At 37.4% G+C, this 144,179-nt stretch overlaps 1 protein-coding gene across 15 annotated transcripts; it reads left to right on the top strand.

Moving 5' to 3' along the window:
• The first annotated feature begins 54,659 nt into the window (after positions 1–54,659).
• Positions 54,660–137,341, top strand: LOC117403767 (myocyte-specific enhancer factor 2C). Of its 15 annotated transcripts, none has more exons than XM_059035439.1 (12): positions 54,660–54,864; positions 67,241–67,358; positions 92,467–92,654; positions 103,215–103,418; positions 116,213–116,350; positions 118,835–119,009; positions 120,122–120,169; positions 128,130–128,302; positions 129,173–129,196; positions 129,837–129,966; positions 131,629–131,764; positions 133,712–137,341. In XM_059035439.1, exons 3-12 carry the CDS (start codon positions 92,601–92,603, stop codon positions 134,031–134,033), a joined length of 1,404 nt encoding a protein of 467 aa, XP_058891422.1. In that variant the 5' UTR covers positions 54,660–54,864; positions 67,241–67,358; positions 92,467–92,600; the 3' UTR covers positions 134,034–137,341. The 15 variants fall into 15 exon arrangements, with proteins under 15 accessions (XP_058891422.1, XP_058891731.1, XP_058891511.1 ...); XM_059035528.1 differs by lacking the exon at positions 116,213–116,350 and adding an exon at positions 115,997–116,140 and having other exon boundaries at positions 54,662–54,864; positions 133,802–137,341; XM_034925971.2 differs by lacking the exon at positions 129,173–129,196 and adding an exon at positions 115,997–116,140 and having other exon boundaries at positions 54,662–54,864.
• Positions 137,342–144,179: the final 6,838 nt, after the last annotated feature.

The following is a 144,179-nucleotide window of genomic DNA, read 5'->3' as shown; positions in this document are numbered from 1 at the left end:
AGGGCCTCTGTGTCTATAAGTGCCTCCTGCTCCTCTGTCCCAGGTCTGTCTCCACTTGATTTCCAATTGTGTCCTCTGGTCCTGGTCTCTGTGCTGTGCTTAGAGTATTGGCTAGGGTTAACTCCTTTTAAGATTTTAATTACAATAATAAAAACAAACACCAAAACAAAACAAAACCTAACTCCCACATACAGTACTAATTATCACTGGACAGCTAAGCTCACAAAACTCCATAAACACACACAAACCAAAAGGTTCACAGAGTACCTTTAGTTAAACTACACAGGTTTCTTCACAGTGGCAACCTCTTGCCTTCACACAGATTACAGACTGCCCAGAACAAACATTTTCCCCTGGTTAAATACCTGACTGCTAATTGCAGGCAGGTGACCTTCATTAATAATCAGATACAGATGAACCCCATCCTGGCTCCCTCTCGTGGCATTCTGGGGAATGTAGTCTTTTGGCCCCTCTTGGACTACATCTTCCTCTCTTCCTCCCCCTAGACTGCCACATGACACTGCATTTTTGTCTCTAGGTTTTGCTAAGGCTGAGCTGGCATACAAGTAATACAACACTATTAAAAAAAACAACAGGTACAAAAACTGTATAACTTTGGAGGCTAGAAAAGAAGAACGTTTTTGGTATTTATTTATTGACAGGATAATTTAACCTAAATATCAGTAGAAAGAAGGGCCTGGTGGTTTAAAATCAGGAGTAATGATAACGGCTGGTATCCGAGATTGTATGTGCACGTTAATCAGCCTCCTGGTGTCTCAGTACTACTCAGCTGTGAAAGTGGGTACAAACAGCACACCCTTTACAAAGGAGCTGTTTGTTATCTCTTTAGAGGTCACTGGGGGAAATTATTCAAACTGTATATCAGCAAATATTTCTGCTGTTCTAGCAAATGTGTTCTAGGCCGGGATCTTCTATGCAAATGGGAATATTTTTCAAAGAAAGCAAAATTTGTTTTATATAGTCGTGCTCTTATAAGCGATACATCTCAGCCTAACCTAGATACCAGAGTAGCTCTTTACAACTTAACCCTTTGATTCCCAAAATATGAAAAAAAAGCTGAGGAAAAAACAAACAATCTGCTGGTGGTTTCTATTTAGTTTTGCCATGGGAACATACATATCTATTTAAACAATTTTAAATATGTTGTTCAGGAACAGAGTTGGACACCATAGGGTTAAGTATGAGTTCCTCAAAATACTGTATGAAATCCAATGTTATTTTCTATATAATGTAATTTAATTACGATGAATTCCACACTGTTCCATATGAACAGCCTTTTCCTCAAAAATAGTGTTCCTATTATTGAAGAGTCAGGCAATCAGCTTCCAGCTCTAGTGGGCTTCTGTCAGACAGTAGATGCCAGCTGCTATGTCACAGCCTCAACTGTGATTCAAATTTAAAATCAATCCACGCAAGTACCAACTTTTTCATTTTGATTTGCTGTACTGAAAGCTCAGTTCATATCTATTGGACAACAAATACTAAACAAAGACACAGCTGGTCCAAATTAATTTTATTATCCAGCAAAATCAGCAAATCAATACCCGCAACTGCTGAGTCAGCCAATCACAGCCTGTCAGTTTGACTGGAGCTCAGCCTTTTTCAACAACAACAACAAGACACCGAGAGTTCCGTCACATTGACACTGTCCAGATAAAATATAAATACCTCTGACAAATACAACGTTGTTTGTTTAATAAAGTTTCTTTTTCTCTTATTATGAATGTGATCTTTTATTTAAAAAAATGGGGGCAGTTTTTAAAAAACTTTTCTCTTGATGAAGACTCTACTGTGTGGTAGTTGACCTTCTTTCATTAGCACCCTCACTTTCAGCTCAGGACATATAACTCCAGTAATGGTCAACTACCACATGGTAGAGCCTTCATCGACAGGTACTATCGCTTAATCATATCTTGTGACCATGGCGCAGACAGTGATTTGTAACCAAAAATGTATAGGATTGTATAGTAAATCTACATATCTTCATGAAATAAAGAAATCAATTAACCAAAAGGGGCATGAGGCATTGATAATGTTACCCATGCCTATAAGAGGAACACAATTTGATTAAAGTATTGGTTATAACTCCTTTAAGCAAACAATGGATGAGTTAGGGTGGTACTGGTAAGTTGTTACTAAAAATGCATACTGTCGTTGATCCCTGTCAAATTATCAGAGAAAAAATAAAATGAAAAAGTGCTGATTTGAAAATTATGGAGGCCAGCTAAGTGACTGCGTGTAAACATGTAAACATAGCTATTTAAAAAGTTTACTGTGGTATCAAATTGGTGGCTATGTAAGGCAATGCAAATGGGGGAAACAAACTGAGAATATAAGATTACATGAGACAGGCACACATTATACTTCAGCATGAACCACAGTCAAGTGGTCATCATCATCATCATCATCATCATCATCATCATCCAGTTTAACAAGTACTCCTCTGCTCCACATCACACATTCAAAACAAGTGGTTGTTGTATGTTATCATAAGGGGATTTCACCTCACCTTCATTCGATAGGAAAACAACGGAGATAATTACACATCACAACTGTTTAAATATCTTTACCAGTCACAATTGTAAAAGGAAATAGCGGGTTCTGTTGTTTAGTAGGACAACTTTAGAATATATGTCAAACTGTACTGCAATCAGGAAACCAAACAACAATGCCACATCACAGTGTCAGACTTGTGTATAAAAAAAACATGTACAATTTGAAATAGACCCGGCTCCTTTCTTAGACAATCATGACAAAACAATCGCAATATTAAACAGTAGTATTATTTGTGCTATTGTAGAAATGTATTTTTTATTTTAAAACACAATCTCTGGTACAGCACTGTGTTAAAAAAATCATTTGCCTCTTTCTCTGAAATGGTTTATTTCCTGTCATTAACCAACCAGATTATATTGAGTGACTTGCTTTCATCCCTGCTGAGGTGAAATGACCCAGGAAGTGCAAGTGTAACAGAAAGTGAGATCATCCTTTAACCTTATATAGTACCTGGTATCCAGACAGATGTTTTAATATAAAAATACATGTGTATACTATCTTTCTTTTTCTCTCTCTCGCAATGAGATTAAATGAGATTTCAAGCACAAATTCTGCAAGTCGTTTCATATTCTAGCAACAGCAGAAAATAATACATAGACAAAGTAAAAGTCTTCTTAAAGACAGTACAAGGCGTGTGTTGTCCTAGCCCCAAATATACCGTATGTCTAGCTATGGTATGTGATGACTATAAGGATTTAGCTGACGACTCCACAGGTCAAGGAAACATTTAGCAGTTTAAACAGACACGTTGGCTCTTCAAGGTAAATATGACTCTATGCCAAAGCTGGAGTGTCTACAATAAAGTATGTTCAGTTTTTATTGGCTAAGTTTCAGAAAATGTATTAAGCCTAGGCTGAGAATGTCTGCAGTCCAGCATCAAGCAACAGTGATTACAAAATGGAAGGAACATAGGAAGAATATACAAAGGATATCAAGTTTTGTTTTTTTAGTACCCGGGTACTTAAAGTACCCAATAAATTCACATCATTTGAATCTGTCACTGGCCAAACTGTTTACACCTCTTCTCTGCATTGAAGACATAAAATAAACTCTAGTCAAAACTTTAGTCATTTGTTATATAATTTAGTATTTTTAGTATTTTAGCATTTCTAAATTGCATAAGAGTATAAATAGTTATATAAAAACATTCATGTATCAAACGTTTGCGACAGTATTAAGGCCATAGCGCAGAGTTTTACGCCAACCTTAAAATTGCCCCATATGTATCATGATACTTTTGGCAAGTTAAGGCCATGTTAGCACAGCCAAAATGCGCTCTGCCACGCAATGTGCTCTGCCGCTCGTTAGCCATGCATTTTAAGGCATGTCAAGCCTTAATTATATGCATGGGCAAATTGTAGGTGGGACTCACTTGTAAATGAAGTCTGTTATATTAAAATTAGATTTATGAAGCGGCAGAACAGCTGCGCCAGCTCTAAAAGGATCCACAAATAAGTCAGATTTCAAATTGGTCTTATTTGGGCGCAAAGAAAACGTCAGAAAGCAGCTGATAGGACAGAGCATAATGGCAGCAGTCATAACGTATTTCTTACAACGGAGAGTGCAGGCTCTTAACCTTCTTGAACAACACAGGAACAGAGGGAGAGTACTGAGAAAGGAGAGTATTTAGGGTCCCTTTTTGATCTCCCCGAGAATTAATTTATAGCTTGATGCCAGCTATTTCATTATGTACAATTGTTTGTATTCATCATATATTAAACTTGGTTCATTAAGTTATCCTTTTCATTATGTATATTTGGTTTTATCTGTCTTTTAAAAATAATATAATATAAAGTCAAGACACTTAGTCAACACGGATCATTTCTGTCTCGCCAAATGACCTACCTATTGTTCAGTTGAGGTAGCCCATTTGGAGGGGAGGTGCTATTTTTCAGATTAGCCTGTTAATCTGTGCTACCGGTAGTCCATTTTGGGCACTGGCACAGTGCATTTAAGCATTTAAATGTGGCAGCTTACGCCATGTCTCATTCATTTTGGGCCAGGAGGGGGTAAAATTTGTGCCGCGGCAGAGCGCTGCTTTACACTTGCCCAATTTAGCGTTGCATCGGTCGATCTTGATACATGTCCCCCTCTATCTTTTGTGTGACAAAACCTTTTTTTAGGACCCTATTCATAAAAATATACAGGCTGTTTTAATAAATGTTTTTCTTTAAGAACTCATCTAAAAAGTTGCAAAAAGGTTTAATGACCTGCAAACCTGATTTAATTTATCAAAATGATCTTTAAGGAACAGTCCTGAACAAACCATTCCTTAAAATAGTCCTTTAAACATGTGTGAATAGGGCCCTTCATCACTAAGCCCAATGTCTTTATCAATGTGTCTTCATCAATAGAAGATTTATCATCACTTAACAGAGCATTACCCTACACAACCAGCTCAGCACAGGCCACTGCTGGGATTTCAAACTGGTGTACAGTACATACGATCAACCAGACTAATCCCAGGAGTCAAAGGACTGAGCTACAAAGAAAGGCTGAAAGAACTGTATCTATTTAACCTGGAACAAAGAAGAATCAATGGGTACATGACTGAAGTCTTTAAAATCTTAAAAGGAGTCGACATAGTTAACCCAAACCATTACATTAAGTGCAGTACAACAACCAGGGCCAGAAGACACAGCTGGGAATGAAGTGGAGACAGACTTAGGACAGAGGGAAGGAGACACTTCTTGCACAGAGAGTGGTGAGGGTATGGAATGGGCTACCTAGTCATAGAAACACTTGGATCCTTTGTTAGTTTCTTATGTTCTTACTGACTCTGTGATCAGTATTTCAGGACTGAAGCAATCACTACTCATCAACGACAGGGCTCACTGTCAAAATTAAATTAAAAGAGCTGAGGGATATAACAGATGCAAATTGATGTGTAGGACATGACAGTGTTCAGGAAAGGTCCTGGTTAAAATCCAGGCCCTGTCATTTCTTCCTAATTTACAATAATCAGACATTATCATTATTAATGTGCAATCCGTTCATTAAATTAACCTACTGTACAATATGTGTTTGAAAAAAAGCTCTCTCTCTCTCTCTGTCTCTCTCTCTCTCTCTCTCTCTGTCTCTTTAGGCTAAGTAGCTTTCACATAGACAGGACACATGTAAACATATAAAATGAGTGACTGTCATGCAGCGTCGACACTTCCATTTCAGGTCTTTGTTCCAACCACATGTTTAATTTTTAAATTGAACCAATTAACCCCTGACCGTGTCCTAAAGCACTTAATCATATAATTATACCTACGGTATTAAACAATTAATGGAAAGGCAATATTTACATGCTATAAAATAGTTTTCACAATTACAGATTTAATAAGAAATCTTATACATTTCTATTTTTATGTTTGATCATAAAATATTGTATATCTCAGTCATCAACTGTGGGGTTCAAACCCCCTCAAACACACAAGAGGTTCTAGCAAGGTTGTCTATTTTCCTTTTCCCAGACTTGTACTGCGTCATATTCTCTCTGTTTCTGTTTGGTAGATGATTATGTTATCTACCATTGACGATGGTGATGCAGTATTATATACAGGTAAATATACATGAAAATGAGGGAGTCCACCCTTTGTAAACATGACACTTGTTATAACAAGATGTCTAGATCTATCATGGTGTTCTCTTCACACACAATGCAGTGTCCTAACTGGCCTTCTTAGTAGGAGGACCTGTACATCAGGGGAGCGGACACTAGGGGTGCTGTGCAGGGGTGCTGTGCACCTGCTGGTGCAATCATATATCCTGCTAGCTGTGTGAATCTTATGAGCTGTATGTGCCGTGCACTGTGCCTTTTTACATGGCTTTTGAGCACAATAGACCACTGACTGCCACAGCAGGGGCGGGGTATTCTATAACTTGCATGGTTGTAATCTCACGAGGGTCAGTTAGTAGTTGGAACGCATTAGAAGCTTGAATACAGTAGAACGGTTATTGAAAATGTCCCGAATAAAGACTATCAGATTCTTAGTGTCTCCACATGCTAACATCAGCTAACTGGGGGTGCTGCTTTGTGGAGCAATACTATAAATGCAGTGAAATTCTGGACGCTCTAAATGTCCATTCCCTCATGAAAAAACGAATCAGCATGACACCGGAGCACAAGTCAACCTTTAGAGCCTTCTGACTGTCCTTGTCCACAAACTGTAAATAGAAACTGTTCAACCTGGTTTTACAAGTAAACATTTCTAAATTGCAGTATTTGAGTGGATCATAACAGTATGTATACTGTGGTAAGCATGCTGTAAACATTGTAGCAAGGATGTGGTTGAAGTTTTTTTTTTCTTACTTAAATAGATAAACAGGTTTTAATGCTGGCTTCGTTTTTTTGACACGTTTGTCATAATAGCAACCGAATGCATGGATTCCATCATATACAGGGGTTACAGTTTTGTTCAATGGCTTTCAGCACCCCCACTATAAAAATGGTTTCAGCACCACTGCTGTACATGTATTATAAAACGTGTTCAGCATTGTAAAACTTCTTTGTCAAACTTATTAATGCCAGATGCATGAAGAAAATTATAAACTTGCTCTCCCCAAAAATGATACTTTGCGTAAAGACATTAGATGTTTGGAACAACATATTGTCTGTAAAACATACTTTGTTTGTATGTAAATATATATATATATATATATATATATATATATATATATATATATATATATATATATATATATATATACCTATTTCACAAACTCAGTCTAGCCGTGCATTCGAATTACCACCTCCTCTCGAACCACCACCACCTCACTCCCAGCCTCGTCCTAAGGGGGGGTATACGATGCTCCTCTGCTCAATCATTAATCATTTTTGTTCACCATGATGAACACGTCACATAGATTTATTATTAAATTGTTTGTTTTTTAGCAGGCGGCACAGGGATGCTCCAAGGGATGAGACTGTGTACCAGCTATTTTTATTTTTATTTTTATTCACCCATTGTTTGGGTTCAATGTTTTTTTGGAAATCTGTAAGATTTTGTATTATAATAGATTGTGCTGACTGAATCAGGCCATTGACATTTTAGTTTAAATGTGTCATCTGTTGCAGACCTGGACCTCCCTACAGAGAAAAAAAAAACAATAAAATGAAACATTTACAGATATAAACCAAGTCAAAAATGAATAATCTCATATACTGTTTGCACCATACAGTTCATGATAAAAAGAATGCGAACAAAAATAATCATACGCATGACTGTGTGTCTTTGGAGCCTCATATACCTGGAAGTGACTTTTGTGTGTATGTGGTTGAAGCATCGGGGGTCAGTCTCCTTGGTGATTGTCCGTGGAGCAGACAGGGGCTGAGAAGTTATCACAAGCCAGTGGCCCAGCTGAATGCTGATTAGCACCAGACCCTGACAGGTACTGGTCACAGAGAAGGCCTTCAATGCTCCAGCCCTGACAGAGAATTCACTGGGGACAAGCCGAGACCTACCAGTGGGAAACGGGGTCCTTGGTCATTATATGAATAGAGACAGAAGCCCAACACTGTATCATGAGATAATTAAAGAAAAGACTTAAACAGATGCTAATAACTACCTATGCAGAGTTCACATTTATTCAGGCTTTTCTATCTGAGCAGTTAGCTGTGCACCGATAATCAGAAATGGAGCTGTGGTAGCATATGTTCTATTTCCATTATAACCTGGGAATGGGCTGGTAGTTGTCCATTTGATCAATGGAGTAGAACAGTTGTAAGATATATAAATTAGAATGATGACTGGCAGGCAGACAGGCAGCCTGATTCTGGCTTTGACAAATGACACTGTACAGAAGCTGTTTTTTTATGGTTAGCCTATTAAGGTTTCATTATAAATATGTTGTGTTAAAAGAAAAGCTGTAAATATATAGTACATAGCAATTTTTGGTAACAATTTTCATTGTGTTTCTAATTACTGTGTATTTATATGGTAGTTACTTAGTAAATACATGTGTGCTCACACATAATTACAATGTTAATATGCATAGTTACAATCCACGTAAGGTGTAAATATTTTTGCATGATATAACCCGAACCCTAAACCTAACCCTATCCCTGACCCTAACTAACCCTAACTAACCCTAACCCTTTTCTGATACAATTGTGTACTTACATATATTGTGCAAAAAAGATTTACACATTAAGTACATTATAGCTATGCATACTAACACTGTAATTATGTGTAAGTACATGTGTATTTACTAAGTAACTACTATGTAAATACACCGTAATTAGAGACACAATGTAAAGTGTTACCAAAGTTTTACCATCACCCCAGTGTTGTGCAAGCCACAGAATTTTAGTCAGCTGATTGTTTTCTGAAATAAAATGCAGTGGAATGTCTGTGTCCAGAATGGATCAGACAAGGGACATAATGATTTTTCATAGATTACATAATAATAATAATAATAATAATAATAATAATAATAATAATAATAATAATAATGAAAAAAAGGAAAAATGTCCTGTGACTTTTTAAAATGTACGACTGTTACAGCTTTCAAATTTAAAAGCGTGAACAAAGGTGCTTTGAGCCCTTGCTCAAGGTTCCAGATACTTGACTAAATGCTGAAAACAATTAAGTGTCTCATTTCAAAATGTATCTTTTAGAAAATGATACGCTAATAAGAAGGGACATGCTTTGATTTGAAATGCTGACTTTGGAATATGGGATCTGATTTTCACAATTAGCTTGGATAAAACCCTCTTAAAAGCTCTCTCTCTCCCTCTGATTCCCCTCTTGCTTGTTATCTCTCTCTCTCTCTCTCTCTCTCTCTCTCTCTCTCTCTCTCTCTCTCTCTCTCTCTCTCATTCCTTCATCAAGAGCAATTGGAATTGTGCCTGGAGCCTTAGAATGGGTACCTTTCAGTTTGTGATCCACGTGGAATTGAAATAACATCCTGGATCTAGGGTCAAAGGCTACGTTTCCTTTTCCTATCTATACCTAATTACAGTAAAACAACTTTTAATACAGTACTCTTTTTCAGCATTAGAATCTACAAAAGCACTTTCAACCAGGAGAAAGATAATTTTTTTAAATAACTCAGTGTATCCTGTTCATGCAACAGTGCTGGTGCTCTGATTCAAATGAGGTAACTGAAAACCAGCCTTCTCGCAGGAGGGAGCGTTATCTGGATACCCTGCGATCTGTAGAACATTCTTTTTCTTCTCCTTCCGAACGCTCCCGAGTAAATATTCAGAAATGTATTGCCCAGCTGATTTGTGACCCAACACGAGTGATTAAAAATGTCAAAAGAGTTGTCAATATACAGTATTTATAAATATAAAATTCATCATGTTTATTTCAAATATTTTCATGCGTTCTGGTGCTTTGTACATGTTTGTACCATCCTTGTTTACCTTGAATACATAACAATGGCTGTTGTTGATGGAAATACTCAATCTAAGGTGTCAATCCCTTGATAAAAATACTGCGAGGTAATAATCAAATGTGTTCTATTAAATCATAACCAGCAGAAAAAGAAAAAAGAAAATCATTGTCTATGGAGTCCAATACAGAAACATGTACAGGTTAAGTATTGGGTGCTTGTCAGAGAGTTATAATGAAAAGACCGAAGTGGTTCCTCTTGACTCAGCTGGTGTCTGATCTTCCTTCCATAATTCGTAAGCAGTTGATCAATTGATAAAGTCATGCAGTGACTCCAGCAGCAGTTGGCTGTCTGATACCCTTTTCAGAAACCTGGATTGGTGCCAAAGACTGACACGAAAATTCCATACTGACTGTGAAGGCCATTGATACAGACTGCAACAGCTGTGTCTAAAACAGGACAATAGGGCTTCATTAACCACTAACACGTCAAGTCTTGCCAGGGCTGTTTTTTCTGCCATTTATCGTTCTACCAAACCGGCTGAAAAACAAAATCTCTACTGAGGTTTTCAGACAGACTGTAATATAAAATCGAGCTTGCCATTTTTGTAACCTCAATTGGTTCTTTGGTACTGGAAATTAGAAGGCGTAAAAATTTGCAGCCTTTGAAACTGGACAGATTTTGGAAAAATGAAACAGTTGTAATTTTACGTCTTGTTTTATTGTTTTTATTTGTGTTAATTCATATGGATTTCAATAGAATTTTATAGGATTACATACGAGTAACATCTGAATAACAAATGTTTGGTTGACTTTTCTAGTCCTGAAGAGAATTTTTTTTAAGAAGACCACAGGAACAGTAGCTATCAAAATAATTGAATAAATCTGACCTGTTCTGCGCTTCCATTTGCTACATACTGTAGGCCAATGGTGTGCAGTGACTTTTTTTGCAAGGCATGCAACAACTTTCAATGCAGGCTACTAATAGCGATTCAATAAACCAAATACCACAGATCCAGTCACAACTGTACACCGCTTCACTGAAATACCGTTTCAACTCTTTTCCTGCTTTTCTGTAAGAACTTACTACTTGCAATTTTGGTTTTGGCCTTCCGTTTTTTATAATTTCTGTTTTTGTTGCAAAGTCTCTTGCACTAAATGGATTAGTCAACTAACTTCTCACTATGTTTTCCATTTTGATTTTGATGACAAGAGTTCACGCTCCACTCAGTGTTCCGTCAAGGAGGATTCAATTCTACAGTTGCTTGTCTTGCCTATGTTTTCCAGCGGACGGCCATCAGGAAGTGAGGTGCACGCTGCTTTGTGTTGCCTAGGCAACCTGATGCAACTTGGAGTGTTGCATGCCTTGACCAAAACTGATTACTTACATACAGGGCTATCATATACTTAAACATATTTTTCTATCATATTCTTAAAAATGTTGTGGAATAAAATATATTCCAAGGCACGCAATGCATGCATTTCATACATAGACGGCACACCACTGCTGTAGGCCTAAATGGTCTTGTTTTAAAAGCAGCATGTGCTATCTCAGTTTCCATGCCTTGCTCTAAGGAAATCATTTTACCCCAGGGTCAAAGCATGTGCAGTCAATTGGAGAGACAACTGGTTAGTTAACAACAGAAAATAAACCGCTGAAGGCTGGAGGCAATTCCATCCTAAAAGTGAAATGAACAAGGAAATGCCACACTATCTAGAAGCATGGATTGCAAGCAGATTTCTTTGACTTACTGTTGTACCAGATAGCATGTTTAGAAGTAACAATACATGTGCACCACCACTTTAAACACACAGCAGTGAAGAAAAGCGAAGATTTATTTTGTAATGCATTGAGAAATAAAACACATTTTTCAAATGTACACAGTTTAACTGAGGTGCTGCTCTTTTTTCCTGGGTAATAACAGGTACTCCAATTACACTCCATGGGATTCTTTCCATGGGAGTCTCATAAAGCTGCCATTCATACAGGTTTAATGCATGATGTTATGCAATTTAGATGAACGAAGCAGGCTTTAAATGAAATCCAAAATGTAGTGAATACATCCTAATGAAAGAAATTGAAATGGTAAACGTGTCTGTGCCGTGTGCCTATGTGTCATCGCATGAATGTGGAATTTTACAGTTCGTTTTCCTTAAAAGATAAAACTAAAATGATATTTGACAGGTTTTTCGTGTTTTTAGACTACTTTCTGGCTGTATTGTATATGGTTGAACACTTCTGACGCTTCAATAATAATATCATTATCAATAGTATTGCTGATTTAGACATACCCCAAGTCTGGTATTGTGCTATACATTATTTGCAGCTGCTGTATACCAAGGTGAATGATATCAAAGTGAATTGCAGTTATTTTAGTGATGAAGGATAAACAGTAAAGCTGTTGTATTGGGTACTATAGGCCACTGTAACATGTTGAGTTTCTACCATTGACCTTCTTTACAAAATCAAACGTGAGGCACCTCTCAGAATTCTCTTCAACTCCCATCAAAAAGGTGACATCAAAATCTGCCATCAAGCCCAGCCACGATATTGTCTTCATCAGCCTTGTTCTCTCTTGTCAATGACAATGGGCCAAAAAAGGTTTTGATACAAATTTAAAAATGATTTTCTTCTTCTTATTTTTTTTTATTACCAATATTTCCTCAAACACAGATATGCAGCTTCATGTCCGATCACTTTATAATATAAAGTACCACCCCCTCCCCAGTTTTTGTTAATATCTACATAATGAAAATAAATGATCCATACCTATAAAACATTCAATGGGGGTAAATGTAGTAATGTCTTCAGACGGACCTTCATGTGAAAATGTCGAAACATTTGCTTTTGAATTTTAGCTTTATTTTTGGTTTGTTTGTTTGTTTGTATGTTTGTTTTATATTTCAAAATGTCCCACTTGATGAGTGTTTTTTATAGTTATGATGTAGTAATGTAGTAATACAAAATAAACGTAATTTATAATTAAATGTCTTCCATTGAGAAACATTTGTTATTGAATTTTAGAACTACTATCAATGATAGCCATTGATGTTACTGTACTGTGTGTCAGTTAGCTTCAGAACCATTATTAAAAACAAAGTGTTGTTTCAAACAAGGCCCGGTTTGAAGCTTTGTTCTGATACAGAGACCTTGTATATCTGCAGAGGAGCCAGTAACCCGGCTATCTCTCCCTGTGTCAGTAATCCCTGCTGTGCCTGAGCTTCCTTCCCTTATCAGTGTGGCATCAGCCGGGGGAACTCTACTTCCTGTGTGGTCTTGTCCTACCTATCAAACAGTGACCTGTCATGAGTCAAAGTGACAGCTGCCTATGAGTCCTGAAACCTCCTATTGACATGGCAAATGTCACCATGGGGGTGGTCTGATGGAGAAGTGTGATAAACCCTTTCTATTTTTTTAGTCCAATACTCATTTTGATAGAGGTCCAATGTGCACTTTAAAAAAAAAAAAAAAAACTTTTTAAGTTGCCTTTGTATATTCATAGGAAAAAAGAGATCACGTTGGAGATGCCTGTATGAATCCTATAGTATTTGTTATTTATAGAATTTATATTTTCCTTTCTTTTTTTAAGATTGTTGTAGGGTCGGTGACTTTATACAGGAGTCCACAATTCACAATTCTAAATAATAGTATACTGCAGGCAGCACTCCAGATAAGGTTTTGGGTCTGGGAGTGACTTACCCTCTAATTTAAAAAATGAGAGAGTAAAATGCAACACTATTTTGAAGTCATGAGTAATCTTGATAAATACTGTACAATCTTTAATGGTAATGGGGTAGGCATTAAAAAAGAGCCTTCCATTTTTAACTGCAGTTACTTTGAACTACTGTACAAAAAGTATTCAAATAAAATCAGAGACAGGTGCTATTCAGGAGGAGGCTGTGTGGTCCAGTGGTTAAAGAAAGGGGCTTATAACCAGGAGGTCCCCGGTTCAAATCCCACCTCAGCCACTGACTCATTGTGTGACCCTGAGCAAGTCACTTAACCTCCTTGTGCTCCGTCTTTCGGTTGAGACGTAGTTGTAAGTGACTCTGCAGCTGATGCATAGTTCACACACCCTAGTCTCTGTAAGTCGCCTTGGATAAAGGCGTCTGCTAAATAAACAAATAATAATAATAATAATAATAATAATAATTCACTTTACTGACCACAGCCAATATGACTTTGAAGATAAGCACAGAAAAATAACTTATATTTTAACATTAAATTCTATATAAACTTGCAATTAAAGTCACACATATAAATAAAATAAAGTAATGCATTAATAAGTTATAGAACAGTTTGTTTACTATTATAGGCACCTTTTTTAGCGGTTGCCGCTGACGATGGTTCCAGTTGGATTTGTAGCTGGGCTGGGGTGTTTACACTTCAACCTGTGTAGCTTCGAATTTTTCTTATTCTTACTGTGATTGGCTGCAAAGACAACAGGGCTAGCCAGGGTTGGATAATGTTTGTGGGGTTGGTTTTTCTTGTGTACAGTTTCCTAGTAACGGAAGACATGGTATTCTGGGAGATGTACTTGTTACTGGTAATGGAAGTTTTAGGGGAGGTGGGAGGGGAGGCAGACAATCTGTACAGCAAAAATGTTCTACACATTTATACACATTCAATTTAAATTGAGTGCGTGTTTCAGATTTTTTTGTGTAAAAATGGCAGGTACGGAGCTTATCTGGACCGCTGACTGCAGTACTCATAAAACATGTCCTTGTCAGTTGCCTTATTCTTCTTTTAAACATACTTCAAGAGAAAATTGTAGTTCAATGACTCATTCCTGGGTACATAGCAATGGCACATGCAGTATACCCACTGCATTTTTCTTGGAGTGTAGTTTATTAACTATTTCAACAATGAAGGTATTTAAATCCATACAATACACCAGTGTGTGTGTTTTTAAAGGAGACACGCACCACATTTTAATGTAAAAACCATTCCGGTCCATCTAATTCAACTAACATTTTTACAGGCCCTTTTGAAAGTTTTTAGCAGCCCTATCCGGATTTGGCAGATTTGCTAAATAGTGAAACACATACCAACGTGAAAATGTTGTGATTGCCATGGAAAGTGTTCCTATTTTCCTTGTCCAGCTTTCAAACATACGAGTTAAGTAATGTCAAAAAGGTATGTTACATTTGATACAACTAAAAAGGTTAAATACACCTACAGGTTAAAAGGTTTAGATAATGCTTAGATGGATAAAGTCTATACAAATATATCATTTTGCAGTATGTGCAATAAATAAGAAGACCAGAAATGCATATCCTTGTTGAGAATGCATAAAACAAAACTAGTAACTTTATCTCGTATGAAATGTGCAGAATACAAAAAGATTATTATTATTATTATTATTATTATTATTATTATTATTATTATTATTATTATTATTATTATTATTATCATAAGGAGTTAATCCCTAAAGTCAGTCTCTCATATTAGCATTGTGTGCTCATTTTCCACTGTTAGTAAATAAAAAGGTCTGTGTTGATTTTTCCACCTCACTTATGTTCTTTGAAAAGTTTACATGAAAATTAAATAAACTCAAACTCATTAATCACTGGAAACTTAACCATGTGCATTAAGACTGAGTTCAGCTTCACCTAAATTAGAAGTGATAATGAAATTTCCACTGAAGAAAGAGTGTTTCTGGGGTGAGAATAGATGCCAAAACCCCTTGAGAAAATCAAACTTAATGTTCTTATGCCTGCTACATAATCCATCCAACCCTTTCTTAAAATTGTCAACTGGAAACAACACTTCTGACAACCTGGAAATTATCCTGCAAATGAAAACTTCTGAGAGCTCCACAAAGCAACTCACGTATCTCTTGTGATGATGTCTTTGATGTAATCAAACTACTTTTATTTATAAACATAGGAGTTTTTTCTGTTGCAGCAGTTCTAAGGACTTTGAAAATGTGTTTCATTTTAGTACAGTACACATCAGTACCCACTCACCTACAAAGGGTTACGTCTCAAAAAACGGACTCCCTCCTGATATGTTCTTAATCATCTTTTTTTTTTTTTTTTAATTTAGTAGTCGGGAGCGGTGAAGACGAACACACGCTGTCCTCCGAAGAGTGTGCCGCCAGCCGACTGCTTCTTTTTCACACTGCAGGCCCACCATGCAGCCACCTCAGAGCTACAGCGTCGGAGGACAATCAGATCTGGGCCGCTTTCAGGCAAGCCCGCACGCGCCGAGCCAGACCACAGCCCCCTGCCCTCCCTGGGCAGCGTTCAGCCAATTGTGTGTCGCCCCCTGGGAACTCCTGTCCACTGTCGGCAGTGGAATAGCCTGGACTCGAACCAGCGACGTCCAGGCTATAGCGCATCCTGCACTTCACGCGGAGCGCCTTTACCAGATGCACCACTCGGGAGCCCATTTAATCATCATTTTGAATCAAAGCCAGTCACTGGGTTTTTGACCCAGTCATCTTTTGACTCCCTTATGTCTTCTCTGTCAAGCTAAAACCTGTAATTATGTAGATTATCAGGACTTCCATGATGTCTGTCTCATAGACAGGATAAAATAAATACCACAGTATGGGTAGACATAAAACAGCCCTGTATTTAGAGATCCCGCTCAGATGTTTTACAAAAGTTGCAAGTGTAGGAGAGGAGGGAGAGTAAATGCAGTTGCTATAATAGACAAGGTGTACATGTGAAACCAACATCAGTCAGTTTTATAATTCCTCAAATCAATAAGAAGAGACATACTTACTGGCTCATTTAGTTGTCAATTGGATATGAAGCATAAGATATTACTTTTGGGCTACAGGCAAATAGGTACAATCATTTGTTTGTGTCTTGCAAGCTAGAGAAACCAGGGAGCTAACTTCTCTAGTCAAATGAATTGCATTTCAAGCACAAAATACCTTCAGGTGTGGCCCTGTTGTTCACTGAAGGCAACACTTAAGAGCTGCTTCCTTGAGAAAAAAAAATTCTGATTATTTTGTCTTGCTCAGCTGCCTGCTTGAACTGCAGAATGAGAGCTGGAGTCGGTGACAAGGGAGTAAGGAACTTGACACCACGACTGGCTCCCCTCCAAAAACACAGAAGGTTCTGAACAGTATGCAGGATGTGTTACATTTCTTAATTGTTGATATCGCGTAATGAGACCTTTCGAAGTGCAACTACCTTCTGAGATTCAGAGGTGGGCGCTTACAGCTGAACGTAGGAAGAGGTGCCTTTTTTATCACTGGTCAGCAGGGCAAGCTCAGTGTGTCAGAGGCAGTGCTTCCTAAGTTGTGCTTGCTGTAGCAGCAGATAAAAATTAATGTCAAATTGATATACTTTGAAGCCACAAAGTATAGATGCTTACAAACAAGCAAAAAAACAAACCAAGCAGAAAAAAACAACAGTCTGTCCCCCACGCCCAAGCTGTGGGTTTATCTAACTCATGGACTGCTTCAAAATGACTGTATGGCTGACTTGACCAAAAGTATCTGCTCTGGTCAGTCAGTCCCTCCCTAGAGCTGTAAACTTTTCTGTCTCCTAGCTACTGGGTGTAACAGCTACTCGGTACAACTCTTTACTTACCTACACAGCTTTATGTACTGTATTCACATTATTTTGTTTGCTTTGTTGACTTTGATAGGTTTGTTCTATTGCCCTTAATTATTTGGGAATAGGATTACTGAAATATAAAACAAGTTCCCAGTCCCTTTTAAAATATTCTGAAATACACTGCAAGGCCAAATTTATTAGGACCTGTCCTGTCTACCTGTCTCTGTAAATCAGAACGGAAGTCATAGTTTACTCAAGTATCGTTGCAGATCAAGACCTCCCAACATTGCTGCGCTTGTACCTTGATGGCAAGGGCTACCTTCAAGATGATAATGCACCCATCCACAGTGCCAGAATTGTGCAGGAATGGTTTGAGAAGCATGGTAGATACTTCAGGCATCTGCCATGGCCACCACAACCCTTGGATCTCAATGCCACATCTTGTGGGGTTTAATCCATATTGTATCAGGGCTGTGAACAGTGCAAACGGTGGCCCAACGTGATCTTAGGTACAGGTCCTAGTAAAGTGGCCAGACACTGTATATTGCTAACTGAGTGAGTTTATCACCCAAAAATGATCGTGTTTCCAGATGCAGCTCTGCCATCAACACTCGCGTGTATTTGCTGGCTACAAGCATGTACAGTACTTGGTGCAAAACGTCTGGGCCATATTTGGCATAGTTTTGTTTTTCAAAAACCTTCAATATTATGACAACAAAAGATGTTGCTAACATATTTCTCACAGAAAGCTCAACATCTGTTTTAAACAAACAAGTACTATCCCCTTGACCTGTCTGCAACACCAAACAACTCACATGATCTCTCTTTTAGTCATTTATACAAAAACATGTCTTATTTCTGACTCTACCTGTAGAAAAACAGCAGTTTATGGTAAGCATTGTGGTGACAGAAAGAGAAGACTGTCACTTAACTGGCAGTGATATTTCCGTATCCTTTATTGAATGGGCTCTTTCCAGGGCAGTGTAGATTTTAAACAGCTGAATCTATAGAGTTTATCACATTAAGACATTTATGGTTAATGCTAAAGCACTGACTAGGTGTACTAAGACCATCTTGCACTCTTCTGAACCAATCAACCAACGCCATGCCCACTCAAGGTGCTTACAAAAAGACACTGTCAACAATATTCCTTCAATCTGAATTAAGAAATATTAGCTGGAGGCAGATATTAACCTATTCGGAATCACTGGAGAGCATGTCTGAGGGGATTATACATGGTATAGTGGAGCAGAAAAGCAATAGGACAGATGTACCTGTACCAAGACAAGCATAAGCGCAAAATAAGTAATCTCGTCAATCATCCTGACTGATGTATTCTTATTTTCTTTCAATCTTAGCAGCTCTCTGTGCTTCTCTTCACTGCTGTTTCCTTTCTTTAGTCTTTTTAACTTGCAGACACACACAGTTACACTTGTGAACATGTTTCACAATGTATTAATTCTCTGTATCTGGAAGAAGAGTTCATGGGATCGAATATTTGAAATTTAGTTGGTTGGTCAGGGTTCCTAAATACAAAGGATTTATTTTCCCCTTCACAGCAATTTTTCAGTGTTCCATTCTTTTCCAGGCTTATACTATGCATTTAGTCATTCTCACAGAAAACATATTTAAGCCTAATTATTAGTAACCATGAGCATGACAGAGAGAATTCATAAGAACCCAACATTCGGCATGATTTGGGATTTGGGATTTGGGTTGGTGCAAACTCCAAGCTAACATCACACTGAAGCCACAAACTACTGGCCGAAAAAGCGAGATCCTGGGCCACACCTATCCTTTCAGTTCCTTAAAGTATTTTACGCTTATCCTGCTGTCGCCTTGCTTATTGAATACACAAGCATAGCACAATACGTTATAAAATGTTGGTGCCATAAACAAGTACGTTTGATGAGAATATATATTCATTTCACGTTAATATTAAAATCAAAGAAAACAGAAAGGAAGGTGTCAGTGGATTTTCCACCATCTGATGCAATCACAGTTTTTAACGACAATGCAAGCCACAGGACATGGTGTCAGTCCCATAAACAGAAAGACATTTTTAAAATCTTTGGAACACTGCTCCACAGAATAAGCTTTTCCCAGCAAATGGAAAACCTCACACTGCACCATTTTTGTGTTGAACTTGGACAAAATGGTTTGACTTCGCGATACATAGGCTTGAATACCCACAATGCATTTCTTTATAAATCACCCTAAAAATGGCCCACCCAACAGCCAACAATATCACATAACCCATACTTCATAAAGGATGGAAAGTCTATTTCTATCATCTGTGCCTCAGCTGTTCATTGTGGCTTTGTCTAAATCATAATGTCTGGTTTGCTACTCCTGTGTGTCTATGTTTCTTTTATATTTCATTCCCTTGAACTCAATATGAATTAACTGTCTACGGCACTGGAACCTCAAAGTCTATGTGGATTAGGAAGGCCTTGGTTGTCCTGCTTGAAAGAGGCACAGGACTGAATGCTGTGTTAATAGATAGAAATGGAAGCTATCATGGCGTCTATAGGCCCCATTCAGGACCGTATTCAGTGCAAGTGTCTAAAACTATAAAACTATGGTGGCTCACTGATGATATAGAAAAAATACAAACCAGTTATGTCAATATCACTACATTAATTTATCATTGGGATTTCGCCATAGCAGTTTGAAATTTTGAGATCCTGAGATAATTTATCTAGTTATATTGACATAACACTTTTTTTCCCTTGTCACTAACAAGCTACCTAATGGATGTAGAAATACTGACATAAATATATGAAAAACTGTTTGACAAATGTATTGTTGAGAAAGACTTCAAATCAAAACATTTGTTAAATTATTTTTTTATTAATTTCTGTTTACTATTACTATAAATGTACCACATACCTCACCAAAATTACAAATAAGTAAATAAAAACATAAATACAATGAAATAAAAAAAGTGGGTTGCATCATGCAGTGCTATCTGACCGATCTGTTAATTTGGGTTAGTAGCAGGATTAATGTCCACATTCACAAGTAGTAAAGGTTAACGAGTGAAACAGTAAAACATCCGTCTAGAAGTTTACCACAGTATTTTTGCATGGTATTTCTGAAGTTTTCTCATGCTTGTCCCATAGTTATACTCTGCATCTATCATTTACCGTGGTTTGCCATGTTTATAAATATGCTTTACCACCATACCTTGGTAATGCTTTAAAATGCTTACCTATGCTATACTGTGCTTTCAATGTGCTTTATTACACTTTGCTGTGCTTTTACTATGGTAAACATTTATAAGTGCAACAGCTCAGTGAATGCCCAGTATCTGACAGTGCTGACAGACTGTGATTTCCGGGAGAGATTAAGTGAACCATGTGGGTGTAAAAGTTATATAAATAAGTCTGGGAGTATTTTGCTTAGTTAGGTAGATTATATGTCAATATAGTTGTGTATGGATACTGCCTATAATGGATGTTGCCTGCTTCATTAATAGGTGTAAATTGGCTAATTGCACAACAAGTTTGCTGTTCAATGCAGTTTATTTTTACATAATGATTAAATCTTGATGCATTAATATGCTTATTTATTGTTCCCCACGTTTCGCCACACTTTGCTATGATTTTACCAATGTGAGTGTCCTTTAGTAAGTGATTACCGTGCTCTGTTTTAGATGACAGCATACTAAGCTACCAAGCATTACAAACTCATATCACTACTAAAACTAAACTTGAACTGTTTCCATGATATGATTTTTTGAGACAAAAAGAAACGTGTAATTTATTCATCAGCTTTTAAAATGCAGAATGACCTTGTACAGGTTCAACATGGTAGTTTCACATTTTCACATGCTCTCGCCTGGATTTCACAGGATTTTGTTGGTTCTCTTCGTGATTTTATCACATTGTACTTATGTTACAGTACCATTTTTGGCTAAGAGTCGCTCTTTTCACTATGCTGTCCCATGGTGTAATAAACTTTTATAGGAGGGCCTATAACCATCAGTTAATAGCTTGAGCACACAATAGAGTTCAGGAAGTGTATACCAAGAGTCAGTGATGCTGGTAAAGCCGATCATTTCTGCACAATGTTAACAATACAGTGGGACACATTTACTGAGTTTGCACCAGTTTTTTTCTGAGAGGAAACTGTTCATTTTTCAGAGCAAGTATGACACAGCTGAGGTGCTAATAACAGTCCTTAAAAGTAGATTCTGTTTAGAGTAACCAGCTTTAAAACATCAAGGGTGTTTTATTCCTCTTTTACTGGAGCAACATCTTGGTAAATCTGCCCCTGTGTTTCTCTACACTGAAGTGATTTCTAACAGCTTGTGTTAAATTTCAAAGAAAATGAGGAACTAACTGTTTTTATTTCCTCCATGCTGTGCTCAAACTGTTTCTTTCAGCTAAAATCTGAATATCAAGTGAACACATCAACGATTCAAACTGCTGTATAAGCAGCCTCTGTCCTTTTCCCTCACGCACAATTACTGTAATTACAAACCCGTGTCCTAAGAGAAACTCTAACAGAAAGGACAGAGTTCGTCAGACATGCCAAATTCTACACATGTTGTCAATCCCACCTGCTATTATATTGCTATCATGCAAAATTATCTCACTTCTGTATTACATAAACAAAAGACAACAGCATTTTTTACCCTAATATAGAATATTTTGGATGAATTCTATAATCTGGACTTTCATTGCCAAGTGAGGTCATTAAATCAAATGCTTTTACAGGCCATCTTTGTGGTAGAGTTAAGTCAAACTAAATTTACAGTTTCCACTGTAAGTCGATTAATTTATTGAAACAATGAAGTGGTCATACACAGAAAAACATGGCATTTCTGTCTGTTTATTCTTCAGGCTATTAACATAGGCACGTTATGAAGCATCACCTCTCATAAGATTATACATTGGCTGTGCGAAGTGGACAATCTTCGCTGGAGATACTACAGGCTGCATCATATTGGCTCTGACCCAGCCGCAGAATCATTGCGATACAGCGCCCCCTATTGGCCAGGTGCAATGCGGGCCTCCGTAGAGCTCCTGAAAATAAATGTGCATCAGATTATACGCTTGACTTTAGTTCTATCGGGTTATAGAGTGTGGTCAGAAGAGCACTGAGGGGCTGCCAAGCTGTTCTGTTCACAACGAACAGAGTGACCAAAAGACTATAAAACCTGATACTGCAAACCAGCCTATAAAGTTTTAAAAAATCAGGTGGAAACTAGATGAATTTGTTCCATTTCACAAAATTACCCTGTAAAGTAATTCCTGAATAAATGAAAGCTGATACCCGAATCGAAATATGCTGTACTTGTCTCTGTTTTTTAGTTATGTTGATGTTGTAATGGGATTTTGGGGGCCTTTGTGGTTTTTTGTCCTAACAAAGTACCTGGGCACTGAAAAATAAGCCATCTTGAGCATAAAATGTAGTGCTCGACTAATACTGATTAACAACGAAAACATAATTTATACAAAATGGTATAAACTATTTTATGATTGTATTACTATTTGATTTGAAACATCTGGGTTGGATTTTTTTCCATATGGTTTAACTAAGAGATTCATTATTTTTGTAGATGTATTATTACATGATGTTAGCATGAACCGTTGCTGAAATATATTAGAATAAAACACTTTAAACTGTATGTGAAAAAGTGATACAAATGTATTAACTTGCATGCAGTTAATTAAATTTTGTTAAATACATTGATTTCAATCGATTTGCTTTATCTGCCCTACTCTAACTAATACAGATAACTTCAAAGTTTTTTTTTAATTATAGTTTTATAACTTGAAATAGTTTATCCTCCCTCTTGCAAGTGCAAGCACTGTTTAAAACTAAGGTTCCCTTAAGTTAATAATAGCTAAAGTCAGTGTGGTTTTTAACAACACACTGAATTAAACCACTCCCTAACTACCAGATACCAGTCTGTTCCCTTGTGAAATTTCCAGCTGACCATTTTAATTTGATTTATTGCGACTGGGCTGTGGAGCATTTAAAGGCTTTTTATTGTAAGTGATGTGGTTAAAAAGAAGAGGACACATCCCTTGTTTTGAAACCCTGCTCACAATTCTGATTCCCAAATCTCAGGACTGATAGCCAGAGATGTACAGGTTCACTGGCCACGCATCAAGCTGTTATATCTGGGCTGTCAATAACTTGTGTTGGTGAATTAATACATTCATTGATGTAAAATATCTAGAGTGGAGGACAGAGGGAAGAACATGGGAGGGACACACATACAGTTCTAAGTGCAAGGCAGCCATTTGTGCAAATAGGTCGAAACATAATGTTTCATATTTATTGAAAAAATCAAGGCACTCGATCCTTCAAATACATTTTTGTGCCTATCAGCTGAGGCTTTTCTGATGCCACAATCTTCTGTTGCTGGTCTTCCTTTAGACACCAGCCTTGCCACATGCAGAACAATCAGTCTCCTGATCAATCTAAATGTACCAGAGGTAAGGTCCATTGAGGTAACTCACAATGGAGCTTCCTGATGGTGGATGAAAAATGTAAGGTTTTGAATACAGAAAAACAGATAGGACCCAGTGATAAATATAGTTTTGTATTACTGAGCTACAATGCAATGGTTATATTTCTATTTCCCCTTTTTTAGCATATATTTATATTACCTTGTTTTAGTTTTTCCCGCATAAGTTTCCAGCTGCATGTCCTTTTTTGGTAATTGCAAGATTCTGAACAAATGTTGCTCTGTGAAAGCCATGTGAAAAGAATAATCTCATGCATTAGGTTTACTATTACACTTGTATCGACCTCTTTGCCCAGATAATGCTCTGTCTGAACCAGAGAAATATTGACAAGCTGGTGCATTAGGTTATAGAGGAAGATTGGTCTGGCACCTTTATATTGCTGACTAAAGCAACTCAATATACAATTGTGTGATATTTTTCATGATATTCTGTATTTCAAATATCTGCCTTGTATAGTTTTAAACATACAGGAACTTTTTAAAACCTGGCTAATGGCTTACTGAAATGTATTTAAATACATGCACATAAGACAAGATTAATCAAAGTCTTTTTTTGCACCAATATTTTGTATTACAATATAACTCTTAATGTTGCATAACTGCGTAACAAGAAACTCTGGTTAATGAAAGTAGTAATTATGTAGCATTACAAAGTAAGTTGCTTTCAGTTATATTTATTTCCTTTACTATTAGATGGTGATTGCAATCCTTCTGAGGTTCTGTTGCTTCAATACAGATTTATTGCTTGTCTGGAGAACGCTAAGTCCTAGGACTGACTGCATTTCTCATTCAATTCAAATTATGTGACTCTGTGAACGTTCAACCCTGTCAGCCCCACCTATTCTGTCTGCCAACATAGCTGGGGGGCTAGCAGAGTTGAAAAGATACCTTGTCTCGTGATTTGAATGGCATTAGAAAGGGGTTTAGTTCCAGCACTTAGTGTACTCTAGGCAAGCTCAAAATCAGCTGAAGTCAGGCTCAGAGGATGATAAAAGCTCACTACTGGATCAACAGAACCCAGAATCACTTAGAATGATTGCAAATGTGATACAATAGTAAGGGAATGTAAAAGGATCATTACAATGACTTTGGAAGATACTCAGTCTTTAACAGTTCATTTTACTCTTTCACAACATTGGCAGTGTATAAGTTTTATCTGCAATTCATTTGAAATGAGCATGCAGAAAATGAGATGTCCAATATCAACAGCAAAACTGAAATATTGATGTGTAATGACTAAAATCAGATCTTTCATGAAATGTACCTGAAGCGATCAAAAATACTAAAAAATACTTTATTTTAAGCTGTCATCGATTAGACTTGACCTAGCAAATTTAGCTCAAGGAATATCGATATCTGAACTTGGAAGCAGATTACCGGTATGGATTAAAATACCATTAGGGAACCTACTTTGTAAAGCATGTGTAGGCTACTGTTACGTACATGCATTAAACTGAGGCGTTTAGTAAAGATGGGACCTTTTCTCTTCTGGCTGCACCTCACATTTCTGGAGAACGGTAGGATGGATTTATTGTATGCATCATGTGATGCAGCACCATAAAATGATGACCCGTCTGTTAAACTGTAATTAAAAAAAATAATAATAATGGGAAAGAAGGTAAGAGACTCTTCTTTACACAGAAAGTGGTGAGGGTATGGAATGGGTTACCTGGCCATGTTGTTGATGCTGAATCCTTTAAAACCCGACTTGACAAAGTTTTGAAATAAACCAGATACTAGGAACAAGCACTGATGGCTCTAGATAGTGATTCTGCTCATATAAATTCAATATTTTTCATCTTTTTTATTTTTAAACTAAATATACAGTTTATGATCCAAATTGAGGATCCACCTTATATAAAATTAGAACAAATGTCCATTCACTTTGGGCAGAGCCACACTGTGATTTTCTTGCCCTGTCTTTCTTGTTTACGCTGTGGCTTGACTCCCTGCACCAGGTCATATCAGAAGCTGCCTGGAATACCACACAGGGCCCTGTAAACGCAGGAATGTTCGCAGGCCTGCCAGCCCCGTCCCACATGTTCTTGATCTGTCTGCCTTCGTGAGCCCTTGATACATTTCTGACATCTCTGAACATGGTGTTCAGCCCCATGAACGGCTGCTGAGCTGCAGGAAGATCAGCGAGCAAAGTCTGTACATTTATTTTCTTTTAAGCCGCCCCCAGCTCCTCCAACCACTGTGTGGATTCTATCTGTAACATGCTGCATTGTTTTATGTGTACCCATCAAAGAAACAAACCAGAGGGAATATGTGTAGCTTTGACCAGAAGGAAAGATAAAGCCGATTTGTACAGCAGCCGAGGGGTATTGTATTGATATTGGCATCGGCAAGGTGGCTGTGTTAGAATCCAGTGAATGAAGCCGAGACTGGGCTGAGTCTTATTTCATTAAATCAATTAGAGTTCCATGTTTCAATTTCCATCCTAAGCAGCCTGCAAGAAATCATATGTCCCACATTACAAATAGCATCTTGTTACAGTTCATGCTGCAACAAAATGTGCTTTAACCGTGGCACAGGCTGTTCTGCAAACTGAAACAGAATTCGAATGAGGCAAGCTCATTTCTGATCTGAGCCAAAAGTGCACTGGTCGAGGAGCAGCTCCTCTATCTTTGGTCCTTTGGGATTCTTATTTTGAGGGTCGTCCAAACACCAGAAAAGAGACTTTTTTTTTTGACTTGATAGAGATGTCAGAAGTTATTTCTGATTGGTACCTAGAAATATGACTCATTGGGATTAGGAAAGATTTAAAACCGAAGCATGCCATCTGTTAAGAGGTGTTGTGTGTCCCAGTGAAAATGCTGTTGTATTAATGTTAACAATGCAACCTTTCCCTAAAACAGATTGTGCTCCCTGCAGAGTTGGAAGAAAGCATCATATCCTGTTTGTCATATTTCCTTAGAACATCACCAGTCTTGCCAGTGACTCACACAGTGACTAACTCTGAAAACAACGGAATGCCTAGACAAAAAGGAACTGAACTATTGCCATTTTCAAGATACAGATAATCAGCACACAGCTATACTCATAGCCGACATGTTTTCAAGAAAGGGGCAAAAAAAAAAAAAGATGGTGCTGTATAAGGGTGTGCACGAACCCGAAACCCAAACCCTGAAACTCACCAGATGTGCGAATCCAAGTTTTGATAGGTGCACAACTCACTAAATCTGATCTCCCCCGAAGCTTGATGGTCAGGATGGAGAAGGTGTGCACATATCAATACCCATTTAAGTGACACTGACATAGATCTTCTATGAAATCATCGTGGCTTTCTACTTCACCAGAGCTGGTTGTGCTGGCTGCTTTCAGCTGCAGGCTGCCTTGTGCCTTTAGTTTTATTTAGCAGGTTTTACACATGTGTGTTATTTGTATTTATTTTTTTATTTACCAATAGACATTTACCTTTAGAACTTGTAATGTTAACATGCTTGTACAATACCTTGGTAGATATGTAGACTAACATTTTCTAATGCTGATCAGTCTAAATACATTAGTTTTATTAGAAAACCTTAACAAAAACAAATACAGTCTATTGCATACGTAATAATTTGTTTATAATGTGTTTTTTTTTTACCAACATAATGTAAAGAAAATGTAATAATATTGTCATTATTCATTATATGAGATAACTAACCCGAGAGTCATTCTCCACCAGTGCAACATGATATTTAGATTACTGGTTACGTTTATTAAGATAAGCAGGTACGTCTCGATCCCTACATCATCTTGTTGGTTTGCAGCTTGGCTTGCATCTACTTTTGAAAGCTAAGGGGTTGTCTGCTTTAGCAACATCAGCCTTGAAGAACACTTATTTGTGTTTTGGAATACTAAGATGTGTGACTGATATGAGTCCCTGATATGCACAGCAGAGATATGAATAATAATTGTGGAAGTGTGCCAAGAGTCTACATGTCCTAAGCATATCCAATGATTATGATTTATGATGATTGTGCTCACAAACTGCTACATTATCCATTTATTAACTAAGCTAGAAAAGATCATGCATTTCACTCCCGGCCCTGTTCATAGGCTAATGCTTACCAAAGCGACACAGCATTCATCCAGTGTAGTTTAGTTTGCCACATAATACTAATGAGCTGAAACAACTAATAGACATAGTCATAATAGACTATGTAAGGCAAAGCTGACTGACTTTAATTTGAATATCTGCTATTGCTTTAAGAGGTTCTACGGGTGTCAACTGTTTGCGCCTATGGCATTGGGGCTCAGACTATGCCTCTACATGAGGCCCCATATGCAGCAAATGACTCATCACTCTTTACCCCACCACAAAATTGATGTTTCATTTCCTTATTTAACCGAGAACATTAAATGGAATTCTTTCCACAGGGCAATCAGTTACAAACTAAATGAGTTTTGTGAAGTCATTGTTATACTTTATCTCCAATAAACTGGAACAGAAAAGTAAATTGACCTGAAAAAGAGCCACTGGGGTTGATGTGCATATTATTTTATTTTCTATATTTCTGTCCTGCCTAAGAAAACATAGCAGGAGATTGCAACCTTCTTGGAAACAGATGAGGATAAACAGTTTGCCCAGTTAATGAAACTTGAACTTTGCATAAACGGGGTATACAAAACATTTACTTTTTAAAGGTTGCCTTTCACTTACAGTATCTTTTTATTTGATTTTGTACTTTTTGTTAATAATGCTAAAATGGTTCTGTATTTTGTGAATTCAAGCAGAAATGTATGTATATTCTACAGGTGCTGATTATAATAAGAATATAAGTGCTTGTCTGGTTCCCGGTACCAGTAGCTGGATGATATTAAAACTTTTTTTTTTTTTTTTAATTTAGTCATTGCCAATTATTTTTATTATTTTCTCCCAATTTGGAATGGTCAATTATTTTTAGTCTCAGCTCACCGCTACCACCCCTGTGCTGACTCGGGAGGGCGAAGACGAACACATGCTGTCCTCTGAAGCGTGTGCCGTCAGCCAACCGCTTTTTTCACACTGCGGACTCACCATGCAGCCACCCAAGAGCTACAGCGTCAGAGGACAACGCAGCTCTTGGGCAGCTTACAGGCAAGCCCGCAGGCGCCCGGCCAGACTATAGGGGTTGCTGGTGCGCGGTGAGCTGAGGACACCTTGGCCGACCTAACCCTCCCTCTCCCAGGGCGCCGCTCGGCCAATTGAGCACTGCCCCCTGGAAGCTCCCGTCCTCGGTCGGCAAAGGAATAGCCTGGACTCGAACTTGCAACGTCCAGACTATAGGGCACATCCTGCACTGCACACAGAGCGCCTTTACTGGATGCGCCACTCGGGATCCCCGATATTAAAACTTTTTAAAGTCGGGTCTTAAAGGATCCCAGTTATTCAGCATCAATTTTTTTCCCGGACACAATCACAAAATAAACATTGTATTTTTCTATCTCACACTATACTGCACTTTATACCATTAAAAAAAAAAGGAATGGCTCCAAATAGCCTGAAAGCCAAATTGTTAATAGTGGTAAATGAATACTACTTGATCTGTAATAATCTGCCAACATATTGCAGCCAAGATGACATGTCCTGCTCCAGCATACACAAAAGATAAAGAGCGCACACTCAAAAAGTCCATCACAACAGCAAATTGAGAACACAAAACATGGGGATTCAGAACCCTTGTGTTTGCCCTTCCAAGGGTACTTTGTACAACCAAAATGAGAATGCTGTCAGCAGCATAAGTAATTTTCTCTTGCAGACCATAATGCTTCACTCTCAAACAGGATAATTACACTCCATAATGCATCGCCTTTGACCTTCTTGACCCCAACTGTTACACAAGGTTGGCCTTTAAGCTTTTACACAGTGGGAACATTGAACTGGATATTCCACCTAAATACAGTGTTTTTCATATAACATTTTCATTTTTAGCTCGGAAAAAGCATTTTGGAAACGAGAAGGGTGTTTGTCCAGCTGTCACACCAATGTGCACACGCATATGATTATGCTCATACAGCTATTTCATGGGTGCGTTTTTAACTGTTTGGGGGAAAAACAGTTTATTAAAAAAAAATCTGTACCTGAGACCATTTCGCTTCCCCTCATTCTGAAGCTGTTTACAAACGTTCATCAGTCCAACAAGGCGTTAAGAGGTTGAGCCTCAAAAGCATTCACAGAAACAGGGGGCTGTGTGGTCTGGTGGTTAAAGAAAAGGGGCTTGTAACCACAAGTTCCCCAGTTCAAATCCCAGCTCAGCCACTGACTCACTGTGTGACCTTAAGCAAGTCACTTAACCTCCTTGTGTCTTTCAGGTGAGACGTTGTTGTAAGTGACTCTGCAGCTGATGCAGTTCACACAACAAAAATGGGTGCGCTGACCAGATTTAAAAAAAACACTTCACTTGTCTGTTTGCTTTTCCTAAACACTATTCATTATACTTTTTTTTTAATTCAGATCAATTTGGATGAAAACTTCCACATTCTAAAATTCTCTTTAATTATTTTAATGATGTTTAAGCCAAATCGTACCAGGCTACCAGAAATAACATGCTAGCAAAAACAGTTTAACACACACTGCAAATGACAGCAGATGAAAGATTAATTTCCTGCACCTTCACAGCTCCATCTCAGTGTTTCATTCAACCAAGCAGTCATTCGCCAATTCCACACACCTCCTGCCTCCAGCGATAATAAAGGATGAAAAAAAACCTCTACAAATTGACAAGGTGATTCACTTCGCACTTGGGTTACAATAGGAGTACTGAAAAGTATATAGCAGTGTGTATAGTGTTTACATGGTTCAGAATATTTGTTGGTTTGTGGGGCTGGGGGGATTTGTTGCCAGTTTAACACAGTCTGCTTGCTTACACCCTGGTAGCCATGAATAGATAACCGTCTGCTCTTTAAATATATGCCAGTGATTTTAATGAACTGTTTTTAGGACTGTTGAAAGGGTGGAGGGGTGTTTATTATCAGACCCATTTGTAATAATAATCCTGGTATTGCTGAATAGATAATAGAACAATAGGCAAAAGCAACACATCCCTCAGTGATGTGACACTCCAGATGCCACCCATTCACCACTAATGTAGAATGACTCTGTGGGGTATTTGTTCTGCATTTTACCCAATATTTTCTGCCATTGGGAATGCGAAGACAAGGCAGCAATCCTGTTTGTGTGTAAATAGCATAGCATCTATCCCAGCCAGTCATTCTGCATTGGTAGTAAATGTGTTGCTTTTTAAAGTCTTTTGTTTATTGTTGTGGAGGGGTTGGGTATACGCGTCGCGTTGAAGTTTGGTAATCATAAATAAAAGCTTGTATAGTTAATACAGGTTGGTTATGATACTCAAGGGTAGAGTGTTGTAAGCCAGGTACTGGGTGAACCCCCTGAAGGCATATTTTTTGACATCCCCTAGTATTGCTTGAGGCAGCAGTAAGCGTGTCAATCAAACTATGAAACAGGCCTGTTCCTTACTTATGTGCTATATGGAATTCTCTCAACAAGCAAGGTGTGAGGCCTGTTTTGAAGCAAATGCCATGGCAAAGTCAAATTTTCTGAATAGAAAAAAAAGAAAATGGAATAAAATTTGCACATAACTACTCAGTGCATTGTAGCTGCTCCTACCTGCAACTAAGTATTGTCCAGTTAGTTTTATAACATGTTTGGTGCTGAAAATGTGCCTTTGGGCTTCATAATAGCACCCTTCAACATTCCATTATAGAGTACCATACCTTTACAAAAGTACAGAATGATGGAATGGTTTCTCTTATACTTTCCTGCAAAAGAGAACTGAGAAACACAACAACATCCTTAAATGAATTGTGAGAAAATCAAGTGCACGGCATTCGATGAATCCGTGACCCTGTGCTATTGCACATTTCTGTGATGAACAGATACGGCCTGATGGGTAATTTGTCATGCTGCGCTGTGGTGAGCAGCAGTATAGCGACCGTAGACAGATTTGAAAATTACACAAATAGTAGGGTGGAAAGGTATAATTGAAGATGGCAAAAGACTGAATGGAAGACATTTAAAATTACTGTACTAGGCTATTAAATGCACAGGGCGTGGAGATGGGTCCTCCAAGGAAATGCTTAAAATGATTACTGTCTCTGACAGAGCTCCAGGATAATGTCAATCTCAGGAAGCATGGATTTAATCAAGAACATTACAGCGTAAAATCATGACAGGGATTAACTGAACAAAAAGAAATACCTCACAATGAATTTCCTCATGAAAGTAATGTCGCTCATTGTTTTGAACAGGACCTTTTAGAAAGACTTTTTATCTTTAGTTCATCAGACAACAAAAATTAATAAGACAAGTAAAAGCATCATGGTTATGTAATAAGCCAGGGGTTCCCAAGCTGTAGTGCGCAGAACTAAGGTGGGCCGGGTGGACCGTGGGAGCAATAACATTCTATGTATTTTTTTCTATTAATAGCGAAATGCAGGCGCCGACGGCAACTGTAACTGTAGAAAAATAAAGTGTAGCAAGGCAGTATTGGCGGACTGTCAATCAAAGCAGAAATTCACAAATCAGAGTTAACAGATTGCCTTCCTGTAGGCGGGATGTAGAGCGAGAGCTCTGACAATAGGGCAGTGTTAAGGTCACGTGATCGCTTTGCTGGCAGATGTAAAAAGTGTGTTCAGTATTAATAAAATTACAATTTGTTGAATATGCTACCAAATAATACATTTTGCAAAGTGTAAAGAACAAAAGAATTCATTTGTACCGTGGGCTCAGTTTTGAGGTGCTGGAATGGGTTTTTTCTTTTGTAGAAATGTTTTCATACTAACTTTTGTACTGTTATAACATTCATTTAAAAATTCAATTGATGCCTATAAAGTACATTTTCGTGACTAATTAGCTATTAACATTTAAAATATTGAGTACTTTGATATATGTTTCAATATTAACTAAATCAAGTTATTAATCAAACTGATAAATCTTGTTACATGCCGGTAACTGATTTATTAAAATGTTTGGATATATTGCTATTTTATTGATTACTGGCGCGTTCACAGTCGTCTTAAAATAATGCTAGAATATGTTTTGTTGGAAAATAATTTAATTTTAATAATAATAATAATAATAATAATAATAATAATAATAATAATAATCAACATTTTGAACTGCAGATGGATTTATTTTCATAAGTTTTCTTTTGGTTAAATGGCACCGCGGCGCTCCGCAATTTTTTTTTATCTTTTATTTTTTTGGAGGGGGGATGTTGCAAGCCAACTGAATGTGATTTTGCAAGTTGTATTTGGTTGTACAGAGTAGTGGCGAAAAAAGTAAAGCTCTCGATTTCCTCTGTATTGTGCGCATTCGTCTTTTTTGTGCATGACAGTTCAGCGTGAGAGGTAACGGCTGGACGTTTTAGTTACACAGTGTATATTTATTCAGATGAATAAAAGTCAGTTTAGATTAGGTTTATTTATAATGTTACAGGTTTAAACATATAAAATGTTTTTAATTTGACATTTTTCCAAGGAGTGCTAGTGGGGCACAGTGCCTAATGCAGCTGAACAGGTGGGCCTCAGTTAAAAAAAGTTTGGGAACCCCTGCAATAAGCTACTGCACTTTTTCCAGATTTTAAAATGAGTAGTCAATTCAACTTCTTTTTTAAAATGAATAATATAATGATTGACTAACATTTTCACTCATCCTTAGTTGTCAAAGAAATACAGATGGCACAAAAGCTGTGTTTAAGTTGTTTTCCATACCCAGATACATGAAGAAATACAGTTCTAGTATTTTTCTTTATTTTAAGCTGCAATTCACATATTACATTGGATTTATGTAAAGCCAAGCTTCTAATTTCACTTATTTCTTCTTAGAGAAAAAAAAAACATTGCCAATGCACTCTGCCATTGAACAAATGTTTATTGTACATCACTTGAGTTTTTAAAAACCACCGTCGTGTGCCTCTGTTTTAACTCTGTCGTTTGTGATGCCCTCTTCAATAACTCAATTTGGAATATCTTTGTCTGGGCCTTGCCTCTGTATTTGTGGCACTTAGCCTGTCAGATTATTCAACAGAAAAAAAATCTCAGAAAGAAAGCAATATTATCATCTTTAGTTCCTCTGCAATTGTGTCTGCTTATCAGTTACACATTATCAGAGGGAAGGAAACAATCTAAGTTTCTAAACTGCTGATTAAAGAGGATCTCATCAGAAAGCCTGGCTGTTGTAAATCAGTGAGATGTCTGTCTGTACCCATTCAGGTCGTCTGCATTTGTAAGCGTGTGATAGAGTACGTGGCAGTGATTTGTGGTCACTGGATACTGAGATATAGGAGTTTTAGGTACTTTACACACTGCTGTCATGATAACCGTACCCTGTGAGCGAGAGAGACTGTGTCTGAAAGAATCTTGCAATAATGGCTGACGGAAATGAGTAAGAGTACCTCCCTGGTTATTCCAGCATTCCAGCTGCACTGAATGGGTGTTATGAGCTTTCAGCTGCTATATACTGAATTGTGGAACCTCTTTTTTCAGTGGAACCACTTTTTAAGGGGGGTGGGTTAACACAGACATGACTATATCTTACAGGTGGGTGTCATTCTAGTTTAATTTATATGCTAATAATTCTAGAGTCACACACATCAGTTCAGAATCCTAGCTGTTACAAAGCAGTGGATAGAATGTATCTTTTTGGCTTGCTAAACGTTGTAAATGTAGAATATGACTCCCTTTAAAAAGTGTACCATGCTACATTTGCAGGGTAATGCAGTTTGTTGTTCACCATAATAATACAGTACAGTGATTTCTTATGGTTGCTGAATTATTTTCACATACATGTCAGTGTTTGTTTTACCATGGTTTCACCCTACTTTTATAATATTGCTGTAATGTTTGTTTGGCCTTTTTAAAGTAGGATGAGATCATTCCCATTGTATTGTGCTGAAGAACAGACAGACACCAATAGTGGTGAAGTCCCACAGCAACTCAGCATGCATAATTCTTTTTGAGTCTGCACTGCACAAAGTACTGCAATTGACAAGACAAATCTATAATTGCTTCCAAACTATACACAGCAGGTTTAATTTCTGTGGCAAACTTACTGGACATGAATGAGATGAGATTGACAGTGCTGGAGAAGGAAATCAGTTTTGTGATTCTCCACCTACACACTGCCACATACATTTTCCATAGCCCAGCCTTGGAGGGACATGTTTATCCATATTCTTTCACCCTTCTGTGAGAATGACAAGAGTGGTGCATTGTTAACCAGATATATGTATTAACATAAGTGTGACATATAGACAGACAGGGAGACAGACAGAGTGGCTCCAAATACCCCCAGATTCTGAAACACTCAATGCTAAAGAATCTCCTTAGCATCGTTCATTAAAATTGGATAAATGGTTCACTATTAACACATAAGTTTGACATACAGAAAAACAGTCGGACAGACGGCCCCATACACCCCCTAATTCTAATGCACTCAATTCTCAGCTTCAGAATGTATGATTTGAGTGTTTGACGTTATGGGGGGAGGCAGACTGAACTGGTATAAAGAATTCCATATTAGTCGCTGACATGTACTGTAAGCTGACAAGTCACTTGTCCTTCTTGTGCTTCCATTCCTTTATTATCATTATGCAGGATTGGATGAGGCTTGAGTTGGAGCAACTCATTTCCAATGGGTTCCCAGAGACATTATGGGGATACGCTTCGAACAAATATCCATTCTATAAATGGGGGCTAGACATGCATAGAAATGTATGGACATTTCACATTGAGGAAGGGCATAAGTTAGGAGCGTAAGACAACACGATGTTATGATCTTAAAAAATATACTGTGGCTCTTTCAATCATAAAGGTGTCTTGCTTTCATATATGCAGCAGTGTAGAGTAGTGATTAGGGCTCTGGACCGGAGGATTGTAGGTTCAATCCCAGGTGGGGGACACTGCTGCTGTACTCTTGAGCAAGGTACTTTATCTAGATTGCTCAAGTAAAAACCCAACTGTATAAATGGGTAATTGTGTGTAAAAAAATAATGTAATTGTATGTAAAAATAATGTGATATCTTGCAAAAATTGTAAGTCTCCCTGGATAAGGGTGTCTGCTAAGAAATAAAAATATATATATATATATATATATATATATATATATATATATATATATATATATATATATATTGTGAGATAGAGGGTTGTGAGAGACAGCAGGGAGGGGGTTAAAACCTCCCTGCGAAAGAAATGCACCTTTTTGTTTGATTGTTTCTGCTTTTTCAGTTAATCAGTTTTGTTAATTGTCTTATTGTTTTGTTTAATTGTGTAATTGTTTTATTATTAATTATCATCCGCACCTGGGCGTTATTGGAAATTAGGCCCAGGTGCGGGGTTTAAAAGGAGAGCAGGCAGTCTGCTCAGGGCTGCTAAGGAGAAGGAGGCAGAAAGGAGTGCTCTGCTTCCTGGCAGTCCCGAGGAAAAAGGTACAGTGCAAACCTGTGTGGTTAAGTTTTGTGGAACAGGGAAACGGCTTAGCCGTCCTGTGATAGTTAGGTTCCTGCGTGTGTAGTTAGTGCTCAGAAAGAGCTAGGTGTTTATTTTGTGTGCTTTGTGTTACGTTTGTGTTTATTAAAAAAAATAGCGCAACCACGCTGAAAAAATCCATTTGAGTGTCCTGGGTCGTGTTTTTAAAGGGGCAACGAACCCGAGTGGGTGAGTTCATTTCACAATATATATATATATATATATATATATATATATATATATTTTAAAACAACTTCATAAAAACATACCTTCCAATATGAAGAACTTTGAACAAAGTCATCCAATTTCTTTGAAGAAACGTCACTGAAACATCACACCCAAGTTTGCACACAGGTTCCTAAAATATTTGGTCAGGTGGTTAAAGTTAAAATGTCGCAATGCACACATACAAAATAAGAGAGAAAGACAATCATTTCAAACAGTTAAATACAACATGTATTAAAAAGAGTATTTTTTATAATAAACAGGGGCAATAGGGGGGCTGAAATACCAACAACAATGGTTAAGGCAAACACAGACTGCAGAAATGACTTCAATAAATAAAATAGAATTATAAGTAATGATGTACAGCTATGGCCAACAGTCTTGTATCACCTAGAATTTCAGGATTGAGACATAACCAATATATATATATATATATATATATATATATATATATATATATATATATATATATATATATATATATATGCATATAATTTAGATATTTTATTTAACATAATTTAATCAAATAAACTACAAAATGATATTGCAGAAGTCTACCGGAAGCCATAATAGCAGTACAGTATTTCATGTTAGATGTCAAAATGCAACATTTTTCAATTTTTGTCAGTTTTCCGTTAAGTATATGGAAAACCACAAAGCGGTATGTAATTCAATATGTTCACATAACATTATTCAGCCAGTTTCATTTGACTTTATGAAGCAAAATGAGTTAATGCTATTGGGTAATGCAAAACGTTTGGCCACAGATGTATATAGCCATGCTCAATTGCCAACAATAACAACTGTTTAGCATTATCTATTTAAACAGGTTTGTTCGCTGTAAACAGCAGTCATTTTTGTTAGTTTGTGAAACATTTGTGTTTTACATACTCAGGGAATCAAGCCTCAGCCGAGATATAAAGTTATGAGTACAGGATCCCCTGAAACAATTTAGCACCTTTTAGAGCTACCCTTGCTGTGCACTTATTCAGAAGTGTTTTGTGTGGGTACCATGGGATTGTTTCTTAACCTTCATTGAAGTCCAAAAAAAACAGAAACATAACCACTCCACAGCCAGTCTGTGGCAGCAAGCTTTTAACTGCTGGGGTAGATTAACTCTGTCCAGCTGCCCCAAGATTCAACCCAGACAACTTCCAATGCTAGACTCTTCTGTAATCGGAAGATCAAAAGGTCCCACGCAAGCACACTTTTGCTTAATACCACAGTTTACAAGATGTGGCCAACAACAACACCGTTCTATGAATTACATTTGCAATAATTATTTCCTGCTTGTACAGTCTGCTGCCTACCCTTGTGTGATTCATATCTTCAGGCTGAATGACCTATTGTTAGATATACATTTTATGTTCTTATATATATATATATATATATATATATATATATATATATATATATGTAAGGTATAAACCACGATGGGCCGTGCAGTTCCCATGATATATATCACCCCAAAAGTGGTATATATACCATCGGAACCGCATGGCCTGAAATGGTTTATACCGCTTATAACATGACTACCTGTCATTTGTGGGAATAAAAAGAATTTAAATAATTAAAACACATTTAAATTAAGACAAAACCAAAAACACTTATTGTGTATACATCCACAGAGTAACATAGTCCCAAATTTAATTTCATTTATTTAATTGTTAGCTTATTAAAAATAAATTGCACACGTTAGTTTATTGTGAATTTCTGCATTGAAAGTGCCATCTCACTAGAAACTGGAGGACTGAACACAAGCTGTGATGATGGGTGGAGTTTCAAATGATACTAAAGGAAGTACGGGGAGCGGCTGCGATGGAGACTGAAGCCGGATCTTGAAGTGAGTTTGTGAACTCGTTATATGCGAGGCACACATATTCTAGTACATTTTCATCCTTTTGGATCTCATAATATGTTTTTGTTAGTTGTCGGACACCCTCTCGTCCAAGTCGTGCCAGATTAGGTTGACGATCGAACCAGACTTTACGCACCCATCCGACCGCGGTGTCAGGGGACAGTATCTCAGTTTCCTGCAGACACTTAACACTAGAAGGACCTGAGATATACTCATACCTAGAAGCCCCACAGCCGTCTTTCTGGCGGCTGTATTCAAAACTCTGTAAATCATATAACGAAAGCAGAAACAGTCAGATGTAATTCATTTTTTTTTTTATTGAGTACATCACAAACATTTGAACAACTGAAGAATATATATATATATATATATAGCCCATGCTATAGTTTTTTTTTTGTTTTTTTTTTGTGTGTGTTTGTGTTTTTTTCAATCTTTGTTTTCTTCTATTTAATTTATCTGTTCCTCGTCTACTGTTATGTCTCTACTCTTGCTGGTGCACTTATTGTATTATTTTTATTTTTTCAGATGGATGTCTTCACTCAGAAAGTTGGTGTTGCACCAGTTATGTGGAGTTTCATCCCCAAATATATTAAAGGAAATCGGTGAAATGCCACTCATTTTTGGCAGTGGTTTTGTAGCTAATAACAAATAAAATGGCAGTTTGTCATGGAATTTCAAATGTAGTGATGTGTAGTGATTTATATATCCCTCCTAAAGTCCAACTTCCACTACCTCAAAGTGGCAGGAGGGTGACGACGGGTTCTCAAGACGAAGTACAGCAGGGTCCCCTGACTCTGGCAGGTTCAACCATGCTGTGAAAGCTTGAGTAACATACTCTGCCAAAGTGGAAGGGGCACTAACCAACCCGCCTGGCCAGCGTGGTGAGTTATGGCCAACCCCCACATGATGAAAGCACAGACAAAAACATGGCCCTCATTCCCCGGAGCAGTTAATTGGTCCAGTTAAGTGATTTAGGGTACAGTTGGAACAAAAACCAGGAGTGGGGCTGCAAATAAGTGTGAGTGCAACTTCTGCATGCTTAAATCTATTTCTTGATTCAGCACTGCCAACAGTAGACAGGAGTGGCATTAGCACGATCACCCAGTTAACACCCACTGACAAACTGCGTCTGCACTGATCATGGTCAAACCGTGTTAGAAACATGCTCACTTTCTGTGGTTAGCATTTGGTTTGTGATTGCCACACAAGGACTCATTAACACTAGAAACGGTAGACAACAAAGAAACTAGATTGTTATTGTTCAATGATTTATAATAAAAATAAATCATGGAACTCACAGCCACAACTACAGCATTGGTATACATTAACCTGTGTGCTTTGTTTGTTCTTTTTTACCCTTTCATGTTTTGCTGGCGTTACTTTGAAGCAAGTGCAAAGGTAAAGGGACATTTTCTAAAAGCCATAACAAACTGTAACAGTAATTGAGGCTCGGAGCGGTTTCTTGCTAGTTTGATACCTCGTCTTATCAAGGCAAGGTGAAAATAAGCCTCGAAATTGCTTCAAAATACAGTAGGGACCCTCATACCAGACATATTTATTAAGGGATGTTATAGACCATATTAGAAATCACTGTTACAGATGTACACCTCTTATCCAGTGTACAGATGTCACGTTGTATCAATTCTAAAGTGGCACAAAAAATCTAAAAATTATTTTTATGTTTAAAAGCAGTCCTGGCTACAATATCAGTTTTTGCGATTTATGCTAAGTCAATACATACATTTTACACACTTTAAGCAGACAGTCCCTTTTATCTTTCTCTGTGTTTTTTCACTCACTGACCAAAAATGCTATAGAAAATATTACAAATTATAACAGTTCATTGGAGGAAAGAAAACCCTCAGAATAACCCTGACAACAACAACTGTGCTGTAATTTAAATTACTGCTGCCACAAAATGTGTCACCCCCCCATTGAGAAACAAAACAAAACTGTTTGCAATTTCCTATCAATCAGGGGCCATTAGAAGCTGTGATTATGAATTAGTTTGTACAGCCATCGGATACTGTAATGGCTCAGGCTGATTCGTTGGTTGTCAACAGTAGTCATCGGGTAGCAGGGGACTGACAAGTAACCTGTGACAAGACAATTTAGTATTCCCTTGCACATTTCAGAAACAGCCAAGACGAAGCATTAAAGATAACAGAGATCCTCAGCAGACAATCTGGGTTGAGATTTGCAGACACTAGGCTTGTGAGAAAAGGGGAGACGAGAATTCTCAATTTAAAAGTTTTGCAGTGAGTCTCTTGAGAGGACAAGGGATGAGGGATGAGGGAGGAGCCCCACTCTCATTTGAGTAAACTTGCACTTCAGTGACAACAAACAGAGCTGCGGCTGCAGACTTCACGGTACAGCTCAGGGGTGTCACAGACAAGTCACAAAAATAGCTCGGACCTTTAAAAACTATTCCAATCTTTCCTGGGAGCCAAGTTAATGTTGTCCTGTTAACACAGTTTGATTCAAGACAGAGTCCCAGCGGCAAATATCCAAGATACTTACCTTTTAGTTTGAATTTTGAACTATTTTGCCCAAAAGATTCAATGAAAAGTAACTTCAGCTGAAGACATTGGTGTAAATACATATACAAGTTATCTGGTCTTGTGTTTACCTACTTGCATTGATGGCTGCAATTGAAACTAATCAGTTTTAATTTAATTAAGGCCTGACTCATCAGGCATTGTGGTTACATATGGACCAGATTCCCACAGGGACCCTCGTTCCCTAAACAAGTCTAAAAGGCTTGACAGCTGTCCAGCTAATATAATTCTCACATATTGTGAAAAATATATTGATACTGAAAATGATGGCCTGTAAAGTCAAAGCCATTTTTAGATGTAATAGACGTTATTAATAATTGCACATTTTTAAATACCTACTCTAATAAGTTACTTTTAGTTACTTTTAGAAGGAGGTAGCTTTCTCAGCACTGTCGTAACCACCACATTGTGGTATCAAGGTAAAGGGGTGAACCAACTACACAACGGATAGATGATAAGGATACTAGACTATATATCCTAACAATGGCAAGAAAAAACATCTAAACAACTTTGTAAAAAGCATTCTTGCAATGGTTCTTCATTACAGGATTTCCATAGTGGTTATAAGAACTAATTACAGAAATCAATAAGCAGTGTGTCACTTTAGAGGGTGTATTGTGACCCAGATTTATTGAAACTTAACAACCACAGGGCATTGCAAAACCAAAGAGAAGCCAACTTTAGTAAGCACTCCCTAATTTTCCATTTTAACTATCATGTTTTACCTCTCACAAGTTTCTAAGCTTGTCTGATCTTACAGTTATGGTTAACACCTTGCTCTCACTTTCATTCATTTGTAATATTCATTTATTGCCCACAAACTGCAATAGATTCCACAGGCTAAGATGCAATAGAATTGATAATAACTTAAAATATACAGTATATGGCTATGAAACAGACTTGGTTGCTTGGCTATTGTTTTGCAGCACACTAGGAATCTTGAAAAGGCATGAATTGGCTGAGAAGAGTCTATTTACAGAATATGTCAGTGTATTTCCTTGACAATAGCTATTTTAAAAGACATAATTAAACTAGCAGTTATTATTCAAATTATAGGGAATGGCACACGCTGTAGTCTTAACATCCCTTTCACCTCTGAATTCCCAAGCTTTGATTGTCATCTGAGTCCTAAGGTATTATGATCTGTGTTACAATCATTAGCATTATGATCATAGTTTATCAGTCTGCTGCTTGACAACAATCCTCTCCGACTTCCAGACAAGACTTCGGTCCTCCATATCACAGCAGTTTTCTGTGTCTCATGTCTGAGTCACGTTTTCAGTCTTCCTCCGTTGATGGATCATCTAGACCATCTCTAGGTTGCCATTCAGTGACCAACATCATCATATCTGTTGATTGTTGTACAGCATATTGTCTATTTGTGTTTGTTTGTCTGTTTCCATTGACGTCACTTAGCCTTTTCAGAATACCATGTTGTTTGGCTTCCTTATTCATCATTATGTATTTCTCCCAGCTCTTGTAAAGCCCTGTATACATCTTTAAACATGTGTCTAAGAGTTTTAGTGCTATGATTCACATTAGGGGCCAAGTAATTGAGTTCATTTAGGATGGCAGGCTTCATTGGTTGGCTTTTGTTTCTCCAGTGAGTTTTATGTGGGGTTTTTGAAAGGCTCTTTGTCCTGTGTGTTTTTTTGTTTTGAAATGATTTCAAGTGGTCATTTAGGAACTGAACACAAGGAGCTGAAATTATCCACAACATCAGGGGAGCTTCCTTCAAAAAGGATGGTGTTGTTTTAGCCTTAGTGGGTAAAACAACTTCTGCATGAGCTTTTGGTTACTTCTTTCTGACAGGCTTTAAACAAATATTGAAAGGAAATGTCTCCTTGTCTTATTCTAACAATTCTATAGAGTGGTGGTGGTTAGTTACTGTTCTAAACATACATTGTAGGATGTTGTTGTGAGCTAGATAGCCTGAAGTCTCCTTACATATTTACACATTTTTATCTCATAAACTACACCTTACCGGTACTATTTTTTTGGTTTAGTTGTTTTCGAGGAGACGTCTTTATTAATGTCTTCATAAATCTAGACCTATAATCAAGCTGAAATCCCACCAAGGTCCGAACCAAGCAGATAACAAGTTTAATTGCTCTAATTGCTGCTTCCATATGTCAGTCCTAGTAGGGGGATCAATTTGAAAAAAAAATGTTTGAAGGCACACATCAAAATACTGTATCTAAAGGAAACTAAGTGCTACTGAGTTAAGCAGTACACTTTGATGTGGGTAACTTCTGTCAACAATGGGAACCAGGAGCATTACAAATCCGCACTGATGAAAGAAAAGGCATAAAGTGAGACTTCACACCCACATTTATAATATTTTCTACATGAGCAACTGGGTGTTTAACACCACAAAACATGAATTAAAAAAGAAAAAAAAAACTTTCCAAAAAATTGTTAATATTTTATAGTAAAAAGTAGTGTCTAAAATGATGCCAAAACTTCTATCCAATTGGGGCTACTAAAATATAAATGTGGTATTCTCACTTTGAACTTAAAGTGAGAAAACCACAAACTGTCCATTCTTCAATACTTATTTCATTTATATGTGCCAAGAGAACTACCAGTCAGTGTTGTTCCATCTCCATGCCTTCACTTAAGTCAGGAAACTGCCATAGATTATTTATTAAAATATAGACTAGACAATGCCACTACAGTATACAAATTTTACACTACACTTTGACCTTTTGCCTCGCCTGCCAGTAAATTAGCTTGCAGATAAGTGGAGAGGCTGACTGTAGGAAAGCCATGGGCAGGTGGACAGGATAGCTGCCCTTCCCATTAGACGAAGCCAAAAAGCAGGTGGAGGTTGGGGAGGAGGATGCGAACTGGCACAATGGATTGAGGTCAAATATAAATCCTTTCCTTGCCACTCATTGGACGTATTGTTTATCGAAGATGAATTAGATACCAGCTATTCAATTGATGATTTGATCTGGCATTGGAAGCGCCTAAAATGTGCTTAATGTTCACATGATTTGATCTAAGGTTAAAGTGAGTTCCCTATCAGAAACACCGCTTTGCTTAATTCAATGAGTGAGAAAGACTTGCAATAACTAATACTACACCGTCTCAGTACCATAATAATGACCACCCAGCTCCAGCCCAGATTGTATATGTCAAAAGTCATTGAAGGATCTCCATCTGCACCTGTTTTTAACTGGGCATTGTAACTACTGGAACTGAACATGTCTTAAATGAAATGATAGTGTTGCTGTTTTACAGAATTGTGTTGCATGTTCTATGCATTGGATGACAACTGTGCACATGATAAGATGTACAGTAGTGGAATTTTTAAAAATCCTTATCAGTGATAACAGCGCTAAAATTATACAAACTGACTACATTTTACATTGGCTTGTGAATATATTTCAGACTCTAAAATGCATGACTTTAGAGCACCCACTCTGAGAATAAGTGTAAATGAGGACACCATCCCAAACCATTATCCTCAATCCAACTTGAATACTGACCAAGATCAAACAGTACAAGTCATCCATTCGGGTTGGTCATGGTTTCATAATACAATGAGCAGCTCTTGTGATTGCCGTACATGTTCCACTTCAGTGGTTTGAAATTTTAAATTCCTGATTAACACATGGTTCAGGTCAAATGTTAAACAGGGCAGCAGTGTGGAGTAGTGGTTAGGGCTCTGGACTCTTGACTGGAGGGTTGTGGGTTCAATCCCCAGTGGGGACACTGCTGCTGTACCCTTGAGCAAGGTACTTTACCTAGATTGCTCCAGTAAAAACCCAACTGTATAAATGGGCAATTGTATGTAAAAATAATGTGATATCTTGTAACAATTGTAAGTCGCCCTGGATAAGGGCGTCAGCTAAGAAATAAATAATAATAATAATAATAATAATTAAACAGAAAATATTTCCTTTTTTTCAGACTGAACAATATTTTATATCAATCAGAATAATGCCCTGGGGTTTCCTTTAGATCCACATGTCTGAAACCCCTGCCTCTTTTATGAGTTTTATTATATGTGTTGTTAACAAGTCATTCAGCATGATAAAATCATTATTCATTTTACTGAAGTTACAGATCTCCTAGCTTTAGTAGCAATAACAAATAAAAAAAAACATAATAAAATAAGACTGTATTCCTTTTATTATTATTATTATTATTATTATTATTATTATTATTATTATTATTATTATTATTATTATTATTATTATTATTATACTTCATAGTTAACTTTAATCTTCTGTTAAATTGCAGAATTTCAGCAAGGAGTAAAATGACAATGAGCGACCAGAACTCTTTTTGTTATAATGTTACCATGTATTATTACTAATATAATACTCTTAAACTGTAAAAAAAGAAACCTGTACTTCCAAAGCATGATTCTGGTGACTCGGTTAAATCAATTGAAACCCATGATGGAATTACAGCTGTATTATGCCAAGCTGGGTGTACATTATTATTCCATATAGCAGTATTAGTTATTATACCTATTTATACATGCAGTGCACATTCCTAAAATAACTATAACAATACAAGGTTGTCCTACAGAATGATTAAACATATCTTAACATAAGAAAAAAAATGGTAAGTATATAACTACTTGATTACTGCAATATGACCGTCGTTCTAGTGTGACTATGAATGACAACCAAGAGATGACACTATCAGCAAAATAAGAGGTGATCTGAGAAATAAATTTGTGATCTTGTTTTAGGTTTTTCATGAGTGAAAATGTAATCCCTAGCCCCGTAGCACTATATATTCTGTTTGACATTGCTTTGTAAAACACATTCACAATGCTCTTAACAATGCTCTGGAACATACGAGAATTTACCAACGAGTGCTGATCCGGTTCCTAGTTGCTAGTTAATCTCAAAACGTTATAACGTCAGGTCTTAAAGGATACTAATGATTCAGCATCAACAACATGGCTAGGTAACGCTCAATACTTTCTGTGTAAAGATATATCTCTACAGAAACCACCTTTTTGAAAACTTGCCATCACACACTCAGATGATAGGCACATTCTGAGGAAATGTCTTCATCAAAACCATGTCTCCTTACACTTTTACCTTACCAGCAATCTTTCTAAAAGGGCAAATGCATAATCTTGTGATAATATTAGTCACATTTTGAGTCCTATACTGGATTTTTGGTACCTGGTGCTTATAATGTAATCCATGAGTTGAACTTGCCCAAATTTTATAAATGTCACGATTATAGGTGGAAGTGGTTGTAACAGTATTTTTGTCTCACATACCTTTTAGTTTTCAGGATTATTTTTTTTAAATAACAAGCACAAATAAAATTTTCCGGGAAGTTATATATAAAAAAAATATTAAAAAAAACGATTCTGAATTTTAAAAGCATAGCCAGACTTACCTGACAGACAATTTGTCATTGACAAATTCTATGCTTATTTCTTCAAACAAACCCAGTTATTGTAACAGTTTTTCATAAAAAAAACTACTATTTGTTGTTAAGTGTAATCCTGGGTTCTCATTGTATCTAGAAAACAAATGTGCTCCCTTTCTCTTTCTGAACTTTACTTGAAATAGATACAGACTGAGCTTCAGTGTGACTCAGATTCAGAATGTGAAATGTTCAGATATGTACAAGAATAGCTGCTGGTAAATCTTGGCTACCAAGAAACCTGAGTGCTTAATGCCAAAGTCTAGCAGATTTCCAGAATCACTGGAACCAATTATTCTTACATTTAATTGAGTGCCGAGGAATATCAGTGCTTACACAATCAGGGCTCTTCAATTGCCTGAGTACATGCTGTCTTTTTGGCCACCAAAATGAGAAATCTGCCACTAATGTTTAGTCATGGGAGGATATACTATTAACAGCAAAAAGAAGAAAAGAAAGAAGAATACAAATTTAATGTAATGCCCTGAATGCATAAAAATGCAATATACATTTTTTGAGCTAGAATATTAATTGACTTCTGTCTTAATCTTGTGTTTCATTAAGCGATGGTTGAATCTAAATTTAATGAGAGCATAAGAAATGAATTTCCTCAAACAGTTATCATCATGTTTCCTAACACAGAGATATGCTCAGTACCACATTTGCCTTTTGAATTCAGGGAGTGATATGCTTGACACTCTTTTGGAGGTGACCTCTTTGAAAAAACAAAGCACCCTTCAACCTGGTATTAATCCACCTGGTATTCCCCCCATGAGTGATTTATTGACCACCTTACTAACAATACAAATGTAAAAGTGGTCGACAAAACTGCCAGTTTTCATTATTTTTCGGTCTGTGTTAAGACCCGGCCCTGTCAAGGTCAGTGATATAAACCCCATTAAAGATCCTGTATTACTTGATAAAGATTAAGGCTATTAACCCATGTGTGCTGGTCAAACAGTCAAAACAATTCCCTCCCTTGCTATGACAACAGGAATACATGCCTAAATGTAAACTAATATATATATACAAAGAAAAGAGTGTTCGTGAATCCTCAGTAAGATATCTATATATTTTATGAGCAAATGCCTAAAGCTAACATTTACTTTGCTAAGCTTTCTCTTTCACATGTATTTTAATTTTATTTTTGGGACTTTTTAATACAGTGGCTCTCAAGCCAAAATCTGTGGCCAGCAACACTAAGAGGTTAGCTGTCAAACAGAGAGTAACATAAATCAAAGTATTATGTGAAATCAGAATGAGAGCCCATGACAACAGCATAATCTGTGATGCATTGTTGTTAGCTTTATATACATGATTGAAAGGTTGACTGAAAGGGGCTGCAAGTGGTCTGCTGGGGGTCAGCTGTGTGACTGCAAAGAATTGCAGCGGCTGCATTTGAGAAACAACATTTTAATGTATTTCAAACATTGGGCCCTGTTCACAAAGCTTTAACTTGTGAGCTGTTTAATGACTGCCATTCATGAAACTAAGACTGCTTTGCGTTTTCAACAACACTGGTTTTACTGGCATCAAACTTTATTTAATAAAGCAAACAGTCATTTATTTTTATTTTTTATTTTTTCCTGGTCCTTTTGTGTTTTGAAACTTTAGTTTGATCTTTCTGAAATTGTTCAAGACTGTTGTTAAAGAAGCAAAAAGCAGCAAGCAGTTTCATGAATATCAAAAAACAGACTTTGAAAAAACAATACATAAATAACTTGTGAGTTTAAGCTTTGTGAACAGGACCTGTATTAACAAGATCAGACACTAATGAACCAAACGACATTGTACTTGTTTTTATCAATGCTCCTTACATAAACATCTATTAGGTCAGCCCTTGTTTGCTATATTCTCTTTCAATTATAACATGTTTTCAATCCGGTACACATGAAGAAGTTTTCACAGCAACACTTGAAATTGCTTTAAAGCGTTCTTATTCTAATCATTAAAACACAAGCACCTTGTTTGCACTGAAATAAATATATGCCAGCATGAAGATGGAAGCCTTCACAAATAGTTGTATATACTTTAATGCAGACATGAGGGCTTTATTATGACTCACATGGCAAACAAGGGCCTGCTTCCTTTTTACCAAGCTTCTAAAAAGCACCTCCTTTACAATTATTAGATAAAAGACCCTACTTGTGCTGCATTCAGCCTTTAAACTCTGAAAGAGAAAAGGTCTGGGAATGACAAGTCTGTTGCCATGGAGACCTAATGATACCTACTTGCTCAATGTTTTTTACTAAATGTGGTACTTCTACTGAGGCACACAGCTCCATGATTGCTGAGCACTTTATTCCTCAAAGTGAAAGGATTTTTAGCCTACATTCAGACTTCCACCATCAGATGTGTATGCACCGTTCATACAGCAAATTAGATTGCCTTCTGTTTTTATCTTTAACTTTATTAAACTATCGAGTACAAACATTTTCTGTCTGCTTATTTGCCTTATACTAAGGCACTGTAGAACAAGGTTGCTGCTTTCGGCTTATTTAACAGCATTATTTAACAGCATCTGCGCAAAACAGCTTTCTCCCTTCCTACCTTCATTCACTATTTGTTTTATTGTGAACATTGATTGATGCAACCACTAACCTGCAGCAGCCAATGTCGTCTTCTTGGATGTTTTCCATTACACCAGCGGAAGAGGAATAGTCGGTACAGCTGGGGCCACTGCACCGGGGCCCACGCACTCCGAGGGCCCTAGAGGGGCCCAAACGTTTGCAGAAAAAAAAACTTAGCAGTGATAATATCCTTCACATTTATATTTGCAGATGTTACCTTTATATTTATGTCATTGTAGATACTAGTACCAGTACTGCTATTCGCTTAATTATGTTTTTTAAAAAATGGTTGAATTAAAATTAGCATTTTTTTTCTTCCCTCGTAACTGTCTTTGCATGGAGGATGGTATGAGGCACTGTTTTATGTTTCATTTTCATCTTTTTTTTCAAACTCTACTTGTACTTTAGCATAGTGGTCTCTCAATATTACAGAACAGTTTCCTACTGTCTTCATGGGAGGTTTGGGGGTACTGTTAAGCAGTCTTTTGCAGTTAAATTCTCTGCGCATGATTCATCCTGTAGTTTAGGAGGAAGCTGTTAACGTGTGCTGCTGGTTACCAAAATAAACGAAAGCAAATTAATGCCTGTATTTCTGATTGAAAAAAAAAAAAGATTTTCTGTGCGAGAAAAATTTCTGTGAATTTCTGCGGACTCCTGGAGGGACTGGTGATTAAACTTGTTAGCTTGTGATTAAAAAGAATGTAGTGTTGCAAAATGCAATTCAAGTAGTTGAGTAGAGAATCTTCTTATTACATGTAGTCGTAGACTGTTTCATACATACTAACATTCTGAGGATACAATATTGTTAAATACTGAACACTTGACTTGGCATGTTTTATGTTTATAAAAACATTACATAAAGGCTGGGGCCCACAATAAAGTCCTGCAGCAGGGCCCATCTTTCTCTTCCTCCACCACTGCATTCCACATGCTGAAGTATTATCCATTACATCTACGCGCTCTAGCATCTGGATTTAAGATACATTTAAACTGTCAGGTGTTCCACCTGGTTTCCAATGTTATAGACTTGATTTGATCAACCTATAACCCACCAGGATAAGCCACAGATGGATTTTCACAGCACTGGATTGCATTAACAACCCAACTGTGGTTATGAAAGGATTACCCTAAAAAATTATCCGTTATGATCAACTCCATTTTGATTTTTAATTTGTGATGGGGGTGGTTGATCACTGAAAAAACAAACAAAAAAATGTATTTAGGTACTCATCCATAACTATTAAACACTCAATACTGCTAAACTAAGAAACACTCACTTCATGTTCAAAGAAAAATGTTTCCGCTAGTCTTTTTCAATATCTTTAAAATACTAAGTGACTGTATTTAGTAAGCAAGGGGTAAAAATGGTAAAATGGCCTATAAATGCAATCCTAAAAAAGGAAAACATTTCAGGGTAGCACTTCTCTCCCACAATTCAATGCCACCATCACAGCTTCCAGGAGCAGCTAGTATTGTTTACAAGACTCCACTCTAATACCTACCAGACCAATCCTCCCCAGCTGGTCTTTTTACATGAGGGACTTGTTTGGGTCTTGTATCACTCAACAGTACATAATTTAATTTGCTACTCTTTAAGCTGAATGTCTCTGAGAGTGATTCCAGTGGCACAATACCTAACTGCTACAATGCTGTACCATTCTCTGCAAGTACTACTCTACGGTAAAGGTAAGTTTACTACTAGGCTTTAATATAATATAGACATATAACCTGTCAGGTTTTTTTTTTTAAAAAAAAGATTATTATGTTGTTTCAAAGAATCACAAAAATGTATTTCCTAAATGAAAAAAAAAATGAAAAAAAATGGTAGAAATTGACAGGTACGTTTTCAATAGATCCACCTGGGAACTTAATCCCCCAAACAACGAGCTGCAGGTAATAAATCAGAAATAAAAGCTCTAAAAACACGTTCCTCTTCTCTAGATTAAAACCTGATGCCTGCGGCTGCCAAATCCCACATTCGCAATCTTCCCATCGTTCGGCTGTGCTCTCTGTTTTGGAGGGCCTTCCACCATCAAATTCCCTGGCACCTCTGCAATTAGTCGTACAGCAACTTCAGCACCACTTTTTTTTTTCTCATTCTGGGGAAGCGGCTCCTGTCAATAAGCATCAAATGCTGCTGTGCAATTTAAGAACACAATTAAAATTGCTTGCTCGTGCTCTTGGAGCTTTGAAATCCTGGGCATATCAGCTCTTCATTTCTTGATGGCTTCATTAAACTTTATAAGAGACCTAGTGGTTTGAGACACTTTAGAGACTCAATTAATAAATTAGAAAGGGGAATATGGTACAGGGACAATCAAGCCGGTCCATGTACTGAGAAAAGCTTTTGTGCACTTCTGTTATTCGACAAATGAATGCTAACTTACATTAATTGTAGCTACATTTCTCTGCCATGCACATCTATTCATTGCATAGGTCTAAAATGCACAGTTTTGAAAGAAAACCTTGTTCTAGCAAAGCTGTTTTTTTGTTTTGTTTCATGATATCTGGACTACACTAGGTTCAACAAACCTCTCTTTTTTATTGTACTTCCTGTCTCATTTCACCTGGAGAGGGAAATTGTCCTCACTCCTTCACTTGCTTCTGTCCAGTCAATAACCAATCAGCTGCTTCCCCTATTGACAGACATGCTTTCAGCCAGTAACATGCTTTGACCCAGAAGATACAGCTGAGGTGAAAGGACCCAGAGAGTACAAGTGCAAATAGATAACCCAAGAATAAGGCATAGAAACAGAGTTTCTTTTAACCTAAATAGTACCCGGTATCATGTTTTAAAATGAAAATAAACATGAGCTATAACACGTGTTTCTTTTAAAACTACACTTTTAAGATGTATGTAGCTAGTAGAAGTACAAAATGGCTAACATTTCTGAAATTATGTTGTTAGCTGCAATTACTTTAAAGGAGTGGAAAAAAACAAGGGAAGAACAAGATCTTCAAGATCTTCAACACAAAGACACAGAGGACCGTTGATATTGTTCCTAATCCTAATAAAGCTTTGGATCTCACTTCTTAAAGTAAGCAGCCTGTTTCCATCATCCAGGCACAGTTTATTAAATGTGCTGTTTGGCTGGATCATAAATGCTCTCATTAATTAATGCAATATTTCTGTGGAATCTGCTACAGATTGCTCCATATTTGAGCTTCTGAAAAGTGGACGTCCCTGTTATAATACATTTTATACCATATATGGTACGTGTAGTGAATGTGTGTATTTATTTTTTTATTATTTTGAAATAGATACAATTTTTGAAATGGTTGAATTACTCTATGTAACGCCCTTGAAAAATAATCTAAATTGGTTCATACAGGTTTGTAAATAATTAAACACGTTACCGGTGTGGTAAATCATAATAAATGTTTTATCAAATGATGTCAAGGCAAATATATGAGTCCAGAATGGGTGTCTTTTTTGCCATAAATCAATTGGTAAACTCCTACTCCTAGGTTTGTATCCTGTGTATTTGAAATGGGAAGGTTTCTATGTGCAGTTGTTGTTTCCTCTAGTTTTGAGGGGGCAGATGAATATGCCAACCACCAGCGCTGTGTGCGGGAGGAGTATTGGCTCAAAAATAATCCATGGCAGCAGTACCGATCTGTCCTTCAAAGAACCAGATGTATGGTCTAAAGTTTCACTAAAATATTATCTTTGGAGTGAAGTCCCCAATTAAAAAAATGTTATCAGATCATTGGACCCGCCTTAAAAACAAACACAACTTACTGAAATATAATTTTAGAACTGCTAATGAAGCATATTGCATTCGTAGTGGTTATTGTGCGAGATAATTCCTCTCTGACTTTTGGTCTGAACACACACAGACAGAGCAACCTTGTCCAAAGGAAACGGCCAACAGAGCAGCTGAACTCACGCCATGAAGTGTCAGGAAAGGGAAAGCCTGTTTTATTTGCCAAGACACTCCTCTGAAAGGTGAATACTTGTTTTAGAAACATGGCGGCAGTGATACTGTCTGGCTGATTACACAATGCAGACACTAAACACACTTTGTCGATGCACATACATCTAATTCTAACCTTAAATCACAATATTTGCTCTTCAGTGTGTGATTGTTGCTTTAGCATTTTGCACTGGACAAATCAACAATGTTATTATGATTACTAAGAAATGGCTGAGAAATGTTTTCTACTTGTATAATGGTAATCGGTTCTGGATATACACATTTCTCAAGTGCAACGCTATGTTTCAACTGGTACTTAATACCTTCTTGGGCAGTAACTCACCTAGTATAATTGTAGTAAGACCATTGCAGTGGAACTGACCTGCAGTGTGGGAATTTAGTACGTATTAGGAAGGAATAGCAGCAGTTAATTCAATAGGGTTTAAAATAGTTACAAATCTCAAATGTAAATACAGAAACAATCGGCAACAGAGCCCAAAGGGGAGCCAGTGATAATGTTTCTTGTACAATTAGGAGACAATACCATGGATTTTAAACCTTTGTTAGAACTCCTTTATTGGGTTGCAATTTGAACCATTGCAAGCTTTATGGTGAACACAATAAGGCATACCTGACTGAATTACTTAGAAAGCATGGCTATCTTAGCTCACAGTAAAACCTGGAATGGGTCCAACTGCAGAAAATATAATTTATTTCTTTGTAATGCTTCAAGATTCCTTCATATTGTTTGGTTACAGTAAATAGTATGGTGTAAAAGTAATTTACTAACTCCCATATGCTTTAGACATGGCGAAAACGTGTAAAGAATTACATCTGTATGTATGGAGAGCACATTGAACTTAATGGACTAATGATCTAGGGTGACCTGCCCAGCTTTAAGTGTCATTTTTCCAATGGAATCCTAGGGAGGTTTTAAATTACTAGCAGGTCAGATAACATTGACTTCCTCAGAAGGCTTCTTTCATGGTTACAGCCACTTGCTGTATTATACCTCTGTATTCTGTTTGTTTATTAGATTGCTTCCACTTAGTATGCCAAATTCCTTTAAGACTACATAATCTTTGTCTTATGATTTTAACATTTGCTAGTAAAGCCTAATCTTTTATCCTGTTTTGACCATTCAAGTGTAAGACTAGCCATCAATTATAATTTTGAATTGCATTACTAATTAAATGTGGAACGCACATATGAAAATAACAACCGAGTATTTTGGACAGAACTATAATTTATCAACAATTATGATTATGAACAATTATGAACAATTTTGGAGTGAGTTTACAAACATCCCTAGAACGTTTTTCTGTGTGTAAGAGGGGTATTGCATACTGTACATGGAGCTGTGTTTGCCTCATAAGAAAATGACTTCCTACTAAAACTTACTCACCTGGTTTCAAATTCATTAAATGAACAAAAACTCATTTTGATTTTGGAAACATTTTTCTTGGATAGAGGCATTTGGAAAGGAACTTTTTTTTTAAGCTTATGAAAGAAATGTATTTTCAAATGAAGTGAGTTTTGGATATGAGTAGGATATTAAAAAAAACAAAAAAAAACTTCCATTTGGAATGCTGCATGCTTTTGGGGGCAATAATCCTATGTTCTTGTGCCAGCGCTGACAAAGGTCTGACTGTTAGTGATACCTTTCAGAGCTAAATATACCCCAGAGTGACAACAGCAGGTGGATCAGAACCTGCCAGACACTTGTGTAAGGGGATCACGCTTCCTATAGGCCAACAACTAAGTGGGGAGAAAAACACTTCTGTCTTCATTGCGGAGAGAGATCCGAGCAAACCAACACCCAAATTGGGTTTTTTCTCCACAAAGCCAGCTGGTCTGGCTTTATTTCTGCAGGAATTTCTTTACCTGTCAATGTTTGAACAACCTGGCCCTCAGCAGGTGCTGCAGGGTGTAACTTCCTGGAGAAGCAAGTAACGGCGCTGGTAAGTTTTTGAATACGAGTCTCAAAAGTGTAAGAAGGGGTTTTCAATTTCTAAACTTGCTGTCAAGGAAGGGGTGAGTGAATGCAAGCGGTTTATATATATATATATATATGTTTTAGAAATTAGGGTTAAAATATTTTGTGTTTTTTTCCATATCGATTTTTTTTCTACACTTTACATATTATTATTATTATTATTATTATTATTATTATTATTATTATTATTATTATTATTATTATTATTATTATATTTTTATTTTTGCTTGCTTTCATTTTATTTTTTTGCTCTGTTGAGACAAATGATTAAGAACACCTGCCTGTGTAATGTGCACTGATCTGTTAGTAAAAACTGTATTACTTCAAAACGTTGTTTACTTTAAAAACAGCCTGCCCCTGAGGTATCTACCTAAGTGGCCACAGTAGACTTCCACTTTCATTTATATCTCACAACTTGCAGCTCAAGTATGACATTTCTGGCTGAACAGTCAAACAGAAGAAATGTGTCATATTAAAAAAGGAAACAGAAGGGAATGGAAATTAAAACAACAGCCCTAATATATCAAAAAAGAAAAGAAAAAAGTTTCAAATTATTTTCTTTTTATTTGGGATATCTAGCTGACACCTACCTAGCAGTATTCCTCACAATGAAGCTGAATTTGCTGTGCAGTTATTATTATTAGTATTATCATTAAAGAGATGTATTATAGTCAGAAGTGGCATTCCATACTGTAGTACACAGTTGTACTGGAGATACCTGGCTAAGTAAAGCTTGTAAGGTAGTGTGTGTGTGTTTTACCTGGAGAGAAGGTTCAATCAGAGATCACACTGATGACTCACATGATTACCCCCCCGTGAGGAACATTCTTTAGGTCTGTGAAAGATTTTAAATATAGACCACCAGAAGGCCTTTTTTAATCTCCATAAATGTTCTTTGATGAGTTCTATTATGTTCTAAAAATAGTTTAGGCTTGTTGGAATTTGAAATCACTAAAACAACTATCAAGAATAGTTAAATCCCACTTTACTAACTTAGCTTGGTTTAGGCTGTATAATCTATAATAATAATAATAATTAAAAAATAAATGTTTACAAACAGTAAATCTGTAAAACTTTTTTTTTTTTTAAATTTGTGGCATAGATTAAATCCTGGTCATTGTTAAACCCTGAAACAAAGAAAACCATACAGAGTACCCTAAACATGATGGCATGCTATATAATAAAACAAAGCGTTCCAAAAGGATTACACTCTGTTCATTGCAATGTCAAGTCTGAAGCAGCTGCAATATCATTAGATTACAAAAATTAAAAATGCATATCAGCAAATTCACTAACAAAATTCACACTTCAGATAGAAATTGACATTCTTATATATTCAGCAGCACTCAGTCTAGGAAGATCAAAAGGCAAAAAGCCCTAGAAATGGACAGCAATGAAAGAAAAAGACATTCTACCATTTCATTCTTTATTTATGGAAATAATGACCTGTGTACAGTACAGTGAAGTTCTGCTTCTGTTCTCTTTACACAACTGGCAATGCAAGTGAAAGACATTATAAATCAAAATAGAACTGCGGTAACTGTGTTATAAGGTACATTCTTATAAATCATGGAAAAAAACTGCAAAAACAAATATGTGTGTGTAAGAAGAAATATGAAGAAACTGTATTATGCTTTTATAGGTGCTAATGTATCAATGTAAACCAATTACAAAGAACCCCCTGTCGTTCCGGAATACCAAGAGTTCTTTAGAGAACCCAACTGAACTAAGAGTTCCAGAGAATGACCGGATATATCTGAAATCTGAAGGACACACGGAGCTCCCTTGACTCAAAGTCTACTTTGCCAGAAAGAAACCCCCCTGCTCTGGTATAATGCCGTTGTTCCTGGAAATGTTTTGTTTTCACAAAGACTGAATGGTGGCATGTTCTTAAACAGGGATTTTTAATTCTGCTTTCAAATCGCCCTGCCTATGAAGAGCAATGCAGATTCAAATGTAGTATTTCAGGTTAAAGCTGTCTATGTTACATAAAAGTGTGTTCCAGTAATATAGGGTATATACAACATATGGACGAAGTTATAATATATATTTTTTTTTAAGAAAAGCAAAATGAGCTATGATTTTATAATTACTAACAGCAACAATGTCATTTTCACAACACAGTCCAGGGTTTCATGAAAACTGTAGTAGGACTTCACCTTTCTCCAAATCCTTTCAACATCATTTTGTGGTAATTTGAGAACTAAAATAGTTCTTTAACATATATTTAAATTGGCCCAACAAAAGTAAAGTTGTTGACCTACAAAAAACTACTTATGTCTTACTTACTTTATAACATTAGATTTGGTCCTGCATGGTACTGTAGTTTGCCCATTTGTTACCCACATTTATGGTATCTGGTATATCAGTGGGCAGCAGTGTGGAGTAGTGGTTAGGGCTCTGGGCTCTTGACCGGAGGGTTGTGGGTTCAATCCCCAGTGGGGGACACTGCTGTTGTACCCTTGAGCAAGGTACTTTACCTAGATTGCTCCAGTAAAAACCCAACTGTATAAATGGGTAATTGTATGTAAAATAATGTGATATCTGTATAATGTGAAATAATGTATAATGTGATATCTTGTAACAATTGTAAGTCGCCCTGGATAAGGGCGTCTGCTAAGAAATAAATAATAATATCCAGGCGCCAGGCAAGATATACATGTTATTATTATTATTATTATTATTTATTTATTAGCAGGCGCCCTTACCCTTACAGTTGTGTACAAAATAAAATACATATCAAGAATTACAGTACAATTAAGACCAAGATACAAAATACAATGACTTCAGTCCTAATAAGAGCAAATACAAAACACAGTACGATTTAGTATTGGGGCAATTCATGAGCAGATCACAGTGTTAGAGTCAGGGTTAGATACGAGTGCAAGTGAAATACAAAATACTTCAGATTGGATTAAGTGCAGGATTAAACACAGTACAATAGGGAGCAAGTTAAAGTGCATTAAAGGCAGAGTGCTATATTGTCCAGAAGGGAAGAGTTGAGTTTTACAGGTTTTGTCTGAAGAGTTGTGTCTTGAGGAGGCGCTGGAAGGTGGTCAGGGACTGGGCAGTCCTGACATCCGTAGGAAGGTCATTCCACCACTGCGGGGCAAGGGTGGAGAAGGAGCGGGATCTGGAGGCAGGGGAGCGTAGAGGAGGTACAGCCAGTCTTCTACTGCAGGTGGAGCGGAGAGGTCGGGTGGGGGCGTAGGGAGAGATGAGGGTCTGGAGGTAGTTGGGTGCAGTCTTGTCAAGGCATCGGTAGGCGAGTTCAAGAGTCTTGAACTGGGTGCGAGCGGTGATCTGGAGCCAGTGGAGTGAGCAGAGCAGTGGAGTAGCATGGGAGAAGCGAGGCAGAGAGAACACCAGGCGAGCAGTGGAGTTCTGGATGAGCTGGAGCGGACGGGTGGTGGACGCAGGGAGACCGGCCAAGAGGGATTGCAGTAGTCTAGGCGGGAGAGTACCAGGACCTGGACGAGGAGTTGCGTGGAGTAGTTGGTGAGGAAGGGTCGGATTCTTTGTATGTTGCTCAGGAAGAATCAGCAGGTGCATGCTAGAGTGGAGATGTGCTGGGAGTAGGAGAGGCAGGATTCCAGGGTTACTCCGAGGTTCTTGGCTGAGGAGGAGGGAGAGAGCGTGGTAGATTCCAGAGGAATGGAGATAGAGAGATCATAGGAGGGGGAAGATGGCGAGGGGAAGAAAAGGAGGTCAGATTTAGAGAGGTTGAGTTTGAGGTGATGCGAGTGCATCCAGGAGGAAATAGCAGACAGACAGGTAGAGATACGGGAGGAGATGGTGGAGTCAGAGGTGGGGAAAGAGAGGAAAATCTGAGCATCATCAGCATAGAAATGGTATGAGAAACCATAGAATGCAATGAGGGGGCCCAGGGAGCAGGTGTAGAGAGAGAACAGGAGAGGACCCAAGAGAGGGTGAGGTGTGGAGGTTGAGCCATGCCAGGTTACCTGGTAAGTGCGGTTGGAGAGGTAGGAGGAGAACCAGGCCAGAGCAGTGGCAGAGATTCCCAGGTCAGCGAGAGAGGATAGTAGAATAGAGTGATCGACAGTGTCAAAGGCAGCAGAGAGGTCTAGGAGAATTAGGACAGAGGAGAGAGAGTTTAGCGAATTAATGACAGACAGGAGAGCAGTTTCAGTGGAGTGAGCAGAGCGGAAACCAGATTGGAGAGGGTCGAGCAGAGAGTGGTTAGACAGGAAAGCAGAGAGCTGGCAATGTACTGCCCGCTCAAGGGTTTTAAAGAGGAGGGGTAAGAGGGAGACAGGACTGGAGGGAGGTGGGGTCGAGGGTAGGTTTTTTGAGGAGGGGGGTTATAGAGGCTTATTTGAAGGCAGAGGGAAAGAGGCCAGAAAGGAGAGAGGTGTTGAGAAGGGAGGAGATGAAGGGGAGTAGAGCAGGAGCAGCAGCTTGAAAGAGGTGAGTGGGGAGGGGGTCCAGGGCGCACGTGGTGGGTTTGGTCTCAGTGTAACTTTCAGGAAGCATTGGTTGGCACCTGAAATACCAGAGACGAATCTGTAATGCTGGTAGCTCAACGTAATTAGCTCCATAAAACATTGCTAAAACAATGAGTGTATTTACTTGGCAAATACTTACTCTAACACCCTACCACTAATGATATGTGGGTTATCTTTTACAATATTGCAGGCAAATCAATCAATAAATCAATCAATCTTTATTTTATATAGTGCCTTTCATAGTGGACCAACATCTCAAAGTTCTTTACACGATACAGTAATAAAACAATTCATAGCACATTAAATACAATGAAAAACAAAGCATAATACATTAAATACAAGACTAAGATGTGAAAATTCTAAAACATTGTGGATGCGTATGTCATATAGAATCATGAGAATAAGATACAGTGAAAAATCAGAAGTAGCACAGACACAACAGCTAATATAAGATATCAGGCTTAAAGAGCATGGAAAGCAAGAGAGAACAAATGGGTCTTGAGAGTTGATTTAAAAACGAGCAACAGTGGGAGCATCACGCACCAGAACTGGGAGAGAGTTCCAGAGAGTCAGAGCCATGAAGCTAACCGAGCGTTCTCCAAGTGTGGTGCACTTTTCCTTGGGGATAACAAGCAGGCCAGAGTCAGAGGGAATAACAATACAAGGCTTGAACTCAGTTATTTAAGAATGTTCTTTCAAACTGTGGTAATCATGAGGTCAACAACAGTCTAGAACAGTTTCAGAAACATAAAACTGTGTATTGTTTTAATAACCCATGCGTTAAAGTTTTGTGATTAGGACCCATGATAAGAAAAAGTGTAGTGTGTCTAATTAATAAGAAACTGCAATATTATAAGTTATAACTTACAGGGTAATGTATTGGATAATGTCATAGGGGGTGAGACCGGAGTTTGTTGTGAGCTGGAAGTGGTTTTCGAGAGGATAGACTGATAAAGATGAGAAAGTATAGGGTCTGGATTATTTTTTTGTTTTTAACAGGTTCATTGTGCAGGTGAGGGGACTACATATTATATATTCTCTAGCATAATATATCTGGAAAATAACAATTATAAAAAGCAGTTGTCTTTAAAGACTATGCAATGATTTTATCTTATATTATTTACATAAAAATACATTAAAAAAAACATACATTTACAATTATTTATTTAACTGGTACAAGATTAAAGAAAGAACGTCTTTTTGAGTGTTGTGGGGGAAAAAAAAAAACATTTACCACAGACCACATAAAGACACACCACCATATTTTATTTTCATATCTCTGAGCAATTTTGAGCAAATTGGAATTTCTGTAACGAGGTCAGTACAAAATGACAAAACGTGCACCATTCATTTCTTCCCCACAGAAACAGTGAATTTGTTCAAGTTTTTTTTTTTCAGGGAGGCAGAAATAAATCGTGCACAGCCTAGATGCAGCCCAGTGGTCATTTTTATATGGCCTCATTAAGCAAGCACTAACTGCTGACTGAAAAGACTGCAATAACATATGATAATTAACAGATACAAAATCAAATATTAATATGCAGATTCGGAAGGTATAAAGCATTCCTTTTAAATGAACATGATTTGTTTTGAGGAAAAAGTCCGTCCTTAAGATAATCCAGGTCATCACAGGCGCTCTTAAAGTGGCAGTCCCACTGAGATTGTATTTATCTGAATTCTGCTCCCGTGGTTATCGCTGCACTTTTTTCAATCTTGGTACAATCCTCGCGTTTCCAGTTTGTGTAAAGATATCAGTCATGGTTCGCTGGCATGAATAATGATAGATAAATCTTGGCACTGGCTTTCCTGTGCAGTCTTTCTGGTTTCTATGTAACTTGAGAGCTCAAAGACACACCACGTCGAGCATCTGCAGTGTAACACTCAGAACACACAAACAGCAATAACGAGGGACGACAGGTTTCACATACATTTATTTGTGAATACACCCAAATAGGTTGTAAACGTATACATTAACTGTAAAAATACCAAACAAATGGATTCTTTAAAATGTTTGGAACAATTTTCCACTACAGCATTGCAAAGTGGACAGCTGGCTTTATAATCATTGCATACAATGGTAGCTATTTCTGTTCTGGCTGCTTGCTAAAATGTTCATACAGTGTAAGCCTGTATGACGACAATGGAAATGTGCAGTCTTCCAAGCAATCAAGGGCACCTAGTCATTAACACCTGTGACTGCACATCCCATCCCCTGCTGCAAAGAAAAGGTGCAAAAGCGAACACGTAACTCCAAATGAACCCTTTCAAACTAAGGTATGCTAAAAACAAATTACTTATTATCATATAGCAATGACTTCAGTACTGAGAACAAGATTTCAGCAAGTGCACTGCGCAAATACTCTGACATGGTGATAACCAAACTGTGAAAATATTTCAGATGTGCAAAAACAGTTATTATTATTATTATTATTATTATTATTATTATTATTATTATTATTATTATTATTATTATTATTATTATCCAGGGCGACTTAAAGTTGTTACAAAATATCACAGTCTGTCCTGACTCAGCCACTGATTCACTGTGTGACCCTGAGCAAGTCACTTAACCACCTTGTGCTCTGTCTTTCGGGTGAGACATTGCTGTAAGTGACTCTGCAGCTGATGCATACTTCACACACGCTAGTCTCTGTAAGTCGCCTTGGATAAAGGCGTCTGCTAAATAAACTAATAATAATAATCACAGTACAAAGTATCACATTACAAAATATCACATTATATATTATCACATTACAGAATATCACATTACAGATAACAGCAGTTAGAAAGTACAGTAAAATCAGTAGAAAATAAGATCAATTTCAAATAATTACGTTAAAGAGAAGTTTGACTAAGAGCAGTTAAACTTAAAAAAAATAAAAATGAATAAAAATGTTTGCTTATACGAGTAAAGTCCATTAAGAGCACCTAGTAAGTACAACAGATGGATAAGAATGAGCTCCAGTAAGAGCAATTACAAAAACTGTGAATATGGATACCTATAAGAGTAAAATCAAGTACAAGATACAGGAAATAGTTAGAATTAAGAGCAGTAGCAGTATGGAGCAGTGCAGTGCAAGTACAAGCTGATGCAACTACTGGTATAATTGGGTGCCATATAGTCCAGCATGGTCGAGAGCTGTGAGGTTTACAGGTGCTGTCTGAACAGGTGTGTCTTGAGGAGGCACCGGAAGGTGGTCAGGGACTGAGCAGTCCTGATATTCGTGGGTAGGCCGTTCCACCACTGTGGGGCGAGGGTGGAGAAGGAGCGGGCTCTGGAAGCCAATTGGTCTATATTTAATTTAATTTGAATTAACTTACTTCAATGATCTGCCTACAGTTAGACCATGCGACCTACAAAAAAAGGTGCAGTAGTTATTACAAAAAAAATATCCTTAATTTACAAAAAAGAACCAAAAGATTTACAGCAAAATAAGTGGGGGGCAATAATAATGTTAAGGCAGACTAAAGTGACGATTTTTTTCTATGAATTTACTTTAACATCCAGTGAAGTTCATTAATAGCTCATTAAAGCTTTCTTTTCTGCTCAGTCCTAAGGCAGTTCCTGTGTTTCAGGTACATAGCTTATATGGAAAGTGACAAGTGGAATCAGAGGGGTGCAGCTCTGCTGTGCTCCTTAATGCCAACTGACAGCGACTGCCACAGTGCAAGCGTGTAAGCATTGGTTTGCTAAAGGGAGTGACATCAGTCTACATCAGGGTGTGCTATCCATAAGGCTTCATTGTAATATGCACTGTTGTTTAACCTGTGCTGTTTTTTTTTCTGTTTGTACAATCATTATTTCATCATTAGTACCATTCATAACATTCTATTGTTTTTGAAAAATCCAGTCACGCTATGCAAAAGCTTCATAGTCAAATATAAGGAAACTACAGTATTGGATTTTTTTTCAGTAAGCTGTAGCATTCTGTTATGTGTTTAACAAGGTAGATATAGTATTTATTTTTGCAGACAGTAGTGAATGTGACAGTCATGTCGGGTAACGCAGAAAACACAATACAAACCCTGGCAAGTTTTCAATCGCTTTTAGACAATGCAACTGTGGAAACTGTAGATGTATGGTAAACAAAGGAGAGAACGTTATGGTCCTTGGGCTTCATCTATAATGCATATAATGTATAATGTGCAGTACTGTTTACCTTACAAAACATGTACATTAGCATGCACCTATTCTCTGAAGGGATGATACTGCACGCTTTAAACCAATGACGTAGATGAGAGGGTAGGAAACACTTTTCTATACGGAGAGTGGTGAGGGTATGGATTGGGTTAACTAGATATATTGCTGAAACTGCATCTTTGGGATTTAGATAGAAAGATGTGCATAAATAAATGGAAGAAAAACAAAACAATATAAGAAAAAATAATCTTACCCTGGTGGTTGACCTTGTCTGTATGGTAAATGACCTCATCTATTGTATGGGTCTGTCTCTTACCTTCCCCATTGCTGAAGTAGATGAATGTGCATACCAGTATGTCAACAAGTTAGAAGTATGCAAAATCAAGTTACCACAAGTACAAGTACAACTTCCCTTCATGCACTTGCACCCCCCCCCCCCCTTTTCTTTGTATTTAGGCCCCTTCAAGTTTATCATCATCAGGCTGTTCTTCATGTTCTAAAGTCACTGGATAGACTACATTGATGCCACACTGTAAATATGTTGATGTTCATATTTCCATAAATGTTAACACATTTCTGAATTTCATAATGCATTTTCAAACAGCCTAAAACTGGTAACAATTTTTGAAATCAGTTAAAAAAAATACGTGTCGCCCACCCTCCTCTGAAGACTGTTATCTTAGATACTTCTCACTTCACAGGGCAGCAGGTTCCAGAAATTACTACAGTGATACCCTGGAGAATTTCCTTACAAATGTGTGAGCTGATAATTATGTATCTCCGAAAGGCTAGCATGTGGAAACGTCACCATCCGACAGGGTGTGAGAAAGATGGGTTTCGGAGGACAGCAACAAAATCTTTGAGTCTGGCCTCCCTACGATCGACACAAATGAAAAATCACAATTTTGAGAGGTGGTGGCTTTCAAGCAGCAAGTCGACTTGCAGTTTAGCTGACTGTGTGCAGTGGCAGTGATATACTCTGCCAGAGCCTGCTAGGCAGACTTGCCTGATAAAGCTCCTGCAAGGTTTCTCAGAAGTCGAAACCAGTAAAGAGAAGTATGCAGCTGAAGCTAACACCTGCTGTTCACAGACTCCTTGGGAATAAATCATTTGAACAACACTTCCAAAGACACTTCCCTATTTTGAGCGTATCTTAAAAAATGTACCTGTACAGGAAATCTCCAGAGCAGGCCAAGTACCTGACAACATTATCTTCCCTGACAGTCTCATTGTATTTTCATGTGAAGTGTGTTCACAATGTGACTTGTAAATGTTTCAGTGAAGTGTTCTTTATGCTTGGCAACAAAAGACCAGCTCCACTGATTCTGACTGGCAAAAATGGCACTTCTTAATCTATTCATTATGAAATTAAATATTAAAGTCCAAAAACGCTAACAATTAGAGCTATGGCACAAATGTTTTATTTTGCTTAAGTCTGCAGCCGCGCCAAATCCTAAAAAATGACATTACTCCTCCCAAAAACAATTCTGCATTATATACTGTATATGAAAACCATCTATATTGTTCTATAGCACTAAAAAGAATATTGTTGTATCCATATAGTTTCGGAATGATGGGGTCAACAGGTAGCAATTGTGGTTTGTTAGTAGGGCTCAATGAATACAAATTAAAGAAAGGAGGGCAGCAGGATTGGAAGAACTTCTCCTTCCTTTTAATGGACATATTAAGTAACCCCGAGAAATTATACGCTTACAGAATTGGGGTATTTAACATAGGATGGCAATTTGTATCAATTTGGCAATTTTGAATGGTTTCTGGAAAACGGCACAGCCACTTCATTGATGCCAATAAAGTTTGCTTTTGGGTTTCACCTTACATACTTGGCAACTGTAGTGGAAAATTTTTAAGTCCAAAACACTCCAGGGAGATATATCTCAGTGTGTGGGGAGGGCGCAGTGTCTGGGAACTGGACCATAAAATATATATTATGGAGATATTTTAACGTTTCATATTAAATGTCATCCTTAACAATTTTTTTTTTTGTTTGTTTTTTAACTTCCCAGCTTTTTTAATTTGAATCTATATAGTCCTCAGTTTACACTACAGTGATGAAATAGAAATATGGAGACAAAGGCAAGTGTAAGGATAACAGGTAGGTTAGGTACAAAGTTTTGCAAATTGAAAGCACACTCATCCAAGATCCTGAGGCTTTTACTGCTGAAGGTATTGGGTTTATAATTATTCTGTACTGTTTTAGGCATGTGTCCAAAATTGAACAGAAAGAAAGGGTCGGATTGTTGACAAAAAACATTGTAGACTGCTTTGTGAAAAAACTAAATATAGTACAAAATGTATTTTTATTTAATCAAAAATGGGTTTACCAGTCACTGCTGTGCATTACACTGCGCTGCTTGTGTCCCTTCCGTTCCTTAGACAGCTGCGCTTTTCCTGAGTTTGAAACTGGGAAAGGCGTACGGATGGAAATTGTGTAGGTGGGATTGCGGGTGTCATTTGACCTAGCGAGGGCATGTAAGGGGCGAGGCTTGCTCTCTAGAAGCCCAATACGAATCGATATCTGTGCACTGTGATGACAGCGAACCACTCCTCTTCCACGTGACACTGACAAACAAACGGGATAGACTCTGGAATTGGACTGACTGCACAGTGAATTTACTGTACGAAAAAGTAATGCATCGAGGCAGTCTAACGCAGGCTTGTATTTACGTTACATTTTCATGTGTAACCCAGTCCTTTCATTTTCTGAAAATAATTTCAGTTCCTCATCAACTACTTTAGAAAGAATTGCGAGCTGTTGTCAAATTGCCTTCGGTGACTATGACATTGAAACTGATGATACAATGCTATGAATGTATTAAACTGTATAATAATAATAATAATAATAATAATAATAATAATAATAATAATAATAATAATAATAATAATAAGGTAATGTATTGTAAACATGGTTAAAATAAAAGGCTTAACATTAAAACACAGAAACTATAGTCTCAATGTATAATAACCCCAACCCTCATTTTTCTTCTGTCAAGATTTCTGCACGAACTGCCACGCGCTCAGAGCGAATTCCCTTGACTAATGACGTAACGAACCTGTATCACTACTAGTACAGTACTAGCACAGTAAATGCTCGCTTTTAAGAACGGCGCATTTATGCAACGCAGATTGGCATTGTTCATCAGAAGTTTCTGTTCCAGTGTAAGCTTGCTAACATATAAATACACCCATGCATACACACACACGCGCACACACAAGCTGCAAACGAGCACAATCCATCTGTGCTGCTTTTTTATTTTTAATTTGAATGTGGGACTCAGAAGGTAAGCGTCCGGGTACTCAGACAGCCGCATCACGGATACATGCCTCAGCATTTGTACACAGTGTTAGTTACTTGATAAGTAGTATACGCCCAGTCCCAATACGTTGAAGATGTGTGCATCGTATCATATTGTGGGTTTGTAGGTATTGAGAGCAAAAGACTACAAACAAGTCAGCCCGTAAATGTATAAAGGAAGCAATGCCAACAGATGCAGGTCTGTAGAATGAGATAAAGAGCATTCCAGGCAACGTGGTAAGTGAGTTTTACAAGGCTTGGTTAGCCACTTGTAGGTGTGTTTAGCACTAATTAGCATTGTAAAGAATGGTTTATGACCAGAAACTAAAATCAACTTTTTGAACCCTGTGTATGGGGGGGGGTAAACTATAGTTAAAATATTTTTTACTTGATCCGCTGCTGTCTTTTTTTGTTTTTCCAGGTGCCAAAGAAGAACTGTAACCTGTGAAGCGACTTTAATGAAACACTGAGGCAGTGAAAGAAAGGATTTGAAATTGAGGCCTGGATAGTGGGAGACTTGGATGTGGTGGGAAAGGAAGGTGTGTATGTCAATGCATATGTAAATCTGTGAGAGTCAATAGAACATGCACACTAGTAATGTATGACGTGTTATTCAACATATGCAGTGACTACAAAGCAGAAGGTCTCCAGTTTGATCTACTTTCAGTATTTATAGTAAGTAGCTTGTTATGTGAGTTCTGTATCATTCTCCATTTATGTTTCTGCTTAGATGTTGGACTTACCTTGCTAACTGACCAATCCAGCAAAGAAATAGACCTGCTTCTGAAAATACTCCTACAGTCCGAATTTCTGAAGTGAGGTGGTTTGAAAATGATCACAGAGGGTCTGCAGCTGTAACTGCGGTTTACTAAGTTACATGGGGGTGGGGAGGGGGCAGAAAAGAAAACGACCTCACTTCCTTCAGCTCATATTCTGCATTCAGGAGTCTTATCAGAGGCAGCCCCCAGTAAACACTGTGAGCGCAGCAGAAGCAGTAATTGACAATTAAACAAAACAAACACAACAGGATATTAAACAGTAAGAAAAGAAATATTATGAAACTCCACATGTTATAAAGTATTAACATGAAAGCATTGATTTTGATACATGTAACAGACTTTTCATGATAAATGAATTGTTACAGCGACATTGAAAGTGTTGTTGTCATGTTACATTAGTGTACCAATCAGGCAGCCTGTTCTTTTTAAATGTTATCAGGCTGCCACACTATATGGTACTGTTTTCTCCCTGAATTACATTGGTTTGTGGATAAGATTGTTTATTTGCAATTTCCTTATATTATCACTGTCAAGCCTTATCTGAGCTGATATGTGCATCCTGTATTGATGCAGTCCAGGAGGCTCCCCTGACACAGGACCACACCAATACAGACTTGAACATTTTTCTTAATTAATCGATAAATGTATAATTTATTTATTAATTCATTCACCAGTATACATGTCATCATTTTTTTTTCTTTAATAAAAATAATACTATAGTTGCAGTCTCCAGTAAATGGCCTGTTTGTTGAAATACACAGATCAAGGTACTAGATGTTCAGTTAACCTGACATGAAGGTGCTGTTGGTTACCTACACGACTCTTTTAAATAGGTAGAACTGTTATACACATGCTTGAGGTTCGCTAATACTGGTATAATTGTTAAATCCAAATAAGTAATATATTTGTAATATTAATTAGCATTTGTTTTTGTATTGTTACCACTATTACGCATACCGCATTGTAATATGTAAACATTTAATTACATATAAATAAATAAATAACCCTTTCTCAAAGAACTCAAACCACACGGCTCAGAAGACTTACCATAAGGACACTTATCTTTGCTACCCTAAATTGCATACGAGTTTCAGAATGTAATGTTCAGAACTTTCGTCTTTCGTAGTACAGTAAGTATGGTAAAGTGTGTGGTGTAAAAAGTCCCTTTAGCCAATACTTCTCTGCAGTATGTTGCTGTCTGACTGCTTTGCCAGTATGCTTACGATAATCAGGTAAAGTGCTATACTGTATTTGTTTTATTAAAATACTCGGGAGATCAGGTCCCGCCCCCTTTACAAGAGTGAAACTGATTATGTTTCCTACACTGGGAGAGGGAGAGACACGGTTGGGATTGTGGGAGAGAACAGGAGCAAGCAGACCTCATCAGCAGCAGCAGGCACTCTGTCTATCCTTCCTTCCTTTCTCGAGATATTGCAAGGGGCTGATACCAGCTCCCCTTTCCTTGAGACACTGACAGTCATTTCCTCAACGCTTCATGGCAGGCAAGAGACCGGCTACTTCTGTTACCGATTCAGAGGCACTTTTCACGTTGTTCACTTGAGTTCTGTTACTGCAGTGCTGGATTAAGAGTGAGTTTTGTCTCAAGGTCCTCGCATTTCGCGTTGCACTGTGTACCAGGTGAAAAAGAGACAAAGATCGTTTGGTACCAGCTATTTTACCGGACCAGTTTCATGAATAAAAAAGTAAGTACTCCAGTTGCAGCAGAGAATACGTCGGTTATTAGCCACTACGGTTAAATTATAAACATGGTTTGCATGCTTTGGAAAAGTGTCCCTTCTTTTTAGTTGATAATGTGTCATTTTGACATCACCGGTGAAGTACAGTGCAGTGTGGGATCTAGCATGTGTTTCTTCAGAGTAACTTTATTGCTGTTAGTATAGCTTGTTCTAACAGTTGGAGTTTCGTTGAATAGAAAGGTTGTGTATGTTTGCGAGGCTAAAAACTGTATTCAAGGTCTGGCTCGTGCTTCTGTTTATGTTTTTTACAACTGCTTTGACCTTGTAAAAAAAATAAAAATAAAAAAAACGGCACCTAAAACAAGGAAGATAGCAAGCAAATCTTCACACATGGGTGTTATTCTAGCTACGTTATTATTATTATCATTATTATTATTATTATTATTATTATTATTATTAGTAGTAGTAGTAGTCGTAGTCGTAGTCGTATTAGTATTAGTATTAGTATTAGTATTATCGATGAGCTATAGCCTAGCTGTAGAGGAATGACTAATTGATATACTGCATGAGGTAAAGCACTGCTACAGACCTATTTACGAGCAACTTTACACTTGCACAGTTAATTGTACGAAACTGTTTATAATTTAGTGGAAATACATATGCATCATTTCACATTATACTTTTATTGGTCAGGATTATCCGGTGTCGCTGATCGTCTTTTAGTGAAACGTGCAAACTGCTATAGCATGCAGAAGTTTTAGATAGGAAACAAATGCTAGCTATTCGCAAACAGCTAGTTAAATACAGAACTATACAGTAGCAGCAAAATGTGTTCTTAACCCAAACATTTAAGATAATGTGCATTCATAAAAAAGACAAAGCGCATGATTTGTAGTATCATGTTACAAGTCCATTTTTTTGTATGCTCTTTTTTTCCCCAAGCCCTGAACAAAAGTATGTATTTATATAACAATAATTTCAACATCCACACACCTTACCATATGTATCATGAATGTAATAATGCACACGGCAGGTATATTTTATTTTACTATTTAAATATTTGATAACTTTCTATTTTCCATGACGAAGCTGGTATTTTATGTTGGAAGTATGACCTTTTTTTAAGAACAGGTAGTCATATTAAAATGCTTTGATACATAAATACCAGGGCTCAGGAGAGCTTCGCAAAAGCGGGCATAGTGCCAGTGTTTTTTTTACTGCAGGTCTTTAGAGAATTACCTTGGCAAAGTGAGGTTTTCAGCATCACGAACTTGATGGTGGATTTAATGATGGTAATTTAAAGAACTGAAGTTACTCTGTTTTCTTAGTTACTCTAAATGGGTAGCTAGGTGGCCAGCATTCCATGCTATGCCAGGCAAAAGAAACAGACTAGTTTTGTTTATGCTGGCACTCTGAGTTGGGTATTGTGGTTGCAGAGTAAAGATGTTTAAATCAAGCATAATAACTGTAATCCCTGGGGCTTTGGCAAGGACATGGAAACATAACCACCTGTGAACCAACATTAACCTCCCAAGTTATTTGTGTTTACCTACGTTCCGATCTCACTCAATGATCCCCATGTATGTTTTTTTCACCCCATACTGTAATTGTTTTTTTTTTTTTTCAAATAGGGATTTTGTTAATAATATAATTCCCCTTGTGTTAAATGAATACACACAGCAGAACATATACAATGACACATCACTATAATTGTCTCTTTTTCATGATCCCTCACTTGTCAAGCACAGTGTGTGATCTTTGGAGTCTTTCGGAATGCTTGTTATTGCAAAGACTGCAGGATATGACAGCTGCCAGTGTCCTCGTCTCTGAAATGTTTGCTATAGGCTTATTGCAAGTTTAGTTCTGTGCATTAAAAAAAAAAAAAGACTTGGCTGACGAAAACATAAACAGCTTTTTAAAAAATCAATAATACCAGTGACACAAAGTTTGTTAAATATTACACTGGAATGCACTGTATTATTAAATTGTTGGGGGGGGGGGGGGGGGGGGGGGAGATAGTCATATAATAACTCTATAAGCCGTTATATTGTATAACATACTGTATATTTCAAAATCAGCAGATACAGCTATTCATATATTTAAAAGTAAAGGTTTGGCAAACATTGCAATACATGTTTTTGTAATATACAAATGTTTAGGGCTAAATTGTGTGGAAATATTTTACAAATGAAATGTAAATGGATATGGTTCTGTATTTTTAAATCAAATCCAGCATGCCACAGTATTTCAAAGCATACTTGAATTGAAGTAGGATTTATCCTGCGTTTCTCCTTTTGTATTTAAATCTGCAGTGAAGGTCATGATAATTGGAGGACTCACCATTACAGTCCTTAAATATGTCTGCTTTAGATCAGTATAGCTGTATTAAAAGTATATTTAAAGTTTAAAATTGAAGTCTTATAAATATAATTAGAAACAAAACATCAGCTTGCAACTCTGTTTTTTTTTTTATTATATTTGCTTTAAAAAAAAAAAAAAAACAATAACTTGTTTAGCTTAACAGTTGCCTGTTGCTCCTAAAGGGTTTAAAATAAGCTGCTTAGATCTTAGGTGAATGTGCTGCATGTGAACAAATGCTTAGACTTGTGTCTTCAGTAAAGTACTTTAATCTCAAAGTAACACTGGGTACAGCACTGTGCTTGTTCAGTGGGACCTGTCATCAATAGGAAATCAGACCGGCTTTCGCAGGCAGTTCACAAAAACCAACAGTGACAAGAGAATCTTCTGTGCCTCACAAAAGCAGGATTATGAGGTTCACGTGTCGCTGATTGGCCTGGGACTAGAGTTGATTGTTGGGTCAAGGCAATCCAAACACTCCGGTTTCAATTGATTATTATATAAGGAGACAACGTCTCTGTTGCCTAGCTCATATTAACTGTAGCTCAAAATCAAGCTTAATGTGGTCTGTACAGCAATTTTTATATGGATTTGAGTGAAAGTAAGAAAAAGATAAACTGAACGAAACAGATTAGTTGCAGAAGAAGAATCGGAGGCCGTTGGGGTGAATAGTTAGCAAAATGCGTTTCACTCTGAATGTTAGTTATACACATTTATGTAAGTGTTCTGTAATCCTGAAGGAAGATAAATAACTATATGGTTGCTTACATTTGAATAATAATGCTTTGAAATTTGGGAATAGATTCGGTTAATGTTATAAAGTTTATAATTCTTCACATTATCCCTATTTTAGTTACGTATGCAATAATGTTAAATTGACAGTCTAACACTTCATTTTTATTAGTTCTGGACCCCAAACAAGCACATGGTGAAGAGTGTGATAAAACATAAATATATCAAAAACGTGTTGTGTGATATCTGCCTGTAATAGTGAGAAAGAGTATTATTCACCTCACAAGTGGTAGAACACAGTGTTAATATTATAGAACAATTGTGTTACATCATTACGTGGCTCTGTAGATAAATAAGATGCAACCGATATGTGGAGTAATGACACTGGCAGACAATTTTGTTCAGTCGCAGAGGTGGAAGAATGCAAACTCAACTACAAAATTTAGAAAGATATGTTTTTTCCTACAGTTTACAATGCTAAAGTTTTTTTTTGTGTGTGTGGTTTTTTTTGCAGTTTAACTGCAGCGTACTAGGGAATTTAAATGTAGTAAAGCAATGTTAGAGACCAGTTAAGCATATTGAAAAGCAAAGTAATAAAACAACATGGTAAAATGTAACTTTCATTAGGCTTTATTGGTTGCCCTAGCTTAACAGATACAAAACTGGAACTGTGCAGACTGCCCCCAAATAGACTATTACATAACCAGTTATTTTAAGAATATCAGACATGCACAAACATTTCTCCTGAAAGCAGTTTATATATTTTTCTGAGCATTACATTTCATTAAAGCAGAGCAGACCACTGAAGTAGAAATAACAAGACCTCCATGAGCTGGTATACTTGCTAGCAATTCTGCAGAGTAGGTATCTAAGGACAAGTATACTTATCGGCAGTTTTTCAGGTCTAAAGCACTTTCAGGCTTTTTTTTTCAAAAACGCTAAGCAGAAAAAACACTTCAGTCTTACTGTTACTGCAATTTTCTTCCAAACCGAGAAGTTCGGTTTAGTTTTGTTGTTGTTGTGCTGTGTGCTTTGACACGTTCATCTTTCCAGGCTACTGTTAAGTAATGCTTTGTGTGTTTATGTTTTACTTAATGATTGTGTAGAATCACGTTGCAATGCAAATTAAAGCCATTTGCGTCTCACACTTGTAACAGATGCAAGCGATTATATTTGCTATAAGTCGGTGGCTCATTCGAACAGCTTTGCAGGCAGGTGCTGTACCTACTGCTGTTGACAAGGAGCACATCTTGTGCAGCACCTTTTATCAAAGACATCTGCAGTCCATCACAATAACAACAGTGTTCGTATCATCAGACATAAAAGAGCCGGACATACAGGATTATCGGCTGTTTTACTGATTGTCTGTAAACAGAACAAGTACAATGTATGCTGAAATAACTTTTAAGGATACAGGATCACTTATATCTTATTCTCTTTGTAATCTGCACCAGTATACTGTAACCTGATTTCACTGATAACTGAAATGAGTTATGTACACTTCAAGGCTGTTAAGATTTAAACAATGGGTAATGTACTGTTTAATTTAATTGGATTTTGATTTATATATATATATATATATATATATATATATATATATATATATATATATATATATACAGTATATATATATAATTTAATCTTATTATATTATTTTTTTTTATTTTAATGTCTGAAAGATGTCCAAGTTGTTCAGGTTTCATCTAAAGCACCAGTACAGTGCATGTCGGAAACTCAACCAGGCAGAACAGGTTCCAATTCAAACTCGACAAGACTAGCAGGGCGCTGACTACATCTTTGTGTCGGTTAAACGTGTTGATTTTTCCCCCCAATGTGAGAACTGATCTGTTACAAATGGTTGGAAAAGGTGCACCTCAGCCCCTGTCAGATGTGTTCAGCAGGCCAGGCTGCCAGAGTCGCTGGGTGGTCTAGGAGGGCAGACCCCGTAGCCAGCCAGTGCTAGTTAATATCAGCAGGCCTCGCGCAGGGCCGATTGACACGAACATGTGCAATATCTGGATGAGAATCAAAACCAGATTTTTGGATTGGATTGACGTGGATGAGAAAGTAGGAAAGATGAGGAAAATCATTCCAGCATTGTGATTTTTTTTTTAAGAATAACTAAATCTGTTTGAAAGAGAAGCTTTTTAAGTTATTAGTTGCTGAGTGTGCCGCTAGACTGATTATTTTCTATTTGTATTTTTTTTTCAGGCACTGGAAAAGACATTTAGCGCTGTTTTGAATGTTAACAGACAAGGGAGTATCCTAACTGCATAATAAAACAAAGTATATTTCCACAGCGCATTCATTTGAAAGTTGCAAAGTCTTCTGCAGATCTTTAGTAAATGGTGTGGTGATGATCTCTGTATGGATCACAGAATGGTATTTTTATCTGTCAAATCAGTAGTTTAAAAAAAAAAAAAAAAAGTATAGCTTTTTATTGCAAATTTAATCTGATGTTAAAAAAGTACCATTGCATTTGGTTTTAAACAGGCGTTTTCAATAAAACAACCTTTTACAGGACATTAAATCTGCTTGAAACTTCAAGGTACATTTATAGTATAAATAATTTGGCATACTAATGTAAAGTGTATTTTTAGTTTTGGGATTTTTAAACACATATTTACTTTACAAGTGAAGAGCCTTTAATTTCATAAAATGAACACTCAGACCAATACCTTTTTGGTGTGGCAGCAGTCTTGATTTACTGATGCTGTTAACGAATGGATTTTTGTGGCATTGCTGGACGAGACCCAAAACTGAATTTTTTTCCAGTAATTTATCTTTGTCACTGAAGCAAAATACGCAATTCAGTCAGTAACATCCTTCAGTGGTGACTGCCGTAAACAGAGAAGCCCCTATACTCTCGCTGAACACAAAGTTACAGATATTGAAAATATCACAAAGTTAATGATATTTAAAATATATATATATTTATATTTACATTTTTATATAAAACCTATCAATATTTACATGTGGTGCTAGATTTTAAAAAAGAAAGCATAACCTCTGCATAAATTCCTAGAGGTAAACTAATGCATTCCTGAAGTTAAATTCGGCTGTGAATATTTCTTCGAAGCATGAACAATAAAGCACCTTTGTTTTCAGCACATACAAAAGCGTTTGGCATTTCCATTAGAAAGCTGGAGCTCATAAAGTCGAGCCATTGTCGTCACAAGTGGTCCCTGCAGGAAATCTTCAGCCAGTTCAATTGAATACATTCAAAATAAAGTTTACGAAAATCCTGTGCAGATTTCTGTCCCTCCCACAACACATATTCAGCGCCTTGCCAAGGTACACAAGTGCATTTTTTTTTCCACTGTCATCTGTCCCGTTCCCTGCAGATGCACACAATCTGCTATGCTGTCACTAGCAGGGTTTAGTTTGTGAAAAGAATGTGTCAAACCATGCCGCTGTAGTCACACTTACAACCCTTTTTCAAGAGTGACTGAGAGTATGTTCAGAAGCCTACTGTACTTACTGGGTACTTAACCCTGAAGTGGTGCTCTTGTTTTCCATATGATCAGAGAAAAATGACATTTTCACTGAATGTGTGTGTGTGTGTGTATGGATGTATATACAGTACAATGCTGGTATTTAAAGTGCTACATTTTATTTATAAAATGACTGTATGCTTTTGAGCACTGGATCAGGTTTTGTTTTTGTTTTAATCACCCACTAAATAAAGTGAAATTTATTTAATTCACTGCATGTTGCGCTTGGGATTTTCTGCACCACAAATGCCCTCATCATTTCCACTGCACCTGAAATAGATTTTAAAAAGTATTTTACACAATAAAATCTGAGTCTTGAGTCTTTCCTGGATGGTTGTTGAGTGCTTGTTTGAAAACAAATTGGAGCTCATCACTAATAAATGACAGAAATTCCACAGATTGACCCGTTGTTCCAAAACCCAATTCACTCGATCATTAAGCAATTATCCAATGATGAAGTGCATAGTGATTTTAAGACATACTTTTTATAGCATGGATAAAAACAACCCTTTGTTTGCTCAGATGTATTTGTTCTGCTTCGGCGGTTCTCCTAAAGTGCAGTTATGTCATTCATTTTCCCCATGCCGTACCATTACGTAGTCTGAAAAAAGGAGCTCACAGCACTGATGCATGTATAATTAATGATAGCTGCACTATATTTGAAACTTCAAACCCACATTGCAGTTCAAGGTTAGTTTGGCAGAGAGTACAGCCATCACTCTTTAAAACCGCATACTTTGTGTGTTGATGGATGCTTTTATTGGGCATTATGGACAAACTTAGTGGAAAGACAAATAACCTTGTCAAAGTTTCGGTCTAACAATTGATAATGCAGGGCAGGCTTACCGACTTGCGCTCCAGACGACAAACCTTAAATGCATACGCCTCAGCAAAGCGCCATCATTAAGCAGCAAATTGGCTCAGTCCCACACTTCCTAAACAGTTCTCCTACATAAATAACTCAGCCGTGAGACTGACTGACTGTGTGTCTGTGTGTGTGTGTGTGTGTGTGTGTGTGTGTGTGTGTGCGCGTGTGTGTGTGTGTGTGTGAGTGAGAGAATCATATACTGTTGTTGTTTGTGGTAAAAAGTTCATTATTTTATTTTTGGAACTCTGCTCCACATGCATGCGATATAAATAAAAAAGGAAATGTTCGGGGCTACGTGGAGACCTGCAGTAGTTCTGGCTTTTCTTTACAAAAAACAACGTCACTGAATACCCACAAAACAATTCTGATCTCCCAAAACCTTTTGCTTTATTACAAATGGTGTTATTATTATTATTATTATTATTATTATTATTATTATTATTATTATTATTATTATTAAGCAATATCATTAATGTAGGCCACAGATTTTTTTTTTTCTGTTTTAAAATGAACATATATATGTGAGGTAATATAACTGTCATGGTAAAAAAAAAAAAAAAAGTGCTAAGAGGAAATAATTCCCCTAAACCCTGCTTTAGTGTTGTCTAAAATATGACACCAAAACTATATAACTAGTAATAGTGGGCCACAGGCAAGTCTTTTAAACAGGACCTTTGTACCGATTAACCAAAATCATGATTCTGATGCTGTCTTTTGGGGTGACTACTGACTTCTGCAACAGTGAGGTATTATAACAGTGTGCTTGTGTTACACTACAATCTTTAAAATCTTTCAAATGTGAAAACTATACACAAATGATATATCAATATAAACAGCTGACCAAAAATAGAGGCTTGTTTAAAACAAAACAAAGCAAAAAAATGCAGCCGTTGTGAGCTTCCTCTAGACTTAAACCAGTAAGATATAGCAGTAAAAAATATCAGCCGTTGTGCATGAGTAGCTGATTTAAACGTACACTTCTGCTGCATTTTAATAAACAGACTTGCCATGGACCACTGCGTACTTGGGTGCAGTGTAAACCAACAACAAAAAAAGTGATGCAACAATTGGAAGTGTGAACTAATCGGTATACTGTGTTTTCTCACACGATTGTTGCTGTAAAACCTAAACTAACATGTAACTGGACTTGGTACAGTATTTGCGTTATATTTGCTATTGCTATTTTTATAACTTCAGTTGATGTCGTAGTTCTCACTGGAAAAGTGTTTGTGCTTTTAACAGTAACCCGTTAACAGGTCCTTTTGGCACACCAAAACCTATATGCACACACGCAAACACCCGGCAAGATTATACAGCAAGTTAAGCGGACTAAAAGTGTACTGTTCAGCAGATTAGACTCCGTTTTTTAACCCTAGAACTGAGAACTCCCTTTGAAAACAACAGCGCCTTTCAATTCAGGGGTTGGGCTCACATGCAGACCATTGGTCGCAGATAATTGTGCCCTAATAATAGAAAAAAAAAACTCACAACTGAGTACTGTTTTGCTCAGTAATATATATTAATAGCATAACTTTTTTTTAAAGTGAAAAATATAAAGTTATCTATACTTAGCCTTTTATCCAGTGTATATTTTCATGTTCACTAAAAAGTCATACATTTCTAATTAGAAAAATAAACGGGTTGTTCATACTTACCAGCATTTGGTAACTGTTCAACGGGACGCTTATCCCCTGGCGCGCGGGGGGGGGGGGGGGGGGGGGTCATATGCATCATACATGGGAGGGGTCATACGCAAAAAACACCACTCATTATCATATAATAGATATACCCCCCCAACTCAACACCACACGACCATGACAGTAAAAATAGACATAATGAAGCGTTCTTACCTTTGTATAAGTTAGTGATCAGCAGATGTGTCAGCCACACGAAGAGCACAGCGTGTGGTTTTCACTAACTGCTGTGGAGAATAAATTATTTTTTATGGGTAAATAACAGGACTTTCTTCCTATGCATCGGGACGAGGGACATTTGCTAGGAAATCGGGACTGTCCCGACCATATAGGGACTGTTGGCATATATGGGTTGTTTTCTGATTTTGAACAATGCAAACAAATGAAATAAACCCTACTTTCCTGTTTCTAAAATAATATTTCGCTGAATATTTATTGAAGGTTTTCTGCTCCTGCACGAACGTCGGAATGCATGCGCTGATCTCCAGACAATTTGCAGTGTTGATGTCAGTGAAACTGTCAGGCCCAGCTGGCAGAGCATGCTTGCAGCTCGGTGGGAGTGGGGAGGGGGTGCTGTGTTCATTTCTCTCCCCTTTGACCAGCTCAGGCTCCCCGTGACAAGGCTGCTGCTCAGCCTCACAATTTAATTCACAAGCAGAATCTGCGTGTAAAGGATTTTATAAACTTTATTTTTTGTCCCTCTTGAATCATAGCTTCCCTGATCAACAACATTTTATGCCACTTTGATGATGACTTGCGACAGCCTTCGTAATAGCTTCCAGTTACGAGGTTTCTTGATGGCTTTGGATGGGTCTGCAGTGCATTTCAGATGAATTGCAGTGCCGATGAAACCAGCTGTTGCCTCTGGGGGGGGCTCAGTTATAATGCTAGTCATCTCAAAAATATGCACTTTGTATCAGTTGCACATACAATGTAATTAAATATTTCTGCATCGGTGTGGATGAAGTGACCATGTTATCGCCTAAATTAATAGCATTACGCATCACCATTATTTAACCCTCGCCGTCTGCTTGGGGAACCTGTATTCTTATTAACTTGAAGGATCAAAATTATAGACTAGGAAATTACAGTTTCCAGTGTTTTGTGATTTTTCTGCCAAGAAAGCGTTATTCTGTCAGTAAGTAAGTTAATATTGTCATCTTTGAAAGAAGGCCTAGGATGAGATATTAATAGATTTGATTGAGAATAATGTGTGCCTAATTTGATTAGTATATCGAAGTCAAGTGAGATTCAGGTTAAACCCCATTCACATCCGCACCCTCTTTTCAAGAAGTTTCAAGAAGCTCAAAAGATAGATAGCATCAGTTTGAGCAATGGAGGACAAAGAGTATGTCTTTTGTATTGCATATCATAAAAAAAATAATGGCGTTCTAATTTTTCCACTGTATTTGCATGCAGAATTTCTGATGACCTGGTTATTAGGCACAAGAAAAAATACTGCTGCACTAAATCAGATGCAATTGTTATCATTAGTGAGTTACCAATTACAATGCATTTCTTTCATTTGGTACCCCTCACTGCCGCCTAGACTAATGATAAATAAAAAATAAATAGAAAAATTAAAAAAAAATGAAGAAACTGTCAGTCTCCCTTAAATACATGCTCTGTGGGTTAATTACATTTTTATTTAGGTATTTGTTTTTCAATGAAATGTAGGAATAGACAGAAGTAAAAGGACTCAAAGCTGAGTTTCACTTTGTCTAACCAGACCCATTAGCCTGCTGTATATGATACAGGCTGTGGGAAATAGGCGCAGATTTTGACCTGTAATTTTAAGAAGGATGGGTCAGGTTTGACTTGAGAAGGAAAGCAAAAGAAACACATCAGTACCCCAGTGAACAGAAAATGAAATGTGCCCCGTCTTTTGCCCACTGGTGTCTGAATGGAAAAATGTACTCTGGTGCTGGAGGCGCTGTGTTTTCCTGTCATTAGCTGGGGGGACAGTGGAGGTTATGTGAACAGTGCAGCTGCAGAGAGGGCCCTGGGATTTGAAAACTCAGCTGAGATCTTAATCAAGTATTTTTGTTGATAGCATAGAGACCCTGTGAACAACCCCTCCTCTCTCCAAAAGGACTGATAACAATGATAATGTTCTAACGCTTGCTTCTTTATGTAAGTTCCCAAGAAAAACACAGATCTTTTATCAGAGGTTTCAGGAATTTGATGTTTTTATTTGATAAGGAAAGCAAAGGTTGTTTTTCAGGACTATTTTTGTTTAGCAGTTCAGCGAAATAATAAAATTATTTGTAGCTTACTTTTTGAACACTTTTAAGTGCCTTGCGATGTTAAGTGAAACTTTCTTGTCACCACCAAACAAGACATACAGCAGAAAATCTGATGCAGCTGTGAAAATAATACATAGCAAAGGAAGTTATGCAAATTATTCTGTGCCCGTTACCGTAGCGAACAACAAAGACGCATTAAACAGCAGGCAGTCTCTTTGAAACATACAGAATGCAAGTGCTGAGTTAAAAAAAAAAAAAAGGGAGTAAAATATTACCCGGTTCTATTACTTTTCAGAAACGCAACACTTGTAAAATGAGAAACCAGAGATATGAATGCAGTGACTTAGTGTATCGAACTGGAGTTCGGGAGGCGTAAGAAACTTGGCAACAGCAGCCATCCCTGAAGGCCACCTCAAGCACAATGAAGCCCAGTAACTTCTGAAAATAGTACTTCAATAAAATGACAGTAGTGTTTTGGCAAGAGCCCCAAGCAGTTTTTAATACAATAGCACTGTGGAGTAGTTAAGTCTGTGCCACAACATGACAAGGGATTCTGCCAAGCCATAACCTAAAGCTGGAAAAGAATGTTGTCATTTAATATTTCTGCTTTTCCGAAGGGTTAAGTAGTAGTGAGCAATGTCAGATAAACCGTACTCCAGCCTTGGTTGAGGTTTCTTTGAAAACTGTGCAGTTTTGATTTTATACAGCTGTGCAGGGTCTTTAATCATATACTATCTTTTTTGGAGCCTTTTCCTAACATATGTTAATTAGCTGCACCCTGTGACAAATTACGAGCACTTACTTTGATGAGGTTCAACTGTGATCATGTTGGAGTGGAGTATGTAGAGTTTCCAGCCCCTGCTGGCTCCTCAAACCACTACAAACATCTGCACTGCTGAGTAATGAGAGGATTGGGGTTGGTCTGGGGCTTTATTCCCCATCATGATATAACGGAGCAGTTTCTAAACTTCAGAAGGCCTGGTCATTATTTCAAAATTTGAATTAGAATGCGGGCCGTAACAATCAAACCACGCCGTCTCCCACTGAAAATATGAACACTTTGCTACTGCTTGTTTTTAACTTTGTAAGTGTTGTTGTTTCAACAGATGAATAGTCCAACTATAGTGCACACTGTCTAATCTGAAACCACAGTCTCCTGGCTTCTAATTTGCAACTACATTTCATATTACGGAGACAGTAATATAAACTTGATGCTGGTTACTCACCAGCTGGTTTCAAAACTTTTTTGTCTTAGAATGTGCTAAAACACTGTTGTTATGGCCGGTGCTTGGGCACATTGCCAAAACAAGTTCCAGACAAGAATGTAAATCATTTGTGATATTTATCTAAGATGAATCTGTTAGCAGTAATGAACCCTGTTTTGCGTCCTGGGAGATGTTGCTCAGACAAAGTACAGCATGGATTTTCAGTGGATAAATGGGCTTTACGAAGTGTGTTGGGAAGGGCAGGAAATATGTTTTTGAGTTCCATTATCGACTGTAAAATGTCCGTGTTGTACGACAAACATTGGGTCGTGATGGGGTAAAAACAAGATTTAATTTCATGAAAGTGAAAGGTAGAAATACGTTTGTTGTGTATTTGGAAGTCTTCATTTACACACCCTTCAGACGCTGGTCTCTTTGTCCATTTGCATGCTGCTTTTAGTTTTCATCTGTTCTTAAATGCAGAAAGCATTTTTTTTTTTTTTTTGGTGAAAAGTCAATGGTGTATGACCAATTTGCTGGGGTGTTTTATATTAAAGACATTTTTAGTATATATATATATATATAAATAAAAAAAAACTAAAATAACACGCACATGCACACGCACATGCACACACACACACACACACACACACACACACACACACACACACACACACACACACACACACACACACACACACACACACACACACACACACTCAAACTACTTCTGACCCTTCCATGTAATTCTGCTTCCCTGGTAGGATGCTTGGTACTGTCTGAACCTGAAAATTATAAGCAAACGGTTATGTATTGGAAAATGTGTCCCATTTGTTCTTTAAAGCTGCACTGAGGGATTTCTTTGTTGATCAAGCAGGTGTTGGGAGCTTTTGAGTAAAAGGGAGCCAGATGTGACCAGGAGTTGCTGAAGCCTCTCGGGCTGCTTTTAATTCAGCTGTCTAACACATCTCATAGTCGCTGGGCTTCTGATCCACGGGCTACCTGTCTGATTTATTAATGCCGCCACATTCGAAGGCATGGGAACCTTGTTTTATAGCTACAGTGCGAGGGAACATATGTGGAAAAATTAGAGCAGAAATGAAGGTCAAAAAAGGTTAACTCAATATGTTCTGCTTCGGTAATAAAGATTTGAAGCTCACTAATGTTGACATGATTTGTGTGAAATCTGTAGGAAGTATACCTTTCTTATTCCCAGATTAGGAATAAAAATACTCGATTTTTTCTGTTAAACACATCATGTATATGTTTAAACATATGTGATATTTTGAAGGTATAAATACTTTTAATGTCTGAGTATACACATGTTTGAGATTTATGGATACCATTTTAACTGAACTCACCAACTTTAAAAAATAAAATAAGAAAAATGCTCTGCCTTTAAAAGCCATAAGCCATCACATCCACTTATTCATTGATGTACTAACTATAACTGCTTAAGTTCAGGACCTTTTCAGCAGCAGAAAAGGACAAAATAATAATGTGAGAAATAGAATTCGATTGAAGCAGCAATGAATTGCTCATCAAGTGAAATCTGTTTTCTGTTTTCTAGAAGTGTTGCTGTTATGGAGATATACTAATTCAGCGTGCTTTCTCTTTTGTCTGTTCTTATTGGCTGTATGTTGGCTGTGTAATTATAATAAATAAATACACTTATTAATACATAAATTGATAACCTGAGATTGTAATATTTGGTGGCATCGCAAAAAAAGAAGCCTTGGATCTTCGGTTTATTTCTGAGGCCTGTAAGCCTTGCAGCATAATTGGGGCCAGTTGGGAACATTTAATAATTGCTGTCAGAAGATCACATTTAATTCTCTTTTTCGCAGGACCGCTGCGGGGTAGAGTTAAACAAATTGTCATCTGAGATTTAAAAATGAACAAAGCTTTAATTAGGCTGATTAGGATTCTGGAAAAGTGAGATGAAGTAATCAGAGGATCGACTAACCATGCTCTGCTCTGTCGCACACTGTATGACAGCACCTCCGAATCCCTTTCATCGTACATAAAGTAGCTTATTGGCAGTATGTGCATCCCAAATATATCAGAGCAGTATCATTGCTGACAGATAAGGAGAATTCGGTAAATAGGTTACAGCACTTAAAGAGTTAAGCAGCGGGGTTCCGAAAATATAGCATTATATGTCCCCACGTGTGGCTACAACTGTTTAAATAATGTACCTATCATTTTTCTTTTCATTAACATCCTTTCAGATTTTTACACTTATAACTAAAGTTTGTTTCAAATATCTTTTCAAAATGTCAGCTTTAATGCACTGGGGTTTGAGATCTGTCCTCTAAATCACTGCAGGAAGAGTGATTAAAAAATAAAAAACAAAATTAAAAACCTAACGTGCTCTGGCTTTTCTATTCCGTACCACATCATGGATCGTTATTGCTGTGTTACCTCTTTGACAATGTCGGCAATAATCCTTACACTATCAGTGCAGTAGAGCGGATATTATGAAAAGAGCTTTGACACTGACTTTAAAGTTATAAGTGTAAAAAGTTGTCATGATTTTAACAATGAAAAGAAAAAATAAGGTACGTTATTTAAACAGTTGTAGCAACATGTGGGGACGTGTAAGAATATATTTTTCAACTCTTTAAAAAAGTTAAAAGATTTAAACAAATTGTTTGAGGGGAATCTGTTTCAAAAGCATTGTCGTTTAACCAGAATGTCAGTTAGCCCCTTGTTAAAAAAAAATATACCTGAAAAAAAAATAAAAAAAAAAATAAATAAAACTATTTATATATTAAAACTAAGAACGTAAGTTTCTTGAGAAGAAGCGTTTCTTGAGAAGAAGCACTTTCTAAAGTGATGTCTGTCATGAGAACACTGTGACTCATCGAAGATACTGCAGGGTCAAAGATAGACACAGACATTAACGCAGAGGTGTTGTGCATGCTTCTGAAACTGCAGCGCATCTCTGTTGTGGTTACACCTGGGCCTTAGTAGGCAGGCTGTGTTGTGAGATAGTGGTTTCTGTGCTTGCTAGCAAACAGCATAGGGGTTTACCTCTGTGGTAACCAAGCCCCCCATGCTGGTTGAAGCATGTCCCCTCAGGACATAATAGTTAAAGGCAGCTTATCAAGTAACAGAACAAAAATGACGATGATCTACAGATGCATTGTAGACTTGTTGCCTTTTTGCAGTGCTTCATTAGCACGTAGCCTGTAGACTGCCGAGGGAAAGTCATAATTAGCTTCTGTTTAGGACGGTGATGGTTTGTTGTATGTGTTGAAAGTTAAAAATAATTGCCTGTGTTTTTTCAAAAAAGAAAGTCCAATTTCTCATTTCTAATGCCAGAAGATCATGGGTTCAGATTGTTCTTTGACAGGTCTTGTTTTTAGAAATAAGCCTGCATGTTCAAGGAACTTCTCTGCGTAAATATCTTTTAAAAATCTGCTCGTATTTTAAATGCTTAAATCTTCACTCCAGATTTCACATTTATTGTGGTCGTTAGATACGGTACACATGTAAGGAGACAGATGATGTTAACAGCAGGAACTGTTGCCGTACAGTACCGGTCCCTTTTTTGAAAGGCATACAGGGAGTCCTGTCTTTCTCTTTTTATTTTAAAGCTAGATTCAGAAGCTTGGTCTCTAAAACAGTTGACATTATTTTTCATCTCCTTTTGTCCTTGGGAAATTTTGAGATGGGAATGGAAAGAGCAGAGTTCTCAGCTGTCATCATTGCAGCTATGATTGATACATTTCCCTTGTTGCCATTGCACTATAGGCCTGCAGCTGTCTCTAGGCAGACAAAAGCGGCAGCAGCATAGATTCATAGCTTTCAGCATTGTTTAAAAGAGATTGTATTAAGGTATAGTAATGTACAAAATGGGCTCAAGTTTTAATATATATATATATATATATATATATATATATATATATTTTTTTTTAACAAAGCTTGTCGTTGCTATATAATTTTCTTTGTAGTTCCGAAAGGCATAATTAGATTTTGCAGCATTATCTCTTATGTTTTAAATTAAGTTTAAAGATTCCAATATAATTTGAATACATTAATTGGACTTTTTTTTTATTATTAATAGATTAATTTTTGTTCCGTGACTTTTTTTTATTCTCTCTCTGTATTTAAATTCCATGCTGGAATTTTTTTTGGGGGGGGGGGGGGGGGGCAGGGGTGAACAAACTAATAAACTGTGCCTTTTCTCATAGACTTTTACTCTGATAAATTGTATATATAATAGTACTGTTTTTTGCATTCGATTTGTATGGCAAGCATAGCAGATGAAAATCAAAAGTCCCTACAGAATGTGCCACACCGATAGTCGAGATGTATGTGCCTGGGTCTATCTACATCCTTTTGAACAAGATTACAAAGAGTGCTGTAATAATGGCACTCGCAATTTATAGATCAAAGTTTGAGGTGTGTGGATGACTTAAATCTAAAAAGATGACTAAGATGTGAATTATAAAAGGTTTATAGCCTACAGATGCTTCATGAGTTCTGCAGACTAACTGTGCCACTCGACCCGACTGTCTCAGTCCATCGAAGTGATTTGTTTTGGAACGTACTGTACTGTATTATAGACAATGCGAGGGCTTCTGGATCAGCACATTCTAATGCACAAGTAAGACAGACTAGCATGCATTTAGAGTTTAGGTACAGTGCTCATCTCAAACAAGCACATTCAAATATATGCAGTGTTGAAATAAGAGAGGGAATGCTCTACAATCAGATCTCTTCCCGTAAAAAAGCATTGTGTTAGTTTCTAAGATTATAATGTAGTTGACATATTCTCTTCAAGTATAATTCTGTCCAAAATGCATTTCTAGTCATAAGTTTGTTTTGTCTATTTTTAAACCAGTCTTCCTTTTAAATCCCCACAGCATTCCTAAACAAAACACTTTCAGTCCTTTTCACTTATTCAGACCCTCCCCTCAAGCATCAGGTCCCCTTACCTGACTGGAGAAAATAGTGACAATCCACCTTTGGCTTAAGTTGTGTTTAATAAATCCTTCAGGGGTGAGACGCTGGTTACTGTCGTGCAAAATGAAGGACGAGTAAATGTATGGAAGCATTATCAAAATTAGAATGACCTGTTTACAAAAAAATGATATATTAATTTCAATAATAATAATAATAATAATAATAATAATAATAATAATAATAATAATAATAATAATAATGAGAATAATAATACAATTTTTAAGGCAGGGAAGAGGGAAGGACACCACATATTGAAATGTACTGTATAGGATTTTAATGTTTGTATTTTGAATATCCATAATAGAAAGGGGTTTTAAGGTACGATGGAAAATTATTGTAATATTCTGAGCTGGCATTATACAGTATATAAAAGTAAAATCTCCTCCAACCACGTTTGTTTTGAAAGCCACCCTGGTGATGTGTGCCCTGAATGACTTGTATCAGAGGAAGAAGACAGTTTGTTGATGGCTGCAGCAGTGTAGATTCAGACAGTTTCTGCTATGGAGAAGGAAGTGGGAGAGTTTTGGTTCCCATTTTGCACTTTCTGGAACAGATTAGGGAAGGAAGCACCTTTACACCTTTTATTGTTTGTGGTTTCTGATGTCACATCCTTCCGTGACCACTCTGTGCATGTTTCCTGCCATTCTGTGAGGCTGCATTGAGCCAATGGGGGGTAAGAGGGGTGCACAGGGCTCTGTTGCATTCCTCCAATGGACCTGCTTCCTACTTTGGGCTCAAATTCCCCTTCTGTCAGCACAGGCAGCGTGTGCCAAATTGTAAAGTGCTCTGCCAATTGGAAGTTCCTCTTTTGTTTAGTAAAATCTCATGATTTACAGTAGCTTCTTGCTTGTTAATATCCAATGAACGAAAAGCAAAAAGTATATACTCAATGTCATTTTGTTTTCTGGCCTGAGCCAAGTTACAGTTGCCACGTCTGAAAATGATGTGTCTGTCAATCCCAAAATCAGAAGAATTTTGCATTATTTGAAGCATTATGCTTGATCCTCTTAGCCCTGTATTAAATTGTCCCTATATTTAGAATGACTCATTTCAAAACCTACAGAAACTATAACAAGCATTCACAGTCACTTTTACAGCGTCGCGTGTGCAAGCATGGGACAGCTGCTTGATGTCTGTTTGTCAGCTTCCATATCTTACTTGGGCAGGCACAGTTATAGAGTATACTAAACGTTAAGACCTACTGACCATAATGACACTAGACATACCAGGACACGGATGCCTCGTTTGGTCTCGCTCTTTTCTGCATCTGTGAATTTACCAAGATTAACAGCTTCTGATGCTATGTAAAAAATACATAAATATATAAAGATTTAATACATGTTCAGTTTACATATACGCACAGGCACATGAAAAGTGTTGCATTTTTATGCAATTTCTGATGATAAGTATCCAAGATAAACTTATTTAAAATGTGTTTGAGGAAACAGAAGGTTATTTAAAGAAGAGTCAAAGTTTATTTAATGAATAGTATACCTCCTAAAAGGTTACTGTACTGTAATATGTTATTTTAAATCCTTAGACCTGCATTTCCTATGAGGAAAGAGGATACTGTTTTTTTTTTTTGTTACTAAATGTGTTGCAGATGTGTAAAAGAAAAAGGCATGCAGCACTGTAGCAGTAATGACCCAGTAATGTTCTAGGAAAAACATCACAAATCCTGCTATCATTCCTCTTCGGATACATTATGGTTGTAGATACAGTTAACAAAAGCAGCTTGGAAAAGGTAGACATGATCTCAGAACTTTACTGTCTGCATTCTTCCCATTTAAAGGTATAGGGAGGGAAGCGCCACAGTTTTAAAAGTCTTCCCTATAGCGTTAGTGAATATGTGTGCCAATGTTATAGTGCATGATAATAGTGTGTGATCTACATTAGCATAATACACATTTTTGTTGAAGAATTTGAACAAATTACTTTTTAAAAGACACAATATACAATATATTGTGCTACCCTACTAGTTTCTCAAAGCACTTGAGGCAAGCAGAACACTTTTTTTTATTCATCCTATTTTAACAGCTTTCCTACAACGATGTGTTAAAAGTAAATGTTGTATTTCAGCTAATACAATGTTTTTTTTTACTCCCAAGTTAATAGTTTCCATTGGGGATCATTAGTTCTGAGATTTATTTATTTATTTTTGCGCTCCCGGTGAGAAGTAAAGGATTGATAAGCGTGTGGGAGGGACACACCATGCTGCTAACTCACCAGGAGATGCTTGCACCCTGCCTGGTGCATTTCAAAGCTCCTGCCTGTTTTTTTTCCTTCTTCCACTTATTCATGTGAGGGATCCTGATCTCTAAAGCAGCTCTGCCACGACTTCTCTAAGCCATCCACCCTGACCTTCAAGCCTTCCCACTGAACAGCAGCTTAGACAAGTGTGCCGCAGTAAGCTGATAGTGCCATCAGGTTCAGTTGGAAGAGAGGAAAACGGAATTGTTCTCTATGCATTTGCTGTGGATTAGTGGATTGGCTTACTGCTACAGAGAAAGCCTGTTAGACTCCTGTGCGTGCCGCATGTGCCAGGGTTGTAGTGGTCTTGTTTCCTGCTGTGAGAGGTAACTGAGCACTTAAAAATAGCTTTACTATTTTATGTCAGTTTTTACTGTAGAATCCTTCTGTGTTGTTTGGAAAGTGAAATATGTTGCTGTTTTATTACATTTATTTGTGTAAATGTATACTTTATTTTTTCACGCTGGATTTTTTTCTGTTTTTTCTTAAGGTGATTTAATTGACTTGTACAGTAATATCATGTACAGTAAATATGTTTTGCTGATTTCTGGCAAATTGCTTAGAAACTTTTAAGTTTGTATGTGTGTGTGTGTGTTTTTTCTGGGGAAATCTGTGTCGTAACGTGGGAACGATATTCACTGTGTTAATTAGCTTTTTTACTTCACTGGCATTGAGAAGGAGCCAAATGAGGGATTAAATGGTCAGGACATCGGCTTACTGTTATATAAGGTGTTGTAGGAATTTGTTGGGGATTGTGAGTACAGAGTACTGTAATGTCACTAATGGTAAAATTCACTGCACCGCTGAGCAGAGATGAACTGTGTGCATTCAAGAAACAAGGTACTGTAACTCATGCAAATGTGTAAATAGTATTTGAAATTAGCAACATTTAAAGTCAAGGTAGTTTTTAGTTCATTTTATTTGAATCTTCTGAAGTGCATACATCAGTCAGTGTATTTACCCATATTTGTATTTTGTTTTTATTTTATCCAAGTGGTACTTTTGAGATTAAAATATATTTTACAAGGGAGACCTAGTTTGCTGTTGAAGGAACAAGCAGTAGATTAACCAGAAGATGAGGGTTTTGATGTGTTACCAGTTTGGGCTGTTTTCTAAGAAATGTGTCAGTTGTTTATGAGGGAATCTGACTAGGTTTGGCCTGTTACAATAACTGGAATTGTATTTTATTTAAAATTGACTGCAAATGCGTATCTTTATTCCAAAGTAAATCAATTCATTAATGGTTGTGTAGCACCCTCCCATTTTCTTACAGTGGCAAACAAAGCGAGGGAAAGCTGGGAAGGTTCCAACACATAAAAACAAAAATAAGAGGTTCATATCATATCTGAACGGAACTTAGATTAACCAGAACGGAAACAGAACCATTTCAGTTTGCCTAATACAGACATACACACAATTAGAAGCAAGCTCTGAGGGCTTTACATTACCCACTATTAGACTTGTTCCCATGGGTATTGATTATTGTCAGCCGCAACTGAGGGGATTTACCACTAGTCAACAGAAGCTGCGCTTTTAGGCTCAGATACACATCAGACACTCCGAAGGCACCTACATGCCCACTCAATCACAAGACTGCGTTTCCAGAATAATACCCACTTCTTTTCCATGTGCCAACATGCTTCTGTTGTTTACTGCTTATCAGGATAATGCAGATCAAAGTTTGGTGGTTTTGAAAAATAAAACAACAAAAAAAAACACACATAAATAAAAGAGTAATACACCGCAGTGGCACAAAAGGGTTATTCTGGGTGACTGGAATGGTTTGTATCTTTCAAACCAATACAGGGTGAGAGGGTTTTTTTTAATTTATTTTAATTGTTTTAAAAACCTATTAACCAAACCAATGTTACGCTAAAAATAAAAGTGGTGCAGCACGCAGCAGGCCTTACTAAGTTGTTTAGAATCTGTTTGACACGCAATTGAATGCAGCGCTGTATAAGTCAACTGTATAGGTATACAAAAAGAAAAAGTAATGATCATTATTCTGTTAGCGGTGCATTGTCGGGAGAACTGTAATGATGTATACTTTTAAAAAAATCTTTCCCTTGGGAAAGAGTTTGAATTGAGCTATTTTTTGGATGTTGTAGTGTGTCGCTAACTGAGTTGCCCACGCAGTCTTGTTTTGTGTGGATTATGTTTCAGAAAAGACTGATTTTGATCCAAAGGCCTTGACAGTTCCCATATATTAAAGTGACACTTAAATAATAGTCCCTTCCATTTGCATAGGGATGCTATCACCTCTGCTGTCAAAACACAACATTGTTTCCCTTTCAGAAATGAATTAGCTGGCCTACTTAACACACACAGGTACAGAAAGGTTCATTAACTCACTGATTTTAGATGGATCCTTCATGTGCTTCATTGCTTATCCACTGTATTTAAAAGCTGCCCAAACAAAACCTACATTACTCAGCTCATCCACTTGTATTTGTGAAGGGGAAGAAAGCAAGAGGTTGTTGTTATTGGGACAGGTTCAAAGTTGTGATAGCAATCAATGGAGTTGCTACACAAGGAAGGGCTATTTCTGTTCCCTGGGTTAAATCGGTAGTTTTTTTGTTTTTGTTTTAGCTTTTAAAAGAAAAGGTGCCGGTGATCCCTGTGAAGGTCAAGGTTGTATTTATTGTATTGTTTAACCAGAAAGAAATCCCTTGAGGTGGAACATAGTGTATCACATGAGAGAACAAAGCGACACAATCAGTTCGGTCTCAGAGATGGAAATGGTGAAATATGAGGATGGAAATCAGAACGAGTGACTGGAGATCTAGGATTATAAATTTGCACAATATATATCTATATTACCTATTTCACAAACTCAGTCTTGCCGTGCTTTCGAATTACCACCTCCTCTCGAACCACCACCACCTCACTCCCAGCCTCGTCCGACGGGGGGGAGGATACGATGCTCCTCTGCCTAATCATTTTTGTTCACCGGCACTGGGATGCTCCAAGGGATGAGGCTGTGCTCCAACTATTTTTATTTTTAATCACCCATTGTTTAGGTTCAGTGTTTTGGGAAATCTGTAAGATTTTGTTTTATAATAAAGGTGGTTATTTAACGCAAGATTGTCCTGACTGAAAACAACTCTGTTATAGACATTTTGTGGGGTCTTCTTGCAGTTTTTAAAGGCTTAAACTTATCTAATTGGACACAATTGAGCAATGGTGATTGTGGAATAAATCTGATGTTTACAGCCCAGAGAGTTAAAAGAATAGGCTTTTTAATTGCTATAATTGCATGATCTGGTGCTAATGAGAAAAATGGTCCTTTATGCACATTTCACATTGTTCTGTTAATGTTAACGTTCCCTGTTTTTTTTCCCCCCATGCAGGAGTGGATGCTGGAATCTGTGAATTGAACGGAGCAAGTGTAGAAGAGAAAGAAAGGTTTTGAAGATACAGGAGAAAAGGGAAGAAGACAAACATACTTTATTTTAGGGATAAGAAGGAAGAAAAGACGGGGACTATGGGGAGAAAAAAGATTCAGATCACGCGGATTATGGATGAGCGTAATAGACAGGTAAGCGACTGAGAGTCTGCAGACTAATATTTTATACCTGCTCTCACTGAGCACCCAGAGAATCAGGTGGTCTCGAGGGTCGATTTCCCTTGTGAAGTGCCTTAAGATCAGTTGTAGAATAGCATAAGTTACTTCAAAAGTCTGAAAGGACTAGGGAGAATGTACAATGAGTTGTTTCTTTGACAACAGTATTAACCTTAGCCCAAATGTAGATTATGTCCTGGTCCTGTTTGAAGGTTGGAGTGCTAAGGCCTGACCACAGCTGACTTCCTTGGGTTTTACAGCAGATATCTTTTCACAGCTGGGTTGGTTTGGGGTTTGAAGAGGTGGCATAGAGGACATGGGGGGAAGGGGGGGGGGGAGGGGGGGATAGCAGTGACAAATACCCTGTGAATGGCAAACACATGACTTTCTTACACCTCCCAATCCTGACAAGAACAAGATACCAAGATAGCATTATCGGATACCAGCTTGCTTTCTTATGCACTCGTTTGCTTCAAGAACTTTGTTTCTCGGCAAAAATAAATAAATAAATAAAACACTTTTAAACAAACAGTGTGTTGTGTTAACTTGGTTTTGTTGCTTATGAAATACACCACAGGTATATGTGCATTCTGTCGGTTTTTTACTGTATAATCTGTTTACATCTAATCTATCTGTTTACAGATGAACTAGCTGTATTGGTGATATATGTCTATTTTCTGTTACTTTAGTCTTAACTACTCCCTAAAAAGAATACACAGAACTAAAGTGTAATCTAAGGGTTAAAATGAATAACTAAATAAAAAATCCAGAACATTTGGATGAGTCCAGGATTTTCTTTCTTTTTAAAGAACTCCATTAAATGCAAGCCTCAGGAGTATTCCAGTTCTTAAATAATAGAAGAGGAGGGACAAGAAGAGAGAGATTCACTTTTCAGGGAAAAGGAGCACAAAAAGGCAAGGGAAAGGGTCTACACCTCTACAAATACGTGTGTCTCGTCAAGACTTGCATTTTAAATGTAGTGGTGCCTTGGAAACTGTTGATGACTCACAATTAAAATGTCCTTAAATCATCCACCCCTGCCTCTTTTTACCAATCTTTCTTGTGAGTTCTAGTTTTTCAGCCTCTTTTCAGGAAGCTTTTGATGGTTAAGCAAAATGAGGTGAATCTGAAGTTGTGGGAAGTTTTTTCAGATACATCTTTCAATCATTCATTCTCTGGCCCGAAACCTTTCCATTTCTGTACAAGCTTAAGTATCAGTGATATGTAAACTCCATGCATTCAGTTATAACATTAAGGGACTTTGCCAGCTGTATCTTACTCCGAAACAGACCCCCTTAAAATCCTATTCAAAGCAAATATAGGATAGAAGTTTAAACCATGTGGAAAAAAAATGTGGACAATTGGCTCTGTAGAAAATCTTATTTTTTTCCTAACATTTCTTAAAAAGAATCTGGGTCATATTAGGTTTAACGTAAATACATTGCTTTGTGGGCATCAGAGAATATTAGAAAGACAAGTGAAGAGAATTGCAGTATTAAAAAAGAAAGAAAGCATTAAACACATTTTTGTACCGTTTGGATTTTAATATTGACACTCTTTGATGGTGTTGTCGTTGGTAGCTTTAATATAATCCAATCATACTGTAACTACACAGTGTCACTTCGTGACTTTTAGGATCCTTTCATCGTGTCAATTAATAATATAGTGAGGGTATGACTGGCTGTATTTTAAATGCTTAATTGAGTTTGAAGAACAAACACTTGAATTTACGATGGATACAGTCTGTGTTTTGTTCCCAACAGGTTGCTTATTGCTATAGGGCCAAACCAAAAAGAAATCATTCTGTCAGTACAAACCATTGTATTTATTTAATTTGTTTGCAGATAGGAACTGGAATTAGGGCTGAAATATCGAGCTGTATGCACAATTAACTGTTCAGGTCATCCATGCTTCAGCTTGCACTATGAAAGTATGGGCTGTTTCCGTTTATGTTTGTGTAAATACCACATATTTTTCCACCTTTTAGCTTCTTTATGTTTAAAACACACATTCAGCTAACATCTGTCCAGCCTTTTTTGGATACAACAGTGGATAACTGTAGTAATGCTCCTTCTTGTCACTAGCTCACTGTTAGGTAGCTCTCTGTCAGTCTGTTTCAATATGAATACATTCCTCTATAAAGGTCAGATGTGCTATTTCTCTTTAGTGGTGAGAGGTTCCACTGCATTCACTCCAACCTCAAGGCTCCATTGGCTTCATTATGGTCTTGTAAATTTCCCCCAAGAAATAGTGTTTAGGATGGCTTACCCACGACATCGGCATATGAAGGTAAACAGGTCGGAGTGTAAGACTTGGGTAATAACAGTAAAGAGAAAAGAGTTCAGAAGGTGTGAGGCTAAGAAAAGATGATAAGGTGATGAGAGACTTGGGGCTGGCCATAGGAAATGGAAAAAAAGCAGACTAAAGAAAGTGGGACTGGTTGTATTATTTTTAGACATTACGTCATTTGTTAAAGAGAGAAACATGAAAGTATTTTTTTTATTAAAGAGAAACATGAAAGTGTTTTTTTTCACCAACTCTCTCACTTTTGTTCATGGTGGGCATCCTTTTTCCACAGTCTATGTTTAGACAAAGTTGACCTTGTTGATCTTTTTAGCAGAGGGAAACGTTTTCCTGTAGTTTACTGTAACACATTCTGACTTGGAATTTTATAAAACACAAGAAACACAAGACAGCTGACCATCCTGTCATTTGTTATTGGATTATTGTATTGAATTGCCACCTTAGAACTGAATTCTACCAAATTAGAAAAGTGACCAGAAATTTAGAGATCCTCTGAAAAGCATGTATACAAAATGTAATTAATTTGGTTCTTTACAAAATATACAATTTGTATAATTTGTCTTGATTCCAGATAATTCTTAAAATAGCTAAAACTAGCATTTTATGATGAAAATATAACAATTGCATTAACATAACTCAAATGAAAAAAAACAAAACATTATTTTCCCAGCCTGGATTTCGTCATTTCAACATATTTATTATCATGAACACTCCCATCTGTGTCAATTCTGACATTTTGATAATAATGTTTTGAAACTGCCTCTATTGTTTCCTTGGATGCCTGTGTCAAATCATGCCATGTTGATTACTGACCTGATCTGGGTGGATTTCAGTGCGTTTCTTATAACAATTTAAACAGGAAGTCCTGCTGCAGCCACGCTCAGCTTTGTTAGAATATTCCATATCCTGTCAGCTGCTGCCTCTCCAAGTCACTTCATCACTTCGTTTCTGTAGCTCAGAGACAAGCATGGGACTAATCTCCAGTGGGGCTGTGATGTGGGATATGATGTAGAGTCGCAATTCAAAGATATCTCCACAGATTCAGGGATGAACAGTTAAGGTCATGTAAGAGAGGGTCACGTCATACTGATAAGATGTTATTTTTTGTGTAGGCTTTGGTGGTCATCAAACATTTTAACAACTTAACTGGATTTGATGCTCTAGGTTGTTTTAGATGTATGCAGTAAGTACTGGAATTGTTCTACTCTGTTGTAGGTTTCATTTTAACCTACATGCAAAAATGCACTTCTCTATCTTTTTTTTTTTTTGTATATTTATTTGTTTTGTATATTTATTTTAGAAGATATGGGGGTAGTGGGAGTATGAGCAAAACACCAATGTGTTTCTGTCCTGCTGATGTAAATATTTAAAAAGAAACCTTTCTGATATTGAAACCCCTATCGTAAATCTGGCCAAGAGATGACATTTCAGAACATATTTACATGACACATTTAGATCTAGTCTTAAAACACACTCACATATACACTGTCTGACAGCAAGTAACTAATATAAAAAACACATGAATAAACAAGTAGGGACTGGAGCTCAGCGCTGGGACTTTAATGTACTTTTTCTTTTGTTTAAATCATTGTCAGTGCAAAGGAGACTCAAATCCAATGTATCATACAGACACGTGTACAGTCCACAGAGGTAGGTACAATAGATGGTGCATGGAGCGAGGCAGATGTTATCTTTTGACAAGCATCATATGAATGTGATTAGCTGTTGCTTTGTCGATGGTTTACCAGACTTGCTCTTCAGTACACAGTGTAGCAGTGTATGGCAGTGCTCTTACTTCCTTTCAGCACAAGCAGTTTCTGTAATGTGAAGCAGCTCTCAGCTTAATACGTGCAGAGCTTCTTTTCATTAACCCACTGCAAACACATAAATAACATCTTCCCCTCACCTCAAAAAAAAAGAGAGAGAAGGAGACTTAAGGAGAAAAACAACACATCAAGCACAACTAGCACAAGAAAGGCAAGCCTCTTATTGATAGCGCAGCATTCTGAATTTCTTTTTTTTTTTTTTAAACATTTCCATTTTGAAGCTTGTTAAAGCCTATGTGCTGTATGTATATGCATGTTGTAGTGATAAACAAAGAGGGGCTCAAGGGGAAGAGTCCACTGACAGGAAGATCTAAATGGGCTCCGCTGATCCCGATATGTCCTGCTACTGGCTTCAGAAAATAATTTTGGCATTATTTGTATCTATTTATATCACAGCAAAAAGCTTGAGTCAATAGGAACAAATAAACGATTCTGCCTCCTCTGATGATAGCACTTTTCATCGACGGCAGTGGAGAGAGAAACAGAAAAAAAAATAATGAGGCCCTTTGGGTAGTTTGTCGCTTTTTCCCCCTCCTGCCGGTTTCCCACCTTGAATTAACTTTTTCTCACTTTTTCCTGTTAACTGTACACCAGACTGCCTCATCCCATCAGAGGGAAACAGACTGTTGTAGTTTAGAGATTGCTGCATCGTGAAACCAAGACAGAGTGTAAGCAGTTTTAAAAAGAAATCAACAGTTCCTTGTTTAATTAGAGATGTACATTTGATGACATACTGGTATTTTGTTAGAAATATCTGCTACTGAAACTGTTGTTATTATAAAGCATTTATCTGTATAAGTAATCTACATATACCATGTAAACAAAACACCGTTCTTTCTTTTTTCTTTCTTTCTTCAATAAGCGCAATATCAAGCACATTGATGACTGCAGAGCTCACAGCTATTAAATGGGCTAATAAAACACACTATGACTACTACGACTACTACTCTTGAGAGACAGAGAGACACACACAAAGGGAGGAATTAATAAAATGCTGTTTACAATGAATTCCTGTTCAAGAGTTATGTTTTAAACAGCACACAAAAAAGAACAAATGAAAGACGCAATTGTAGTATCAATGAATTTGATGTAGCTGGTATCCCAGCACAGTTCAAACACAGTGCTGCCTGTAGTTTGCATTTAAGCATCGCCAGTCCTTCGGAGCCCAGTATAATGGGACAGTGTTCTCGAATGAGGCAGTGTCGGGCACTGGGATAAATAGACTGCTGTCATCCTTGTTGTGAGGTTGCTCTGGGGAGGCCCTGGGGGAGAGGAGGCAGGAGATGGGAAGCAGAACTAAAGCCATTGTGAAGGGGAAGGAGTAGGACTCTTCCTGTTATGAGAGGAAATGCAGACAAATGTGCTTCCTGACCTTTTGCACAGCAGGGAATGAAGTTGACGCTGACCTTTCTCTGAGGTACTACTGAACCCTCGTTGCCTTGGTAAACATGTTTTTCCTTTGAAACACTCACAACATATACCTGTGCTGTCCAGGGCATAGAAGGAAAGGGAATTGAAGAGCACTTACTAACCCTCTGTGCACTGCAGAGCTGACGGTTCAAGCGTTTGGTAATATCTGTATCCCCTCAGAAGAAATAGAAAAGTAAACAGTGAGCTTACTGTAAGACTGGAATTCAGCTTCCATACAAATTCTACGTATTCATTTGTTGTTTATGGAAAAATGTTGCTAATAAAATAACATACTTTTTCACCTTCCTGTTAAACTGCTTGTTAAGGAGCACAATCTTATGGCTGGTTTGCCGATAGTCTGGTTGCAAAGCATCATGAAGCATCTTTTCACAGTTGGTTTTACAGTAATGTTTTAAACAGGCAGCACTGTTACTGACTCTTTTAACACTTTAGGTGTGGTGGAGGTGTCATAACTGGGCTTTCTTTAATTAGCAGCAGCCTCTGTTAGCAGGGAATTTTTAAACACAAGATAACCATTTCAATTACATGCATGTACTTTGCAGTATACAGCTTTCTGCCAAAAAAAAAAGCCATTTAGATTTTAGGAAGAACTATACTGTTCTTGTATTCTTCAGGTGGTATACATGTATACAAGAGGTGTGTCGCTAGTTCAATCTCAGTTAACCTGACAAAAAAACACACACACACACAATGGAAGTGCCCTTTATTTAAACTGTAGACCAAGCTAATGTTAGTCAGTGTTAAACTGGCATGCAGATTGTTAAAACAGGTGTCATGTAACAGAGCTGTTGGAAAAAAATACAGTACTTGCTTTACATAAACCGGAAGTTTCAGCGACTGTTTTGTTAAATGGAACATTTGAAGGACAAATGTCCAATTACCCAGGCTTTACAGCTGAGGCTTGCTTTGTGGTTAGGGCATCAGCTGGAGAATCTTTATTCAAAACAGAAAGCATTTTTGAGAAAGCGTGTTAAGAGTGAGTCACAATACATTACTAGATTTGTTAGGAATAGAAATGCAGAATTTTCAAAAAGTAATTAGTACTGTATAAATGTAATGTATGTATTTTTTTGCACATTATAGTATACTACAGACTGTTACATAAATACATACATAAAAACATGTATTCTGTATTATTAATACCATGTGTCTTTATTACTTCAAACACTTATGAGCTAAAAGCGGCTTGGCTCATTTCGACATGCATTCATTTGCTGTTTAATTTTTTTGTGCACACAGACTACACTATAAATTGAAAGTCAATAAGAATGGATGGAGGCAGGCGGGTTTGTGTTCTTTGTGTTGCAGTGGCGTTCTCTTCTCGGAGCAGTGGGGAATGTGCTGGCGTGTGTGACGTCTGTGTGATTGTGCTGGGAGTAGGAGTTCAGAGTGCTAGCATGCAGAGACATCTCTTTGAGAAGATACAGGCTGACTGCTGGGATTAGAGAGGGCCTTGAATGTCACATTTTCCCTGGTATGACCAGCTGGGATTCAAAGGGAAGCCAATATAGTCAGTATATACTTGTGTAATAAAACACAAGCAGACAATATTTATTTCCTAACTGTATTCTTCCATGCTCTTTCACTTTCTGTTCCCAGCATTCTAGCACATACACTTGACTCCCTCTCTCAGATAAGATGGTTATTAGTTCAGAGTGTCACTCTAGCCTGACTGAAACTGCTATATGAGTCCCATGTTTACACAGTATATTGCATCTAAATTATAGTCACTTCTGAAAGAGTTGAAATTATAAATCTCATCTTACAGTTAATTAACTGTATATTTGTTTTTTGTTTTTTTAAATTGCTTTACATTCAGTTTAGCAGGCAGAACAACGAACAAGAGGAAGTGCTCATTAGTCATGGTGGCAGGAGATAATGTTTAAATAATGTTTAAACCTCAAGCTTTACATTTAGGTGAGTTATAAAGCTGAGTGCAGTTATAAATAACTCGCTCTTTTTATCTAGCTGACTTTTATTGTAGTTTTCCAAGCTTTTGTTTTAATGTTATTGATGTGCAGTTTCTATATTTTGATAAAATGTTAATTTGTGGGGGAAGTCAATCTCAGCTCCTTCTCTTAGATTTAGATTTTTTTTATTCGCAGTATGGGGATTGCAACTCCCTCGTATGTAAACTAGCATCCAGATCCTGGAGGGGAGTTTATTGGGGACATGTCACCACCATTATGACAGGTCGTTGGGCTTGATTTTCCTCTGTGCACATAGAGTTAATAACAATAAATCATACCTGCTTTAAATTATTCTGTTCATTTGGTAGTACATTTGTAAAAAAATATATATATATATGAAAAATGTAAAAATTAATTAAAAAAATCTTTTGTTAGAGTTACTGGAATGGATATGTATTTGCAAAGCTCTCTCTCCAAATTTAAGTTTATGGCAGTAGCTTACAAAATGTTGAGCTGTCCAAGCTGGTCTTCAGAGAGGCGCATGCGACGTTTGTCTTGATCTTTTCTGAACAAACTGACAGTGAGGCACTGCGAGTGCACGTAATGCCACGCCAGACATGCCAGGCAGTGACTGGGTTTCACTTTCCCAGTGATCAGGTGCTGTTATGTTGTTATCACAGGGCATGTACAAAAAAAAACTATTACTATAGTGCAGTTTAACCGCCCGCGACAAACGCAACTGAGTATGATATGATCTTTCTCAACTTTAACCCCAGCGCATTGTACCGTACACTTGAATGATGCACAGCATAACTTATTCACAGCTCCGCCGCGGAGCAGACTGCTCTAGTCAGAGACGTAAATACTGAACCTCCTCCACTCATTGCATTTTATACACATTCATGAACTCTTACTACGTTTTCAAACATTTTTCTTACGTCCCCTTTCTATAAATTTCGATTATTAATGATGTAAATATTTATTTGTCGGCCTGTGAGTGTGAGGTGAAATCGACGTTTATCAACGTTAACCGATTAAAAATCGAATCCTGCCAAGCCTGGTCATATGTTAGCTATGTAGTGCACAGTTTGTCTGCATTTAACTACATGGGAAATACAGGACTTGGCATCATTACTAAATGCTTTGCCTATTGTGTTCAGTTTTGAAAGGTGTGATAAAAATGTGGCTGGTACAAGTGCTACCGTAGTCTTGTACTGCTGTGTTAGCAAATCATTTTTCTTTAAAAAAAATAATAAGAAGAAGAAGAAGAATAAACAAAAAAATAACAAATAAATAATAATAATAATAATAATAATAATAATAATAATAATAATAATAATAATAATAATTAGTGCTGGGACAAATATCCGAATATTCAAACGAATATTTTTTGACATGTATTCGGATACAAAAATCAGATGTTCATGTTCACTACAAATTACAAAAATACCTTGCACTTATTTACCGTCTCACGACAATTTGCACGACAGTTTAAAAAAAATGGCAAATGAAGAAGAGCTCTGTGTGATATATGAGATTAATATATATATATATATATATATATATATATATATATATATATAAACCACAGTGTCAACACAGCAGCTGTTGAGCATGTATTTAAAAGTTTCAGACAGCAAAAAGTAAACAAACCAGATTATGCGCATGCAAGTACGTCATTCTGAAATGCCTCGCTTAAACAGTACCCAACTTCCTGAAATTGTTGTGTAGTGATTTTTATACAGACTGTATATATTATATATATTTTGTTACGATTTTCTGTTATGTGGAATGTAATAAACCAGAACCAAAATTGTGAGTTTTTTTCCCCCTTCACTTTACAAAGCCATTTCCACGTTTTTGTTTTATTTGAAGTGTTTAAAGTTAAATTTCAGTTTTCGTTTGCTTGTTCAGCTACAAAAAGGCACAAGTAAACCTCATGTTATTACTTTATGAAAGCGTGTCGATGGCCACTGTTTACTGTGAAGAAACAGCAATGGCAAGGAATGAAAAAAAAAAAACCGTTGTCAACTTTACTTACTATTTATTTTGGGAATAAACAAAACAACATTTAACTTGAACTGCTATTTGGCATCCTTTGTTCACGAGGATAAAGTAAGTCCTAATTCTTTACTCCTGGGATATTTTTCTTTTTTAACGTGTTGGAAGGTCTTGCTGTAAAATAAAGGCACACACACAGGGACCACGACCTCATCCCCTGACCCTGCTGCTCTGCTGTCTCTGCCTGCGTTCAGAGCAATATAATGGCTTTTATTACTTTTTGAAAAATGAACGAATATCCAAATGAATATTTAAATTATGAGTGGATATCCGAACATAAAAATCCTGTGTTTGTCCCAGCACTAATAATAATCTATATAACGTAGATTGTATTGTTTCTGGTACTGGAACAAAAAATAGTACTTGCATCACCAGCAGCACATTGTCTAAAACATGACTCATTATCTAAGAGAGTAAAGCTATTCTGCTGTTTACCTTCATCAACACAGTGAGCATTTGCTTGAAGTTGGCATTTTCTAAACGCAATGTCATCACCTGCGAAAATTCTGTTTTAGCAGCCTCAGCGGATTCCATGCATGTGTCAGTTACCCATCCTCAAGATATAATTAATTAGATGTGATCTGAGATCTCATTCCACTGATCATCTTCCTTGGGTGCTAAAGGTGAACAAAAAAAAAAAAAAAAACATATCCTTGAATTGATTCTCTGCCAGCTAGCAACGAGGTTGAAGGGTGTTGAAGTCAGTCTGTTTGCACTGTTGAGTCTCACTGTCGCAGCTTCCCAGCATCAGAAGTGAAAGAGTGCTGGGAGCCAAGAAAACGGGTTATTGACAATTGGGATTCTGGAGTTTTCAGAAAGAGTTGAGCTACATAATGAAGAGGGCTTTCCAGGTTTGTGGGTTTATCATAAGCAAAGGATAGATAGGCCACCATATGTTCATTAAAATAGGGTCCAGCGTCTAAGAAATACAACATGAATCTGATTAACCATGCACTGTGTTGCTGTAGTTATTGACTGATGGTGTTTTCCCCCTTTGTCTGCAGGTGACGTTTACTAAGAGAAAGTTTGGGTTAATGAAGAAGGCCTATGAGCTTAGTGTTCTGTGTGACTGTGAGATCGCTCTCATCATCTTCAACAGCACCAACAAACTGTTCCAGTATGCCAGCACGGATATGGACAAAGTTCTGCTGAAATACACAGAGTACAATGAGCCACACGAGAGTCGAACAAACTCTGACATTGTTGAGGTAAGCAGGTGGGATGGTTACCTCAAACTGTGGCGGGAGATAAACTGATGGCCATTATGATAAGCTAGGTTGAAAGGTTTTTGTTAAATCTTAGCCACTGATTTAAACACTTTCCCTGTGACTAAAAAAGAGCACATACTCTACCCTCTCTACTGCCTGTCAGAATGTATGGGTAATTTGTAGCTTGATTGCTAAATGTCGATGTCAGTTTAAAGACAAAAGGGACTAAGACTAATTCACTCTTATACAACAGGCTTAAGACCAGTAGAACACCCAAGCTAGGTCATCTGCTTTGGGACAGCCTCCTGCTGCATGCTTCGTCTCCACTTAAATGGAATCTTGGCACTTTCTTTCAAGACACGTGAGCTTTCAAAAGTTGGAGACCAGGTGCAGGCAGCCTGTTTAAACCCCAGGCCAGGTCAGCAAGGGTGAATTTATAATGTAGCACATCTGCACAAGCTAAATGCAAGCTTAAGGCACTCCTGCAGGAATGATGCACTCAGTGTGTGTGTATGTTGCAAATACAGGTACATTTTGAATTCTGGAATTTAAAAAAGGTGTTCCTTCTACACTTCAGAATTACCTGCAAGTTGCAGTTGCTCAGTTTAGTGGGAGGACATATTAAATGTTACTGGACAAATAGCACAAAGGGTGACATAGGTTGCATTGTCCTGGAAGGATGTGGGTCTTTTTAAAGGCATTTTTGTTATTATTTTTATTTTAATAAATGTAACACATTTTCACAGAACATTGGTTGTTTACATAGCTACGTATTTGGCTTCCTTGTATTTCTGAATCTAGCAGAATCTGAGGCACCGAAGAGATGAAGCCGTTCAGAATCTTGTTACAGGTACCCGAGAATACTGTGGCTATTGACAAGTGATTGCTTAACATGTTGTCGTAGTCAGAAATCAGAGGAAGTAATTCCACATAATTACCTCTGTTTGAAGAATTGGTGCCTTCAGGTATTTGTGGTGTACACCTCCATTTTTTCTGAGAAAAATTGATTCAGACCTAATTTGACTGCAATGTCTCCCTTGTCTATAACATTTTTTTTTAATTTGTAAAAAGCAATTAGAAATATTACTTCAAAGTTCTCAATATAATGCTCCATAACTGTCTCTATAATAAGCAATAATCGCACAAAATTTAGCTGTGCTTACACCCTGTGCTAACATATTTATGTCCCGCCTCTGCTCACTCATGATTGGACAGTTGTAAGACCAACGCAGATTTTTGACTTTCCCATTGGTTAAACTCCCAATTATGTACCTCCTCTGTTCACTCATGATTGGACACCTGTATAACAAGGAGCAGATCTTTGACTCTCCCATTGGTTAAACCTACTAAAGACCTTCAACTGTTTATGTCCCGCCTCTGCTCACTTATGATTGGACTGCCATGTGGTTGATTTTATTTTCTATACAAAAATTGAACTGCATGATTAAATGTGAAGAAAAATAATCTGCAATCAACTCTTTAGTTGATTAATTAATCCAATTAATCTATTAATTGGAGCAGCCCTAATATCTATATTTGTGCTTGATTACATGCAATTAAAAAAGGTATTACCTATTATAATCTAAACGAACAAAATACTGCTGTAATCTTTTACCAAAAAGCAGTTTTCTCTATCAAAAAAAAGAAAAAAACACATTGGATTTGTCACAATGACACAGTGACTCAATGATTAAAAATCAGTGACTGATTAACAAGCGACAAGTGTCATGTTGTAATTGACATTAGACTGATAGAATGCTTTATGAAAACGTTTATTTTGAACATGTTCTATTATGTATCATCATTAGCGTGACCAAGTCCATAAACATAACATGTACTAGGTGCTCTTGGTTAGGTAGCTGCTACTCTCATAGCTTCTGCAAAAAAGGCAATAATGACCTTTTGGAAATTTGCTCCAGTACGTGCTGCACTTCAGCACGAAGCTCATAATGAGGAAAAAGTGAACCGTAGGAGGAGGAGTATTGTACAGTATGATAGTATTGATTTTTGGTGATGAAACTGATTTGCTGTTGGCCCAACCATGTCTAATTAAACTACCATTGAGAGACATGAAAACAAGTTTCAAAGCTTTGACTGTTATTTCTAATGAAACAGAACCATGTGAACCTGTGTATGATGTAATCACAGAATGCTGAAGATGGTACAAGTGGCTCTTATTGTCTCAGACTACCAAGATGAAAAGTAGCTGGAGCATTTTTCTTACTCAATCAGCAGCTTATTATGTTGGGCTCTGTACATCTTCAATAGCAGCAGGCACAAAAGTCCATCCAGCCATGCCAGGGGTTGTGCTGTCTCGTGGTAGGAAGAGCTCAGCACTGTGTGGGCGACCTAAAAAGCGCCCTTTACATTAGAAATAAAGCTCCATGTAATTAGCATGTCTTTGGTCGGTAATTAGCGCTGTTGCTACAATGGCACAGAGGCTTGTGAAAGCTCTTCAGCAATGTTTATACAGACTGAAGAGCTTCCCTCTCAGGGGCCGTTTATATAAGCCTTATATCCTTCGCATTTGTTCTCCTATGCTTTGCCAGTGTGTGTGATTATTGCGTCCATATCAGCGCAGCTAAATTAGAATTTGTGATTTACTGTTCAAGTTTGTAGTTCAAAGTGAAAACAGATTTTAGAATTGCTCCATCAAAATGAGACCACCCCCCATCCCTCTTTCCCCCCTCAACCCCCCTGTTGTTTACAGTTTTGAAACAAGCGTTGCAAGGCTGTCAGATGTAGATATTAGGCGTTGATTTGCAGGTTGACAAAGGTCCTCATTAAAACTTGCTGCCTGGCAACATCAAAAGTCGGAGAGAAAAGGTGGGAAGGTCTAAATAATTACAGACGAACCTTTGAAAAGGCAGATTATATATGTGTGCACTACAAAGAGTTGTTTCAGGCTTCTTGAGCAAGCATTACTTTTTTAATTCTCTCTCAAAAGTATAAAACAAGCAATCACAACCATATATCACGCTTTCTCATATGGTGAAGCATATCAGCACCCTTTACAGAACATGTGAATTTAATTACAAGACAGACAACTGTAGCAGCCAAATCTTAAATGAGACGCAACATTGTGTCCTTCTGACTTGCTGGTATTCAAATAATTTCAATCATCTTTATAAGGTGTGGTTGATTAAGAGTATTACAGTTTAACAGATTTACATTCAAGAATTAGGTTATGCTCTCTAAAAAGTGGACAAAAACACTAGACTACAAGTCTATTTCCATGTTACCCAAAAACCAAGGAGAGCCATATTTAACGGTAATCTTCAGCAACATGTATTGCATTCCCGGAATATGCTTTTATAATGTAATCCTCCCCCTTAAACTTCAGTGAGACACTGAGAAGCTTAGTTACATAAAAGTAGTGACATGGAAGGTTATGGGCTCTCCCTTCCTCATTCCTGACAATTGAGAATTATCATTTTTTCCACTTTGCAAATTACCTAGTGTGAGCATATGAAGTATGCTGAACGTGGAAATAAAATTGGCATTACAATAAAGCACATTTTATATTTTTCTTGGTCAGAGTCCAGATCAAATAGCCTGTCTGCTTAATATAATCAGTATGTTATTAACTTTTAATTGCACCGTGTGCCCTTGGCCTTTTTCTTTTAGTGGTAAATAATTATCACATAAAAAGTATATGTTTGACCAGATGTATGTTGGCCAAAAATGAATCAGATCGGTGCACGTTTTTAAAAGCCTGTAACAGCTGAAACGTTTTGTTGGGCTGTTTGGATGCCATGCAGAAACTCGGGTATGTGCTGATACATGTGGCCAGCATCATTAGTTTGGATTACCGAACTGGAGTTGAGGTGACAAAACCCTTCCTTCCCTCACATGACAGCCAGGCCACATGGACAGAACGCTGTGTCTGAAAGCAATCTGGCAATCTCATTTCCAGATTAGTTTAATCTGAATAATCTCTTTTAAATCTTGCAAACCCAACAGCAGGCCGTGGTTCCCACTCTGTCACCCACCATGAACGAGAAGGGAGGGAGAAAAACAAAATCTGTTAATTATTTCCAAAGGTCACAGTGTTAATGACTTGCTGCCAGGCTAATGGGATTCTAAAAAGCTTCTTTGTTAGGCGTGTTTTTGTTCTGCAATATGTAAAATAACTAGTGAGTATTTCTTTTTTTTTAACCAAGTCATTGTTGTGAATAAACAACAACAATAATAGTAATAATAATCAATTTGTAATGTTGTATGTGTTCCATTATGTCTTACATATATACAATTATGTAATGTAATTATCCTAATCCATATTGCTCAATCCTAATTGTAATGTATAAACCTTATAGGCCAATATTGTAATTATTAAATTGTTTTTATATTTTAGGTATCCTAAATTAAATGAATTGTGGGTATCCCATGAACGGCCACCAAAAACACTTACAAACGTTCATACATACAGGTATACATACAAATAGTAGCCCATGTGCAGTTTGTCACAGACACGTATCTTTTTACAGCAGAAACAGATCACTTGCCTTCAAAGAGTATTCCACCAAGTTTACTTCCATCATGGCGATTTGTTTTGTTCTCTGCATGTATAGAATTTAGGATTAAAGGCTGAGTCAGCTTTGTTGGGCTAAGTAAATTAACCTCATGACATTGGTTACATAATAGTGGTTCAGGCAGTGAGGACAAAGATCTGTAGCCTTATCATTAAGATTGTTTGAGACTAAGAAAAGGCATACTGTATACTTTGGGGTTGTATTCTGTTTTATTTTAACCAACACTTTTACGAAATTACGAAAGAATGTTGGAAAGTTCAGCATTGGTTTAAAACTTAGAAGAAGAAGTGATTTGACAGAGGAAGTTTACCCCTCTAATGTGGAGAAGCTCAAATGGTATTTGCCATTTCTTTTTCTGTAATACATTTGCAGTTAGTGTGAACTTCTTGTACATAGTGTTGGTAAAAACACTGTACTGTACAGACAGAGCATTCAGGGTTTTTTTTTTTTTTAACAAAGAAGACGGTTGAAAACCAACTCTCATCTAAGTACACATAGAAGAATAAAAAGCTGTCACATTTTTACATGTGTGTAAAACATGCCTCCACCCTCAAAGCAACAGTTTTAACTCTGGCTCTCATCCTTAGAGTAGCTTCTTTGTTTTTTTATGCATTATTTTTTTTTTTTTTTTTTTTGACCTACTGTTTTACATAGTAACAGCTTGTTGTATTTTGGTCAGTTTGCCAGAGGCCGGGGTTATTTTTAAGTCCCAGAGAACTCTTGAATTATTATTTTTTTGTTCACTTCAGATTGGAAGCAGCTGAAACGCCTGCAGATACACGTTAGATACATGTGCCTGGAAGCTGGCTCCAGCTCTCCCCTCCCCTCGTTTTTTTCTTTCCCTAATAAATGCCTCATAACCGGTAGTTGTCTAAAAATAGAAGGCAGTGCTACTAAAAATAGCTTGGCTTATAGTCGTGCCAAGGAAAATGTAGAAGAATAGGCGTGGAATAGCAGTCTGAGTAATCCTACTCTACCCATTGAGAGATCCCTCTGAGAATGCAGTCGATGAATAAGTGCCCTTGAAAACCACAGGCTCTAGTCTTTGTCTTCAGACTACTGGGTGCCAATAAACATTTTAGCCCAAGGATACTTTTTTTTTTGTCTTGGAGATTGTAAACACTTAAAGAAATGAAAGGCGTGGTTTTGTTTTCAAAAGAGCCAAATGGCTAAAGGACATTTCAGAGCAGCGAGCAACCCCCCCACCCCCTGTTTATTTTCAAACCTAGTTTGCTACTTAATGTATTTTCACAGTTTGATAGAATCCCTTAGGGTTATGCTTTTAGGCTGGATAAGTAGCCTTCTGATACAACTGCATCAGTAAAAAAGTTTGAAAAGCCAAGTCTTTATTTCGGTGTACCTATTATTAAATCCCTTTAAATGGGCTTCATGCTACATTCATCGGTACGGTTTCGTTCCGACTCAGTATGAAAGAACGCCTCTATGAAACCATGGCAGGTCTACCAAAGCTGTTTAAAACCTCTTATTAGTTTTGTGCTATACATCATGTCCCACAGTGAAATCAAAAGCAACCTGGTATGGCTTTGAGACTTTTTACTTTATTATTATTATTATTATTATTATTATTATTATTATTGACTGTTCCTTACATATATGTTTGAGGTTCAACAATGGTTGAAAAGGTTTTGTGAGAAAAAAAGTGATTTTGTTTTTCTTGTTTCATAGTAAACAATGGGCTAGATTATTTTTCTTAAAGGGAAAAAACTCTCACAATTCTAAAATGAATACAAAGCAACTCAAGACTGTTTGCACACCATGGAATTATGTTTTCTTAGTTGCTTATATCTGGTTTGGTATTGGGTGTGATGACATTTTTTGCATATATATATATATATATATATATATATATATATATACATACATACATACACACAATGTATTTTTTCAGCTCTCACTGTGAAGGCAGGCTGTGGAAAAAGGCAGTGCAATTCCATGGGGGTCAAATGCCTTAGTATTGTTGCATTCAACTACAGTCCCCTTCCTGTAATGCTGCTGGTGATAAGGCTCTGGAGACAAAAGCTGCTAATTGATGGAGAGGGCTTTGACTCACATCGAAAAGAATTAAAGTCCTTGTATCTCCACACATTGGCCCTTCTGGACCTCTTCCCTCAATTGTAAAGCATTGTGTTTGTCCTGCATGTTACCCAACCTCACCCCCCTGCTGCCTTCTGCAAAGGAGCAAGACCACAAGTGACTTCTGTATCCAGTTACACTGAGTGGCATTGTCTCAGCATGGTGTATTAGCAAGTATTTAAGATCAAATCCCATATTGTCTCCTTGCTGCATGGTGAACAGTGCCAACAGACCGTAGAATGAGAGCCATCGCGTGCAACTTGCCTAAAGCAAAGACATGTCTTTTGAGGGCGCCCCTGCTGGCTCATTTAGTGCTTCAGATCTTTCTTAAAGGCTTGTGTCCGCAAAGTAAAAAGATGCAAAAGTTATTTAGTTGGTAGACTGCATTTCAATTAATTTGATCTAATTTCAGATTCTTATTGAAAAGACCACAACATGATGTGTATCCTAATTGTTTTATTTACTTATTGGTCGTTTTTTATTTTTTTTTTATTTTATATATATATATATATATATATATATATATATATATATATATATATATATATATATATATATATATATATATATATTTGTAAACCAATATCAAAAGCCCCTTTGTTTAGACCATTCCTTGTGATCCACAAACAACTACAATTAAATATTAAAGTGCATTATTACAAAACACCCAGACAATTTACTTGGGTTATTAAATCACATGTTTTTTTTTTTTCTTTGATCCATTATTATAGCATGCAGAATGTTCAAAGGAGGTAAATTACAGAAAAGTCACCAATGCAACTGTTCCAAATGGTACACAGCTGCTCCAGATTGAATCAAAGTGGATCAAACCATTGGCAGCAGCCCAGTTCATAAAATACTATAGCACAGGCCTATTGCATTCAGAGTCTGAGCGTGGAGCCAATACGTAATGCACAGCAGTCCATTTTTTACTGTCATCTTTAAGCGTGGTTGTTACACGATTCTGACATGTTCAAACCATGTTTAATAAAATGGCAGCCTTCCCATGTGCTTTTTATATCGTTTTTACTATTTGATCTTCCTAACATACAGCAGCTAAGAGCACAAAAGACAAACGGGTGTAAGAAATACATGGCTATTGGAGGACCCCTTTAATGTACAGGACTTCACGTACTGCAGTAGCCTGTCCGCTGTTTTGTAGCCTGCAGAATGCCTTATATGATATACCCTATACTTATGCTCAGCTGTGTTTATGATATTAAGTTTCAAAACAGAAGGTGTCCATATTGCTTCAACATGTGTTTTGTATGTTTCTGACATATGATATCATAACCAAACAGTTCCCGTGAATAAACATTTACCCATCACCTTGCACCTACGCTTTCCATGATTGATGGAATAATCACCCCAGTGAAATTCATTGTAAAGTACAAAGGGAGGCAGAGTAGACCGTCATACATTTAAGGCAATGTTATTTTGTTTTACTACTTTTATTTTTGTTGTAGATAATTAATACTGTAATGTATCTTACTTAAGATTCCTGTTTAATTAACAAGTTATCTGATGCAATTTTCAAAGGGGAATAAACTCATGTTAACAGCATAATTCAATCATTTAACTTTCAACTAAATTATTTCTTGTTAGTTTTATACTGTTTCAGTTGTTTTATTCCACCCAGAAAATGTGCCTTTGCCTATGCTCTTGATAAAAATAATAATAATAAAAAAAATTATGAGCATCAACAATTTACTCAAAGCCTCCACTAGTGTTTTCTACTATTATAACAACCTTGACTTGCATAAAGAAAACATTGATTGAAATAGCTTGCATCTCTCGATTTTCAAGGTGTGATATCTGAAGCATAGTCAACAAGTACAGAGAAACGTCATCTGTAATTGACAAATCCAGGACTGGAAGATCCACAAAGCTGTCTAACAAGGATGAGCAATACTTGAAGATAATATCCTTAAGGAATAGAAAGAAGACAAGCGTTGAATTGACAACAGAACTGGCAGAAGGCACAGGTCTCGTTGTCCATCAAATTAACAGTACGAAGGTCACTCTTGAAATCAGGACTTAAAGGATGTGTTGCAGTAAGAATCCCTCTGTTAGAAAGAGGAACAAGACTAAAAGGCTAAAATATACACAAGAACACAGAAATTGGACTATGGAACAATGGTCAAAGGTGCTTTGGACTGTTGATGGATGGACAACGACACCTGTGCCTTCTGCCAGTTCTGTTGTCAATTGGGTTTGTCAATTTCAGATGGTGTTTCTCTGTACTTGTTGATTATGCTTCCAATATCACACCTTGAAAATCGAGTGATGCGAGCTATTTCACTCAATGTTTTCCTTCTTTATGCAAGTCAAGGTTGTTATAATAGTAGAAAACCTAGTGGAGGCTTTGAGTAAATTGTTGATGCTCATAATGCATCAGAGTAGAAAAATGCAACATGTCTAAGACTTTTGCACAGCAGTGTGTGTATATATATATATATGTAATGTTTTTTAATTTTAAGATAAATTCTGGAGCAGCTGAAAGCTTCACCTCATCTTGTGTCAGCTGTCAGTTATTGACCCTGATAGGCATACAAGCACATTGTTAGAGAGGAAATGAAGCCCTGTGTCCTGTTCAGTTGATCTAAACAGCAGCGGATCTAAAGACTGCTATCGTTTACATCATCAAAAGAAGGGGAATTTGTGAAAACAAACATCTCTAACAGTGTGCTTACTTTAGTTCAGTTCAGTCTTTAAAAGTAAGTAAAAATAACTTATTATGAATTTAAACAGTGGCAGTGTTTAGATCATCCACTGTATAGATCAATTGAATAGAACCCATTGTCTTGGTTTAAAAAGTCAAAATTCAGAAGGGACTGAATGTATGATAAGGTACATCAATGATACAAGGTAGGTAAATGCAAGATTCAGTGTGAGCGCAGAGTAACTCATGTTACCACCACTGCCCAGTTGAGAGTGAGGGGGTTGAAAGAGTAGGGCAGCAGTGTGGAGTAGTGGTTAGGGCTCTGGACTCTTGACCGGAGGGTTGTGGGTTCAATTCCCAGTGGGGGACACTGCTGTTGTACCCTTGAGCAAGATACTTTACCTAGTTTGCTCCAGTAAAAACCCAACTGTATAAATGGGTAATTGTATGTAAAAATAATGTGATATCTGTATAATGTGAAATAATGTATAATGTAATATGTTGTAACAATTGTAAGTCGCCCTGGATAAGGGCGTCTGCTAAGAAATAAATAATAATAATAATAATAATAATAAAGAGTAAGGGGTCTGGTGTGCCGATGGCAGAGCGTTGAGTAAGCGGTCTGCCATGAAAGGCCATGGGCTAGCTTCAGCTGGCTTCAGTCAGACAGGCCAGCTGCACAGCCAGCGCCAGCCTTGTAATCTACACTCGCAGCTACAAGTCCTGAGCTGAAGGTTACAGATGATGGGGATATGTAGGACACCATGTCTACATTCTACTTGGCACAAAGCAGTGTCCTGACAAGCAGAGCCAAGTGGGAACATGATGAAGAAGCAGTTTAATTAGGAGCAGAGCAGAGAAAGGAGGAACAAAGTTACTTTGTTATATATTATTTTATTTCTGTTCTCTTTTTTAAAACATGCCAGTTGCCTGGTTTCCTGTACCCAATAAAGGTCCCAACTAATCTGCATGAAGGCAACCTGATACATTCGATACACAGTTTATTTTTTTATTCTTAGCTTCTTAGCTTTATTATTTCCTTTTCATAATTGATGCATATACTGTATTTTGTGATATTCTGTACTTCAAAAAAGAAACCCAAAAATATAATATAGTAACACTAGTCTCTGGATTATTTTGATTATTTTAATACCACGCTTTGAGCCTAGCATCTTTTAACGTCTAATAGCTCTTTCATGCTCACTTGCTCAGTTTATACAGTAAAACGCTCCAGCCTGGGAACTAAACAGCTCAGAGAAGTAGCAAAATGTTGTGAAGAACATTAACATTTCACAGATGACATAATGTACTAAGGATAACTCAAGGAGGTTAGCAGTTGTGGGCCACAGAGACCAAAGAGAAAGAGCCTTTATATGGCCATGCTTGCAAACTGTCAGTTGCGATTGGCTGTTGTGAGGCATCCCTTAGACAACAGGTGCAGAGCCGCTGACAGGTGTGGATATCTTGGATGAGTGAAATTGCTGATGGCTGTGATGAGGCTGCGTGCTGGGTTGTAAACTGCTGAGCTTCGACAGAAAGCATGGCCAAAACGCATGCCTTCTGATCACTTGATGCTGGCGCTTTCCAGGCCCCAGTGGCCCCTGAAGAAATCCCCCTGATGACTTGGCCTGCATACTTAGCCAACCCAATCATCTGGCTATCACTATTTTCTATCAGAAAAAAACAGAAAATGTGATCCTGTCAACAGGGAGATAAGGCAGCATTTCTGAGCTGTAATTTTGGCAGACTAAATGCACACTACTAAATCTGCTAATTGCCATCACCGGCCAAATGATGTTACTGTTAGCTTTTTATCTGACCTATATAGTAATACATAAGCAACACTTTAAAACTTTGTTTTTTTTGTTTGTTTTTTTTTTTCTTTCATGTTAGCTTTTAATTGAAACTACTGAGAATGATCTACAGCATGTTGGATATTGTGACAGCCCAATAACTCAGAATGTATAGATAAGCGGTCATAAATATAGATTTATAACTTAACCTTTATATCTTGTTTCACTGAGAACTATGAACTATGAAGAATTACACACAATAGAGCTTAAATGCTTCATTTTCATTTCTCAGCTCTCAGTTTTACTAGTTGCTGCCAGCATTGTACATAGTTAAAAAAAATTAAGTTATTAATTCCAAGTTATTAATTTTAGATCTCTTCTAAAGAATTGGTCTTTAAAATGCTGCCTATTTAAATTTGTCAGTCATCATTGTAGTAGAATAAAATGAAAAACATTTTCTTGTTAGAATTCATTTGAAAACGCTGATATATGTAATCCATGAAATGTGTCCTCAGTTGACTATTTAATACTTCTTCAATTACTGTAATTTTTTTCACTCTCACATTTAGAAGAAATTATTCAAAATGTCAGCATGCAAAGCTACAAGAATAACCAGTTGCATAGCCAGTCCAGAACTGTAACATTTAGTCAGAGTGGAGAAAGTATATGGTTGGTAATTTTTAGACAAGAGGGAATAACCTGGCCTTTTTTCAAATCAAATATGTAGTTGGCGTCTCTGAAGTAAATCTAATTACTACTGTACAATCTGAAGCAAGCACTCCCATAAAAGCATCCCTCTTCATGAGTATACAGTTATCAATGTTCATGATAATATTCTCTTATGCTAATGGACTTTTATAAACAAGATAAATATATGAAGGCTTGGGTGAAACATCTAACTTGCTGGGTTCATTCGAGAAATAATAATGTAGTAACAGATCATAACCATTAATCTGGACCTTTTTTACAGATAGGAGTATTGATTACATATGGATACTGTAAGCATTATATATGCTCCATCCAGTTTTCTGTTTATGAGTTTATGAATCGAAAGGTAGAATGCAATACACAGCCCTCTTTGGGAAGAGGCTGCATGCTTGCTGTGATATCCGTAGGGAGGTTATTTCTGTTAGAATGTGGCCATCAGGTGGTAACATAAGGAAGTTGGTGTGGGTGTTGAATAGGCCTCATGGCAAATACTGTGCTTGCTTTATGGAATTATTTAATTTATAACTGTTTGTCATTTTAAATAATGAATTGTACTCATTTTCTATAACCCATGTCTTCTTTTTTACAGTTTACTACAAATGCTCTTGATTCTTCAGTTTGAAAAAGGCTGGCACTCCATTGAAAGCACTTTCTGCTTTATTTATTGATTTATTTATTTATTTATTTATTCATCTCTTTATCTGGCGCCCTTTCTGTTTAGCTCCCAGTGTCTCTGACCCCTCGGAAGTCTTGTGCAGAGGCTTGAACTTTCCAAATTATTTGTTTCAGACGTTGAGAAAAAAAGGACTAAATGGCTGTGACAGCCCAGACCCAGATGCAGACGATTCAGTAGGTCACAGCCCTGAGTCTGATGACAAGTACAGGAAAATTAATGAAGATATTGATCTAATGATCAGCAGACAGAGATTATGTGTAAGTACCCCTGAGCCTCATTTCCTCCTTATTTATTTGTTCTATTTTCCGGTATTCCTCTGAACCTGGCAGACATTGAACAAGAAGGAAAACAAAGGCTGTGAAAGCCCCGGTCTCGACTCCTCTTACACTCTCACCCCACGCACCGAAGAAAAATACAAACAAATTAATGAAGAGTTTGATAATATGATCAAGAATCAAAAAATACCTGTAAGTACCAGATCAAAAAACAGGACAGCTGGACTGCTGCTAACGGCTGCAGTAACCTTTTACATTTTAACCCTGCTAGTGTGAGTTCCGTCAAAAACACTGGAAGAAGAAACAAAATGCAATTCGTTTGAATCTTTATCGTTTTCATATTTATACATTCACATGTATAAAATGCTAGCTTTCCAGAAAATGTTATCACATACGAAATCTGTGATAAACATTCTGATATTATCAATATAAAGGGTTTTTGTCGGCCGTATGAACCGCAATGATTATACTTTTTCTATAAAGTAGCCACTAAAGTACACATATATAGTCATGCATTAACAGTTTTTCTAAGTAAAGCAATAACACATTGAAACATACTTTTAATATATATATATAATATCTTGAGTTGTGTGTATTGGTTGATTAACCAGTAATGTACCTACACTTTAAGGGTTAAAGCTAGCTGCGAGTGTTGCATGAGGGCCATGTTTTCATGCATGGCTTGATTACACGTGATTCCCCCACCCCACTGTAGAGTCGCTTTTCCCCTTGTTCTGAACATCTTTGTGCTTTAAACACCAAGCTACTTTCATGACAACTTCAATGTCTAACAATAATACCTTGCCAGGAACATGAGAGAAATGACTTCTGCATGTGCTTTTCATTTGCGTATAACTTGTGAACCTGCTGAAATACCAAACACATATTGTACAATTGTTCCTTTTTGGCAGAGTGAATCAAACGAATGTGAAATGCAAGCTAAATTAGAGCTTTGGGGAAGAATTAGGGGCCAGACGTGTATATTGAAATATAATAAGTTTCTTGTTTCGCTGTCAAAAAGGGCATTGCAGGTTATGCTTTTAAACATTTCCATACCCTCCCATTCCATTTAAGTATTATGTATTTGTACATCTATTTTAATGATCTAAATAGCTGAATTGTGCCCTTGTGATCTCAAAAAGAAGTGTAACTTAGGTGTAGTTACTTACTAGTATTATCAATTTATATTAATCTTTATCAAAAACGTAATTGCAATGGCTAATGTATCATAGTGTTTTTCATAGTTCTAAAGGGGATTAAATAGCCATCCGTCTTGTTAGGGGTAAGGAAAAAAAAGGGAAGCTATATACTGATATTAAGCCTACAAAGCAATAGCAAAAAAGGAAGAAAAAAACCTAACTGACTGCATGTACTGAGCTGGTGGCAGTTCTGAATGTGGTCACTGTGGTTATGAAGTTCAGGGCATCCAGATTTAAAGCTGGAGATGATCATTCTGCACAGGAAGGATGGCACCATTGAAATGACAGCCTACTGAAAGCCCACGCATGCAAGGCGCGGTGTATTCCACTCAGATCAGCTCGCCCACTTGACCACTAAACGAGGGGTAGCAGGCAGACAGACGGGCGGGCAGGCGGGCAGGCAGGCAGGCAGGGACATTGCGCAAACACCAGAAATGGAAGATGTGCAAAAAGGAAGGCCTGTTCATTCACTAATGAAAGGGTTAAGGAAAAAGCAGGGGGTGAACATTAAGCCACCAGTGTTGAGATTCTCACTGCTGATCCCCTCAAAAACAACAGCCAACGGATAGAACTGCCTATATCCCCATATTAAATCAGGGGGTAGGATCAGATCTCCACTTGATGTTCTTATAGATGGGCATTTATGTGGTCCTGGCACACATGGCAGCAATTATAAAGCTATTTGTACTTCCCTAAGATAATGTAGTGCATGGACAACTTCCAAATTGCCCATTAGGTTACACCGGCCACCAGTGAGCATGAAACTTTGTCGTGATGCTCAATCCTAGCACCTACATTGTGTAACCTGGCATTCACTCAATCCTGTTAGCCCTATTGAGATGCTGCCATTTCATTTGCGCAACAGCTGGATCTATAGTAAGATGCATTAAAACAAACATACGTAACAATCGCTTAGTTAGGAAGAGGCTCGCTGAGGTAGCTAATGAAAAGGAAACCATACGTCTTGTTTCAGGTTTAAAGGAATCTCAAGATAGTGAAGGTGAGAAAAGGCAAAGAGGCATCAGTTTGATCTAAAAAAGGAGCTGAGAGGGAGGTGGCTTTGGGAGGCTACAGCCTGCCTAAGCATGTCCCCTATGATATTCCTGTCTAGAAGTCTTTAATGATTTTGCATGATATTCCTATTTCTTTGGTGATGGTGAAATGATCTGTATGCAGGCCACTCTTCAAAGTGCCGGAGATCCGCCCTAAGCAAGGACTTCCAACACACAGCTGAAGCAATAACTTAGAATGGGAAACTAGGGCAGCCTCAGCAGGGACTAAAACCCTGAGATTTTGTTCACCTTGTGATTGCATTTGTTCGGTAGTAGATAGTACTTTATTGGATTGTCATTTCTTACACATCAGTTTTAAAACACATGCAGACACCTTTCCATTGTCCCGACATTGTTTGTTTTTTATAATTGTGTGCTCCTATTATTCTGTTCTATTTGTCCCTCTTTTTTTTTTTACCATGTAGGCAGTTCAACCTAACTATGAGATGCCAGTTTCTATCCCGGTGAGCAACCCTAACAACCTGATATACAGCCACCCAGGCAGCTCGCTGGGCAACCACAACCTCCTGCCACTGGCTCACCCGTCCCTGCAGAGGAACAGCATGTCTCCAGGTGTGACGCATCGGCCACCTAGTGCAGGTAACACAGGTCGGGTTTACACTGAGTTTCAAAGCAGCCCTAACATTTTAGGGTTCGTTAGTGTTTAAACGAATGCTTCCCACGGCTATCCCCAGTATATCAACCGATCTGAAACAAAAAGGGTGGTGGGGCTGTAAGTTATATGAACCCAACTAAGCCAGTTACTGAGTGCAACAACAGGGGTATAGTTTGGCTAATTGAAACCTTATCATAAGATTGTAAGTCCTGTTGAAGTTCCCCGGGTGCTGCTACCTGTAGTAGAAATGCATGTTGTTATGGACCTTTTGCAGAAGCGTAGACAGTCAAACTGAAGCACTTTAAGGTTCCCTGTTTTTATAAAGAGGTTCATATTCATAGCTGCATCCACGGTTTCAGCATGTCAGGTACCCTTTTACAAACAGCATCCTATCCTGCAGGACAAGCTGTCCTGTAAAAGTTTGGCAAAAAAAAAAAAGAAAAGAAAAAAGGAAAAGCCTTCTTTACCACCAGAGGGATTGTTTTGGTGTCATATTTTACGAACACATCTGTATTCATTTAAAACAAATACCCTGCTTTTTTTTAAACTTCCTGTTTTGAGGTTTGGGATTGTATTGAAAGAACATTTAAAACATTAACTTGTTATATTTCACTTTATTTATTGAATCTCTAATGTGAAATCTGCAGGCAGTTTAATCTTCCAGTCAGTTTGTTTTTATTGTTGAAAAACCTAATTTTCTCTCCTGGTAGTTTGCCTTACGCCCAAACCATGAGCAGTATGATTATCATTGGCTTCCTGGTGCAATTTGCTGCAGATTACGGGAGCAAAACAAAATATGAGTTTTGGCAAAGTACGTGATACCTAAACCACACAGACTCTAACTTTAAAAAATATATCATTTATCTTGGACAGTGTCCTGAGCTCAGAAAGCCCATTTCTAGAATATACGATCAGTGGAAATGGGAAAACAAAAATATCATTCTTTCTGTCTCAAGCACAAGCATGTCATTAGGCGAGAGGAATAACTTGTTGAAAGAACATGGTTAGGCCTGTCGTAATGTCATGAATGATGTGAAAAGTGTAATAATAATAATAATAATAATAATCCTAATCATCTTCATTCTTTTAATCACAGGTGGCATGTTGGGTGCGGAGCTCACAACTGGTGGAGGCATCAGTGCTGGTAAGCAACTTTATCCACTCTGAAGATGGAACACAAAAATAAAATTAAAAATTAAAAATCCTACAGCATATATACAAAGTGTGTATTTAATCGGAGCTTTAGAGTAAAACCACATTCCTAAATGTGAATGCAATTTAAAGACGTGTGACTGTAAAATGAACTCTTTTGCAACTGTAAGAAATCTTTCGCTGGTAAAAGAAGACAGTGGAATTTTTTTTTTTTTTCATTTAAACTGTGGGCTGCAATTTGATTGCAAATTGTGTAAAATGGTTGCACAGCTTGCTATTCATCTTGACTTGCGTGCATAGCTGGGAGAGATGTGTTGCAGTCAGAATGAAGAAGGGAAAGGTCAGGAAGAGGTTTAACTGTCTGGCCATGTGTCACTGTCCAGACAACAGTAGCATTTTTTACCAAGCATTCCGTCTGTAAAATGCTGAGGAATCTCCATTAACTGTACCCTTTGTTCTTCCTTTTTTGGAGGAACAGAAGACCCTATGTTTTTATCAAGACAACATGGAAAATATGGCGATAAGTCATGTGGAACTTTGAAGTACCATGAAGTAACAGTGTGAATGGTTAGCAAATAAGGGGTTATGAGTGCTTTGAAGAATCTTTGGAACCATGTTTAATTTGAATCAAGCATCTGCTAGAGAGAGAGAGAAAGAGAGAGAGAGAAAGAGGTGTATTGTCAGCATTCAACAAAAAAAAAGTGTTAATTATTAACAAGACACATAGACAATGCTAAATACGTTCCATATGCTGGAATGTTTATTGTAAAGAGACAAAAGTAAAAAAGAGGTTTGAAAGTTATTTTTATATTGATGGTTGCCTGATACATATTCACGTGGCTCTGAATTTAAAAAAATCTAAGCAAATCTATGTTGCTGCCGTGAAACTATAAAGACGTTATATTATACAATTTTATACCCGTTTCTGTTGACCATTTTTTTCACCTAAACCACTTGCTTATGTGGTGTTAGTGCTAAAGATAGACGTCTGGTCAGCAACATACACAAGATTCTGGATGGCTAGATTTGAATAGTGCTGGTGCATCGCTATTTTTTATTTCTGTCTTCATGCATTGGTTTTTAGACTATGAATTAGACTCGTACTCAATGCATGTTTATTTTGGTTTCAAACATCCAGAACACTCAGACAGATAAAGTGGCAGTATAATGAGCCTGAAAAGATCATGTTTGTTTGATCTACTGTATGAGGCATCGTCATGTTTAATATTGCAAGCGGTTGCGCTGGTACAATGCTAGTTATTAAGACTCTTGTATAATTAGTTGTGATTTAATGGCATTCAGATTAGGCTGGCACATATTTGTTTTAAACTAGGACCTATGAGCTTATTTTGTTAGTTTGTTACGCTGAGTAATAGCCTTAAATGTCACCCACATGTTTACCTCAGGCAGGGACCCAAGACTTAAATAAAACTTAGCAAACTATAGTCATATGTATGCTGAAATGGTTTAAACCAACAAAAAAACCTGTTCTATTTTCAGTGTTGATTTTCCAGGTACACTATGGTTAGATGTTGGGGCTTCTCCAATACAATCATTTCATTTTCAGCAGCAGGTCAGAATATATTACATAATACCTGGAAACTGCCAACAGGGTTTGGGAGGACAACTTGTTTACAAAGGACAACAAACAAACTACATTTCCAAAGAAAGATTTCTGGTTTTTTTTCTGTGCGTCACACAAAGACAGTGACAATAAGTACCCAGAGTTCTTTTCCAGGGCATTTTTAGCTTATTTTAAATGACTTTTTTATTCATTCTTTTTTTCCCTGTGTCGGAATAAAATACAAAATGATGTATTTTAATGCATCTGCTAGCAAAATAAACCTGCACAGGGTGGGTGCTGTGCTAATTTTGTTGCACAACTTCTCTCGTGGCAGCCTAGTGACTTGCTCTGATGATTGGGTATAAATTGCTATAATCACCTAATAATGATTATGTGGCAGAGAAAGAGCCTTTCCTGAGAACAACAGCCAGGTTCTGCGCCTTCATAATAAGCCTTTTCTCTCCTTTTTTGTAGCAAATACGTCATTTGAACTCCACACGTAATAATCTGAATACATAAAATGTTGTTTATAATAATTGTTTGTTAGTAACCAAAGCAAAAAGAACAGTGCCCTATTATGAAGTCCCTTGAAAGAAATGGATTCCTTGTACATTCTGGTTATAGTGTTCTTTTTTGTCACATTACAGTACATGTGCATATATTACTGTCAGAGAGAGCTGTAGATATGAGCATAGTTCATTTTCTTTTACAAATACTGGTACTATAAAAGCTTTGCTCTGTGACAAACTAAAGGGCTGTTTCACAGATGAAAATCTGCAGTCTTTTTTATTCCTGTAAAGTTAAGGGTATAATACAGCTGGTCAACTAACCTGTGCAGTATAAACCATGTGTAATTATTCACAAAAATACAGACAGCGACACAGGAAGCTCAAAAGTCTAACTTGAGATGTGTTTTGCTGATTTTCTGTTACATTATGCTGTTTGCGGTCACGAGGCAATATTATTAGTGATCATTGTTGTAGATTCATATCAATGTGTGTTATGTAACTTAAATGATAGGTATGCAGTGTTTTTGTGGTAAAGTATAAAAAAATATAGCTGTTTTTAAACCTGTTTGCAAATTGATGATGGAAATATATGTTCATTTTACAGATGAAAGTAACGGTTCTTACATACATTTGTACAGCACTATAGACATGCACAAACCACATCTTGCAAGTCTACAAAGAAAACCTTAAAAAAGAAGTGTCTTTACGTGAATACAGTGTAATAAAACAAGCACAACTATTCAGCACATGCATGTATGCGTTTGTGAATGTTCTAAAATATGCAGGGTCTATTTTCTTTAGTTTTTCAAATAGTGTTTTGCAAAGGGCTGTATACTGTAAATAATATATGATATGAGTGAGAGACAATAGTTGTTGCGAAGTTTAATATAAAAAATAGAACTGTCTGTTTTTGCTGATCAATGGAATATTATTTTTCTGTGAAGAGAAAATGTCTTTAGCATACTGAGCTAGAGTGTGCTTCAAGACTTGTGGTGGGCATGGAAACGTACCTTTGACTACATACAACTGTAAATGTATTTAAAAAGAAAAAGAAAAAAAACACTGCCTCTGTGCAACAAATTCCAGGTTTCACAAAAGCTGTAGGTAGGTTTTTAGCGATTTCACTGGAATTTGACCCAGTCAATCATGTGAAAATACTGACTTGTACCTGAAAAATCCATGACTTTACATTCGGTAGATACATTTATATTAATAATGAATTACTTTTAGTGCAATACAGTACAAAGCCATTTGTTCACCAGCATTACACAGATGCTAGTATTCGCAGCAAATAGAAGCTTCTTTTCACCCGATAATTACCAAGAAAACTGGAAAATCTGTTTTTTGTACAGATATAAAAATGTTCCCAGGAAATATTATATGATATAAAAACATCCCAGTAAATCACTTTTACTGTTAACGTTAGTTATGGTGTTACGTGCTGATTTCTTTAGATTTGTATAGTCTAAAGGCATGTTTTACACTGAAGCAATTTGCCGTGTCTGTGGTGGCACTGATGCGTTAGCACTTTAAGTGTAAATGGGAAATGCCGGTAAATGCAGCCACGCTTTATTCCACCCCTGAACCATCTCTCGAGGTGGTTCAGTGGCAGCGCAGTGCAGGTACTGAAACGCATTACTTTCAATGTAAACTGCAATGCCGTCACAGCCACCGCATTTTGCGTTCAAGGTGGATTTTTTTCCCCAAGTAAACTCAATTTCCTGTTCCACCACATGTTGAGTGAAGAAATAAATCCAACCAAATGGCAAGTGACCTAGGAAGTAATTGGGCTGAAAAAGAAGCCCAATTACCCAATCTTTTCATTAGTCTATTGTGATATTCAGAAAGTATGGTGAAAAATATCACGCATACCATGACAGGTACCAAAGGCATCATTGTTTTTATCATGGTACTGAACACTAGCAAATGATGTTAACGTGAGAATATCCGCCTTATGTGTAAATGGGGGTAAGCCGCCAAATTGTCGACACTGAACTGGCAATATTGTTGTGTGTAGAAGGTGAATTTAGAAAAGGAAGTGCGTCATCAGTGCAGGCAGGGACCCTGCATCTTCTGTGGGAATATGGCTTAAGAGGGACAGCTCAAAAATGCAATCAATCCACATTGACAATTTTTCCTAGATGTGGGCTGGTTTCTTGTACTTCTTTAAAGTATATGAATTAAATTAGTTTACGCAACAACAGATTAAGGTTCCTATAAAAAAAAGGAAACTTGAAGGAGTGTCCATGGTTACAGTGATTAGTTTGAAATAATATTGTGGCAAAAGTAAGCAAAACCTGAAAGGCTTCTCTTAGAAACCCTCCGTAACGCAAGGTGAGACAAAAAAAATCACTTCCCAAATCAATGGAAAAAAAGAAATAACATCAATAAAATAAACTGAGGACGCTCAAAGAGGACACTGCACTAGACTATTACTGTTCATACTAAACAAACAGAAAGAGTTACCCTCTGCCATCAGATAGATGGTTTGATTTAAGCCTGACATGTATTTAGTTTAATATGTCTGTTTTTAAAATGGAGCCTTTTCTACAAAAACCACAGCCAATACGCCATAGACAAATAGAAGCATGTGGTGTTCAAAAGGTGAAAAATACTTGAGTTGGCACGGGGACTGTATGGGGCTTTGAAGAGACTTTGCAGGTCACATATTTTCTTTTTCATAGAATAATCAAAATAAGTGTTTGTTTAATTAGTGGCGAATAGCCACTAATTAAAGTGTTTTTTTTAAATTTATTTTTTATTGCACAAGTACACTCCATTTGTAGCAGAGCTTATGAGCTGCAAGCACTTTAGCTGGCACTGCCAATGTCCTTTAACAAGCCATGCTTATTTTTCTCTCTCTCTTTTGCAATTACGGTGCTTCTCTTATTTAATTTGCTGCTGGCAATGCCATATTTCCATTTTTTTTTACAAATTGCACTTTCGAGACTTTCATTTGAAAACAAAACCGTGCCTTCAAATTAAACGAAAATGGAAGGCTCAGTTGCTATGAAGAACATCTGCATTTCATTTTCTGGGAATATATGATTAGGAAATTCATTTACATCTAACATATAATTTTCTTTCCCTCTTTTAAGTGGGAAATGAATTCTAGCACTTCGCATTCCGTCCCTTTTATAAAAAAGAAATATAGCAAAACCCAGATGCCAGACACAGCTTAAGATGAAATTAGAGTAGGAGAAGAGATTGGATCTGTGTATTAAGATGGTTTAGAGAAACTCTGCACCTCCGTTTTCACTAGAGATAAAGTAATTGAGAGGATTGATCTGGGGGAGGCAGGGGGCCACTCGAGTCCTCAAACTGGCCAGCAATACTCTTGGTATGAACAATGCGGTTCTTCCTTTGGTTTAAATGGAAGCACTCCTTGACAGTGAACCACATGCAGATGTTTATCATTGATTTCAAAATGATGGGTTTCTCAATTGTTGGTTCAGAATCCCAAATTCTGAACTGCAGTGCTTCTGAGTGGCACTCTTTGAAGCTGTTCCATTTGATCAGAGCTGTGTACTGTAATATCAACACGGAATAAATGCAACAATGTCTGTTTCATAATGTGCATGCAGCCTATTGGAATATATAGGAAAAGTAAATATAAAAACGTACAGACCCAGGAGTCTTCTGGAAACAGCGTGGCTCATCTCAGTGGCCGATGCAGGTTTAAGTCATTTCAAATTTGTACTGTACTTTATGGGAAATGATAGAATTTCAGTGTCTTTCTTATCACTGAGCACCTGCTCCGGCCCAGCAAACCACAGTGCAAACAAGTGTGACTCTTTGCTGGGCTTCAATGCTAATTTGACTTTTCTAAAGATAGCTGATAGACTGCGATATATAGCCGAAATTGCACACATTGGTGACACTTGCGATATCATACCACAGCACATTTACAGGACTAGCAGTACTTCCTTTTGGCTGAAAAGAAGCCTGTCAAACGTGGGCAGATAGCTTTTTTCTGTACAGTTCTTCTATTGATGTGGATTTTCTATTCCAACCAAGCTAGACCACAGTGCTTTGTAGATCTGGTTTGAGTACTGAAGTGTGACCTTTTAACTAGCTTTGTACATTTATGCTGAATGCAATTTTCTCAGATGCTTGCATGAGCTGTAACAGAAATGCTCCCTTAAATGGTGACACTATATTCTGTGTGTTATATAGTACAGTTTTTAAGTATAATAAAATATAGGACAATGCTATACTATCTATCTCTCACAATTAAATAAATGTAATTATTTTGAGAGTTGTAAACTGCATTTTGCTGTGGCTGGAGCAAAGTGACAACGGTTAGGGGTTTGAAGATTCATCAAGGGAGAATGAAATGCTTGAGGGAGAAGGGGACAAGGGCCTCGCATTGATCAGTACTTACGAAGTCAGTCAAGTCAGTCGAATGAAATCCATCGACATGAAGCAAACCATAGTTCACAGGATATTTGCACCCCTGTCATAGATGTGAGGAGGACTTGCATTGATACAACTAGTAATGAACCTAATGATCCTTGTGAACCCGGTCAGAGGAACCAGCATAAGAGAGAAAAGAACCTGGAGTTAAACGGCCAAGAGCTTCTGAGAAAACAGTGTGGGACACAGTAAACACGGATCTCTGTTTTGCGTTGGAAAGGTTAGGTGGAACAGTCAAAACGAAGCTGGATACATTTAGGGATACCATCTACGCATATGGAAGCGAGAGGTTTAGAGTTGAAAAAAGGAAGGAAAAAGTACAAACTATTCCTGTAAAGTCTAGACGGCAGCAGGAGATTGAGCGCTTAGTTAGAGAAAGGAGGCAGCTGAGGAAGGAATGGAGGAGAGCAGAACAAAGTCAGAAGGAGGCACTCAATCTATTACAAAAGTTCATAAATGATAAGCTTGCAATAGTGCGCAGAGCCAGCATTGCAGCCGTTGTGTGTGCTGATGTGCCAGGGAGGCAAAATAGGCTGATCCCTGGAGCCAGCATTACACTTCAGCCATCAACACCAAGCAGAAGGATATCTACATCTATATCATCATATGGAAGGAAACGCAGATGGATCACATTAGTTTACAGTAAAAGAAGCTATGTCTCAGCTGGTGCTTATCTTGACAAGAGCTGAGTCCAATTTTTTTTTTTTTTTAATTTAGTCGTTGCCAGTGATTTTTACCCCATTTTTCTCCCCAATGTAGAATTGCCAATTATGTTATTATTAATCCCGGTTCACTGCTGCAGCCCCCCGGCGACTCGGGAAACGGCGGCTGACACACGCATCCTCCGAAATGTGCCCCTGCCAAGCCGTCTTTTTTCGCACTGTGGATCCACAGCGAAGCCATCAGACCTATAGTGCTGGAGGACAACACAGATCTGAATGGCTCCACTGCAGACCCGCAGGCGCCCTATCAGCCACAAGAGTCACTGGTGCACAGTGAACCGTGGATTGCCCTGGCGACCTAAGCCCTCCCTAACTGAGCAGCTCTCGGCCAGTTGTGCGCCACCCCCTGGGAACTCCCAGTCACGGTCGACAATGACATAGCCTGGATTCGAACCTGCGCTCTCCAGGCTATAGGGCGCATCCTGCACTCCACGCGGAGTGCCTTTACTGGATGCGCCATGGCATGAAGTTTTAACACCTACTCTCATGAATCAAAACTCGTGAATCAAAACTAATTTCAACATTGAAAACAATATCTAGTCGAAAATTGGCATTGAACATCTTCATTTGATTTGAGTATTTCTAAATGCAACATTTTAATGTGCGCTTAATAGTTATTGATCATATACAATTTCTGTGCTCCACTGGGATTTTAGTGTGCGTGGAATAAAAAAGGAAGGTTACTGTAGCTCAGTATTCACGTGATAGTAACACTATCTTTTTTTTCCTTCTTCAAAACAGGAAATGGATATGGAAATCACCGTAATTCACCAGGTTTGCTGGTCTCACCTGGAAGCATGAACAAGAACATGCAAGCAAAGTCACCACCACCCATGAACCTGGGGATGAACAACCGCAAGCCAGACCTGCGCGTCCTCATCCCGCCAGGCTCCAAGAACACCATGCCATCCATTGTAAGAACCTGCATTGCTCTAGTCTGTTTGCTTTAACCCAGAGGACAGAATGTGATTGGTAGTTATTCTGTAGCACATCGCTACATTTTCTTTTCCATTTAATTCATTTTCTATATCTGGTTATTGCATACAATGTTCAGATGTTTTATTTTTATTTCATTTTGGAACTTTAAAATGCATGTAACTGAGTAGGAGAGAAAGACTCTTTCTGCAACCCAAAGTACTGACCTAGAACACAGGTTATGACCATTTGCTTTTTATTCCATGCTAGTATGTCAGATGTTCCCCTTTTATGTAGAATTGCAGTAAAACAATATATAAAGTGTACATATAAACATTCCTGAACTTTAAAATATTTTAAAGTTATGGCATATACAACTTAGCACAACCACTGTTGTGTTCTATATACAGATCGGTCCAATTAAGATCTCTTGGGAGACAATTTACAAATATATTGAAATTATGTTCTCGCAATACATTTAATTATATCAAGACATGGGCATTCCAAAGCAATACCGACTGCACTGAGGCGCTATCCTAAGGCTAAACTAGGTTTGCTTGACAGACCTGAATAAGTGATCACTGTAATAATAACCCATGTATCCGAAGATGTGGCTGTTACTTTGTTTAAACTCATAACAGAAAACAAGCTGGACTATGTTCATGGTAATTCTTTGTGATTCATGCATTATATTTTTTTTAAACTGGCATATTCAATAACATGTGCTTACATATCTGTGTGAATAAACCCAAGCAGATTCTATTAACCAGTACTACATAGTACTGTCTTGCCTAAAATCAAAGCCTGCATTTCCCCTTATTAACTAACATAACTCATTTTTGATCGTTGCTCCTTTTCTATGCTGTCAGTCTGAGGATGTTGACCTGCTATTGGTAAGTGGGAGCACTGCTTACCTAAAAAAAACCTGCAACATCGCCTTTCCAGTATAACTTACCAACACTAACTAATACCACCCTAATACTGCACTGGACTTTTATAACAAGATCCATATATGATTCTAATGACCTCATGTGGAATAGTAACTGAAATGAAAGCAGAGAGTGGTTAGGGCACCACCTACTGATCATTCAAAGTCAATTCTTTCAATCTAAATGTGTTTTTTTCTTTCTTTTCTTTCTTATCCAGACATTCAGTAATTACATTCACAATACACTTTTTGCATTTGAATAAAAAAAAAGAAACAAACAAAAAAAAACAATGGCACAAAATACATATTTCATCAGTCCTCTTCCTCCAGTCTGCTTCCTGCCACAATAAAGCCCTAGTTTTACTTGTTACTGGTCCTGTTGCCTTGGAGACAATGATGTAATGGGTTACTATGGCGACAGCTAGTCTCCTGAAGGGTTGTAAATGATAGGGTTGGCAGAGTTCATTGGAGCCTCATGTTAAATGATTAATTTCAAAGATTTGCATCATGTTGATTTCTTTCAGTGCCTAAAAGCAAAATGCGTTGTACTCTTTTTTTACATCATTTTCAAATGCCCGTCAATTTTGTCTTTTTCTTTTATACAGAATCAGAGAATAAACAACTCTCAGTCTGCACAGTCACTGGCAACTCCTGTGGTTTCAGTAGCAACCCCTACTCTGTCAGGGCAAGGAATGGGTGGATACCCATCATCCATTTCAACCACATATGGTACTGGTAGGTATCCTATGCAACTTATAATGAATATTCATACGTATAACCAACGGGACTTATTTTAAATAAAGTTGTGATTAATCCAACATCTAACAGCTGCAAAATGTGCTATTTCATAAAGCCTTCTCTGCGCCTCTCGCCTGCACCCTTGACAACCTCAGCACAACGTTTCAGTTTGAATGTCAGTAGAAAAAGAGATCTGCTTCGTACACTAGGTGCTTGAGTAGCACTATCGTTTCCATAATATAGTTGAAATGTTGTTCTGTTCTGGAGAGTCCAGCGGAGACGCATGTCTTTTCTCTGCCCTCACCCCTCAGCACGGGCGGCTGTTTTGCCTGGCTCTCTCTGCAGAGAAGGCATTCATTTCATCTCCCGTGCAGCCCACACACTGCCAAAGGGGGATTGCGCCTAGTGGTCTCTTCAGTCCAATCCAAATTGACATGTGTAGGGTAAATATGATTATAACCAGGAAATCTCAAGAGAGACTACAGGCATGTTTCCAGATGGGACTTGGGATGTCAGCTGCTTCTATTCCAATATTTCAGAGCTAGAACTTCTTATATGCATTGTAGTGTTACAATATAATGTCAAATATATAGTAAACCCTTTTTTTTTTTTTTTTTTTGCTCTTCCTAATAATAAATAAATAAATAAATAAACTAAGGAAGCCAGTGTTTCTCAGGTGATTTATCTACAGTTAACATCTCATTTGAAATGTGAAATTTGATGATGCTTTGTACCCCTGTTTAATATAATGTATAAGAAATCTAGTGAATTTAATAATTACTATTATTATTAATTTCTTAGCAGACGCCCTTATCCAGGGCGACTTACAATTGTTACAAGTTATCACAGTACAAAGTATGACGTTAAAAAGTCACATTATTTAAGTATCACATTACAGAATATCATAATACAGATAAGAGCAGATATGAAAGCACAATAAAAATCAATTCAATTAAGAGCAAAATAAAGCATACAGTAATACAGAATTTGACTAAGTGCAGTTAAGCCTTATAGTAACTGTTTGTTTATAGGAGTAAAGTCCAGTAAGAACACTTAGTAAGTACGATAAATGGATGAGAATGGGCAATTACAGAAAACGTGAGCACATATACCTATAAGAGTAAAATCAAATACAGGATACAGGAAGTAGTTATAGGTAAGAGCAGTAGTTGAATGTGTGTGGAGCAGTTCAGTGCAGGTACGAGCTGATGCAAGTACTGGTACAAGTGGTTGCCATATAGTCCAGCATGGTTGAGAGTTGTGAGGTTTACAGATGCTGTCTGAACAGGTGTGTCTTGAGGAGGCACCGGAAGGTGGTCAGGGAATGAGCAGTGTTAATGCTGGTTCAGAATAGGGTAAGAGACACAGAGAAAAAGTCAGTACCAAATTAAAAAAAAAAAAAAAAATGCATATGAAGTCACTCCATCAGGCCTGTAACTACAGGTGTCTGGCTCTTATGTACAGTGGTTACGATCTGAGCAAAAGAGCACAAGGTACCATGTGCACTGGATTATCCCGCCACGTCGATCCCCAGATCTGCCTTAGGAGCCAGCCCTTGCCAGCCGTGGCTGTAGTTAAATGTAATTACATATTTCTCATTGCTTGAACCACTAGGCATGAAAGAGTGCTTTCCCTCAATGATGTTTCTTTCCCTTGTAGAATACTCCTTGAGCAGTGCAGACCTGGCCTCCCTCTCCGGGTTCAACAGTGCCAGTGCCCTTCACCTGGGCTCAGTCACTGGCTGGCAGCAGCAGCAACTGCACAACATGCAGCACTCAGCCCTCAATCAGTTAGGGTGAGTCTCACTGTGGAGCAGTCAAGGAAATACTCAATGTTCATAGATGCCAGCAATGCATGCTTTAATAAAGAACAAATATATATTCATCCAAACATTAAACAATGATAAATAACACATTCTTCAGGTATAAATGTTTGACTACTAGACTATTAATTGCTGTATTACATACTTCTTAAATGAAATAACTAAACCCATTTTTGGAACACTTTAATTTATCACCACATGGGGGCAGCACAATTTTTTTTTTTTCTTGGAGTGTGCTGTATTGTGTCATAAACATTTAGTTATCTACATGTGTTCTTATCAGCGTAGCTCTATCTGTAAAAATTGACTAGCAACCCATTGAGTGCATGGCCACTTGGGGGCAGTAGAATTATTGCGCACATATTGCGCTGCCCCAAGCATATTTGCCAAATCCCCTTCAATTAATTTTCCCAGCGTACATATTCCCTTAAATTAGTACATCACAGAGAGAGATACTTAATTCACCAAAGGAAGATAGATGACATGAAACCATGTTATAATTCATATTGGGTCCCAAGTAAAATCTATAAATGCTTGTAATAGCTTTCTAATATATGAACTTGACTGTCTCATAAAAGCTCATGGTGGTGTTACTGTTTTCTTGCTCTGTTTCTTGTTATGGTGTGCGTGTGCGTGTGCGTGCTATTTCTTTACATGCAGTGTATATGTAATGGTATTAAGTTGTATTTATACAGTGGATTGGGAGCATCTTGCCATATAAAACCAATGAAGAGTGCAAATGAAAATTGTTGAAAGATGAAGAGTGAGCTCTGAACTTCAATGCATACGCTCACAAAAGTCTTACTGTTCCCAGCGGTTCTTTAAAAAATTATAAAATCCAGTAAGACGTTTTGGTTAACCAGAAAGAGTATCCAATTACATTTTGTAACTAACTTGATGCTGATGTCTGGACGTGTTGCACACCATTCATCTGTTTCTCATTCGTTTACCATAATCTATATAAACCTTCCTATAGGTTTAGTTTAGAAAAATCTAACCGGATGATAGACCATATGCATATGGTGTATGTCAAGGATTTTCCTTATTATTAGTATTATTATTAAAGACCTCAAACCACTGGTACTGCTTTGCTGTGGGAAGTGTGTGCAGATTACAGACATCACTAAAACTTGTATTAATCAAAAGTCTGCCAACATCTTGTTTTAATTGAATTGGGTTTCTGCTGGCAGGACCATGCAAAGACACTGGTCTTGAAGACAAAGAAATGGAATTGAACATTTTAGTTCTAAGTAAAAGTAGCCTTGTACCTGTCAGTTTCTGTAAGCTAGAATCTCCCGTTGGTGAGATAAAATTATAGAATTTTTAAAAAGATACATTATTTAGCACTTAAATACAAAACAAAGCTTATTTTTATACCCTGTTTTCAAGTGATTAATCATGTTTTAGTCATCTGTGTGACATTACAAAATTACATTTAAATATAAAAATTCTCATGAGCTATAGAAATAAAAAGTGCTGTTTATTGAACTCTGGGATAGGAATGGGTCCTGATGGGTTAACATGGTCGTATCATTGGGAGTAAAGACCATGAATTAAATCTGTACATTATGAACACTTATTGTACCAAGATGTATCTTAAAAAAATATATTAGATCCAAAACAAACGCAAATGTACAGTTTAAAAGCTTACCGCGTTTTACATGAAACTAAATAAACTGTTGAAATCTGCACTGCTCAGCATTCCTAACAATATGGAACCATGAACCCAGCCTGGGGAAAGAATAACACTTTTCAGTCAGTGCCTTTGCACTATGACGGGTGTGTGAGTTATCTTGTAATGCCTGCGTGAGTGTGTGTGTGAGTGTGTATGTGTGGGGGCGCGTGTTTCTTTGGAGGTGGAGAGGAGGCAGTGACTTCTGACCTCTTCATTCTGTAACTGTGTTTCCTTTCCTCCTGCAGAACTTGCACTAGCTCTCACTTATCTCAGAATCTCTCCCTGCCTTCTACTCAAAGCCTCCACATCAAGTCAGAACCTGTTTCTCCTCCTAGAGACCGCACCACCACCACGCCGTCGGGGTACCCCCTGCACCACTCTCGCCACGACTCCGGGAGGTCTCCGGTTGACAGTCTGAGCAGCTGCAGCAGCTCCTACGAGGGCAGCGACCGGGAGGATCACCGGAACGACTTCCACTCCCCGCTCGGACTCATCAGGGCCTCTCAGGACGAGAGGGGGAGCCCGTCGGTGAAGCGTGTCAGGCTGTCGGAGGGATGGGCCACATGATACACACGATAGCCGCATTACCTTTTTTTTTGTTTTCTTGCAGAGTGTGTGTGCTATTAAAAAGGTGGGAATATGGGAGGGAAAGGGTGGGGGTGGGAAGGGACCTATGCATTATTTGTGCTGTGTGTTGATCTACATAAAAAAAAAAAAAAAAAAATGTTAAAAAAAAAAAAAAAGAAAAGTCAGGTACTCTGTTTTGTAAAAGTACTTTTAACTTGCCTCAGTGATATCCGATAAATAAACATACGTTGCTGAGATAGCAGCCTAGCACTTGAGCTGTACAACCGAACGCTTGTACAGAGTAGGTTTTATTGCTAACTTTGTTTCATTGCTGTACTCCCTTGCAATGTGTATGTTACAATAGATAGTGTCATGTTGCAGGTTCAACGTATTTACATGTAAATAGAGGGGGGGAAAAGGATAACATTTGCCAGACTTTGCAGATTTATTAACTGAAAGAGAAAGCTGTTATGCAACATTTTAACTAATGTACAGGTGTTCTGACAGACCCAGAGGAGGGTGGCTACTTGTAAAAGTAAAGCCACATAATAACCTTAGTGTGTGTATATATATATATATATATATATATATATATATATATATATATATATATATATATATATATATATATATATATATACATAGATAATGTGTGTGTTAAGAAAATAAATGGAGTATGGCACTCAATTATTTAAAGGATCAAAGGCAAAGGACCATACTTTTAGATATATTAAAAAAAAAAAAAAAAGAAAATTATTTTTTAAAACACCTGGGTCTGCATTACATATCAACTATAAAAGAGATGTGCATTACAATTTGCTTATATTTTCGTAAAAAAAGGAAAAATTTGCAAAGCATTTGTGGTTTTTTTGTAGTTTGTTTAAGCCAGAATGTGTTTTTTTGATAGCTTCGCTAATTAAAAAAAAAAAAAAAGCCTAAAGAAATTAAATTAAATGGGCTTCTTGTATAGAAAGCACTACCCTAAGCCATGAAACCAGTAACAAAAAAATATATCAAAATAAAAAACTCCCTGCTTTGCTGAGCAAGATAACGGATTTCTCTTTGTAGACGTTTTTGTTTTTAAAGAAAATGTGTATTTCTAATTATAAATATATATATAAATATAATATTAAGAATCTTTAAAATAAATCTGTGAAATTAACATGCTTGTGTATAGCTTTCTTATATATATATATATATATATATATATATATATATATATATATATATATATATATAAACTTGTCATAGCAAGCATTGTTTTTATCTTATTAACGGGGATATATAAGTGCAGTTGCACATTTAAGTTTGGCATTTTGTTTGCTCTGTTTTTTTCATTTATTACAGAATCAGACTTGGATATATTTAGACAACCAGCTAAAAGAATTGACTTCCATCTGTGTTTAAAAAATAACTCTACCATTACATGAAAGGGGGTTGGCAGTCATCCATTGTGGCTATCTAATGCGGATACCTAAAGATATATATTGGATGCTACTGCAAATTGAGTAGGTATCCAGAGGAGAAAGTACACTTTTCTTTTAAAACAATTCAACAACACTTTGTCTAACGAGTACTGTACTGTAAGTTGTAAAAAGTTCATACAAATGAGGGCTTTGTTCCATTTTAAATAATATGGTAAAATGTTGTATATTTAGTCCAAACCCTCAGCATGTATCCACCTTTTACCAGTAACAAAGGTGTATTTTTTATTATTATTTAATTGGACTTGTAAAAAATCATGCATCAATCCATGTTTATCTCAGGTAGTCTTATTTTATTATTATTATTATTATTTTTTAATAATGGTCAAATATATATATATATATAGTTAAGTTATTCATTGCAAACAAGCAACATAATATATGAAAAAAAAAACAACGAACACGTTGGATAAACATTAATGGATGTCAGTCAGCCTGTTTTCCCACTTCCCCGGATCACTGTAGACTTCAAGTAATGGCAACAAAAAAAGTTTTTTTAAAAATGTATCCATAAGCTGGTTAAAAAAAGCGAAGCACAACTCTGAATCTTTACAAATCTCTTTTTCTATAATACTGTAGCTATCTCACTCTGTGTTTCTCTCTGTGTCTTTCTCGGCACTTGCTGTTATGTTATGGTATTGCTATGTGCAGAGTTACAATGGGGTTATAATGTTATTTCTGTTTATGTAGTCATTTTAGGGGCAGAGCCCCAGTTGTGATTTTTTTTTTTTTTTAATTCAATGAAAGCACACAAACATGGTTGCAGACAAATTTTAGGCAAACATCTTTAAGACAAAACAAAGCCAGTGGCATTTTGTGAGAGTTGTTTTCATTATTATTATTATTATTACTATAATTATTAGTGTTATTAAGTCAACATCTTAATTTATATTCTAGATATATAAGCCCCAGAAATATTTATATATTAGTAATATGTATCATAACAGATAAAAAAAAATATCTCCAAAAGAAAGTGAAAGCCTTCGAAAAACTACTTTCTGAAGTCCACAAGTTAATTTATAGCTTATTTTCCTGGAGAAGAAGATATGCAATTATCTGGTCATTGGATTTCCATCTAATATATGTGACCCAATGAACATTCTCAGCAGCATAGCATATCTTCCATGTCTTTGGATGCTTTGAGTACACACCTTGTTAATACAGCAGCTAACATGTCCCTGAGATGATACCCACAACACGTGTCAACTTAAAAAGGTGCATGGATACTTGATTGGTTCTTTACATGTAGTATTCTTTTTTTTTGTTGTTGTTAATTTATTAAAATGCTTATCATATCTATGAGATATTAAATGCAAACTGAAAAGCCACAAGATCATTAATGCTAAAGACTGTTTTGCCTAAACATCTAGTGCTTTGTCTGTTCTTACTGTGTCATCAGCTCTGTAAAAAAAAAAAAACAGACAAGGAGATAAACAATGTGATGTCGTCTCTATGACGCTGGTTTCCTGCTACTACAGATCTTATGAAGGACGGGTGGAGTTCTGTTTTACCATTAAGAGTGCTTCAAGAAGTTTAGCTAAACAAGAAATGCTTTTGTTAATATATTTTAACCAAAGACACGGAGCAATCCAGGTTTTTTTCTTATTCAGGCAAGGTTGTTTTATTTTTTTGTAAATCTGCTACTGTTGCGGTTGTATTACCTTCCCTTACTAAGACCTCAAATTGATCTACAAAGTACCTCAGACAGCTTGCAAGAGGTATGCTCAAAAACAATGTAAACCATTGGTTGATATGAAGGAAGTGCTTGACAATATTGCTTTTGTTTTGTATGAAGGTAACTGTTTAATAAAATATTAAGAAGTCTTGGATTGCTCCACTTGGTTTTCTATTAATGCTTTGCTTTTTTGTCCCGAGTTGTTTCCATTCGTAAAATAATAATAATAATAATAATAATAATAATAATAATAATAATAATAATAATAATAATAATAATCTGTAGCTTTTAAAAATAAGACATGGGGGAAATGTGAAAAAGTGAAGCAAATTAAAAAAAAAAACAGGCTCACAGCGGCATAAGCTGGACTTTGTCGCCACTTGAAGAGATGTTCTTAATGAATTAAATCACATCTGTGTATCTCAAGGGACTTGATTCAGCTGTCTGAAGTAAAAATGGGGGAAAAATAATTCAAAAACGTTCTCCTGCTGGAAAATGAAGGTATTATTTGTATTTTGCAGACAAATCAGTAAAGTTACTGGCTTTCTTAGTTACCCGTCGTCTGAGTGTGATTTATTGCTTTATTTCTTGGTTTATTTCTGTATTTATTGATTTCTCATTTTCTATAGTAAATAACAAATCTGTCATACTTTTTTTTTTTTAATTAACTTCAGCAGTGTTGAGGTCTTGCACAGACTAAATATCATCACCCGAAAAACACAGAATCAAGCAGCACACGTTATAAATGGCTCAGTGAATGCAACTTTTTACAAAAGACTAACCATGCCGGTGATTGTGAGTTTTACAAAATAAAATTAAAAATTAAAGGTTGACGAAAAATGGGAATGAACAACCAATACTTTTTTCTGCATCCTTTGGGGGGGCGGGGGGTATCCTGGCACAATCTCACCATGAACCAAAAGTAAAGAGAAGGGGGGCAGTGGGGCCTGATTCAACTGATCTCAACGGTGATGTATCTAAATAAAGACACTGTCGCCATCATTTCTATCATTTTTAAAAGAACAGGCACTTTGTTTTTGCGTATAAAAGCATGTCAAACAGGCTCTGAAGCGTATCAGGGAGGGTCCCAGTTTAATAAATGAAGATGAGTCAGTGTTCAGATCAGTTGAGTAGGTGCCAGTGTATGTTCTGTGACACTGACAAGGCCAGGGTGTACCGCTGTAGCTCACAGCACAATTCACCTTTAACACACCGCAGAACATTAAAGCCACCTCAGCTGTTACACTGGAGGTCTGAAACTAAATTAGCTCTGGAGTGTGATCAGACAGCAGTTTACCTGCCCTGTAATTGACTTGAGACCCATCATTTTAAATACACAGTATTAGAACCTTACATACAGTATGACACAACCCAGTTACTGATTTCCCATTTAAAATCACCCTGGCAACCAGCCTGCACATGTTCTGTATGTGGGCAACTGCCTTTTCTAGATTGTTTGTAGATCGAGGTCACTTGACAATTTCAGGGTGTCAAAGCAGGTCACTTGCTTTCCTTTAAAACATTTTCAAGCAGCCTACCACATAGTTACCAGCGATGGGAAGTTTTACTATCCAAAGGAATAAGAGGTTTAATAATTCTGAGTACTATAATGAACCATGGACAAAAAATGTTTTGTGTGCTTGTGGGTGTGCAAGGAGAACACTGTGTATTCCTACATCGCCAGTTCTGGAGACTACATCCTCCACTGAGAACTACAGTAGCTACAGCCATGCTACCCACACACCTGACTGTACACACCTGACCTTCTCCAGGATTGGATGGGTTTTGGGTGTATAGTATTGTATAGTATTGTATAGTAAAGCTAGAAATCTAGTAATGTATAGAGTCATATATGCCATAGGATACTATACAAATCTGACGGCTACGTGGATTTTGTGAAAAATATACCAACTAAAATTATTGTGTAAGATTGTATTGGACAGGGCACAGGGCTGACACTGGACTGTATATCTGTATCAGGATAGTATTGCTGTTTTATCTGAGCTGGTATCCTGAATATACACCAGATGGCACCGTACAATACTCAGACATACAAGACTTTAGAAACATTTTTTAAAAAAATCAACAAACCCGACAAATGATTATGTTTACAGTTTTACATTGAAGGAATTAAAGGGTTTAAAGCCATGCACCCATTTTTTATTTTATTATTATTATAATTGTGTAGCCTGACATGCACGGAATGAACACCAAAGACCACTAGCAATAGCAAAGGTTTTGTGATAAGTACCTTTGATGAGCACCACAAAACACAGTGGATTTAAACAAACTTAAGGAAACATGTCTGAAGAATTGACAACTTCTGCTTTTCAAACTAATGAACTTGAGTTGAGTAGTACCAGTAAACCACTGTATACAACTGCTGACGGATACTGTCTCTTCACACAAAAGACAGTGATGTCTATTTTAATGATCTAAACCAGGGATCTCCAACCCTGCTCCTGGAGGGCCAGTCCCTCCTGGTTTTTGTTCCAACTGTACCCTAAATTAATTAATTGGACCAATGAAGTGCTTATTAGAAGCTTAATTGGTCCAATTAACTAATTTAGTGTACAGGTAGAACAGAAACCAGGAGGGACACCGGCCTTCCAGGACCTGGGTTGGAGACCCCTGATCTAAACAGTAGGGAATTTTAATACCCACCCCCACCCCCCTAAAATTTAAAAACCTGATTTTTGGCTGGCCTCGTTTCACTGTATCAATGCTACAGTAATGCTAAGATGTGGGGTCAGTAAATCACCCTCGTGGAAAACTCCAGCTGAATTTAAACAGAGTTAAATAGCAACAGTATTGGGTCAGTCACTGTTTAGATCATTAAAACAGATCCCAACATGTTGCCCTGCAAACTAGGAGGCCAGTGTTCGATCCTCAGTCGCTTTCACCTGTTCTACCAGTAGCTCCCTTCTACCTATCATGGTCCCTCATATAATATTACCTTCAATGGCTTGGCCCATTGGTTGTCCGTTTCAGTGTTACATGCACTCACTGTACCTCGGCGTAACATGTGATCATTACATTTTGCTACGATTGCTACATTTCTCAAGATTTACAGTACTGTGCAAAAGTTTTAGGCAGGTGTGAAAAAATGCTGTAAAGTAAGAATGCTTTCAAAAATAGACATGTTAATAGTTTATATTTATCAATTAACAAAATGCAAAGTGAGTGAACAGAAGAAAAATCTAAATCAAATCAATATTTGGTGTGACCACCCTTTGCCTTCAAAACAGCATCAATTCTTCTAGGTACACTTGCACACAGTTTTTGAAGGAACTCGGCAGGTAGGTTGGCCCAAACATCTTGGAGAACTAACCACAGTTCTTCTGTGGATTTAGGCAGCCTCAGTTGCTTCTCTCTCTTCATGTAATCCCAGACAGACTCGATGATGTTGAGATCAGGGCTCTGTGGGGGCCATACCATCACTTCCAGGACTCCTTGTTCTTCTTTACGCTGAAGATAGTTCTTAATGACTTTCGCTGTATGTTTGGGGTTGTTGTCATGCTGCAGAATAAATTTGGGGCCAATCAGGTGCCTCCCTGATGGTATTGCATGATGGATAAGTATCTGCCGGTACTTCTCAGCATTGAGGAGACCATTAATTCTGACCAAATCCCCAACTCCATTTGCAGAAATGCAGCCCCAAACTTGCAAGGAACCTCCACCATGCTTCACTGTTGCCTGCAGACACTCATTCGTGTACCGCTCTCCAGCCCTTCGGCGAACAAACTGCCTTCTGCTACAGCCAAATATTTCAAATTTTGACTCATCAGTCCAGAGCACCTGCTGCCATTTTTCTGCACCCCAGTTCCTGTGTTTTCGTGCATAGTTGAGTCGCTTGGCCTTGTTTCCACATCGGAGGTATGGCTTTTTGGCCGCAAGTCTTCCATGAAGGCCACTTCTGACCAGACTTCTCCGGACAGTAGATGGGTGTACCAGGGTCCCACTGTTTTCTGCCAATTCTGAGCTGATGGCACTGCTGGACATCTTCCGATTGCGAAGGGAAGTAAGCATGATGTGTCTTTCATCTGCTGCAGTAAGTTTCCTTGGCCGACCACTGCGTCTACGGTCCTCAACGTTGCCCGTTTCTTTGTGCTTCTTCAAAAGAGCTTGGACAGCACATCTGGAAACCCCTGTCTGCCTTGAAATTTCTGCCTGGGAGTGACCTTGCTGATGCAGTATAACTACCTTGTGTCTTGTTGCTGTGCTCAGTCTTGCCATGGTGTATGACTTTTGACAGTAAACTGTCTTCAGCAACCTCACCTTGTTAGCTGAGTTTGGCTGTTCCTCACCCAGTTTTATTCCTCCTACACAGCTGTTTCTGTTTCAGTTAATGATTGTGTTTCAACCTACATATTGAATTGATGATCATTAGCACCTGTTTGGTATAATTTTTTAATCATACACCTGACTATATGCCTACAAAATCCCTGACTTTATGCAAGTGTACCTAGAAGAATTGATGCTGTTTTGAAGGCAAAGGGTGGTCACACCAAATATGGATTTGATTTAGATTTTTCTTCTGTTCACTCACTTTGCATTTAGTTAATTGATAAATATAATCTATTAACATGTCTATTTTTGAAAGCATTCTTACTTTACAGCATTTTTTCACACCTGCCTAAAACTTTTGCACAGTACTGTATCTCCAATCAGTTAACAAAGAGTAACATGGTGTCAGGGTGAGGGGTCCGGGGTAGGAGATGCAGGGAGAGGATGTACGATACTGACCTCTGTGGTGTAAATGAGGTAGTGCACAGGATTGGTCACTGCTAGTCCATTGGTCACTTCTAGTCCAAAGGAGCCTGGCTTTAGTTTAAGATCTGGACTCCATACCCTGGCAATATCAATGTATGCTTTTCTATTCATGTAAAGGGGATAAAAAATACGTCAATTCTGATTCATGAAAGCGCTGGATTTTCATTTGCAAACTTAGGAAATGTGAAGAGGTTTATTGAAGAGTACCCTCAGTTTCCAGTCACTGCTGTGAGCATTCTGAAGCAAAGGACAAGGGTCTAGAAGATGGACATTTTTAAATGCAGGTTCATATACAACTGCAGCAGTTTTAAGAGTAGTTGTTTTGTTACACTTCAAATTGTGGGCCTCACATCACCGTTTCCAAATGTGTTTCTTTAGATTTTTACCATTCAGACATGTGAATTTTAAACCATGTCTTCTCAAAGTGAGATGCCAGCCTCTTATAGTCATGATTTTCCTACAGAGTAGACACACAAATCAAAGGAACTACACTTAATACTTCTCTAGCCCTGTTTTTGTTCGCTGCCTGTTTTTTTGCATGTTACACAACGAGTGAAATTACCAAAGCTTCTAAATATAACGATTTACTACTTAAAAGTCTTTAAAATAAACATCTGGGTTGTTTATTTCTTGTTTCGTAAACTACTGGAACGATTTACAGTCATCCAGCCCAATGCTTGGCTTGGCCTGCTTTCCATTTGCAGTTAAAAAAGTGAAGGCAACCCTTTGGAAATGTAATACATCCAAAATATGTTTTTGAAAATATATTAAGTGGAAAATGCACAGATTTTAAAATATATGTTACAATATACTGCCGTATTTTACTGGTAAATATATTGCAATATATTGTAACATATAACAATATATTTTAAAATATGCAAATTATTGCCATTTTAAGATATTTCATGAGGCAGAAGCCAGGTCTGCGTAAGGGACTATTTGGAGAACCGCCTCTGTGGGAGGAAACCTCTGGTGGTCCTGGTGGAGAGATGGCCTTCACTCCGGGCATGCTAGCAATACTTGAGCGGAAATACTATCAAGGAGAGAAGAGCTAATGTAAAAATCCACTGCTGAGGTAGGACTGGTTGATTTTAACTTTGGCTGCTGATGTTGCTGCACCTATATGGAATACTATTGGGGAGGAAGAATGGCTTTAGAATAAACAGAGACACAGGATTGCAAATGCATGAATTTAGTTGAAAACCAGTTTGCTGAATGGAGGAATGGGTAGAGGGAAAGGTTGAGCTGAGGGAGCCAGACTTCTGAATTGAGCGATCTGTAAATAAGAAAGAGCATCAGCACTGTTATTAGTGATACCTGGAAGCTGTTGGGCTTTCAAAATAAAATGATTGATAACTGAAATCCAGACTAGCTGGTGAAGAAGTTGCATAATTAGAGGGGGAAGAGGAGCGACCTTTATTAATATGAACAGCAGATTGATTATCACAAAAGATTAAGATACATTTTTCTGCCAAAATGAGCCCCAATGATAGGCTGCAATGGCAATAGGGAATACTTTATGTAAGGCTGTGAATTTAAGCTCAGGGGGAAGATTTTTTTTATTTTATTTTATTTATTTATTTATTTATTTTTTATTATTTCTGGGGCCAGACATCCATACCTGTCAACTCTTACGGGTTTCCTGTATTTCTTACGGGTTTTTTTTAAGTTTTCAAGTCTCATGGCTGTAAGATAAAAATCTTACGGGCAACTCAAAACCTTATGTCAAGGAAAAACATGCAGGGCACGCGTGCAATTTGGCGCAGGGCACACGCATCACTGATTGCTTCCTTCAAAAAAGGCTGAAGCAGTTCACAAAAATGCCACTGCCAACAAAATCTTCTCCTTGGTTTGGAAGCATTCCTTAAGGGTTTGAAAGCACTGGTATACAAGTTGGGCTCAAAAAGGGTTGACAGGTATGGACATCTGAGAACCATTGATTAAGAGAATACCACCAAACAGATAGAAGAAGCCTCCGTATGGAGTGAGAGGTCATGGGGGCAGAAATGACATCATCTTAAAATAGAGAAAGGCCATTCCAGTGCTGTAAGGGAGAGATCTGAAAGGATTGAATGAGAGAGAAAATGCGTTTCAATTTATCTGGAGGCAGTCGGGCTTCAAATCGAATAGTATCCAAAGTTATTCCTAGGAACTAAAGAGTGTGAACTGGACCGATGGTGTTCCTCTGTGAGAGGGGGATGTCGACTGCTGAGA

The sequence above is a fragment of the Acipenser ruthenus genome, chromosome 1 (genome assembly GCF_902713425.1).
Source record: "Acipenser ruthenus chromosome 1, fAciRut3.2 maternal haplotype, whole genome shotgun sequence".
NCBI classification, from domain to species: Eukaryota; Metazoa; Chordata; class Actinopteri; order Acipenseriformes; family Acipenseridae; genus Acipenser; species Acipenser ruthenus.
Note: the sequence above shows the minus strand (reverse complement) of the source record. Positions and strands in the feature narration are given on the sequence as shown.

Bases quoted from the DNA above. Each gene is read 5' to 3' on its own strand.
- LOC117403767 (XM_034925971.2), top strand. From the start codon at position 92,601: ATGGGGAGAAAAAAGATTCAGATCACGCGGATTATGGATGAGCGTAAT. The intron at 116,351-118,834 runs GTAAGTACCAGA...TTTACCATGTAG, and splicing joins TCAAGAATCAAAAAATACCT to GCAGTTCAACCTAACTATGA. The intron at 119,010-120,121 runs GTAACACAGGTC...TTTTAATCACAG, and splicing joins GCATCGGCCACCTAGTGCAG to GTGGCATGTTGGGTGCGGAG.